This window comes from Coffea arabica, chromosome 6e, assembly GCF_036785885.1.
Source record: "Coffea arabica cultivar ET-39 chromosome 6e, Coffea Arabica ET-39 HiFi, whole genome shotgun sequence".
In the NCBI taxonomy this organism is placed as follows: domain Eukaryota; kingdom Viridiplantae; phylum Streptophyta; class Magnoliopsida; order Gentianales; family Rubiaceae; genus Coffea; species Coffea arabica.
Window position 1 is genome coordinate 15,618,333 of NC_092321.1, and position 114,963 is coordinate 15,733,295.

The following is a 114,963-nucleotide window of genomic DNA, read 5'->3' on the forward strand; positions in this document are numbered from 1 at the left end:
GAAAACAAAAAAATAATGATATGCAGATGAAGTTTTCAATAGGAAAACAAATCCAGAGTTATTACGAAAGCAAGCTTTCTTTCGAGTTACACTACTACTACTGGTTCCCATCTTTTCCAATCCTCATATAAACAGGCCATGTACCACCAACCTTTTCTTGTTTTCCTTCTTCATTCCAAGCAAGGGTAAAATCTTTCGCCAAATCTTCACTCAAGAGATCAACCCCCTTTCTTTTGCAGTCTGATATGCAGACCATGAGTTTATGAAAAGTAAAATAGATATCCAAATCCGTTAACTTTTCCATTTTAAGCTCAAAATGGCCCTGTGTGTTCAAGTCCTGCCACTGGCACAAATGGGAAGTCTATGGTCCTATAATCTTCCTCAATTATGAACATGGACCGTGGCTTCCCAAATGAATCAGCATAAAAGCAAAACAAAAAAATTGTTAGACCATGCTGCAATTACTCTATTGGGGTTTTTCATTACCCGCTTGACTTGTTGGTAGAAAGTTGGAAGATCAAACCAATGAATAGCTGTAGCAATGGTCATGACTAAATCAACATTTGATTCTGCTGAAATATTTTGCTCAATCTTGGCAATGTGAACTTTTTCGCAGAATAAGTTTATATATATATATATATATATATATATATATGCAGCATATGCATCCTAAAAAGAAATCAGACTTGAGATTCATAAAAGAAACCAAGATATATCTCTAAATATAAACATATTTCATGTACAGAACTGGTTTTCAATAGCTATAAAAAGTCAGAGCTGCAACTCCAGGTTGAGTTCAATATCAAGTTATGAACAAAAGTTAACAATTTGAACAACTAGGGATCTACACAAGTTAACATGACATGCAAAAGTACTAGCGTCCGATGATCTCTCCTCCTTCTATTTCCCGACTCAAATATGTGTCTTCATCATCATCTGCTGCTGCCGTGAATTCCTTCTTCAAGTGCAAGCCAAACTGTTCTAAAGGGTGCACAACTTTACCCGTCTTTAAGCCTCTCAATACCATCACAGCTGATCCATTGCTTCCATGGACAACGTAAGAGGGAGAACACTGGCTTAGTTGCTCAAGTTCCTTAAGAATCATGAGATTGTCCTCAAAATCAACAGTGCTTTCCATCAACTGTAGCGCAAAACGGGCAGCTTCTCTTTCTTTCTGCCTCAATTCAGCTTCTTTCTTCTTTAATTGCTCAGCTGCTTCTCTTATTATTGCTGCTTTAAGCGCCTCTTCCTCTTTGCCGTGTTCTCGTTCCAATCTTTCTTTTTCTTGATGGACATGGACATCAGTTTTCTCTTTTGCTGTAGAGATGATTTGAGCAAAGCGGGGAATTAACCTAACCGCACTTAAAGCCTTCTTCAAAACATATTCGTCATCAGGATTTGGTCCACCTTTGCAGCAGCTTTGATAACCAGAAACCTGCAAAATTCCCTCCTGCTGCTTAGTCTTCTTACAAGTAGTGATTGCACCAATCTTCTTCTTGCAGCGTTTCCATCTTTTTAATGTATCCAATATTCTCTTTCTTTTTCCATCCTTTTCATGACCATCTAGTACCAGAAGTACTTGATCAACTTTTCGATCCTTGCTCCCATTAATTTGCGACGTTGATTTTCTTCTCACTGAATTGTTCTTCTTCCCGACCATGCCGTCCTTAGCAACTCCCATGTACGATGGTAACAACAGAAACCAACCAACGCAAGAGTGATAGTACTTCTAGAGGTCCAAATCTCCCAAACCCAAGAATCAAACCAGATAGTTTTCAAAAGAGAACCAAGATATAACTAGTTTGTTACTAGGGATCAAAGAAAGAAGAAGAAATTAGCTTTGCATGATAATGAATAATGATGAAGTTTACCGCTCTCTTTGGATAGTTTGCATACTATTCCAAGATCAAGGAACGAAACCCTCGCTGATATGATCACTACTTTCTTTATTTCGTTGCGGACTGTAGTTTAGAGTAACAATGAACAGAATCCTTAAATACTCGTAAACGAAACCTGTTGGATTTAGGAAAGTGGAGGAAACAGAGGAGCTCGTGTCTGGCGGCAAATTTCAAAAATAGCCGTCAGATTATGGGCTCGAGTGTTTTAGCAAAAGACCTCTCTTATTTTTCCCTTTTCAGTTTTGGGCGAATGTTCATTTTGGGCAATTTCAATTTCCTTTTTCTTCCATAAACTTGATACAATTATACTCCATCCCTCAATCTGAAATAACTCTTGGCTCTTTTTTATCCTAAATTTTCTGGTTGTATGCAGTATTCTCGTGTTTCCTCAGGCTTCTGGATGTAGTATTCTGGTGCTTCCTCAGGTTTCTGGATGCAATTCATTTCTGGGTGGGTGTTCATCTGCCAGATCTACCATGCTCTTAAATTTCAACTCTAGCACACAGAATTCATGTGGGAAATCTCTGCTAGAAATTGTTTCTAGCAATATTCACTAATAACTAGTGTTTTGCCCGTCACTTTGCATGGTTTATTTTTTTTTTGATTTATTATGAATTTGTGCAAACATGAATAATCTAAATAAAAATATTAACAACATTCCTGCATGTTTATTCATATTAATTTCAGAAAATGATGTATTCTAAATATTTAACTATCATACTTACTTTTAAAAACTTCTTTACATACTTTTACTATAATATGATAGTATATTCATCAAACAATGTGATGCATGTCAAAAAATCAATAAATATTCGTACTCAATAAAGTACAAAATATCCAATAATTTATTTTCTTTATCAACAAATATTCAATTTTCAACAATATTAGTAAATCTGCTGATATAATAGTTAAAGTTGTTTTTTTAACACTAAGCTAATTCATAATCCTGTATTGTTAAAAAAACTATATGAATTTATTAAAAAAGATAATATTGTTAGAAGAAGGAAGAACCATAAGAACAAATAATTTACTTTTAGTTAAAAAAATAAATTTGTTTAAAGAGTTTATTACAGTTGTGGGTAAAATCCAAGTGTCCAAATAACTCCTTAATTCTTTTCAATTAGACATGCCATCTACGAGAGAGAATATGGGTAACACATGACATGTACGTATACACACACACATATATTATGGAAGGGATATTTAGTAGAGACCTCCTGAATAGCTTCCAAATCTCTCATTATTTTTTATTTATTTTAATACATAAATTCATTTAAAAACTTTGAAATAGTGGGTTACAATTAATCCTATCACCAGTCAAATTTAAAATTTAAAACCTAGGTTATAACTATTCCTATCACTAGTTAAATTTAAATTTAAAAATTTTTCCACTATCTCTATGTTTGATGAATCAATCGAGAATTTCATAAACTGTTTATAGTTTGTTATTCAGCTTTTAAACTCTTTTTACTACTTAATTAAAGAAAATACATTTGCCAAGCTAAATTCAGTCCCATTTCATATTCATTCATCCTATCATATCTTTATCACTTTAGCCCTTTTTACTCCTTAAATCAAAGAAGATTGATATGTGAAGTTAGATTCTCATGGATAATGTGATTAGTCTCATTTTTAAATTATTCATCCAATTATATATTTATCACTTTTCTTCTGGGTACAATAATCATTTGTCAACTCTTCTAATGATATATTCAATCACTCCTATTCTTTAATGATTCACCTTTTTAATGATATATCCTTCTGGGTACAAACCTTTTTAAACAAAATAATTCGGCTAACCTGAGCTCTTCAATTCCGTCTATCATTAGGTGGGTCTTTTTTTTTGCCAGGTGCAAGATGAATTTCCTGTATTCGCCCAGAAATAAGTTTGTCCGCAGCATTTGATAAAGGTTGCCTAATCCAATAATGAAACGTCTATGTTAGTGAAACCCCATTTCAGAGATTGAAATGAAGCTTTAGTCCATTAAAGTTATTGTCCATTTTACTTGCAGTGTATTGTTTCTAAAATTTTGTCACGATAAACTGAACTGTATGTTTGATATTCTGAAAAGCACTACAATTATTTCTTACTAAAGGATCTTGAATAGCCACCATTTTCTTCAGAAAATCAACTTGTCTTGTCAGAATACAGTCCTTTTATCATCAAAACAAGGCTTTTAAGAAAGTAAAATGAATAACAAATTCTGGGTTTTGGGTTAGCGCAACATGATCTGTCCAAATTTCTTCTGGTTACTGAGATGAGTTTTGGGGCTTTGAGCATTTAGAGGTGGACCTCAGGAAGTATGCGTATGTTATCAAGGGAATTCAGGGCCCTAAACATTTTCTTTGACCCATTTTGGGCCCTTGAGATTGTGACCTTGGATGTGTTCAAACTTGAAATTAGAGTCCGAAAATGTAGTTAGACTTTTGAGACAACTATACGTAACAAGTTGAAAAAAATAATAAGACTATGAGAGATTTGTTGGTGAACTGAGCAACAAGAATACAAGATGATTTATTAGTGGGGAAAAAAGAGATGATTTAATAGAAAGAAAGTTGCATGTCCTACAAACTTTTATAGATCGTCAATCCTTGACCTGAAACTTTCGTGTTTCTTGATTCTCCATCTTTACTCGTTTGCACCTCAAATTATGTGTAGTAGTGTTTAATAGCGTTGCGTGAGATCACTAGCCAATAAGAAAACGTGCTCTAAGATTTGTCCCTGAAGGAGTAGAAATCCTTCCAAGCTTGTTCCGGAGTAGCTTAGAGTTAGATCGGGTACAAGCTGATGGACTGCCGCTCAAACATCTATTGAGTATCGAACAACAATACGAAGTGGGATCTGACCCTCATCAAGATAACTCCGATGCTCAAGTTAATACGAGCTGTTCACGATCTAGAGTGAAAAAGTGTGGAGTTGGAAAGAGAAAAAGCGATTGACGTTCCCTACCAGGCTTGTTCCGAAGTAGCTTAGAATTAGATTGAGTACAATTTGATGGACTCCCACTCAAACACCTACTGAGTATCGAACAACAATACAAAGTGGGGTCTAATTCTCACCAAGATAACTCCGATGCTTAAGTTAATACGAGCTGTTCACGATCTAGAGAGAAAAAGTGTGAAGTTGGAAAGAGAATAAGCGATTGATGTTCTATCTGACAGTTCATGTAAAAGTAAGACGGTGCATCCCAACTAAAAAAATGAAGAATTAGGAGATATGATGTCTCAATAAATTTTGAGTCACTGCAGTCTAAAATGGGTGAAACTGTTCTTATGATATCAATGGCCAAAATTAAATCTCAATGACTTCCATTATATTCATTGTAAAAGATATTTTATTAGCTAAAGATCAACGAATGGATGGGAAAAAGCAAAAAAAAAAGAAAAAAGTAAAGAGACTTGCAGATAATAAGCCTCACTTCTTTTATCATGTCGAAAGCCAATCAGCTGGACAAGCTTTTTAGGCCCAGACCAGCGTTCTAGTTTTGGCAAAACGGTACACGCCCACAAATGGCACTGCTTTTGGGCTAAATGGCCCGTTTCAAGCTCAAAAATTAAATAGCTAATATTTACTTTTCTGTTAAAATCAATTAGTTTTGGGCAAAAAAAATAGAGGAACTTAAAAATCAGTCCCATGTTTTTTGTTTTGATTACTTATCCACAAAAGATTATATACACGAAAAGATTCTTAAAAATCATTCTCATTTTTTTGTTGCTCAATCTTTAGATTACTTATCCCCAATAGATTATATACACAAAAAGTTAGAGGATTTAATTATGATTCAATTCGCACTTTCTACATCCATCCGTGCATGGATTAATACTCAAACTTTCTCAAAATGTTTATGTTTCACAAAATCATCATACAGTTTCTTTTTTCCAAGTGACCTAATTCAATGAACTGTACGACAACAAGTTTTAATAACAAAAATTTCCCCATGTGTTATGCTCAAAATTGTATTTTGATGCATATTATTTCTTAGCAAGTAGTAACACAATCTCTCACATTTTAAAAAAGAAACAATAAAAGAATAGTTACAATTGTCGGCAGGGCATGATCGAAATTTGATACTGGTTTTCAGAGAATAAAACCAAAAAAAATTAGGAGAAGATGAAGAAAAATGAAGCTAAAGGGTCAAAGTTAATGTTAACGAGGGAGAGAAGAAAAGAGTTGTAGGGTTGAGAAATTATACATTACTTGGCTGCATAAGAAAGAGAGAGAGAGAAAAAAAATAAAGAAAGAAAATAGTTCTAAGTATTAAAGAGAAAGAACAGAAAATGTTGTACAACGTTTTATACTTTTATTCATTGAATAGATTAGTTAAAACGAGTATATAAGCTTAATGTTTAAGAAACTTAAAATATCAAATACTTCCTTGCAATTAAACTGAACTAATAACAATTTCCTTGCTAATTAAGATAAATAACTCGTTGCTTATGTCCTTTAAATGCGTTAGATTATACACAACACATGGCACATATGAGCAAAATGGAGATTTGACTTTAGACCTGCTGATTTTCTTTCTTGAAGGAATTAACATGACTTTGTTAGAGTTCATGACATATGCAATCTCGGATACATAGTACAACAATCCTGTACTAACTTAATTTACTTACAAGCAACCTGAGATTTTGAGTTGACATTTTCTTTAAACTGTTCTTTTTCATCCCTTTCCAAAATTAATTGAAGATTCGAAATTTGAATCTGACAGTAGAAAAGAATTTAAAAACGTCTGTCTGTCTTCTTAATTGATTACTGACTAACCCCATGATTAGATCTTGAGCTGACATTATCAAAGCACAGGGAAAAACTTTAAGGTCTTGTACAAGTAAAAGATGTCGACAGCAGTTATTCATTTTCCTCATTGATTGAAAAATCTTTAATCATACATGGGTAATATACGATTAACAATCATGGTAAATCTCATTATTGTATATTTCCAAGGTGTAAAAATGACAATAGGTCTTGTGATGATGATATGATTGGACCCACAACACACGATTAAAGAGGGGTCCCATTAACATGTGTCCTCGTTCAATACATATGGATCGTTTTTCTTCACAATCTCGTGAAAAATGGATTAGAGTGTAGAAATGAAACATCTCTTGAGTTTAGCCACAGAACCAAGTTGGAAAGATTCATGGAACTTCTTTCATTTCCTTGGCTGCATTGTGTTTTTCCATTCGATTCTCAATCTTTCATTTTCGTAATCAAATCACAAAATTTTCCAAGCACGCATGCAGAATAGAAGAGGGTTTCCCTCATTTCAAAACCTTAGTGTTCCTTCTTTTTTTTTTTTCTTTTTTTTTTTGTCTTTTCGGGCTGGGAATATACACTTTAGATCGACATCAGTGCAACAAACAAGAACTAAAAATATATTAATCATGCATGATAACGATATAGTTGACAAGTTAATTGATAATCAACACACATTGGTGAGATTTTTATTGCTTCTGCAACTAGATATATCAAGGACTTTCTTGCATGCCTACTAAACTCAATAACGTCGGCTAGTTTCTTGATTTGGAGCTTTCTTGTCCCTGTCATTGGCATTATGCAATCAAGCACATGGATTAAAATTGAAGGGTGGCAATGACAAGATTCAATTATTTTCGTCTCCAGATTTCGACTTATCTACCACGTCTGTACTCTGATGGTGTCTGTGGAGAATAAATTGCACACACACACATATATATATAAATATATATATATTTGTACATCAATACGTTCATCATTCTGGTAAATTATCCATCTGTGAGTCAAGACAAAATGTCGACACTCACATGTTGAGCATGTATAGGCCGTAGCAACATTAAATGGGTAGATCATCCATCCGGAAATAAATCAATAATTGTAGGGGACTACTCAAAATGATAAAAGAAGCTAAATTACTTGACCCAGAAAAAAAAAAAAGAGCATGAATATAGGCTTTAGGGTATTGGAAAAATGAAATAGTCCACTAAAAGCTTTATGTGGACAATTCGGATGAAGCTAGAAGAAAAATACTCTAAAAAAAAAAAACTTCATTTTTGCTGAATTAGGGCTGTAAACGAATCGAATTGAGTCGAGTTTTGAGCTTATTGAGCCCAACTTGACTTGTTTATGTGTGGGTTCTAGTTGGAGCTTGAGCTTGATGAGCCAAGAAATTGAAGTTTGAACTCAACTCGACCAAGAAAAAGGCAAGATCAAACTTGAATCGACAAGACTTGCGAGCTGAAACTCGATTTTTGGCTCGCAATCAGCTCGAAGTCAGCTGCAAATTGCATTTCGGAAATAGGAATTATTGTAAATTGTAATTGATAGAGGGGCAATTATGTAATTTTTTATGAACTCAACCTGATTGAGTGGTGGTCGAGTTATTGAGCCTGTGAAAATACCACTCGAATTCAACTCACATATGATAACATCTCACTCGAGTTCAACTTGAGTTCGGTCAACACCTAACATAAGTCGACCTGTTCGCGAGTAAATCGAATCATATGCGGCCCTAGGTTGAACTGAAAAAGCAAGAGCTGCATATGTTATAAGTATGGGTAAACTACAGAGAGTCCCTAAATCATTTCAATCATCAATTTTTTGTCTCTAATATATATCAAGCCTCATGTTGGCCCTTAACAATAAAGAAAAGTTTGATTTTGATCTCTCAATCTATCTCCACCGCTAGATCTAATGGGTCTAAGTACAAAATTTGACAGATCTAATGGTGGAAATGTATTGAAGGACCAAAATTCGAGACTTTTATTGCCAAGCGACTAATTTGAGATTTGAAATAAATTATTAGACAAAAATTAACGATTGAAATGATTTAGAGACTCCATAGTTAGTTTACCGTAAAGTACAAATTCAAGCCACTGCTTTGTTATTCACAGTTATCTCTCTAGCCAATTATGCTAACTCCAGCTCAGAAAATGCATAAAACAGAAGTATTCTATGTCAATTATAAGCAGTAATGCTCAATAACTCCTAAATTTGCACCCGAAAGTAATATTTATATCAGGAAAACTTTATACGTAGCTAGGACTAAACAAACTAGGAAGTGAAATTAATGACTTACGAGAGACAAGAATGAGCCACTGTTTTAAGTGGAGAAAAAAATTACAAGAATGATACTTCCAAGAACATAATATTAGGTTGGATTCGAAAAGGACAACCAGATTGAAGAAAATGACAACAAAGTTGTATTAGTTTGGTTTAGTATTTTCTTTTCCTAATCAAATACATTACGTGTAAAAATAACCTACGATGTATGCGACGAGATTTAAGATTTTCATGAGACAAATGTAATCAACTTCAGTTGACCTGCGCAATTTTGAAGGCAGCTAATCCTCGTTTGGATGGAAAACAACAATAAAAAAGATTTCATGGTCTCCTCCTACAAATAAAGGAAATGACGTCTGACACAAGTTGTCTTCAATTAGTGCTCAATAATTACATAATTATTGATTTGCTTATGTAACTACAAGAAAAATGGCGGCAATGAAGCGGAGGTAATCAACATTATGTTATAGTTGCGAAACAAGTAAGCATGAATACCATAATAAATTGTATAAATGTCTCTTTCAAATTATATAATTACTCTGTTAATATATTTTAAAAGAGGTTTTTTCTAACAAGTGCCGCCTCTTAACATTTTTGCGAATGTTAAGATATTATATTCCATCTAACCCATCATGTATATATATACATTAACAATTATTATCTTCCCTTACATTTATATTTTAACACTTAAAATATATTTAAACATTTTAAAAAATTTAACACTTAAAATATATTTTAACGAGCGTTCAATAGACACTTGTTAAACAGATCTCGAGTGATACTTCTCTCTATTCCCGTGAATCGCAGCTTAATCATTTTCGATTTACTCAACATGTCCAAACAGACCCTAAAACTTATGACTGTTTTTTCATTCCTTAAACTATTAACAACAATTATTCTTTGTTGGCAGTTTAAGATTTAAGCATGTTACTGTAATTAGTACGAGTAATTTATTCGCCTAGACATTGCTGTTTCCAGATCATGAAAAAGAGAGATGTTCCTTATTATATATAAAACTGATGTCTCCATCATCATTTAATGTTGCACTTGTCATTCTGCTGTCTCCTTTACGTAGAGATTAAAACATTCCATGCAAGAACCGCCACAACAAATCAAACGTAAATGTGCTACTATACTACTCCAAAGTCTTATCCAATACGAGAGCATCATATGGTAATTAAAAATAATATATATATATATATATATATATACATATAAGAGTAAATTTTATATATACTGACAGTACATATATTATCACGGTTGGATACATGACACATGAGCAAAATTTGGATTGGATTTTAATTTTGAATTTAGATTAGTTGTCATGTATTAAATGGTGATGATGTATACACTGGCAGTATATAAAAAATTAAACGTATATATAAGGCAATTCAAATACCTTCAAAATCCTAGCTTTGGTATTAGGTTACTGGTGTACCATTTTAATAAATGAGATGTGTTATACTCAATTGTTCCTAATAATACATTCTTAAGCAGCAACATTTGACGTAGCAATGAATTAATTTGGGAGCAAAAGTTGCAGGTTGAAAACCATTGGTTGAGTAGGATGGCCGAATGCTGCCCTCAGCATCACGCAAACGTGTGTATTTATACCCATTATAATGTGGCATATTTATTAAACTATCTATCAGGGGAACTCTTGGCCAATCATTAGTTTTCTGATTATCTCATTGAGAATGAAACTTGGGTACATTATCGTACACGCCATGGGCCTACTTGCACCACAAATATCTTGACAAATTATTTCGCTATCTGAGGGAGGTTTATGTATAAGAAGTTTGTGGAATTTGTTAATTCACTGTTGGATGATAAAATGAGTATTTTTTTTATTCATAAATTGAATAATTTTAATCATTTCAAACATAATTATTATCAAAATCGAAGGATATGAGTTAAGAGAATAATTCTTTAAGTGAGTTATTAAATTTTCCCGAAAATCAAACACTTGCCTTTACCAAGAAAAGAAAAGAAAAGAAAAGAAAGAAGAAAACATATTCTTGCTTGAGGATAGTCAAGGTTTTCGACGTACTTGTATAGACAGATAAGTTCACCGAAATGTGGTCTGATCAGTAGCCGCTAGTGCAATGCAGTCCACAAATGTGAAACACAATTTAAATTTGGAAAAAGTAGAGGCATATGTCACTCTACCAATCACCAAAATGTTCAAGTGCTTTCCATCGCTACTATTGGCGTGCAGTAAGTAGGCTTTTTGCTAGAAAGTTTTAGATTCTTCTAATTAAGCATTTGTTGGGCCTTTCTATCACAAAAACTAGCTCAAGGAGGTGGCCCTTGCATAATCGATTTGGGATAAATTCAACAATAGCTCCCTTGTACATTAGGCCCTATGTTGAAACAATATCAACTTTTCATCCGACAAGCAACATTTCATCCGAGTGTCTACTGGGAGGAATCGTCGTAACTAGGTTTTGATACCAGCATTAGGTGCTATTAGACCTTCTCATCCCAAAAGGTAGTTCAGGGTTGAGACTTTCCCTCACACTTGTAATCAAGAACCTTATTCCTTCCCATAATCGATGTGGAATAAACTCAATAATTTCTCCCTCACATATCAAGTCCTAAGTTTGATAAGATCATAAATGTATCAGTCAATGGATATTAGGTTGGAACAACATCAACCTTTCATTCGACGGATAATATTTCATTCAAGTGTCTATTAGGAAGAGTTGCTGTAACTGTGCTCTGACACTAGTGTCGGATATTATTGAGTCTCCCCCCTTCGCACCCCCTCCCTCCCCACCCCTTACAAAAAAAATAGCTCTAGGAGTGAGGTTTTTCCTTGCACTTATAACCAAGTACCCTGCTCCTTGTAAAACTGACGTAGAATAAGCTCAACAGCAATCTAGGAAAATTTTTTTGGTGCAAATTTTTTTTTCAATTAACATACTTGTGTAGCTTATTGTGAAATCTCAAACTTAGCTAGCATGATAAACCACAAGTGATTTTTGGTGATTCATTGTGTCATTGGTGCAGAATATATTCAGATACAAATTCTCTACAATTTTATCGTTTTACACAATCAAATGAGAATTAGCAGGAGATGTGACAGAAATTCATGCAGAATCGCACATATGTATAGAATATTAGATGCTAATCAAGCATAAGCTGCTGGAGGGAATGAATGATCTTGCCTTCTTGAATTAGACATGCCGCCTATCCAATTCCACCATTTGATTCCCCAGTGGATGTGAAAGATTCAAACCAGATCGTCCCTGAACATTGATTATTGAAGAAACAAGTTGAGGCTTAAGTGAGGTTGGTTAGGAGAACGAATTGCCTAAATTATGTCTGCAACAATTACTCTTTCATAGTCATCAAAATCTATGAAACATCAAAAGATTCTGTCCAGAATACTTATTTAATTTAATAATAACACAAAGCATTAATTAAGAAATAGTAAATCAAAAGTTGAAGAAAAGATAATAGTCACGAGTCAGTGAATCAGTCAGCAACATTCCCCGGTACAATAAAACGACGTGGCAGATTCCAAATGTTGATTCCTATTCTTTCGATACCAACCAACTGTCGAGCTCGTGCAGTGGTGGTGGAACCCTAAGTGGGTCCCACCATTTAGTTAGTACCATGTGCTGTGCTGCCCATTGTAGAAACAGTGGACACACTTTACACAAGTTTTTAGAGCAGTCAGACTCGGCCTTTGCCAAGTGCTGAGTCGGATGTCGGTGACGTGGACAAATCCCTAACGTCCATTCTTTTTATTTTCTTTTTAAATTTCTTATAGGAGCTAATATTTGTCCTATTTGTGCAAAATTTTCTGTCTTTTTGGGTTCTCTTTTAGGTGACTTCAAAACTCCAAATTTCCCTCATTTATGTTAAAAGCATGCAAACGAGAAGAGTAGATCTTGAATAAACTCAAAATGAAATATTTGAGCTCCAATTTGATAGGATTTAGTTCAGTTAAGCTCAATCGAGCTAATAATTTGATCGAGCTTAATTGAGGTTAACAAACTTTCAAATCTTACGTCATAGGTTGGAACTCGAGTTCGTCAAGGTACAAATTTGAGCGGTTTAAACTCAACTTGAGTTTGATTTTGAATCGAGCAAACTCGAAAATATCTCGATTGAGCATGGTTCATTTGCACCATCGAGCGCTTGTTTTTCAGAAACATTTTTTGCCACAACAATTTATATAATATAATGCATGCAATATAAAATGATAGATAGAACAATAAAAAGATAATTTTAAATATATTCAAGAAAAAAATCCCAAATACTTTTCCAAATAATGCTATAAGCAGACGATTAATGTTTCTCTCGGTTCAGTTATATGATCGTTTTGTGATATTGTTCTCAATATTGAGATAATTGTTTCAAAACAATAATAATTTTGGGTATAACTCTTCCACTTTTTTTTTTCTTTAACACTTTTATTATTGTACCTAAAGTAGATAGATACTACTGATATAGTTCCTAAAGTTCATCGACATTATCAAAGGTTTTGGGCTAAGCCATGCAATTTAAAACAACGACATTAGAGTAACAAGTAAACCAAAAGAAGATCAATGAAGGGGCCATTAAGAAAAAAATTAGCTTGTTCTCTGTGACAAACATAACGTTAAATCCACAAACGGCTAGTACACTGAAATTACCAATAATCTTGTGAGTCTCAAGCTTTCTATTTAGTCCTATTCTCTGAGAATACAATATTCAATCTCATCCATCATTAATGCAGGTTAATTAATCGGCTTCTAGTCCAACGATTGCAGTTTCATTGACTACTATATGCTTCATCAATCACATGATTTGGATTATTAATCTGCCGTCAAGTTCTGGACTCAAATTAACCTTTTGCAACATCTTTGCAACTCCAGGTTTAGAGGGTTTTTTTCCATGAAAGTGAGAGTTGTAATCTGGCAAAAAACGCAAGCCAAAGACGGGAGAAATGAAAAGCCACTTGATCATTTTTTAAGTAAAACAAGTTAAACAGGAAACTGAGATACAAAAGATATTAGACAGAGGATTCGAATCATGACAGCAGCCAAACTGTTTGCCGCCCCTTCAAACAAAGCTAGCTAGGCGTCAAACCGCCCCAGTATTAGTCATTTTTGCGCATGGTTGCTAGACAAAGACCTAATCTAAAGTAAAATTATCAATCTTTATGGTTGAACAGGAGGGTCACTATTGAAAAAGTTAAAGAAAAATAGAACTGGAATGATGATGCGTAAAATGATAGTCATACAAGTATTAGTTTAACACGAATTATTAGTGCACATTCACTGGATCTTTCGCAGTCCCTTCTAAAGTTGCTTTTCTTTTGTTTCTCTCCGTTCATGAACACCCATGATTCAGTTAATCAATTCAAAGCAAAATCAACTTTTTTTTTCTTCATTCCTTTATTCCCTCGATTGGTTGGTGCTAAAGCAAAGATTAGCTGAGAGTAAAAGGAATTTAATAAAAACAAAAATTTAACATCTGACTCATCATGAAGTGGCTGACAGTCACACTTTGAAAGTAATCTATGACCCAAAGATTAAAAAAAAAGAAGAAGACACTTTTCCCTCTTCTCATCTTAAGAGCATTAGTAATTTGATATTCTCCATCAAGAAAACATTTAATATAAGATACCATCATCTACTTGGAATGCTAGTAACATGGTATCCACGCAAATTTGAAGTGTAGAGAATGTGTGAATATTGCATATACACAAATCCGCAATGAGGACGAGGTGTCTTGAATTGTATATTCTCCTTGAAAAGAAGATGACGGGCTATCTTCCCATTGTAAATCCAACGTTCAAGTTAGTGCGAATATCAAATGGCAAATGGGAATGAGTGCGAATATCATTGTTTTATTTGAAAATTGGCTTGAAAGGATTTAGAAAAGAATCAAAATTGTAGAAGATGGAGATACATGGCTAAATATGCTTCAAATCCTCTGTCCCCAAAGTAGTCTCTGTTCCCTCTGTTCCTTATTTATACAGCTGCCACGTGTCTCTAATCTTTTGTTAACCCAAACTCAAATAAAACATGGGTTTGTTTGCATGAAAAGCAAGCTTTTAATTAGATATTATGCTGATATAATTTTTTTTGAGTCTTGATGGTATAATTATTCATTTATATTTTTTATTTTTAAGCATGTGCATGAAGGTCCTACTGGTAGTAGAGATGGTTTAAACATATAGGAACCAAATAGCCAACGTATGTTATGCTCAACGCAATTGTCACATGTAGTATTTTCTTGTTTATAATTAAATTTTAGTTATTCCAAAATTCACTTGTTTGCAAGAAATAGTTATTTAATCTAAAATTTATTTGATTTTGAATTAACAAAAGATTAAAGACATGTGACAGCTGTATAAATAAGGGACAGAGGAGACAAAGACTACTTTGAGTACAGAGGATTTGAACCTAAATATGCTGGCAAGAGATTTGTTGTTCCGCGAAATATGGAAGTCGAATTCGGTTTTACAGACTTACGGTTGTTTGATCCACGCAAGCAAGGAACGAGAAGTGGGCGACATCTCGTCAGAAAAGGCAAAAGTTTGGAAGAGATCTCGTGATTTCTGACCTGGTGCTGGCGTGGATGGACCCCACATGTTGTCCTCCTTATCACTAACCAAGAAGAGAAGAAAGGAAAAAAATAAAAAAGGAAGATCAATAAACAAAAACATTTTCAAGTTATACGTTCATTAATCAAACAGACTCCTTTACGGAACGACACAAAATCAAATTGCCAGGATAAGAGTATATTATAGAGATTTTGAACTTCCCTCAACCTAGTCTTTTGATGATGTGGCATTTCCTCCGGGCATTCAGCTGACATGGCAAATTTCTTCACGACAACTAATTTAGGTATTATTGTCTACTCTAATTTCGTACGTGGGAAATTTTAATTCGCCCACGTTAATTTTGACATGGACCCACTCTCACACGATCAAATTTATAATGTGTTGCTAATCACCTTGCCGATCTTATTTAACCTTATTATTGGTGGTTTACTTCATTTTGAGGACGACAATCGTCTTAACCTTGGTTTTTTCCTGTTCTTGGATAGAAGAGTCTAGAAGCAAAACAATCAAACATCAAGGGACTCTAGATCATGTGTTATCTTGTCTAGTAGTCCATTATCAAGCTCTTATATCACTTACCTAAAAGAAGGAATTTCGTGTTTGGTCGAGTAATATATATGTTGTGTTTCCATTAATTAACTTGACAAAAGAGGAGTGATTAGGGACTAACTAAAGGAAAAAGAAGATTAATTATTGTGTTCACCGTTGCCAAAATTATGTAAAACCATAAAGAAAGGGTCATACTTCATTTGGTGAAATTCCCATTACCAAGCAATGTTGTCCCTTCTTATTTTGTGACTAGTTGGGAACTAACTGAAATTACGTGCTTAGGTAATGCTTTGCTAATTCACTTGAGATTTCTTATTCATGTCCACCGGATATTAGGTTTTGCTCTCGTATGTTTTCCTTTTATTGATTGACGGCAATTTTCAATTGTGTGGTACAAGTTTCCATTATAAAGTTAAATAGTGTTAGATATTGATTCTTCTCGATCTCTTACAATTGATAAAGACATACAACAATTAGACAGGTTGATATGGGAGAGTTCGGTTAAATGATAAGATTGGAGCAATTGTAAGTAAAAGATCTCGAATTAAAAATCTCCTGCTTATAAAAAATAAAAAATAAAATCAGGTTTGTTGACTGCACAATTTATCTGTATTAATTATCTCATTGAAATATATAGATTGTGCAAGTAGTTTTATCTAGTAATGTGATATGATGGTAAAACTCTCTCACTTGAGCCAGTACTTATGTTTTGAAAATAGGTTTGAGAGAAAGTCTTAGAGTTGAGATTTGTGAGTTGTCGTAAACGAAAGATTATTATTTGATATTGTTATTGTTGAGTTTGAGTTTAATAAAATTATTGAGGATTTGTTGAGCATTTATTTTCCTCCTTTTTCCACATATTTTTATATGTGTCAAAATTGCTTTCGCTGTGCACGTGTATGCGCGTATTTTTTCGTGCATATGTATGTACTAAATGAAGCATCTATTTTGGGGGAAAAAATGTCCTCTCAGACTTGAGAAGAGAATATATAGTCATATGTGCATCTCACGCACGCGCTCAGAAAAAAAAAAATTAAAAAAAAGGACATTATGTGCCATTCAGTTATTCAAGATTGATGATCGCTGATTAATTTATTCCTATTCAACTTCATTACCCCTAAATTATCACACGCACTTATTAAAGATAAAGTGGCTAGCTAACGCATATGAAGCTTCAATGATCAAAGAATAATGCTTCTTTAGGAATAAAAGAAGGCATCATAGTTGAAATCCTCAATGACTGGTGGCTAATATTAGTCCAGGTTACGAAGTTGTATAGCTTTGGAATCAGACATTATTCAGTGATAAGGCCCTTTTCTTCCTTATGCACTCGTTGAATACTCAATGGAATCAAGGCATTTAAGCTAAGATCAATTCTTCATCTGAACTTCTTTTTTTTTTTTTTTTTGGACGAGTAGATAATGTGATAAAAACCTCTAGAATCATGTACTACACATAAACGTGGTTAAAGACTGTGCCCTATATTGGATTGCTGCTTTTTTTTTTACAGAAATTGTTTTAACGTTTGTTGTGAATACATTTATCAATTATTTTTTTTACCTCACATATATTAACTCGATACAATATATATATTTTTTAATAAAAATTCTTACAAAGAGAAATCTTGCTTTAACATTGGAAAAGATATAAATGTGAGACTAGACAAGCGATGAGTACTTAGTTTAACGACGACGACAAAGGAGGTTTAAAATTTCATTAAGAAAATTTATAGAAAGGAAAAAGTCACAATCAAGAAGTTTTAAATGATGCACTACTTAACAAGTTGATATCTCAACAAATTACACTTTTTGCTTATTTAGGTAACTAAAGTACTATCCTTATTCAACTCTTACTTCTGCTTAAACTGTACAAAACTATTACTATATATTACTCAAGAAAAAAGAAAGACAGCTTAATAGCCAAGATTTTGAATTTTCTATACCCAAGATTTTGAATTTTCTATAACCTTTAATCTTCACCACATAAAACTAAAAAAAAAAAAAAAAGGATTCTGTATGTGAATTATTTCCACCAATTCTCTCCAATAATTTCCAAGAAAATAAAATCTTGTCGACTTTCTTGTTTTGATCAGTCCAATTACAATTTTTTTTCCCTAAACACATAAAAAAAGTGTGTTCCTTTCCCTTGGCTTTTACTTAATATGAGAGCATTTGTTTTAGCTGCAATTTGGAAACCAAAAAAAGTACACAATAATGAACATAGACATAGGTGGCATGAAGTTACACAAACACAAGGAAATGGAAAAAGATAATTGCAAGCCATCATTCATATCCAATTGCACATAATAACTCCAAGTTAGCAATCAAATTTGGTCAGGAAACAGAGATCCGCATCACTTACTAGCAAATGGTAATGGATAACCCATGATTCCGGTCAAGAGTCGTATTTGGCCCTCCTCAAGTCTAAGGAAATTAATGTACAATAATAAACGACCAGCAACTCTCCTAGTTTTCATAATTGCTGATCACATTAAACTCCCCAACTTGCTCCTGACCTGCTGATACATAAATACAAACTTGCGCAATTCTGCAACCACTCTGCACAGTAAACTGCAACAGGGCTCTCAATAATTGACAGATTCATTTCTATGACGTACTCCCTTTGTCTCGCTTTCATGGCCGTGAATTTTTTTCATATAATTTAAGAAAAATTATTCGCTCTGTCTGTCTCACTTTGATTAGTTTTATTTTCATTTTTCACTCGTGTTAAATTATGATTTACTTTTTAATTGAAAAATATAATTAACTTATAACTTATCTAAAATATCCTTATTTTAACCTACATTATTTATTAATTGCCTTGAATAGTGCAGCTTTTCATAATATTGTTTTTTGTAATTAATGTAAAGGTATAATGATTAATCATACTCTTAATATTAATGTAAGGGTATTTTAAAAAAAATAATAGGCTAGATTTATAATTCCAACAAAGTTAATTAATTTTTTTTAAACTGTGTGAAACAAAAAAAAAAGACTATTAAGGTGGGACAAAAACAATAGTTAACTTTATTGAAAAAATAAATTTAACATATTATTTTTCTAAAATATCCCGCACTAATGTTGGGAATATGACTAGTCATTATCCCTTTATATTAATTACAATAATAACACTGAAGAAAAGTTTCATCATTCAAGATATGAATTAGGATAATTATTGAATAAAATAAGTTATATTCAATCATAAGAAAGTACATGAAATAAAGGTATTTTAGAGAAATTAAAAGTTAACTATATTTTTCAATTGAAATGTAAATTATAATTTGTGACGGATAAAAAAATAAAATAAGACTATCAAAGTAGGATAAAAGATATAATGTATATGCATCGTAACATGTGATTGACTATGAATTACTTTCTTACACTACACATTAATACATGTATTAACGGATCATCATCACGTATATGTCATGTCTAAAATTCAATCTCAAATTGAGATTTTTTTTCTCATGTAACTAAATTCGAAGATGTATACACTATTAATGTAAATTTAGATTAATTCATAATTAGTATAAATATTAACTCTAAAAATAGTATAAAGCATCTAAAGTTAAAAAAAATACTTTTTATGCCATCGAGTAATCACTTTTTTTGTTATCCATGGTGGAGACAATCATGAAAAAAAAAAAAGATAAACTAAAAATAGTAATCAAAACAAATAAAAAAAGATAAACTAAAAATAGTAGTAATTAAGATACTATTAAGCACTAGTAACAGTGGTACACGTGTCAACACTTAACTAGCTTTCTTGAGGAAGCTTGTTCGGCATTTACCACCAAGGAGGACTATAAAAACCTCCCCAACTCTTTCTTCGAGTCACCCCATTGTTAAAGAGCATTCTAATTCTACCGGGCTCTGGCTACATCTGCTTCTCTTTTTCTCTGTCCTTCTCAAAAGAAGCTCGCATTCCCGTCTGGAGTGCACTTCTGCTGAGCAAATTTCTTCGTCTTGAGACTTTGAATTTCCATCTTGATCATCCAAGCTTCAACAGAGGAAAACTTTTTAAGGTGAGTTTTTGGGATTCTTTTTGAGTGGAGAAATAGTACTACAAATTGACTTGGTGAGATAAGATGTCAGTGAGATTTGGATTACAGTTGTTTGTTCTGAGTTGATTCTTATGGCGTCTGAGTTGATTCTTTTGAGGTGTTTGGATTACAGTTGTTTGTTCTGTGCATGTTTATGCATGAAAAGGGCCTTAAAGTTTCCTAGGAAAAATTACCCAAGTGTTCATTATCATGTTTTCCCTTTTCGCAGGAATCTTAAACACCTAGGATTTGAAAATGTTTGATAACTTCAAAATCCCACCTGTTATATATGGTTCAATTTGAATTTCTAGGATTAGCTAGTGATTCTTGCCTCCTCCTGTGTTGGAAAATCTATACAAAGTTTTCAGAAAGTAGATATTTTTAAATCTTATATTGTCTGAGATCTTAATTTCTGTGGAAAGAACAAACCTCCAGAGAATTTCCTCTTTCTCTGAAGAAAATTTTACTGTAAATGGTTCTTCGTTGGGCTAGCGTTTTACCTTCGGTTCGATCTTCAGCTCGAAGTTTTTTCTTTGGGAAGATATTAAGATGTTCAAGAGGTGATTTAGATGAATATTCCCACTTTAATTCTTTCTATTTCTTTTTCTCAATTTTCGCGCAGAAATTTTAAATTTAGGGAGTAGTTTGGATGATTTGACTAGTATGCCCTTTTATACTCTTCGAATTTACCGTTCCTACCATGGTTTTTTCAGCAACTAGAATATTACCCTGCTATGAATCCTCAGCTCCAGCTTTGATTTTAACTTTTAAAGGAGCAGTTGAAGTTAAACCGTCGTCGTTCTGATCGGAGAGTTTTGTCGCTACTCGACGGTGAACAACCTATATACTAATTATTTAACTTATTTGACGAAATTACCCTTGGATTCTTTCATATTTTCCTCCTCAACCACTGCTTGAATATTCTTTACAGTTTCATTTTAGTTGGCATCAGCGGATCTTTCCAGTTTTAGTAGATTCGGATGTTTTTACAGCGTTTCATTGACAAAAATGCCCTTGCTCTCTAGTCAAATTTTCTCTCCTTACCACTTACCATCAAAAGTGCAAAAAGATTTGTTTGTCATCACTCCAATGGGAATATTCTCTATTTTGGCCGCCTTTAATTCACATATTCCTATTTTCACAAGTTGTTTGCTCCAATAAAAAGGCTTTTTTGTCACCTTATTTTACTACTTTTATTCGTGCTCTTGTTATTTTCAAGAAAAAGGTCCGTCTTTGTTTTCTACTGATGGAAAAAAAAATTTTAGTTTGGACCCTCAACTTTGTTGTATCATTATTGCTTTTTAGTCCAACCATGGCGGTAGATGATGTCGATGTCGCGGTGTCGGCTTGGCGCCTGATTCGTTAGCCAGGCGGTAAAGTTTGACCGTCTTACTTGGCTGCGGCTACAATCATATCTTGACATGATCAAATTGAGTTAATATAAGATGAACTTGTAATAGCTATAGATAATCAAGATAAAAGTCCTTAAGGCAAGTATTTATCTTTGCTGTTTGTTGCATTTGAGATGCTTAGTTGTTGCTTGAACTTATGTGATGATCTGAAGTAGTTAGTCATGATGTCTGCTCTATGCTTGCTCTATGTTTGTTGCTAGAGCTTATGTGCTGGTTGTGATGATGCAGTTTATAGTGAAGAAGCATCCAAGTTGGTGAAAATGACGGTCACACCAAAAATCTCCATCAACAACGGGGACCTTGTGGTTCATGGAAAGACCATACTCACGGGAGTCCCTGACAACATTGTGCTGACTCCTGGATCAGGTGTGGGACTTGTGGAGGGTGCTTTTCTTGGTGCCACAGCTGAACACAGCAAAAGCTTGCATGTTTTCCCAGTTGGGGGATTAGAGTAAGCACCCAAATCCTCTTGAATTTGTTGGTAGTGGATGAAAATTCGATGTTCAGCTTGTAGGAACACATTGTTCTGGATTGTTAATCCTTGCATGTGTCATACCAACATGTTATTTCTTTTTGGAATATTAGGTAAAAACCTAATCAAGTTGTACTGGTCAAGAAATCGGGCTAATTAACTCGTTATTACTGATGCTTTCTTTGGTGCTTGTTTCTAGTTTTGAATCCGGTTGTAGAAATCCAAAGAATACTTTAATTTGTACATGGAAAAGTAGTTAATCTTTAATCTCTAATTAGTTTGAGGTATCAAGCTGAGCCATGTGCTAATCCCTAATTGTAATTTAACACTTATTTCTGGTTCTGCTACTGTCTTAACCTTTTGAAGTAGCTATGTACCAGGAAGTTGAACGGTAGGAGAAATATGTGCATCACTGATTATATAATGTAGCATAGTAAATGTTGCGGAGGATGACCATTTTTTTTTTTTTCAAAAAGTTTTGTATGCCTATAATCTCTGATGATTGTCTTATGTTTTCGAGATATGTACATATCTTTATAATTTGCTTCTTTGGTAGGGGGCTCCGCTTCATGTGCTGCTTCCGGTTCAAGCTGTGGTGGATGACTCAGAGAATGGGATCATGTGGGAAGGACATTCCTTTGGAGACACAGTTTATGCTTGTGGAGAGCAAAGACACGACAGAAGGCGAGCGTGAGGATGCCCCCCTCATCTACACTGTGTTCCTCCCTCTCCTTGAAGGCCAGTTCCGAGCTGCCCTTCAAGGAAATGAGAAGAATGAACTAGAGATCTGCCTTGAGAGTGGTGAGTAGGCTCAGGCCATCCCAAAGTATTTGGTGTAGGATACATGTTTGCTGCTTTGCCTATCTTGTGAGGCCGTATCTTCAATTAAGCCAGAACCATCCCTTCATCATCAAATGGGGACCAAGTCCACTGTGCTCTGACATGACCAAGCTGGAGAAACCAATTAGATCTTGTCATCTAATGAATCAATAATGGAGTTAATAAAATTTGGGAACATATCTTAGAAAAGAAAGAGTTCGAAAGAACCAAAACGACCTTGTTTTTGTGGTATGGTTGTTGCAGGAGATCATGCTGTTGAAACCAACCAAGGACTTTACCTTGTCTACATTCATGCTGGGACCAATCCTTTTGAAGTCATCAACCAGGCTGTAAAGTACGTCCTCACTTCTCCTTGTCCACTTTTCTATTCATGCTGGTCCTCCAATGCCTGTGGCCCCTTCCCGTGGGGTGTGGGTCGAGAAGCATTTGGAGCTTGACTCCATGTTATCATAAAACAACCATGGTGTCTTCATAGTTGAATTTTCCACAAGTAAATTACCATTTCCTGACTGACAATAATATTCTTCTTTTCTTATTATAAATAGAGCTGTAGAGAAGCACATGCAAACTTTTCACCACCGAGAGAGGAAAAACGTAAGCAAAGTTTTTCTTGTCTCTGTCTTGTAGTTGGATTAAATTGGAATTCAAATCTTATGTTTGGTGGGTTGTTTTGTAGCTCCCCTCATTCCTCGACTGGTTTGGTTGGTGCACATGGGATGCATTTTACACTGATGTCACAGCTGAGGGTGTTGAGGAAGGCCTTACAAGGTGAAACATGAATCTAACTTTCGTTTGCTCTTCCGAACTGATGTTCAGTGGAGATGAATTGCTAATTTTTTGTGGTTATCTTTGCAGCTTGTCTGAAGGTGGCACTCCTCCTCGTTTCCTAATTGTGGATGATGGTTGGCAACAGATTGGTCAAGTGAAGGATACCAATTGCGTAGTGCAGGAAGGAGCTCAGTAAGTTTTGTTCTTTATTGCTTTGTCCAGTATAAGTTTTGGTTGCGTGGTAGTCATTTCAATTAAGCTGAGAAAGCGTTTTATATAGGCGGTATCACACTATGCTTCTTAGTAGAGATCAAACAAACTGACCGTGTAGATTAGTAAATTTTCTTTGCGGCAGCAAATGTGGTTAAATCACTTAAGATATGAACCATACTCTGGTTGCCCCTGTTATGGTATGAGTGGCCTTAATCTATTCTTGGTTCGCATCCTTGTTTCTGAATTCACATCAACAGACACATTGCACCCCACCCAACCAACTCCCCCCCCTCCCCCCACCCACAACAACAAAACCTACAAAAGAAAAAAAGCACTGAAGATATGATAATTCGTCTAGAAGAGGGGTTATGGACTTACTTTAAGCAAAAATCTTTAGGTACCTTTGTAACTTCTGACTTCTGTAAAATATGCTTAACACAGTTTTTTCTGCAGATTTGCAAACAGACTCACAGGCATAAAAGAAAATGAGAAATTCCAGAAGAATGGTGAAAGTCAGGTTGGCCTGAAGCAGCTCGTTCAAGACACCAAGCAGGGCCATGATGTCAAGTAAGTTCACCCGGTTTTCTTTTTTTCCTGTATAATGTTTTCTCAATCTCTCTTGAGAGCTAATATACCCTATGGTGCAATTGCATGGTACTTGGTTAGAAATAAGGCACTTTCTTCTGTATCTCTGGGTGTCCTTGCATGCATACATTCTTTCTTAAAGAAAGTGTTATCAGCTCTTATTTCTTGTCTTCTTATTTCATTTCTTCTTTGTTACATTTTTCCTTGCTAGTTCTTCTATGTAAATGGCAATGCATGCAATCATTTTCCTTTTTACCTAAAACAATTCTGGCAAGTACATGAAATTATCTTTTGATGGTCTTCTAGACTGTTGAAAAAATATGTCTGGCCATGTTTCCATTTATACAGTTGCTTAATTTATTGGATGCTGTTTACTCAGTCTATTTCTAATATGGTGCAGGTACGTCTATGTGTGGCATGCTCTAGCAGGTTACTGGGGTGGAGTACAACCAGCTGGTGCAGGCTTGGAGCACTATGACTCTGCTTTGGCATACCCCGTGTCATCTCCAGGTGTGATGGGTAACCAACCAGATATAGTCATGGATAGTCTTGCTGTCCATGGTTTGGGTCTGGTCCACCCAAAGAAGGTGTTCAACTTCTATAATGAGCTTCATTCATACCTGGCTTCTTGTGGAGTAGATGGTGTTAAAGTTGATGTGCAGAACATTATTGAGACCCTCGGTGCTGGCCATGGTGGTAGAGTTTCTCTGACTCGCAGCTATCACCAGGCCCTTGAAGCTTCTGTGGCACGGAACTTCCCTGACAATGGATGTATTGCCTGCATGTGTCATAATACTGATGGGATCTACAGTGCCAAGCAGACTGCTGTTGTCAGAGCTTCTGATGACTTTTACCCTCGTGACCCTGCTTCCCACACCATACACATTTCATCTGTTGCCTACAACTCTTTATTCCTTGGAGAATTTATGCAACCTGATTGGGATATGTTCCATGTGAGTATTATGCTAAGTTAAATCTCTCTCCAGTTAAAGATTGGCAGATGAGAAGCTGATAAATGAACTCTTACACATCATTACCATGTAACCAACTGAAATACTGATGACAATCTGTGATGCAGAGCTTACACCCTGCTGCCGACTACCATGCTGCAGCTCGAGCTGTTGGAGGATGTGCAATCTATGTCAGGTAAATACTTGTGTCCTCACCTGAATCATCTTTCTGGTTTCATTAATTTTTAGGACCTATGTGTTAATGCTCATGTTGTTTTTCGATATTCAGTGACAAGCCTGGCAATCACAACTTTGAGCTTTTGAAGAAGCTGGTCCTACCTGATGGTTCTGTCCTTCGGGCACAGTTGCCTGGGCGGCCTACATGTGACTGCCTCTTTGTTGATCCAGCCAGAGATGGGAAAAGGTTTGCTATTCGATCTGAACACTTTATTATATCCAGCATCATGCAGTATTATTTATTACAAGTAATATTTACTTCAAAAAAAAAATAAAAATAATGCAGCTTGCTTAAGATTTGGAATGTGAACAAATGCACTGGTGTTGTTGGTGTTTTCAACTGCCAAGGTGCTGGTTGGTGCAAAATCACAAAGAAGACACGTATCCATGATGCTTCTCCTGGCACCCTTACTGGTTCTGTTCAAGCCAGTGATGTTGACCCCATATCTCAAATTGCTGGCCCAAACTGGGATGGGGAAACAGTAGTCTATGCCCAAAGATCAGGTACTTGGCTTTTTTATCCATTGTTCGTTTTCACCACCTTATTTTCCCTTAACAATCAATTGTAAACCTGACTCTGAGAATAATCCTCGAACTGAAACGCAGGGGAGGTAATGCGGCTACCAAAAGGTGCTTCTCTTCCTGTGACACTCAAAGTTCTTGAATATGAACTCTTCCACTTCTGTCCTGTGAAGGTGAGCCTTCAAAAAGAGTGCATTTCCTTCTTAATGATGCTATGTACATTCTATATAGTTGGAGATACCAATGGTTGATAAATCATGCAGGAAATTGCTGCAAACATTTCCTTCGCACCAATTGGTCTGCTCAACATGTTCAACAGCGGTGGTGCTGTTGAGCAGTTTGAGGTCCAACCGACTTCAGACAACGAAGCAGAGATCTTTGCTGGTGAGGCTACGTCTGAGATCTCTGGTTCTCTTAGTGAAAAGAGATCACCAACGGCAAAGATCATACTTAAAGTGAGGGGATGTGGCCCGTTTGGAGCTTACTCTTCTCAGCGCCCGCTAAAATGCTCAGTGGATGGTGCTGAGACTGACTTTACCTATGAAGCGACAACAGGATTGGTGGCTATCGACATTCCAGTTCCAAAGGAGGAGATGCATAGATGGACTATTGGAATTGACGTCTAAATTAGTTGGTTCCATTAGGTAGGTAGTGGGGGGAAATCGCTGTTACGATGGGGATTCATGCTTGAGGCTGCCCCTTGTGTTTGGTGACGCATTAGTTAGACGTAGCTTTCCTATTGCTGGGGAGAATGTGGGTGGGCGGGCCGTAAGAGTGAGCCTTGTGTGTGTGGGGGGAATAATGAGAAGGGGCCTTTGTATCGCTTTCATTTGCTTTCTAATAAAGCTGCTTTGATCATAAGATCTACACAAGTTGGTGCTAATTTGAGCAGAGTTCTTAGCAATGCCTGTTCTTTTACTGCACTGCTCCAAGGAATGAGTAATTTTGTCCCCTTACGGCCAAAGTTACAGAGGTTGAGCTTTGTTGTGTATTGTGCATTTCACCAGTTGAATGTGGAAGTAAATTTATGCAATTGAGTTAAGAAAATAGTCATGACTCATGAGTAGTTATTCGCCTACTCTTAACCAATTTCTTTAGAAGTTTCTTTTGGATATAACTTTGCTACTTACAGGTGCAAACAGAGCAACTTTAGTCTAGGACTCTAAGCGCTCGTATCATATCTACGCCTTCTAATTCTTCTTTTCTGAACAGAAGTCAAACCTCTGATTCTGTTTATTTGAGTTTCCATTTTGGCTAATTTTTTTACCTATAAAGCATGAATGTTTCAATATCTTTTTTCCATGTGTCAAGCGCTCGAATCAATGCTTAGACCTTTACTCTTAGATAGTGTTTGAATAAATTACTTAGATGTAATAGCATAAAAGTATATGCATTCAACTTTATTTTCATGTTAGTTTTTATTTATTTATTTTTGAAATAATTATGCAATTAAATACGTTATTACATATTTTATGCTCCTCTTAGGTAATCTTTTAGCAAATGAATGTATTTTTATATTTCAATGCGTTAGTTTCTAACCAATGTACTAGTACTTCGATAGCATCTATCCAAGAAATGTAAACAATTTTCCTGTAACATTCAAATTTATATACAATAACTCAAATTTCTTTACACTATTTTCTTGTCTATCAAACACATACAGGAAATTTAGTTTCCTTTTTTTTTTTTTACATCACTTCACCTCACTTTTCTCGCATGCACTTCCTTGCACGACTTTCTTGTCAAACAAACGGAGCCTCATCGGTCCTTGCCAACTTGAGTTTCTACATGCAAACATTTCTGCTACAGCCAACCACCGAAGCTAGGTAAGTAGTCACTAATAAACTCTTCCAAGTGCCAGATTCAGAGATGGGTGATAGAACAAAACAGCTTCTTTATGGGCTAATATAAAGGCGTTATATATATTGCCAAGACAAGCACGCCTTGGAGGAATTGCTGTTCAAATCGCGCCAGCTTGTATGTTTCCTGCTGTTGAAGGCGCATACATGATTGACATAGCAAAATCGCGCTTTCAGAAACTATCAAACTCCCATTACCTAAAGTGGTTGAAACCGTATGCATACTCACGCGCTTAAAATTCAAAAATCAGGATTCTCAATAGGGATAATATTAGAAACCTCCCTTGAGGTTTTTCTTAATATCACTTAGCACCCTAAGATTTTAAAAATATCACTTTTCTCCCCTTGTAATTGCAAAATGACTATATTAACCCTCACTTGATACATAATTCACATATTAAATAAATAAATGGAGCTTAAAAAATTAAAGAAAAAGAAACAAAAGTCACTTTCTTCTTTTTCCCATTTCTCCAACACTCTCTTTTACTCATTTTTTATATGACTATGCATTTTTTTAGTTGTAAATTATGGTAAATTGAATTATGGTTATCTTTTTCTTTTTTGTGATTATGATAAAATGTTGTATGTTTTCTTTATTTATTTTGAGTTGATCTTTATAATGATTTAATACAACTTAAAGGCTTGGACCAACAGTTGAGAGGAGGCCGGGGAAAAAAGGGTTCATAAGAAATCGATTTTAAATTTATAGAGTTGAATTGGTGTTGACGTATTTCTTTACAAATATTTTTTATTTTCTAAATTTGTATTTTTATGGACTATAACTTTAAAATGTAATGGTACTATTAGAGTTTGTTTTTTAGTTAATAGTTTTTCTTGAAGTAAACAAAGTGGTTTAGGAGAAAAGGGCAGTTTAGGATTTTTGTTAAAAAATTTTGTTACACAAATAATGAAAGTATGGGTGGTAAGTGACATTTTAAAATTTTCTAAATGATATTAAAAGAAACCTCAAGAGAGTTTCTCGTATTATCCCTTCTGAATGTCCGCTAACTAAATGCATAAGTTCTGCTGCCTTTAGAGCATGATTGATTTAGATATGGGAATCACATCTAACCTTCTATTTCGTCTCTCAAGTTTCGATCTTATAATGTTGTTTCAAGTAATTTCTTTGTTTAAAGATTTTAAAAACTTGTTTGTGTCTTGATAAATTTATGTTTTTCTGATTAGGAAGATTAAACTTGTATTTGGTTTTACAAACAATTATTCTCTTCCTATTTGTTAGTAGCAAATAATGGAACCTTATGTTTTCTTGAATAATTTTTTGGCACAAAATGTTCATCCCTCTTTTGGGTTTGAGGATTTAGTATGGGTTGTAAGGTAGCTAGTGTCGAAGAGATTAAACAAACTTGAATTTCTATCAAAATTTAAAGGGTAAATTATATAGACCTCTTGTAATTATGCATAATGTCAGATGACCTTTCTAAAGTTTTAAAATAGTCATATAATCTCCTATAATTTTATATAAAGTAGAAAATGAATGGAATGCATAATTAGTCACAACGATTAAACCACTTACTCTCCAAAAGTGCGTGTCATGAAATCATATTGTCCACTTAACCCCCTATAATTTGTATAAATATCTACTTTGCTCCTATTACTTTTTTGTATTTACCCACGTAATCTCTTATGATTTTGTAAAGGTGGTTAAGTCATTTGATTTATCATTTAAGTAAGGACACTACTGGTATTTCAACTAACAACGTTATATAGGTTATTTTTTCGTTACATTTTTAGTTTATATGAAACCATAGCGGGGTGAAGTAGATATATTAAAATGTTAGGGAGGTCATGTAACAATAGGTGAAACTATAGGGGGTTATTAGTAATTCACCCAAATTTAAATGAAGGAAGATATGCTGAATATAAAGATCAGTAAATCAAGCTGCAAGAGATAGGTAATCAAATGCATTAAGTTAAAAATGTTGGGTGAGAATCGTGAGATGGGGATTTCGAAAGCATCAGTTTCTATCTTGCATTATTAATCTTATTCGATTGCTAAGTCAAGAAAAATGCTGCAATGTGGTTCTTAATTGGGATTGAAGAGGCAGTTACGAATTCTAACTTAACACATCAAGTGTTGCTCTTGCAAGATTCAAATTCAAGCTCTACAAGAAAAGGAAAAAACCAAAAAGCAGAATATTTTGGACTTCTTGCGGAAAGATATATGCTGTTCTTGTTCAATACTTTTGCTCTTATAGCTACAATACTTGTAGATTACAAATTCACACTATCAAGACCAATTTGGTATCAGATTTAAAAGCTTGTGGAAAATTCTGACAAATAGTAACAGAGCTGGCTCTTTCATTTATGAAGTTTATATACATAGTATACATAGGACTGCTTTACTAAAATTACATGATTTAAAAGGAGTAACATTGACAAACCAATACTAAACAAGTGGAATTAGTTAAGCCACTGGAATAATCAAGAGTGAGATTCACCCCATACTTAAGCAGTTGGATAGGAAGAATCCATAGCAATGCCACAGAGGCCTTCTTTGGCAGAAATGCCACGTTGCATCCTTATGTATCCACTCTCACCCCAGCTTGTGCCCCATGAGTTCTTTACCAGCCAATATTTGGTACCATTAGACGCCTTGCCATATCCTACAGCAGTAACACCATGGTCGAGATCAGTTCCACAGTCTCCAGTAAAAACTCCACTTGTATAGAATTGGAAAGCCATGCCACTTGCATCGATGGCAACTGAAACTGGTTGATTAGCCACCGCTTTCAATAATGCTGCCTCATTGTTGGCAGGTACCTTTTCATAACCTTCGATTTTGGCTGCATGAGCAGCTTCTTTAGTTTTGCTGCAAGTTCCATCAGCTGCTGTGTAGGGGTAAGTTGCTTCAGAGGCAATTCCTTTGTTTTTCACTATGAATGCAAAGGCATCTTCCATTTCTCCACCATTGCATCCCTGATCTTGACTTGTTCTGTCACAATCCACTATTTCTTGCTCAGAGAGTGATATCAACTTTCCTGTACTGAGTTTGGTAATTCCTTCAGTGGCTGCAATTGCTGAGAATGCCCAGCAACTTCCTGTGAATCAGTGTATGAGAAATCTTATCACTTTCAAATGATCACTAATTCTGCAATTATTTAAGAATGCTAGTACTAGTCCATTTGTATACATTGCGTAGCCGTCTTACCACATTGTCCTTGATCCTTAATTGGAGTGACTGCACCTTTTTTCCTCCAGTCCATGGTGGCAGGCACAGCAGTCACATTTTCATACTTGAAAGATGCACCTCTGATCAACTTAAGCGAGGAGGAAGCTTTAAATCCATTACGCGAGGCTTTGAATTCCTCATTGGTAAGGTCTGCAAATTGATTGACACCAAGCTTGTAAGGCAGCTTTCCAGCCTTGTTAAAAGCTTCGATGAACTCTACATTGTTCTTGAATATCTGGAATCGCCTTTCCTTCTCTGCATCATCGTTGTATACACGGCCATGGAGACTCATCCACTGCTCATGTCTCTCTACCATAGCCTCATCCTTTAGTGTGCGTAGTGCTGCAGATTGAATTGCCAACAATCCCAAAAGGAACAAAAAAGCAATCACCGTTTTCATTTTCAAAGATGAAGTCGTTGTACAAGTGTTGGTTTCTTGAATATGTGCTTTAGTGATTGGTGCTAGGTTCCTTACAGAGCTTGTTATATATAGAGAGCAGAAGATGGATGGGCTACATTATGCTCCTTCAACATTGCTTTTTCCATGCAATATTCTAATCAGAAGAGATCCAAATTCCCAGTTTGCCGGGCAAGCTCTGCAATGGTGGCTTGTACAACTTAGGTAGGTACCGTACGTAGACGGTGGCTGGTTCAACAATGTTTGATGGAAGGCCGATGTTCCTGAAAACGTTTACAATAATCAGGACATTTTCAGGTGGAGTATTCTGAGTTCTCTCCTGTCTTTAGCTAACGTCCTTTAACTAAGTTGTCTATCTCATTTCCTACATTCTTTTTGACCTTTGATTAATACGTATTTGAACTTATTATCTTATCTTTAGTAAATATTTAAAAGTCACGACCACTAAATATGTCAAAGTTTTGATTTCTTGGCTGTAAACTTTTGTGAATTTCATTTCACTCGACAACAGTGAGACTAACAATAACCATTTTTTGCATTTAAAATAGTGATTGGTGGATTCAAAAAATTTCTGAGTTTTGTGAGATGCAATGGCACGTTGAACTAGAGAAAATTAGCTGATCATTGCTCAATGTTATGTTTGTTACAAAGGCCTCCCATCTTAATTTAACTTAATTTGCAATTAGAGTTACCTTTCCCATAAGCATTTGTAGCTGCTTTTATTTTTCAGTTGTTCTTTAATTATAATTGCTCCCGTTAATAAATTCTTTTAGATGCAAATTTCAGAACTAAAATTCCATATTTTGCAAACACACTCTATTATGTGGTAGCAGAGGACATTAGAGAACACTATTAATTAGATGTGATTACTGAAAAAGTTAATAATGAGTAATTAGAATAAGCCTCACAGGGTTTTTTTTTCTTTTTTCTTTTTTTTTTGCCTGAATTGCATTATAATGTATAACAAAATTATTCAAATCCTTCTTCAATAAATCAAAGAAATTAGAGGGGCTAGCGCTATCTGCCTTATATCTACGCTCGCCTAGTTGTGCACTAAATATGTACCTCGAACTATAAGCTATAATCAACTTGCAAGATTTGCAAGTACCCTTTATTTGACTTCTTAATTTGTACCTTTATCTGATGATGATTTGATTCCTCATCAGTCAAAAAGCTACAATTTTTCTTTTTTCTTTTTCTAATTAGGATGAAATGAAAGATATCTCAAGAATTCTATCCAACCTACATTGGGTATTGCTCCTATAACAACAAAGCTCAATGCAGATGACTAATGACCCAACGTAGAAATATAAACAAGAAGATCGAAGTCCTGTATGAATTAATACTTTCTGCGGCTGATAACTGATAAGATTATAAAGTAAAGCTCATTTTTTTTTAAAAAAATTTGGAATTATAGGCTCCCTTCCCTTTTCTCTCTTCTTTATACTTTTGTTCTGATTTGATTTTTCCGCAGAAGATTGCTGATGAGCTGTCAATTGAGGTCTTTTTTACTGTCCATGATTGAATACACTTATTTTTTTTGGGTTTATAATTACCAGTCTCATCGTTCTTTCCCAACTATCCTTCTCAGTATAGATGTTAACTCTCTCGAGGGTTGTTCAAGAAGTATAACATGTTCTAAGTCCTGTGGAAAGGTACCAACTGGTTCAGAGAATGCACCAATGATATCATTTTTTGTCCTCAGCAAATGAAGTTATCCTGGATGGAAAAAGGACTCGATGGAAACCAAGAAACAATCATGAAACTGTTAAATAGTCTCTGCTTACTGCTTAACCAGGCTGCATGCATCAACGCATGTACCGAGTTAAATAATACTTGTTTCGACTTGAGGAAGGGGCGTTTAATTTGTATTTGTTACTCGTTGATTTTCAATCATTGTTTTGGCTTTAAGGGTATTCTACTATAAGAGTTAATACATCAATTTAAGTTTGATATCAAGTTGAAAATGATATTGAGGATTCTTGCAGATGGTCAAATTGAGCACATAATGCTTTATCAAGGTTTTTAAATGTATACAACTACCATTGAGGAAGATATCGGGTACAAGAACTTCCATTCTTGAAGTTTATGTACACACTGACTTCTTTACGACATTTACTTTGAGCAGAGACGAGCCAGCATCTAACGAACAGAATCAGCTCAGCCACTCGAGTTATAAAGATCATGATTCGCCCCTCCCTTAAGGAGTTGGGTAGGAAGAATCCATGGCAATTCCACAGAGGCGTTCTTTTGCAGCAATGCCCATGGTTCGAAGACTCGGCCAGTCGTCACCGTCTCAGCCTTTGCCGATACGATACCGTGACGAAACGATACCGAGATACTCAACTCGTCGAAACGTCACCGTGTAGGGTTGAAACGGCAGAGTCACATCGAATCATTCCGAGTCATCCGAGTCAACTCGAATTTTTATTATTTTTACTAAATTTTTAATTATTTTTGTTTATCATATTTTTTACAATTTTTAAAATATTAAATATTTCAAAAATTCGCGTCACGTCGAAACCGCGACCGATATGCCGAGACCGATGTGGAACGGTCCAGGCCGCGACCACAACCACAACCGCGACTTTGAACCATGGCAATGCCCCGTTGCATCCTTGTGTATCCACTCTCACCCCAGCTTGTGCCCCATGAGTTCTTTACCAGCCAGTATTTTGTGCCATTAGTAGTTCCATACCCAACGGCAGTAACACCATGGTCTAGATCAGTTCCACAGTCTCCAGTGAAGACTCCGCTGCTGTGGAATTGGAAAGCCCTCCCACCAGCATCAATGGCAACTGAAACTGGCTGATTAGCCACAGCTTTCAGCAATGCTGCTTCGCTGTTGACGGGCACCAATTCTTAACCACTGATCATGGCTGTGTGATAAGCTTCTTTAGTTCTGTTGCAATTTCCATCAGCTGCCGTGTAGGGTAAGTGGTTTCGTTGTTCAATGCACTTGTTTTTCACAATGAATTTAAAGGCACCTTCCATGAGGCCGCCGTTGCAGCCCTGATCTTCACTTGTTCTGTCGCAATCCACTAGTTCTTGCTCAGACAGTGATATCAACTTCCCGTTACTCAGTTTTGTAATCCCCTCAGTTGTTGCAACTGCCGAAAATGCCCTGCAAACTCCCTGCGAATCAGAAGCAAATATATATATATATATGTATATGAAAAACTAAGTATACCTTTCCTCACAAACCGATTGGTGTTAAAATTAAAACCCCAGATAAATAATTACTTTGTTCATACAACCAGAGGGGGCTTAAATTTTTACCGCATTGTCCCTGATCCTTAATCGGTGTGACCGCACCTTTCTTCCTCCAGTCGATGGTAGCTGGCACTGGGGTCACATTTTCATACTTGAAAGATGTACTTGTGAGCAACTTTGGTGAAAAGGGTCTCTTCAGTCCATTATGAGTAGCAACAAACTCCTCATTGGTAAGGTCTGCAAATTGATTGATGCCGAGCTTGTAAGGCTTGTTTCCAGCCTTGTTAAAACCTAGATGTGTCAAAATGGGTGACTTGGGCGGGTTTGGGTTAGGTAAAATGGGTAATGGGTATAAGTGAGTCAACTCATTTATACTCATTTAATTAGATGGGTATAAATGGGTAAATCAAAAAATGAATTGGGTAACCCAATTATCCATTTATAACCCATTTATTTTAACTTTTTGTAAACTCATTTAAATTCATTTTTGCAAACTAAGTTATCAATTTATACCACTCTTTGTACCCATCATTAGTTTTAAATATTTATTTATAATGTTCAATAAACTTAATTACCAATTTTTTTTCATTTATACTCTATGTCACAAAATTACCTATTATTTAATAATTGAATAATAAGAATATAACAATTTGAACTAAGTACTATAAAAATTAATATAAAAATTTAATCCAAAAATTTTGAACTCCTAACATTTTTTTCATATATAAATTTAAAATTTCATTTTAGAAAGATAAGAAAATAGGCTAAATTTTATCATAAATTAATGAGCAAGTTAACAAACTAAGAGAAAATAAAATAATAAGATAAAACCAACAAATAATAATAATAATAATAATAATAATAATAATGAAACAAAAGTAGTTAACATCATGACAAAATGAAAAATTTGAAAAAAAAATGGGTGGGGGAAAAGAAGAGACTTGGGGGGAAGAGAGTTCTAAATGGGTTAATTGGGTTTGATGGGTTACCCAATAATACCCATTTATTAAATGCGTATTATTGGGTAACCCATTTATACCCATATACAAAAATTTAAGATACCCATACCCATCTATTCATGGGCGGGTATGGGTAATTTAATTAAATGGGTTGATTTGCCACCTCTATTAAAACCTTCAATGAACTCTACATTGTTCTTGAATATCTGGAAACGCCTTTCCTTCTCTGCATCGTCCTTGTATACGCGTCCATGGAGCCTCATCCATTGTTCATATCTCTCCATCATTGCCTCTTCGTTTAGCGTGCGTGCTGAACTTTGAGTTGTCAGCAATCCCAAAATAAACAATAAACCAATGGCTGTTCCCATTGTGAATAATCAATCTTAATGTTGCTTCAGCTACTGGTGTTCTAGAGGCCGTCCTAGAGCTATGTATATATGCAGAGCAGAAGATGAATTCGCTGTCTCATGTAAAAAGTGTTTTCCATGCATGTAACATGAGAATCAGTCAAGATTTAGTTAATATGTCGGTTTGCCCGGGCAAATCGTGCTATGGTGACTTCGAAAATATAGCTACTAGCGGTTCGTAGATGTTGACTGGTTCCACAACAATGTTACTCCAGAGTCATGCTAATGTCTTACAAGTGCTAGTCAACACTGTTTTTTTTTTTTTTTTTTTTTTGGTAATAAAAGGGACTATATATTAAAACAAACTTAAGTTATAGGTACAAAACGAGGGAAACAAATTCCCTTAAGATCTGCATCTACTAGACTTCTCAAAGCATAAGGAATACTTTCATAGCATACAAAATTAACATCTTGTTGAGCACCCAGTTTTGCCAATCTGTCAGCACACTGGTTTGCTTCTCGATAAGCATGTCTAAGTATGACTTTCGGCAGGGCAGAGATCAGGAACCTGCAATCAGAGATAATTGAAGCATACTCATGAGTTGAGGTATCTGCCGATTTAAGCAAGTCTAGAGCAGTTTTAGCATCAACTTCTAATGCAGTTTTAGCAGTTTTAGCATCTAGTCAACACTGTTTAGAAGCAGGGTTTTGAGCTTTCTCGTCTCAAGTAAACATCTTTTAACTAGTGCTGGCTGAAACTTCTAAAATTTATGTACCATGATGGCCTGTTTATAAATCAATTTAGCACTTAAACTTAATAGATTTAGATTTTTATATATTCAAACGTGATTAATAATAAAAAATATGATATCTTAATTAATTAAATGATTCTGAAATATTGTTTAGGCAAAACTTAATCAAAATAATAAGTGATAAACTAACACCTTATCACTTAATGCAGAATACATTCAAATGTTATAAATTCAGTACTTAATAATTTAATAACTTAATAGAATTAGATTTTAAATTTCAATTTTATCAAATGCGCTCTAAGTGTAAAAACCGTCATAAAATTAGTGAGTCCCTTATGATTTCATCCAATTGCATCTTAAAGTAGAGTAAATTGCACTTGCTAGTTTTAGGTTTATTTTAACAATTTTTTTTTTTTTTTGGCTATAGGAGTACAAGATTACAATCAAAACCCATAATTGTAACATTAAGTACATCCAAGGATAATTACATATGTAGTACAACTGTCTAACATTGCAAATAAATGAATAATCCACTCAAATAGTGAAAAACAGCAACCCGCACACAATACTAGAACAAATTTTAAGATTGGAATCGAGCTCCGCATCTTGGCCCTAGTCAATTGGGATACAACCCAACTGATTTATTTTGCCTGGTGTCAACTTTCTTGTCCACTCGATTTTTAAAGTGGAGAACACAAGTAAATGATAATAGTATTTTATTAGCTATCCAATAGTAAAGCTTAATTACTCCATGACAATAATGTAAATGACTATTAATTTGTCTCCTGAATTTTTTTTTCCCAAATTCTTTTCCATCCTATAGTCATACCACCACGACCTCATCTTTGTAATTTTTTTGAAAGCAATCTTCTCTCTTTGTAATTATTAGTTGTATATGCTTGGAATAGATTTGAATTATATTGATTCTTGACATAATTTCTTAATTTAATAACCTTAACTATTAACAATTAATTTATTATACGATCTAACCTGTTTGTATATATACATTTAAACCAGTTAAAATTTTTTTGATAAGTGGGAGGTTTTGAATTTAGGAGATTCTACTTATATTCCCTCTCACCTTACCACCCAACCCATCCCCTCCCCAGTTAGTTACTAATAAAGTATGTTTTATTATATAAGCAACTAAGAAATAAATTAACTACAACAAATGTCACGAGACTACGAGGAAAGAAAGGAAAAACAAAACAAAAACATAGAGAGGCAAATTAATTAGGTGCTTATATTTTAAGGATATAAAGATCATTATGTCACATTATTAAATTTAAAAAAAAAAACAATAGTAGTAAACTTTAACTATTAGTCTTTGGGGAAAATTGATGATAAATAAAAATTTGTTGGGACTATGTGCATGCCACCTCCAACCCTAAGGGGGTTATGTGCAATTTAGGCCTCATAGTAGTACTGAACTACAATTTCAAGTACTTATCATTGTCAAATAGTTACCATCTCCGTAAGCTATTCAATAAGGTTGTCCAATTCACCAGTCACCACAGCATAGTTTGCCCGGCAAACTGAGAACTTGAACTCTTCTGCTCACACTATTACATTGAAACTTCAATTTTGGAGGAGCATCAATGACCATAAGCACCTTCTGCACTCTCTATATAGTCCTAGCTCTGCAATGGACCAAAGCACCAACAGGCCAAGCAACATTTTCAAATTTCAAGCCACACAACCAATAAAACAAAATGAAAGCAGTCATCGGTTTCTTTTTCCTTTTGGGATTGCTAGCAATCCAAGGTGCAGCACGTAACCTGAATGATGAGGCCATGGTAGAGAGACATGAGCAGTGGATGAGCCTCCACGGACGCGTATACGAGGACAGTGCAGAGAAAGAAAGGCGTTTCAAGATATTCAAGGACAATGTGGAGTTCATTGAATCTTTTAACAGGGCTGGAAACAGGCCTTACAATCTTGGAATCAATCGATTCGCAGACCTTACCAACGAGGAGTTTGTTGCCTCTCATAATGGATTGAAGATGTCCTCCTCCCCAAGGCTGTTCGGGAGTATATCATTCAAGTATGAAAATGTGACTGCTGTGCCTGCTACCGTGGACTGGAGGACCAAAGGTGCAGTCACTCCAATTAAGGATCAAGGACAATGTGGTAATTAAATTTAAGCCACTCTATAATCTTTACATTACTATCACATTCTCAATTAATAAATGATAGCAGCAAATCTGAAAAGGGCATGGTTTTCTCATATATATATATATATATTTGTAATTTGCTTCTGATTTGCAGGAAGTTGCTGGGCATTTTCAGCAATTGCAGCGACTGAAGGGATTACAAAACTGAGTACCGGTAAGTTGATTTCACTCTCTGAGCAAGAAATAGTGGACTGCGACAGAACAAGTCAAGATCAGGGCTGCAGTGGTGGCTACATGGAAGATGCCTTCGAATTCATCGTGAAAAACAAAGGCATTGCCACTGAAACCACTTACCCATACACGGCAGCTGATGGAACTTGCAGCAAAACTAAAGAAGCTTCCCACGCAGCCAAGATCGCTGGTTATGAAAAGGTGCCTGTCAACAGCGAAGCAGCATTGTTGAAAGCTGTGGCAAACCAACCAGTTTCTGTTTCCATCGATGCGAGTGGGATGGCATTCCAATTCTACTCCAGTGGAGTTTTCACCGGAGATTGTGGAACGGATCTAGACCATGGTGTTACTGCAGTTGGATACGGGAAAACTTCTAATGGTACAAAGTATTGGTTGGTCAAGAACTCATGGGGAACAAGCTGGGGTGAGAGTGGATATATAAAGATGAAACGGGGCATTGCTGCTAAAGAAGGCCTTTGTGGAATTGCTATGGATTCTTCCTACCCAACTGCATAAATTGAGGGGGCGAATATCCATCTGGATCGTTGCTATGGCTTAGCTGATTCATCTTGTTAAATGTTGCCGTGTCTCTCAGCTAAATTATGTAAATATGATAAAGCAGTCTTATCTGTGCATAAAACTTGATTGATGAAATATCTAAATCTTCCCTATCTTCCCTGATTCTGTGTATATGTCAAACATCTATATCTGAGATGATGAAATCAAAAGAAACTTAAAAAAAAAGAAAAAGAAATTCATGGTAACACTGCAAGAAAAGCAGTTTGTCTTTGTGACCCCCTTGTGATATGCAAATAAGAGTGGCAGTCTATATAATTGCTAGACTAATTGTGACACGTAAATACCACAGTATTAATTGTGTCTTCAATTGGTTGTGCGATTGAGGCTACCAAATTATGTACTTAGAGGATAAAATACCAAAATGTTCAATTTACAAATCACTACATAAATTCTGCTCTGGATTCACTTTTTTTTTTTTGGGTGCCTTCTGGTTCTGGGGCTAGATTGTTGTAAATTAAGGGCGGGTTGTAGTAGCTCTCAAATAAAGATTCGAAAAGAGGAGGCGCAGGGCCCTTAGAAAACGTGATTTTGGTATAGCAGTTTTGGGCCTTTATGGACAGGACCGTATGATGGCGTGATCCTTTATGGAGCTATTATCAGGCAAGGGATGTAGACCAATTCTGTATTTTCGCCTTCAAGTTAGCAGCACAAGAATTGATTTATATGACTAAAACATGTAATCAAACTTGTGGTGCACAAAACTTATCACATAATGAGTAAAAGTGCAATCTACCAAAAACATTTCAAAACCCTAAGGCTACGATATATATATATATATATATATATATATATATATATATATATATATATATATATATATATATTTTAATATGAAAATGTCTGAGTGGGTTTGATTTCGGTTGCTACCATGAGTTAGGACATGTTCTCGGAATCTTATATCGGTAATGGGATTTGAATATACTATCTTTTGTGAGAAAGTAATTCATTCTTACCAATCGAACCAACTTATGTTAACTAATACTATGATAATTGCTGGTGAGGTATTGAGCTCCTCCACTTAACTCATTGGCACTACAAGGTGTGTTTTTATAATCTACAATTTTCGTTTAGGGAAAGTGACCATTATTTGAAAGCAGACCACAAAGATAAGTAAAATATTCACTTTGAAACAATCATCAACTCGAGAGAATTGGGTAATCTAAGAATGGTCTGCGACTCATCAAATTCAAGATAATCCCCAGCATCTCCGAGCAAACATGCGATTGAACTGCTCAAATTTCTTGCTCTAAGGTCACAGTGAGGTCTCTTGCCTTTCTCAATCTTGTCACTTCTTCTTGGTCATCCGACGTACATTTTTCCAACAGTTATGGCAAAATTCTTCGTACTTGAGCTAAACTAAAACTGAACAGAAATGTTCTTAATTACGTATGCTAACCAATTAAAAATTCAAGAATGGGCAGTTAAACAACGAATTTCCTCCTCAGGTCTTCAAAATCAATTATGAATCACTAAGTTTTTGTTTCAAAGATCCCGCTATACATAATTATCATTACTATTATAAAAAGTACTATGAGTCTTGGTACCTTTGAGTATAAGCATTTTTGTCAACTTAGTTTTTGTCATTTCAATTATATTCTTATTAATTGATGATTAGCGTTTCATATTATGTTCTTATGATTTATGATGATTAAAATTCATTATAGAAAATAATGGTTGATGGCAAGATAGAATATTAGTTGATGATTAAATTCACCGTATTATATCATACCAAATTGATTTATAAAGGAAAAAATTGAATTGAGAAACATTGAGCAAATAGATGAAATAATAAGTTGTACACATCCAATTTAGAAGAATGAGAAGAATTTCGGACATGTTGCACCTAGTGTCATAATTGTATCAATATTAATAGTTAAAAAAAAAAGAAACTAAAAAACAGACAAAAACTAAAAAATCATATGTGACATAAAGAATGATAAATATTACCCCAAAAAACATTGGAAAATTCAATTTAGATGTCATAAAAGAGAACATTAACATCACCTGAATGGAATAGAAATACATAGATATAGATACAGATATTTTGATACCAAAAGTATCATCAGTCTTAGATTAAAGTGTTGCAAAATCTGGCCTTAGTTTTTAGTGATGCCCAAAATACTCTACCCTCCAATAATTAAAGTCATTGCATTTCAATAATAGACAATAATGGCAGTGGTTACAAAAATGAAGCATCAAATCTAAATTATGGTGACAAATAAGATAATAATGCACTTTTATCTAAACCTATCCATTTTCGTTTTACTCCCAATTTATCTGTTAATAAAAAAAATTCTCGATTATATATCCACAATTCCATTTCCAAGATCATCAAAAATATTAAAATATATACTAGGGAAAAGGTGATCTTAAGACAAAAAAGTTATTATTGTGCTCAATTTGCTTCAGAGAAATTAAGTAGGGAAAGTCAACTGGCTAGTAACTTGAAAGTATCTATAAGAGTGAAAGAAAAAGAAAAAGTGAAAAAGGGTAGATAAATGTCGCAAATCATCTAATCTATTGGTATAATACATGATCAGATGATTTACTGGACTAAATTGGATACAAATAATAAATGTAAAATAATAAATAATTTAGTAGACCCATGTGATATTATTGCTAAAGTATGATGGTTGTTAATAACATCTAAAAAAAATTATATTTTAAGATAATATAATCACGTGCAAATCACGTGAAATATTACTAATGATACTAAAGTTTGGCAAAGCACTTTTTACAAGATAAACTTTGACATAATATATCGGTCTTCCTTAGAGTAAGTTTATTCCTTAGAGTAAGTTTATTCAACATCAGCAAAAGTTGCAATTCTCGGGATAAGTTTGTCTAAAATCATTATAGCTAAGTCAGTACTTAAAACATGAATTGTTTCAAAATTAAGCTGGTAAGAAAAAATAGATATCTGTTCTAAATTAAGGGGGTCCTGCAATTGAGATTCACGGCTACAATGTCAATAGAATCTGGGGACTTGCACCTGGCCTGCAGATACATATCAGAAAGAACCTATTTCACCGTCCTAAAAGGATTATCTTAAAACGCGGAGAGCAGCCATCATCCTTGGAGCTGTGGACTTTAATCTCTTTTCTAGACTTTGCTGTGAATTTTCAGGAAAAGTGGGGCAAAACATTACATGAGATACGCCGACACAGTTCACTAAGGTATCTAAATTCACACGGAATGTGTCCTGCAGATTAGACTGTTTCTAATGTCCCTATTGGTTTGATATATAAGAGACACAGAGACAAGATTGGTTGAGAGGCCAATATTCCAACGAGAGATTACGCGTCAACATTTGTTGTTTTAAGAAACTTCTTTTACAGGCTGTCATTCACTAGTTGCCACTGCTTTAAGAGGTCCATTTTGCTCTAAAATGATGCATCCTCAACGAATTATCTTTACTTTATTATCCATATTGTTGTGAGAACTGCAAGGGATAAAGTCACCTTCCTCTTTTGCCTTGAAATATTAATAAAAGGGATAATCTTTGTAATGTTGTTAGTGCAAGTTTTTCTAGAGTAACGTTTTAATTGGTACTTCACTTTTCTTGCAATTTAAAAATCTGTCTTCACACATGGGATATGCATGTACTCATAATAGTGTAAAAAGTGTTTACATTATTATTATAGTATAGAAAAGATTAATTCAATTAAGAAAAAATCAACCCTATTCTCACAATTTAGTTTTGCGACTCTCAAAAAAGATTGAGCCACAATATTGTCGACGTAGCATGTACTCCTTCCGTCCCACTTTAATAGTCATGTTTTCCTTTTTCGTTTGTCCCAAATTATAGTCCAATTTCCAATTGAAGAATATAGTTGTATTTTAATTTTCCTAAAATACCCTTATTCAATGTAAGTTGTTGTTACTATAAACCTACCCCATTTAATGAGAGTTCATTTTTTTTTACCATCAAATCAAGTTTCCATAAAGTTATACTCTAATTAATGTGAGGGTATTTTAGGAAAATAGCTACCTAAATTGATTGTTCTAACAAAGTTAACTGTTTTTTCTTAAACTGTGTGAAAAAACAACCAACTATCAAAGTGGGACGGAGGGAGTATTTATTAACTTCTACTTAAATATCACAATATCAAATTGGTGGGTCATTAATCACGTACAATTTGATATCTCAAAGTACTTAGTCATTACTCATTGTCTAGAAAAAGTAATAAGTGCTGTAATAGATTCTAAGACAAATTAAAACTAACTTCATAGGCTTGACAAGAATAATTTAAACAAAACTAAGAATGAGATGTTGAGATAAAAATTGTATAATTTGGTCAACATCTCTAATTATATCAAATAATCCTGGGGTATATTCCATTTTGACCTCTCAAACTATGCACGTATCCTGCTTTAATCTCTAAACTTCAAAATGAGATACTTCAATCTCTCAACTATCAAATCTATCGCAATTAAGGAAAATCATTGACAAAATCCCAAAATCTTCAGTCTTCTTGGGGTATGTAAACATGCGCCATTGAATGAGGGCAAGTATAGGAATTCATAAAAATATATTAAAAAAATAAAAAGGAAATTATTTAGCACAAAGGAGGGATTTCCCTCCTTTTATTCACCACATACGGGTCATATTCTTGATCCGATCCAGTTCATAAAAGGGTATCGATGTGTCCTAGACAAATAGAGACCAATTGGCTGCATCTCCAAATGAGGGGAAAGAACTAAGAAGAAAAAAAAGGCTAGAAATCTGAAGATAAAAAAGAAGAAAAAGGAGAGATGATTAGGAACAAATGTAATTGTGAAAAACAACCATTGATGAACATCATGGATAGACTTAAACCAGGGGCAGAACTACGGTGGGGGCACAGGCCCTCACTGCCTCCCTTAAATTTCTATAGTATCCATAGAATTTTGATATAATCTCAAGTGTGCCTCATGAAATTTTGTGTATCCATTGGTTTATATGCATCTAAAGTTCGCTTTGATTTTGTGTGTTGTTAGAGCTACCATAGAAAGGACTTTTTCAGTTATGAATATAGTAAAGAATCAGTTACGAAATTGAATGGGAGACACTTGGATTACTGATTGTTTAGTTGCTTACATTGAAAAAAATATATTTCGTGAAATTCAAAATGAGAAGGTTGTAAACCGTTATCAAAATATGAAAACTCGTCGTGAGCAATTGTAAATGGTTTAGTTTGCTTTTTGAAATAAAATTATTATTACATTAATAATAGTTTGTCTTTTTATATTTTTCATGAAATATATGCATCATTTGTACTTGTTAGTGAATATTATTATTTTTGCTTAAAAAACTAGAAAAAAATTAGGTAAAAAATTTTAGAGTTGCTTTTGCCCCCACTGAGAATTTTTTCTGGCTCTGCCAGTGACTTAAACCCAGGAAGAAGGTCTCGTCAATGGTAATTTCCATTAGGTATTTCTATTTGTACTTTCCCATGTTTCCAGTTTGTATGCAACGCACCTAGCTAAACTTGTCTTTATTCTCTTAATGGTGTTGTTAATGTAGGAATCGGGAGGATGTAGATACTAGAATTGGATTGATCATTGATCTTGAAATATGTCAAAAGTTCAAGGGTCTAATCCCTGGAATGTTAAGAACAAAAAACAAAATAGAAGTTGAGAATGGGAGGTTGCAAGAAAACTCAAGGCTGTGGCAAAGGAAAATAAGGAGGTTGAAGGTATAGTTGTTTCTTCACTGGGTTGTCGCTGTTCCATGGTCACCAGTATCCGCCATATTGGCCTTCTCTAGTTCACTTCATCAGCTTTACTGCACTCAGCTTTCTTTGCTACCATGTCAAAGTCATTTGTGTCATCAGCATTTATTGTGGCTTCATTGATGATATTTGGAATGCCTACTCCCACATCAGTTTCATTTTCAATGTCTACTTTCAAGGATTCCGAGTTAGCTACATCAAAAAGCCCCTCTTGAGCATCTCACTTTTGTGGATTCATGTTTACTCCCTCGTCATCACTCTCACTCTCTTTTATTATAATAACATCACTATCGCAACTAGCTGCACCTTTATCTTTCCCAGCCTCTTTTGAAGGAGTTGTCTGACTTTCATGCATGGCGTTATTCTACATATTCTTAGCATGGAACCTCACCCTGTTAGCTACTTAGCTCTACCTCCAAGGCTCCAACTGCGAGATACAGCTCAGCACCTATAAGGTATTAACAAGTAATTCACAGTCCCCATCACATAAGCCAAAAAATAGTCCTTGATCGAGTGGTAATCCCGGCAGTCTACCGTACCACCCAAAACCTACATCTTTTGGGTATCCAAGTTTTTCTCCACATTTATCAAGCATTTGAAGTGACCATTTTTCAGGATTACACTCATCAATGGGGTCAACCCTTCCTGCTACGTATTCTGTGTTTGGCAATCTTGTAAACTCCCCCTGATGGTTCATCTCCAAAGTAAATGGTTCATGCCAAATACCATGTTGCCCGCTCTCTGATTTTAAGCAAATAAGTTTTTTAATCAGAAAATATTTTAAAAAATTCAATAATTTCTAAAAAGGTATCACAATGTCATCAACACAAGGAGCATTAGGGAGATAGATTATGCCATAAATCACTATATCTTGAAAACAAGGACTATAGATTCTTCGAGTAAATTATGCAATAGATCTTTTCCATGACCGTACAAAGCATATTAAAGGAGACAAATTTCAATACCATATAAAACCCTAACTTTTCACTAATCCCTATGGCGATGGAGACATATTTCATTACAAATTAATAGTTTTTTCTAATTCATGTATGGATTATGCTATTAAATTAACCTACATGAAAAGGCAAAAAATTTATTTTGATTACCAATTTCAGTCTTCATTTTCGATTTCTTTAGCTTTGCTGGAGATGGCTTTTCTCTTGAATGCCATCTCTTTCTTGCCATTGTTGCAATCTTCACCGTCTGAAGATCTCAATCGATTTTTGCTAGTATTAGCCAAAAATTTCTGAGTTTTTCTTGTCCTTCTCTCCATTGTCTTTCTCCGTGATTTACAAATCGAACCCCTAAACCAAAGAGCCCAAAATGTTTTTCCATTTGTTTTCTATTTATTTTGCAATGAAATTAGATTTATGCCCTCATCATTTTGGTAGAATTTGAAACCTAGTCTCGTTTAATGGCGTATGTTTGCACACCTCAAGAAGACTGATGATTTTGTGGATTCTATCAACGATTTTACTTAATTGGGATGGATTTAATAATTTAGGGACTTAAGTGTTCCATTTTAAAATTTAGGGACTGAAGTGATATAAAGTGCATAGTTTGAGGGTCAAAACATAATTTACCAATCATCCTCCCCCGGAAACAAAGAAAAGTGTTTTAGAAATGGGGCAATAGAGAAAAGTTAACAGCTTATTGATGATTAAACATGAAAAGCAAGAAAATTTATTTTGATGATCTGCTAATTGGTGTATTAGGTTTTCGGCAGATTCTTTTCTTTGTTTTTTACTATTGGAAAACAGTAATTTGCTGATTTTATGTGTTTGAAAGATGCTATACTCACTCTTGCATGCCAATTGCCAAAGAATGTACAAAAGGAAAGAACAAGAAATTCCAAGTATAGCTAGTCTGGAAACTCTTCTTGTTATAGAAATCAAATTCAGATAGAGCAAGTACAATGGATTGTACTAGCCTTTGATGGATATTAGGTAAACCTTCAACATGCAAAATCTTTCATGTATTGGGTTGTACCTCAGTAGTCCTTTTAGTTTTTGATTGAAATTGCCTTTTAATTTTGCTTGCCGATTAAGTCTTGAAAGCTAATGGTGGAACAGGGAAAAAAGACCAATTCTTAGAAACGTGGTCGGCCTGGTGACAGAACATATTGCTTCGAATTTTCCTTGTTGGACTGACAAAAAACCAACCACACACATGCCCATTTTGTTTGGATAAAGAAAGTTGAAAATCATGCTGTCACAAACGTTTGCCTACATGTATAGTTAAATTCCAGAAGATGAAATTCACCAGTCTTGGATGAGATGATGCTCGTTCAAAATGAGTAATTATCCAAACAGCGTTAACCTTGATATGGAATTTTAGTGGCGGAGCAAGTAATTTATGAAAGGGGTGGGGAAAGGGGCACCTTGTCCATATTGAACACCAATACTTTTCCAGTCTTAAAAAGAAATAAGTTAAAACTTTATAAAACATAAAATTAGGAAAATGGAGAAAATATGTTACATGATATCAAAAATTTTCGGGGGTCAAGAAGAGGACTTTTTTTTAAAAAAAAAAATTAGAATTTAATAGTCGTTAAATAAAAATTTAGCTTAATTACATTTATCACCCTTGAGGTTTAGCCAAATTACCATATGATTCCCATCGTTTGGTCAAACTACAAAAGTCCTCCGTCAGTAACCTTCTGTAAACCCAACTAACATATATTACTAAAATGACAAAATTGACCCAGTACAAAAAGTTGGAAAATAAAACACAAACGTGGAACAAAATGGGATAAGAACAAATCTCCGCGCTGATATTCATCTTCCAAATGGACCAAATCTTTCTTTCCTCTTCTTCAATCAATTCTCTTTTCTTTCGTATTATCTTTCCTTTTCTATTGAACGTATTGTTTTATCAATTGAATCTACAACTTAGATTTGGTTCTTGACATGACAAAATAGTTTTTCTTTCATGTTCTTTTTGGAGTGTGGCATGAATTTGCTGCTAATGGTGCAGATTTTTTTTGAATCTTCTTTTCTTATTTGTTATTAATTTTGGTCTTGGTTACCGTGTTATAAGATTAAGATGCTGTGACCAAAATATTATTGCTGTTGACATCTCAAAAAGTGTTTTCTTTTGATTTTAGTGTTTGAAGTTAGATTTAAGACTCCTAAAAAAAAAGTTTGATCTAAGAGATATTAATGAATATGAATGAGGTGGCCTTGACAATTTTTCTTTGGATTTTGGTAGTTTGAATAAAAGAAAGATCACTACCTACATGACTAGGTATCTTGAAACATCCATGACAGATTGGCATGTAGAGTTGGAGATTCTGCTTTAGCAAGGCTACAGTTGGTGTTTCCGGGGAATAAGGAAGAAATAAGGGTGGCGGAAAAAAAAGAAGAAGAAGAAAAAGGTAATAGTGCTTCGAGGGTATTTTAGGACCTTCACGTAAAGTTACTACAGTCTTTGTTGAATTTCAGGTGGTCAACGTCAGAGGACTAACGGGAGGGGTGTAGTAGTTAACAATTTATGATTTTTTGGGGGCGCCCTATAGTTTGGCCAAATCAAGGGGTCCATTTGATAATTTGGTCAAACTTCTAGGGAAGTAAATGTAATTAATCCTAAAAATTTAAAAACTTATGGATTGGCGGCAACCCTTCCCCCGGTTGACTCCGCCTTGAACCTCTGCGCTTATGATATTCTACATTATAGAGCCTTTAAGTTATTCAAATCTGTTCCCCTTACATTAGGAAACTAGTATAGAGTAAGTGTAATTGTAAGTCTATCTTAGATCTCTTTAGGTCCTCTTCCCCCTATTATAGAGTAAGTGTAGGTCTATCGTGTCCGAAAAAAAGGTCCTCCCTCCCCCTAGTATAAAGTAAGTATAGGTCTATCGTGTCCCGAAAAAAAAACATTAGGAAACCAGGAGGTGATAGTTGGTACATAATTATTGGGATTCGAAAAAAAAATCTTAGACTTGATTAGGTTAAGACAATATAGAGAAGATTGGGGGATTATCCAACATTAAAGAAGTAGTAGTTCTTTTTTTTTTTTGGATAATTTCAGACATAAATACGTTCTAATATCAAAAATTACACTACCCACCCCTTGATTGACATATTTGGTAACAAATTAAGTCCATGTCGTAAAAAGTAAATTTAAAAATAATGAATTAGTCTTGTCAAACAATTATTTTCCAAGTTTACTCCCATTGATCCTACAAGAAAATGAGTTAAAATTTTTGGGCAAGAAAAATGGCAACAAAAAAAGGAAGAAAAATTGGATAAAATTGTAAGACTGTACCACCAAAACTTGAGCCTTGGTAATTATATAGTGGTAGAACCACAAGGTCAAGATATGGTGGATTTAAATTCATCTACAATATTTAATAGAAGTTTATCTACCATGCTTCAAAATAAAAAAAAATTTCCAAAACCACTTATACAATTGCATATGCAAGTGGTACAAAGCACTATAAACAAAATAAACTAAAACAAGTCTTAAATATCTTAAATATCAAGTTGATTGAATACCCATAATGAGCAATCCAAGGCAAAAAAAAAAATCTTAATAGGCTTTGAAGATGGTTAGGATTGTAAATGTTGCAATTGTAGCACCTTACTTTCAGTTACAGATTTGAGTTTGCCAAGCAATCCATTGAACACAAAACATCATCTCAGACTAGTTGTCCGAATGGTAAGGATTGCTAAGCTTAGGTGACTAGGTGACTATATGGTATCAGTTCCATCATGAGATTTGATGTACAAAAGATTCAGACCACTACCACTGAATGCAGGCTTAGTATTTGCTTAGTAAAATACTATTTAAATTACTAATTAGATATGTAGTGATCAGCCATTAAAACCACATGCTGAAGGAGCTACTAACATTGACAGAGTTAGTAGTTGCATTAGCTTCTATGGTAACAGTTCTGGATGTCTGAGAAGCTCCATTGTTGCTTTCTACAGGGGCATTTTCTCTAGAAGGCATGCGTGAATGAATGGGGGTACCACCAGTCTTTTTCTCAATAGTGTTTATTGTCCTTATGGCTTTAGCTTTTGTAGGCCTTCCTTTCTAACAAAAATAAATCATAAAGTGCTCTTATCATACCAGAGACATGTATATGCATATAAAGATGTATGTGGCTATCAAATGAAATTGAAATGAACAAAGTTATACCTTCTTTGTTCCACTCGGGCTAGCTAGGAATTGAATTTGTACATTAACAGTAGCAGATGGAGTTCCGGTACCCAATTGAGCTCGAGCAAATACAGAATTTGTGTTTCCCTTGATTGTATCCAACATTTAGGTATCTCCATAAATTAACAGCAGTATACAACTTACAAGGACATGAATTTTTTTTTTTTAATCAAACGATAACATTATATAGATATTAACACTTGAAAATACAAGAGTTAATTACAAAAAGGGGTAACTACCCCCATATCTTTTCTAGCAAGAACAGTTAACCATGTTGGAAATGAAGCTTGCCAATCAATGGTTTTAACCACCTTGGTTGCAAATTGAGCCACTTCATGACTGTAGCCATTCGCACTTCTAGGAACAAAAGAGAAAATACAACTGTCAAAACTAGTCTTTAGGGCCTCAATGTCTTCTAGGATTGTTTGTAACTTACAATCCTGAACATTGCCCGCATTGATCGAGCTCACAACGTTTCTGCAGTCCGACTGGACTTCTATCTTTGTCCATCCTGCAGCTTGAGCCATTTCCAGCGCACTTCGGATTGCTAATGATTCCTCTGTGGCAGCTTCCCCTTTTTTCCTTCTACTAATCCCTCGGACTTTCACTAGATCTCCTCGCCAGTTCCGTGCAACAATTCCCAATCCGATCCTGACCATTTTTGCTGAGATTGCTGCATCCGTATTAATTCTCACTACTCCCTCCTTTGGTGGCTCCCAATTATGCTGACTCAGTCTTTCCTGCTCTGTTGATGCGAATCCTCGGGGTTGAGGAACAGTTGCCTCTTCAAATTCGATCCACTCTTGCTGGGCTTTGTCAATTATCACTTTTGCATCCTCACTCTCCAGCTGGAATACTCTCTTGTTTCTCGCCTTCCAGAGCTGTCAAAGGATATTTACTGTGAGCTTGATGCGGTCCATTCCTTGGGCCCCCTTTGCCGATTCCATCATAACATCCCACCACCTCCACATGTTGCATTGTAGCTCAACTATCCCTTCCCAACTCACCGGAGCTAGCCTCCAAGCTATTTGAGCTGTTGGACAAAAAAAGAATACATGTTCAATGGTTTCCGTAGCCTCACCACAACATTGGCACAGATTGCTTCCTTTCCCAACTCTTTGGTAGAGAGCTTCACTAGTAGCCAGCCCATTTTGCAAACACCTCCATAAAAAATGCTTGAGCTTCATTTTGATATTTAAGCCCCACAATCTTTTCCACACCGTGTGCTTCCTAATTGCCCAGCTAGTCTCAGAGTCAGGTGCTATCCTGTGGTTCACAGTCTCCCTTCCCCCTTTGGCAATAACGTAGCCTGTTCTGATTGTATAAACACCAGACTTGCTATGCAACCAATACAATCTGTCTTTCCTTTCATATAGACTTAGAGGGATGTTAGTTATGAGTTCCACATCATCTATGTTAAACCAGCGATGCAAAGTATCAGTCTTCCACCTCCCCTCCTCTATTAGTTCATGGACACACTCAAGTTGACACCCTGCTGGTTTTGCCGTAGTTAATTTCCCATTGCACGATCCAGCTACCCATCTGTCTTCCCAGATTTTAATTGACCTTCCATCTCCTACCCTCTTGTATAGGCCCTGCTGAAGCAGCTCACCTCCCTTGTGTAAACTTTTCCAGCACCAAGATGCTGTGCTCGGGGGCTTTTGAACAAGCCAGTCAGTCTTTTTCATGTATTTAGCTTTCAGGACCTTGCTTACTAACAAATTCGGATTTGTAACAACTCTCCAAATTTGTTTTGCAAGCAAGGCAACATTGAAGGCTTCTAAATCTCTAAAGCCCAATCCCCCTTTCCCTTTAACTTCAGTAAGCTTACTCCACCTCACCCAATGCACTTTGTTCTCTAGACCATCCCCGCCCCACCAGAACCTGCAATAGTTGCACTAATACCCTTGCACAAGCCTTTAGGGAGCTTAAAACAAGACATTATATAGGTAGGCATGGCCATGATGACAGATTTGATTAGGATCTCCTTACCCCCTTGACTAAGCACTTTATGTTTCCATCCTTGGAGTTTGCTAATGATGGTACTTTTCAGGGACCCAAAAACCTGATTCTTAGCTCTCCCAATAGTCATAGGTAATCCTAAATATTTCCCACTAGAGGCTGCCCTCATATTGCCCAAAACCTCCCTAATCTCTCCTCGAATCCTGTTGGAGGTATTTTTAGTAAGGAACATGGCTGATTTACCAAAGTTTACTACCTGTCCTGTGGCTTGTCCATAAGTCTGAATGATCTCCTTTACCTTCTTAGCCTCCTCCTTGCTTGCTTTGCAACACAAAAGAGAATCGTCTGCAAAAAAGAGATGAGAGATCATAGGGCTGTCTTTGCAGACTTTGATGCCCGTTAGTTGCTTAGAATCCACACCTTTCTTGATTAAATTGGACAGCCCTTCCATACATATAATGAACAAGTAGGGGGATAGGGGATCCCCTTGACGGAGACCTCTAGATGGTTTGATATAACCCACATTTTGTCCATTCAAATTAAAAGAATAAGAAACAGTGGAGATACACGTCATGATCCAGCGAACAAAAGTAGGACAAAAGCCCATATGTAACATAATTCTGCCTAGAAACTTCCACTCCACTCTATCATAGGTTTTTGACATATCAAGCTTTAAAGCCATAAAGCCTACTCTACCACCTCTCTTACTTTTTAGGAAATGCAAGACTTCATGAGCGATGATAGCATTGTCAAGAATTTGACGCCCAGGGACAAAAGCAGATTGAGACGGATTAATACAGTGCACTAGGACTTTTTGCAATCTATTAGCCAAAATCTTGGAAATAGTTTTATAAAGGACAGTGCAAAGGCTTATAGGCCTGTAATTAGTAAGCACAACAGGATTGTCAACCTTAGGGATAATGGAGATAATGGTCTCATTGATAGCCGTTAAGATATTACCAGAATGGAAAAAACTTGTGACAGCATTGACAATATCATTTTTGATAATATGCCAGTATGTTTGGAAAAATAAAGGGGGCATACCATCAACTCCAGGGGCTTTATTTGGGAACATGGAAAATATGGCTTGTTTTATCTCCAATTCTGTCACTGGCTTGATCAACTGTGTGTTCGCGAGATTAGAAATAGTGCACGGTATGCCTTGCAACACTTCTTCAAATTCAGATGGATTACTTGAGTTGAACAGCTCCGCATAGTGCTCGCTTAACTCAGCTTTGATTTCCTCTGCACTCGTACACCACTCCCCATTAGCCTTCTGGAGTATACTGATATTGTTCCGTTTCCTAGCAGCCATGACACTTAGGTGAAAGTAGGCTGTATTCTTGTCCCCCTCTTTGAGCCATCTGCTCCTTGATTTCTGGCTCCAAAACAACTCTTCATCCTTGTAAGCTTTGCTTAGTTGTAGCTTTAAGGTTGTGATAACTCCTTTGTTGCATGGCTCATTCTCCTCACGGACGGACCTTAGTTTCTCCTTCAGCTCCTGAATTTTTGCCTTTGTGTTGCCTTTAAGTGACTTGTTCCATTCAATCAGAGCAATTCTACATTCCTTAATCCTTTTCACCACTCTGAACATTCTAGACCCATTTTGTTCCAGTCCCCAAGCTCTTTTAATAACAGCTATTGATGCCTCATCCCTTGCCCATCTTTGGTCAAAGAAAAACCTTCTTTTGGCCCTCCTTTGCTTCGATTTTGTGTCCATTAGGAGCAGGCAGTGATCAGAAGCCTCTATTTCAATGTGTTCCACAGCAGCATTCTCATACTTTTGTACCCACCCAACACTTCCTAAACATCGATCTAGTCTCTCTCTTATTTCTCCCTCCCCTTCCCATGTGTTACTCCATGTCCAAGGCACCCCCTTACACCCTATGTCCACTAACTCATTATCAGAAATAAAGCTATTGAACTCCCTAAAACTACCTTCTGATCCCTCTCTTTCCCCCCATTTCTCCCCGTTTGAGCAAATGTCGTTAAAGTCTCCCATTGCTACCCATTTCTCACCCCATGCCCTCTTTTTTCCCCTATTGTCTCCCATTGCTGCACTCTCACCCTCTAATCTGTACTTGCGTATATACCAACCAACCACCAATAATCACTCGTTTCCTTGTCTTCCACTCTTGCTGCAATATACCAATCAGTGCTGTGTATATCCAATAATTGTACCCCCTCCTTCCAAAACAAAGCTAGTCCCCCTGCTCTACCCTTAGGATTCACTACAAAACTATGTTCAAACTTAATTCTATTTTGCACCTGTTTCATATACCTTTCTTTGTTTTTTGTCTCACATAGGAACACCACACTAGGAGAGTGGAGGTGAATTACCTCCTTCAGTTGGGAAATTGTCAAGGGGCCTCCTGCACCTCGGCAATTCCACACCGCAACCTTCATTGTATAGGTGGAGGCATTGCGGGGCTAGCCTCCAATTCCCCTCCTTGCTGATCGACTTCCTGGTCCCTTCTTAATAGCTTGTGTTGTGGACTATGTGTTATGTCCTCTTCCATAAAGTCCAGGTCCTGCCATTCTTTCGTTGTTGTCCTTTTCTCACCAAGGTTACTCACTGTCCCTCTATCCGTAATGTCTTTCAGCGGCACTCTTGTAACACGTGAACTCCTCCTCCACTGCTTTTTCCTTCCTTGATTACATCTGCTTTCCTGAGTCCAGCAGTTGGCTTCCTTTGTTTCAGACTCATTGCTAGTTAATACCCCCTTCTCGTATTTATTTTTATCCTCTCGGTCAATGCTTGCATCTAAAACCATATCTTCTGGGCGCTGATTTTCTTTCCCGTTCCAGTCATTTCCCAGGTCCACTACCACTTTAGGCCTCTCGGTATTGTTTCTTCCTTTGAATTTGTCCCCCTCCTTTCGTGTACACTCCTCCTTGTCCTCTTTCTCTCAGCTTCCTTTCATCTCTACACTCTCCCTCAGAATCTCATCCCATTTTTCCTCCATTGCTAGCTTTTGTTGGTCACTCTTTTTATATACCTTGTCACTTTCCCTGCTGCTTGTACCAGTCTCGACCCCAGGACCTGTCTCAGTTATCATCCCGGCTTTATTACTTGGTCCCTTGCTTACCAATGCTACATCTCTGGACTTCTTAATCACCTCTGTACCAGTCATTAAGCACACTTTCAGAGGGGAAACCATAATATTCCCTGCCCTCATCCACGCTCCATATTGTCCTTCCCTGCACGTCTGACCCTCCCTTTTGTCCCCAGTACAAGACTTATCCCCATGCCCAATGATCCCACAATTGTAGCAAAAATCTGGGCATCTCTCATACCTAAATTCCACCCATGTATTCACTCCCTCAAGCTTAACCAAAGTTCCTCTTGGGAGAGGTTGTAGGAGATCCACTTCCATCATAATCTTCATATGTCTCCTAGATTTCCTCCCCCTGGCGGAACAAGAACCTCCCTAACAGATTTAAAAACCTTTCCTACCTTAAAGCCCACTGACTTACACAACCAATGAACTGGGAGATTCCAGATTTGTACCCATAGGTGAGCAAATCGGAAATTGTGATCCTTCTTTTCGCACCCAGCCTTCCATTCTTTCATCACAAGAATCTGGTTATCCATAATCCATGGTCCTCCCATCAGAATTTTTTCACGGTCCTCTCCCTTCTCCAACTGGAACTGGAAAATGTTAGGACCCAGTTCAGTCACAGTCAGATTCCTGGGGTATCCCCAGGCATGATTAGTAAAGTTCTTTATGCCCGTGAAATTTGCAACCTTTTCACCAATCAGTCTTCCTACCAAACTCTGCCTACAGTCTTGAACCCCCTCGCAAATGTCCTCAGGGCAGAGATCTACCCCTTCCAGTTTCATTGCCGATAGTTCAAACTTGCTAAAAGCTCTTGTTAGCTCTTCCTCCATCCTTCAGTCTTGCAGTTGCAGTGGCTCTACCTTGCACAAGGACATGAATATAAGACATACCTAATTTGGACAATTAGATTGCTACCTTGACTTGAGAAAACAACAGGTACCTTTCTAGAAACATGATCCTGCATTCAGATATAAAGTGTAACAGTTGATAATGAATGCCATAATAAATTTTGAATCCAACAACTATTGTAGTACCCAAAGTACAACCCCAGATAACCCTGTATTAGCCAATCCTCTACCTGGTTTCCCTTTTCTTTGACGAACCTGATAACATGAAATTAGTTAGAATGTCATATTAACCAAAGCAAATAACGAACAAAGGTCATATAGACAATGTGCATAACCACTACTAGAAGCATTGCTTTCTTTCTTTGCTTTCACTGGAGCTCTTTCACAAGTTCTCCTATTATGCCCATAAGATTGGCACAATGAGCACCTAAAAGCTTTAGACCTTCCTGTTTGAGTTGAAGGAGCATCCTCATCAGATTCTCTCCTCCTATTCTTTTTTGGTCTACCTGGTGCTCTTCTTAATGGGGCTAGTAATAGTGTAGCAGGGGTCACCTTAGCATATCAGGCCAATTTCTCTCATCAGAAGCTGGATTTATCATTCCAAAATATATCCTCTGGTACACTTCAATTGTAAATATTGGATCACAATATTTCTCAAGATTCTCTCTTTTGTATATAATTCCTAAAGCAGCATGCTTGTATGGAATTCCTGAAATTTGAAATGCTCCACATTCACAAGTTCTCTCCTGCAGATTGGCTATGTAGGACTTGCCAAATTCCTTTACTTCAAATAGTGTCTCACTAGCCATAGAAAACTCACATTTTCTAGATTGATTGGCAATTTCTCTCAGTTTCTCCACAATTGGCACAACACCTGTGTAGGTACAGCTCTTATGAAATCTTTTCTATAGTTTCTTTATGAATTTTCTCCTTAAACCTTCAAGCAATGTAAGAATAGGCAACCCCCTCAGATCACCAACCCATGCATTAAAAGATTTAGTGAAGTTATTCATCACATGATCACATTTTATAATAGGAGAAAATGAGTGTGTTGCCCAAGTTGTTAGCGGTATCTTTGTCAAGTATTTCCAAGTTTCAATGTTTATCTCTTTTCTCCATTGCCTCTTCATGACCAATTGTATCAAAGCTCTTAGCTGCCTGCCAGAAGTAATTACTAAGCAGCAACCCTGGAAAGGACAGTTTAAAGTTGCTCTGAATATGCCTACAGCAGTATCTTGCATTAGTGTATGGCATCAGTTCTTCATATGCTAAGTTTAGACCCTACATTTAACATAATTTAATTAGAACAAACAGAAGATTGGTAGTTAAGTTATATGACAATAGAAATGGGACATTTGTAAGTAGAACAAAATGTACCTTTTGTCTATCACTCATAAATGTTAGAGGCAGTTGGTTATCAAATGGACCAAAGTATTCTTCAAAGAAATGAAAGAACCATGACCAAGTCTCTTTATTTTCACATTCAGCCACAGCAATTGCAAGAGGGAATATGCTGTTATTCCCATCCAAAGCCACAGCAGTAAGCAACATTCCTCCATATGGTCTTTTGAGGTGGCAACCATCAAAACCAACAAATGGCTTGCAATATCTTAGACATCCATCTTTTTGTGCTTTGAAACTAATAAAAATTCTCAAAAATCTTCATTCCACCAAGAGATTTGGCCTATCAAATGTATTTTGTAGATGCATTGAGGGTTATTTTTCCTTAAAATCTCAGTATACTTAGGCAATTTTGCATATGACTCATAGTGTGTACCTTATATCTCTTCTAGTGCCCTTGTCTTTGCCTTCCAAATCTGCATCTTGCTAGGATGCACATCATATTTTGATACAATCTCAGCATAGACACTTTTTGTATTCATTTGAGAATGGATCCAAAGAAGTGGAACCAGTTTCTTTGCAATCCAATCAGATGTAGCCTCCGTATTCCTATTGTTCATAACACAAGTGTGCTGAGGTGTGTAAGACTTAATTTGAAAAGTAGTTGTTTCACCAACAGGAGAAACATGGATTTTGCATGGACAGCCTTCAACAGCACACTTAGCAGTACACCTTTTCTTTTCATTTTTCAGTTTTACTATGGGAAAACCTTTCTGGATTACATAATCCTTCAAAGCAGCCCTAAAAGCATCAATATTGGTGAATAACATATCCTTCTCAAATTCAATATCCTCTCTCAGATTATAGGTGAACATTTTTGCTCTTAAAGCTGCCCTATTTGGATCAATTTCATCCTTATATTTAGAATTCGAAATGACATCACCTTCATATTTGTCCTCATAATCTGAGAAAGCAATATTACTCATATCAGATGATTCATGTGCGTCACTGCCATTGCTTAAGTTGTTCTCTTTGTCATTGTTTGCTTCATATAATCAAGAATCATCATCACTTGAAATGAACACTTCATCATCCTTTTCAATATTTTGTAAATTAGGTTCAGCATTTTCAGCAATATCCTCAATTCCTAGATTCTCTTGCCCAGCACAAAAGTTGTTATTGTTGTTTACCTCAGGCATATTAAATGGAATTACATCCATGTGGTCCACAAACAAATTGATTACCAGCTTATTTTCATACACCTTAAATATTTCCAAGACTGCCTTATCAGTGTTGACGTCCATTGTTGCAGTAGTTCTTGGAATTCCACATCTCATATGTAGCAAATAATTAAGATTTTCAGGTAATTCATGAAGTGTTTTCTCACAAATATCATTCAACAGTTCTATATAAAAATACCTATCAGGATCTATATTGGGAATCCTGATTCTTCTTCCATTGTAGTGAACTACAAAGTCATGTGCAACCACATGTGACATTCTGTTTTACCCAAATTAATCATTAATATCATAGTTGTTACTTACTAACATCAAAATCTAAATAATGAAGTTAAATCTTCTTTGTCATATAATAATACCTAAGAGCAGCTTTCAAAATACAAAAAACTCCATAATCCATCATAGATTTTTTCTTTTCATTTGCTCACATCAGATAGCTTTATTATTCCAGAACAATCTCAACTTGTCTTTCATTCTTCTATTACCATCCTTTATTACTCAACAAGCTCTACATAACAAGTACAAGCCATTTATCTACTAAATGAGATGAACAAATACTTTTAACTAAAACTCTATTGAGTCACCAAACATCTATATTTTAGACAAAAAACAAGAAACATCATATTGATCATCAAGTAAAACTCATTGCAATACAATTCTCCCTCTATAAATCATTAAGCTATATGAACATCAGTTGCTCAAAAATCCATCAAATACACCACATGCATGCATTATTAGTCACAGATTTAGCATAAAAAACATCAACGTAGATATGATCTAACCTTAAAACCATCATCCCTTTCTACTACCTAACTTTTGAAGCAATCTCACAGCCATATCTTCATCTTATAATATTAATAACAGATTATATGCCACTATAACAAGCATATAGATCATTAACATCCACTATTAGTGTCTATTACTTGAAAATAGGTACAATAAATCCAACAAAATTGTGATAACCTTAACAACTTTCTATTAAGCTCATATGTTGCAGATATGCCACTATTCTAGCTTATCCTTCATGAGATGAAGGATTTTTACCAGTTTTGCTACTAGATATTGTCCTTTCTCTATAGCTATTTCTTCTACACTTTAGAAGTAGTAAGACTGTTCAGAAGGCGCCAGAAGCATTATATATCCCAAGTGTAATGGCGCCAAATTGCATATCAAGAATATTACTTGGAAGACTTATATTTTTCCCACATTTCTAATATTTTAGAGACTGATGAGGGTATTTCTGTCACTTTATTGCTATTGAAGTTGACAATTGGTCACATCAGAATGAAAGGGGAGGGCAGTGTAATTTTTAATATTAGAGGGTACTTATGTGCAATTGTCAGAAACCTCAGGGAAGGTTTCTGAAATTATCCCTTTTTTTTGTGGGTAATCAAGAAGTAGTAGCTTGGTGCAACTCTCCATTGAAATTTCAAAATTAAAGCAGATCATGTTAAGCCTTCAAGGCTAGTGATTGCCAATAGGAGGTTAAATTACAATTTTCACGAGCTCATTATTAGGAGTATGAATTTTTAGCCTTAACTTCAGTACCGGATCAGGATCCACCGAGATTTGAAGTTTGGTGCCTGGAATGCCTTGAACAATTAAACTGAACTAAATGTGACATGAGCAATTAATTGAATGAGGAGGCATCTGATCACGCCTGAGGTTTCTGAAATTATCCCTTTTTTTTGGTAATCAAGAAGTAGTAGCTTGGTGCAACTCTCCATTGAAATTTCAAAAATTGAAGCAGATCATGTTAAGCCTTCAAGGCTAGTGGTTGCCACTAGGAGGTTAAATTACAATTTTCACAAGCTCATTATTAGGAGTATGAATTTTTAGCCTTAACTTCAGTACCGGATCAGGATCCACAGAGATTTGAAGTTTGGTGCCTGGAATGCCTTGAACAATTAAACTGAACTAAACGTGACATGAGCAATTAAATGAATGAGGAGGCATCTGATCACGCCATAAAACTTCTAAAAATTACGTACATGACTTCTGTTTCCTTTTTCAGGGATGATATAGATGTTAATTGGATGCAAAAGGATTGAATATACCACACTTTAATTACGTGTCTCATTGGCTTCTGAGATCTAAAATTTGACCATTGTAAAACAAATGAAAATAATAGTACTGACCATTCTTGAAAATGAACATGTGGAAATTTTGAAACACGCCAGGATCATAAGATGATGCATCATGAAGGTGTTCGTTCAACCATTTGTAGTATTTTAAAAATAGGTATATTTGTCTAGCAGCATTTCTTCGGCTAATATGGTTCATGGATGAGACCATTTCCAACTACCTTGACTTTATGTTGTTGTAATATTAACATGCAAAAGGTATCTTTCTTGCAGATTGAAGTATACTTAGCTTTTCCTTGTGGAGATCATAGCAGGATACATATATGCACGGGTAAAGAGAGCTAATATGGTGGTAAAAAAGATTAGAGTGAAAGCATGAAGAGTAAAAATTTCCATGTCTTAACTCATGCCTGAATAGATGTAAGATCATTTACCTGAATTTGGTATCATTGCAAAAAAATAGTAGTGATGATAATAGTTAATCGTTCAAGTTCCATTACGATGTCTTGGTTTCATCTTTGTGCTCTAGGGACAAAAAGTATAGACAGTTACATATTGGATTTGGACCACAGAAGTTAGAGTTTCACTTCAAATCGGTTCATGTAATTCTTATTATATTTGATTTTGGCATAGTCATGAATTTGATACCAATTTTGTTGTATAAGTTAACAAATTCAAGTTTATATCTAAATTATACGAATTTATACAAAAAATATTATGATTAATCTTTTATACACTGACAATAACTAAATATAAATATAAATTTTAAATTTTGCTCATGTGTCATATATTTTACTGTGATAGTGTATACATTATGGGATAATGAGTGTAAGATTTACTCAAAATATTATGGTTGTGAAGCATAATAAGATAATGACATAACCATGGCTATTTGGAATACAATTCAAAAAGTTTTTGGCAAAAACAACTTAAATAGCACTGTTAATAATGCCTCGATCATTGTTGATAACACTATCTCTTTTATATTTTCTACAAAAGCACATGAAAAAAATGGAGTGTAACTAAAAAAAAAAAAAACGGTGGAGTGCCAATACCATTAACTGAAAAATTTTTTTAAAAAAAGAAACCAGGACAGATATCTTGATTCTCTTGAATGCCTAACTTTCATATGCTAAAATGTCTTTCCTTTTTCTTTATATATATATATATATATATATATATATATATATATATATATATATATATATATTGAGGGGGCGGTTTGCCAATGTCAGCAATTGCAGGAATAAGTGCAAGAGACCCTTGCGTCCGAATCACTCTCATCATTCCATACCATAAAGAGTCGTAAAACACAAAATCTACACCCATTCCTTCCATACCCAATTCTCTATAAATATGCAACTTCGTCATGGAACTGATATCACACATTTACTAAAGCCTACACCTCTTTGCTTATCATCCCATCAATCTCCCCACACTTTTGAGATAATCATCCCTCTTTCACACGACAAGTTAATTAGGACAAAATAGGAAATAATGGCTCTACATACAAAATTCTTTGCACATTTGATTGTTACATTCCTATTTTTAGTTTCATGTCCCTCAGCCTTTCATGGGGACCTACATGATCATAGCGATATCCAGCAAACTGGATATGACTCTGAAGCATACCCTTCATTTCTTAGTACTGTTGATGGCAGCCAATTTGATAACTCCATGATGTTTGAAGCCGGGGCTTCTGATGGCTTGACCAAACTTTCCAGACTCGAAAGCTCGGGTAGAATCATTAATGTGGATAGGTTTGGAGCTAAGGGTAATGGAGCTGAGGACGATTCAAATGTAAGTACCTCGACTGCTAAGAAGAATTAGGATCATTATTTTGTTACTATAGATTTTACTAGCGTGCGAGAACCAAAATAAATAAATAAATAAAACAACGTTTAATTTATACTATATGACATGCAATAAATTGAATGGACTTCTTAGAGGCAAATTTCCACTTCAATTTTATGATTTGTATTGAGCAATTTTAATTTGCCTATGAACTTCCTTTCTCAGGCATTTCAGTCTGCTTGGAGAGAAGCTTGTTTGTCTACAGTAGCTGTTACTCTTGTGGTATCCCAAGGAAAAGATTATCTTCTTAAACCTGTTAAATTTTCAGGTCCCTGCAAGTCTGAAATTACAGTGCAGGTCAGTTCGATCGAGAAAAATTTGTGAGTCCAAGTAATGTTTTTCAAAGCTTTTGCATGTATAGTATTTAACCAAAAGTAGCTATTACTTCCATGAAATATGCAGATTAATGGTGTCCTTCTAGCTTCTGATGATAGATCAGACTATGGTAGAGATGGGAGGCAGTGGATTCGTTTTGACAGCGTCCAAGGCTTGATTGTTGAAGGGGGTGGAGTTATCAATGGGAGAGGAAATATATGGTGGCAAAATTCATGCAAAATCAACAAAGCTCTGGTAAACTATTATTGAACAACAGAAGTTTTTCAAGATGCTTCTCTTAACTAGTGTTGCCTTTTTTGACTTGATTATATTATACTATTTGTCTTGACCTTTTTTTTTTTTTTGGTTACCATTATTTATCTTGACGTCTTCTTCAATTTTTGTTTTCTTACAGCCATGCAAGGACGCACCAACGGTATGTGTTTTTTTTTTTTTTTTTTTTTTGAATACTAAAGTAGTATCATTTATTGTTTTCCCCCAAAAAAATCAGCTTATTTTTTCTTGGTTCCTTGCTTACTAACTTTAGTTTTATTTCCCATCAAACCATTTTATTTGATTTTCTAGCTAGGCGCTTGACGTCTGCTTTATCATTCTCAAACAAACAACATTGTATACCATGGCAAAGAACATCATGTTAATACTTTGCATACGATTAGAAATAATATGTCTTGGCTTCCAATTCGAGATTTGGATCAAATACCATAAATACGGAAAGCTCAATGGCCCTTCAAAAATGGCTGTTTGAACCAATGTTTTTAAACGCGAACCGAAGAGTGAATCGAAAAACCTTCCGATTTACGGTTCGACCGATTCAACCGGTTCGATCCCCGTTCAAAGGTTTCATAATTTTTTATTCATTTTAGTATTAAGAATTTTGAATAAAACAAAAATATTTATTTTAGAAAATAAATACTTAATAAAAATCGGTTAAACCTCCTAATTTTTACCGATTTTGACCGGTTTAATTAACTTTTTGGGTTTTTAATTAAACCGGACCGGAAGCACGGCGGGTTCGTGGTTCAACCGATCTAGCCGGTCCGGTCTGATTTTCAAAACATTGGTTTGAACTTTACATGTGGTACAAATCTTAGGTCCATTGCCCTTGAATGACCACTTGTCATACTTCCTTTCTAACATGAAGATTCCAATACTCCACGATGTAAACCCAACTCTTATTAGTCTTCCTACTCTTGCTGAGAAGTCTGTTCACACCTTGACATGATCTGCCTGCCTTTTCATTTGGGAAACCTATCAAATAATTGTAGACTTAAACTTACGTTGAAACAAGACTACCTTTGGCTATCTGTAATTTAGCAGAACTTGACTCTAGAGGCCTTTGACTGCCTTGTTTTTGTAACTGACTCGTAACTTCTCTTATGCGTATGTTTCTTTCATACCCCAAAAAAAAAAAAAAAAAAAAAAACAAGAGTAGTAAACTACCTTTTTCTACTTTTATAGATGTTTACAATTTTTTTTTTTGGGATGACATCAACTTGATTTCTATTTTCACATGAATTTTTAACACGATTTCAGGCTGTGATATTTTACAACTGCAAGAACTTGGTAGTCCAGAATCTCAGATTCCAAGACGCACAACAAATTCATATGGCTTTTGAGAAATGCATAAATGTCCAAGCTTCCAATTTAATTGTGACTGCACCAGAGGAAAGCCCCAATACTGATGGAATTCATGTAACAAACACTCAAAATATCCAAATCTCTGGCTGCACAATAGGAACAGGTATAGTACTAATGCTTTCCAACGTCTAATTACAACAAAGAAAACCTAATCATATCACTCTCTTCCACCTTACTAACGTTTGAATCTACCTTTAACTTTGTCCATAAAAGGTGATGATTGCATTTCGATTGTAAGTGGATCCCAAAACGTGCAAGCTACAGACATAACATGTGGACCAGGACATGGAATTAGGTACAGTAGTAAAAATCAGTTTCTAATCAAAGGTGCAACATGTGTTGTATCCATCAAGATTATTTGACTACTTTATTTCTTTGTCCCTTATTTTTTTGGCTTTTTTTTGGTTGGCATGCGAAATCAGTATTGGAAGCTTGGGATCAGAAAATTCTGAAGCTCATGTCTCTGATGTGACTGTACATGGAGCAAGGCTTTCCGGCACCACTAACGGAGTTAGGATCAAGACATGGCAGGTAAAAAACTGGAGTTTTCCAAATTTCTTCCCAACTGTTGCTTCATCAATATATGCAGGCAAAAATAGCTCTTCAGCTCTCAATCCTGTGTTATTGCAGGGGGCAGCTGGGAGTGTAAGCAACATCAAGTTCCAAAATATCCAAGTGCATGATGTTCAGAACCCGATAATCATAGACCAAAACTATTGTGACCAATCCACGCCTTGTACACAACAGGTAGAAGATTTAATTCTTGAATTATCCACCAAGATGTGAATAATTAATCATGGACAATTTTTCTTCTTCTTCTTCTTTTTTTTTTTTGGCTAAACTTAACCAATCCCTATCTTTTCAAGAGGAACATAAATTTTAGATGTTCTCTTTTTTAATCTCTACTTTTAGCAAATCTTAGACGAGACAGCTTTTATTCTTACAAAAATTAACGTCAATAATTGCAATTAAATCTTTTCTTTAATCACAGCATACAGCCATCCAAATTAGCAACGTACTCTATCAGAACATCTATGGAACAAGTGCTTCAGCCGCAGCCATAAACTTGAATTGCAGCAAAAGCTTCCCATGTCGAGGGATTGTGCTACAAAATGTTAATTTAGTAGGTGAAGGAGGTGGAGCAGCAAAAGCTTCATGCAACAATGTCAATTTGAGCAACGTTGGGCTCGTTTCTCCACGATGTGCATAAGAAGATAAAGAATGCTGTACATATACAAGATATAGTAAAATTATTGTATTGTTGCAATCACAAGAAAAAAATAAATAAGATCCCAATTTATGTACTCATCCTTTATCAAACAACTACAAGCTCAGGATAATTCGTTAGTATCTATTGGTTATTGAAGGGCTGAATAAGTGGTGCACATCTCTAATACCCAAATATTCAGTTCATTCATTCTTGTTCAGAAAAAGGATAAGGTTTGTCCGGATCAATAGTTTAGGTTTTATGTACTGTGGTCAATTCTTTTCTTATTCGTAAGAGAGTCTATGGTATAAATGAGAAGATGTTGATGTGTTATTAGTCCTTATAACTTCTTTGATCTTTTTCTTTGGAATGACTATGATAAATTGTATATGAATCTAGCTTCTTTTTTTTTTTTTTGGGCACTCTCTGTTTGGTTTATTTAGCATTCTCCATTCCAACTTATTCGCTTTCTCTACATCTTTCCATTACCCAAACGCAAAGCGCATGCAGGGTCAGTACTAGTTGCAGAACTCAGTTTGTCAATTCCAACTCTTCTTGAAGTATTAGTTTCAAAACTCAGTTTGTCCTTTCGCCTTGTATTGAAGCAGCTAGGAGCTGACATGAACAAACTCAATAATTTATTGTGAGCATCTGCTTAAAGTTCCTGAAATGTGTATAACCAAGAGTATAAGATTTTGTCATTGTGACAACAAAGTTAGGATAGAAGAATATATATCAAGAAAATTCAGTGTAAATTGCAATTTTCACTGTATATTGCAATTTAATATGCTTTTGATAGTTCTCACTTCTTGCCTTCTCAACACCAATATGCACATCGTATGCACGTATATAGGGATCGAAATTCTCCATCTTTGGTCGTTATCTATGTTCTTATGTTTAACATGTTTACTTCTCAAAGTCATTCGTTTACTTCTGCTACTAAAAATTAGAAAAAAAATTGTTAATGGCTTCTACCGACGCAAGCAAAAAATGATCAATAACTTGGTTCAAGGGGCAAATGTTGAAGATAAAATTATCATTTCTTCAAAGTTAATCAAACTTGCACGAAAAGGAAATGACTGTAGGGATGAAGTAATGCTTTGAAGAAGTGCAATGGGGAGGGCAACTGATGGTAGACCACGAGAGGACAGTCAAGGATCAGTCAGTCATATACATGTATCGTATCCAATGCCAAGACCGTTCTGCAGTTAGAGAAGAGATATAGAGAATATGGAGCACATTGCAATTTGATGTATTTGGATGGTGAAAATTATGATAGCTATGGACATTTGGATTATAATTGGAATACAAGATTTCGTCCACAAAACATGAATCGTTGAAACACAAGATTCCATCTAGAAAACAAGAATTACTGGAATACAAGATCCTATCTAGAGCACAACAATTATTGGAACACGGGATTCTACTTAGAATGCAAGAATTATTGATTCTATCCAGAAAACAAGTATTACTGGAGCACAAGACTTTAGCCTAGAGTCAAGAGTGCTTATGGGAATACAAGTTTCTACCTTGAACAACCAAATGATAACAACTATTACTTGATTGCATGCAAATAAAGTGATCCACAATACTTTCTCTCCCAAAAATTATGACTTCTAAGTGAAGCGGGAATTATAAGCAAACAATGAGCAAACTGAACTCTGAAACCAATGAATTTAATTAGTTAGATGACAGGATCCTATAGCTAAAAATTTATCATGGTCGAATTCGGACTTCCATTTCATGCGGTTCAATGCTTTAGCAATGACTACCCTCTCTTTTTCTCTAGCCTTGCACGGCTGATGCACTACACTTGAGACACTTGAGATCCTCGGTGACATGAATCCAATACCAATCCAGTGTCACCTATAATATTGCGCCACTTGGCCTATTATTATTTGCACTTTAATTTTTTAATAATTCAACTTAGTTTGATTTAACACAAATTGTGTTAACTCTAAAACTTTAAACCAAAGTAACCAACCGGTCTAATTCCATTACCGGTGCTTTCATACAGCAACCACTCAAGATCGGTTGCTTTGGGAAAAAGAAAAAGATAACCCTAAACAATTGCCTTGGCTCCCAGACGAAGTTCCCCTCTGCTTTTTCCCTTAGCTTTTTCCAACCCCTCTTTCACCTTCCCTTCTAACCGAAGTCCTCTTGCTCTCTTTTTCTCTCCTTTTTCTTGTTCCCCCCTTTTCTTCCCTTCTACAAACTCAGCCATGAAGTACATGGTATCCCTGCCAGTGGAGAGCTCGAAAGAGAAGGGCTTGTTAAGGACGTCCTTGGTGCCTTTGACGGTGAGGCAATCGGCAGTGAAGATGATGCCACGTGGAATGGCGGAGCCAGTGGTGGAAATAAAGGACGACGACTCTGAAGATGTGGACCTCATCAGAGTGGATTGGAGATGTTGAAGGTAATCAATGATGAAAGCACCGGTAATGGAATTAGACCGGTTGGTTACTTTGGTTCAAAGTTTTAGAGTTAACACAAAATTTGTGTTAAATCAAACCAAGTTGAATTATTAAAAAATTAAAATGCAAATAATAATAGGTCAAGTGGCGCAATATTATAGGTGGCACTGGATTGGCATTGGATTCATGTCACCGAGGATCCCAAGTGGATGCCACTAAGCCAGGAGAGCCACTTGATTTTTTCCACAACGGATCTTCTGTCCCATATCCTGTGTCACTCTCTGTCCCACTTTTTATTATATTGTTATTTCTCATTCATAAATATCATGTTTTAATTCTTTTTTATTTCCTTAAGATCCAATAACTATTAATTGAGTAATCCACAAAATTTAACAAACTCAAAAAATCAAAATGCATAAAAAATGAGATTTTTTATGAATTTTCTGCTGTATTTTTTAATTTTCTATTATATATTGCTTTTTTGAATCTGTTGTATTTATTTTTTACTTAATTAATAGTTATTATATAAAACTTTTAGATATGGGAAATTGTCAACTTAGTCCTCATATTTTAGAAATTTTTTTTAGTTCCTCATATTTAAAATTAGCCAAAATAGTCCCTCATATATAAAAATTTTGCCCGTTTGATTCTAGAGCTCATTTTTACTCGATTTTCTAGTCAAAAAATGCATGTTTACCTCATGTGCCCATAATTTTAAAGGCAAAATAAAAATAAAAATAAAGTTTGTTTTCCTTCACAAAAAAAAGACCATCCCCTTCCCCTATTTTCAGCCACTAAAACCCTATTTCTAATTCTACATAACCAAACCCCAATTCTCAATAACAAAACTTCATCAAGTGGACCTTCACAAAAGCAATGAAGAAAAGGGCATAGTGATCATATCGGAAAAGGGTAAAAATGATCGAAAAGCACTAATAAATTACAACACACGATAGTTTCACAAAGAGGGCAGAGAAACAAGGATAGTAGAGCTTTAATCCATCTAACTATGGTGAGTTTTTCTGCCACTTTGATAAATAAAGGGATGATTATGTAAAATCTCATCTAAATAGTGTAATATTGTGATTTGTTGTATATATTATGTAATATTATAAGGCTATGTGTGTTAAAAGTTTTGTTGTTAGGAATTGAGGTTTGGTGGTTGAGAATTAGAAATAGGATTAGGTGGACGAAAATTGAGAGGGGAAATCATGCATGTGCATGTGTGTGTGTGTGTATGTGTGTTTTTTTTCTTTTTAAGGGAAACAAATTTTGTTCCTATTTTACCTTTGAAATTATGAACACGTGGGGTATGCATGTATTTTTTTTGGCTGAAAAACTGAGCAAAAATGAGTTTTAGGGCTAAACGTGCAAAAATTGTTATATCTAAGGAATTGTTTTGGCTGCTTTTAAATGAGAAGAACAAAGAAAATTTATTGGAAGAAGTGAGAGACCAATATAGCAATTTTTTCTTTAGATATTTATACACCTAACACGTGGTAATAAAACAAATTTTAGCTTTATTAAATAAAATTTTATTCTTGAGTCACTCAAACTTTTTTCTCTGAAACTTTACTCGAAAATATCGTTTGTCTTCTTCATTTGGTTGCTTTCGCTTTAAACACATGAATAGTTTTGCAATGTGAAATTAGTAAGAAGAGGATTGACAAGAAACCAGTGACAGATTTAAGGTGGGGGCACTGGGGCACGGTCCTTCATTGTCCCTTAAATTCCTATAATACCTATAAAATTTTGATATAATTTCAAGTGTGCCTCAGATTTTTTTTTACGAAGGAAGTGAAAGAATTACGTGGTCCTCTAAGTTGGTTCATGAACTAATATTCTAAAAGGATATGTGAGCCACAAAGTTCCATTTGAAATAAGCTCAAAAAAGGCTTTTCATTTCAACTTATTGGTGATTTTTTTTTTTTGCTTAAAAAAACTAGAAAAAGAGTAAGTAAAAAATTTTAGTGTTTCTTTTACTCCTACTGAAAATCTTTTCTGGCTCCGCCACTGCAAGAAACTAATCTCTTTTACGATGACACTACACATGAATATTTTTGTAATGCGAAATTATCAAGGCTGACAATGGATTGATGTCCGACAGTTTTGCTGCAAGAGAGTTTCTTCAAGTTTACCAGAGATTGTTTGCTGATTTTTTGCGTCATGATCTGGAGATTTACCGAGTTTTTGTCCCTCTTCTAGTGTTAGTTGATTAATAAAAGGGTTATTATCACTTTACCCCCTTAACGTTTGGTGCTACTATCAATTTCCCCCTTAACATTTTCTTTTAGTCACTTTACCCCCAGAACTAACGGTCAAACTGAACGGAGTTTGTTAATTAAAGTGAAAAGACATGTTTAACCCTTAAAATTATTATCACTTTACCCCCGTAAAATATAGTGTCATTATCAATTTTTCCCCTAGAGTTATTTTTTAGGCAATTTATCCTACCATTAAACCAATTTAGTAAGTTAAAAAACTTTAAAAGAAAATACCCTCCTTTTTGCATAATAAAAATAATAAAAAATTTAGAGTGACTCTTCTCCTTTTTAGTATCAAGAAAAAAAGTCAAAGTATTAATTTCTTTATTTTTGACAATCTTATTAATATTTAAAAAAATAGAAAGATGGAGAGGGGGAAGGGGAGAGGGGGAGGGAGAGAGAGAGAGAGCTCAATTCTTTTTTTAAAAATTACAAATAAGAAAGAATTAAATACTTTTATTATTTTAATATTATTTCACTTTTTTGTTTATCACCAAATTCCAATGCTAATCTCGACAACTTTAAAGTAATACCATAATTTTAGACTTTTCTTTATTTTTTTGTAAAATCTAATTTTTTGTCTCCTTCTTTCCTATCTCTTTTTCTTTTCCTAGTATTAATAAATGTGAAGAAAAAAAAATTTTGAGAAAACCCTTTTATTTTTATGTTTTTGATCTCTTAAAGTGAAAAAAAAAGAAGAATAACCATTCTAACTTTTTTATTTTTAATGATATATAAAAGTGGGTAAATATATTTAAAATTTTTTGACCATACTAGTTAGATTAACGATGAGATAAAATACCTAGAAAATAATATTAGGAACTAAAGTGATTGTATCACTATAATCTAAACGAATAAAGTGATAATAACAATGTAGTAATGCTATAAAATAAAAGGGTATTTTTGTCCAAAATTTCTTAACATGTTGAGTTGAATTACCAATGGGGGTAAAGTGACTAAAATATAACGTTAGGGGGTAAATTGATAGTAGTGATATAGTTTAAGGGGATAAAGTGATAATAACCCTTAATAAAATGATACATGTGTCCTTGTACCTTGAAAGTATACATGCCGGCATGATCTCTCCTCATAAAGAGAGAAGGAGGTTTTCAGAGTCGAACCAAGGGTTTAATAGTTGCCAATGTTCCGATTAGCAAAGTTGGGTAGGGCGATAATATTGATCATAGTTATTAAACCCGACCTGGTCCGGTGGTCCGACCGATCAATCCGGTGAACCGGCCATTAAACCGGGCCGATTTTCTAATTAAATCGTTTCTGCAAGTGAAACGTTAACTTTTCAACGGACCGACGGTTCAATCGAATTAAACCGAGAGCCCGATCGATTTTGTGGGCAAACCGGTTTTGAGGAAAAATGGCTTTTCCAAGCCTCTGCTTGGAATCGAACCCAAGAACAAAGGTCTTGTTTATGTGTCACTCACCACCAGGCCACTTTGTTACTTGTTAATTAATGGCCATTCTTATGCTATATGAATGTTTTGTTAATTTTATCTTTTTTTTTTAATTCTCCAAAACAAATTTATTTGGAATCTTTTAATAAAACTTATGACCCCTATATTCTATAAATTATAAAATAGATTTCAAAAATAACATATTACATAATTTATTTTAAAGACAAATATTATTTTTAATATTTTTTTGCACTTAAAATTTGTAAATAACCTAGATAATTACAGTAAACATGTACACTTGAAGTTTGGTAGATTACTAATTAAATTTATGTTTTGCTGATTCTTATATGAATTAAATATTCTATAGCAAATTAAATTAAATGAATATTTGTTATGACATTATTTATTACAATTTATATCATATATCCTATATCAAAATTTATAAGATATAATATTTAAATATATTTAGTGACCCAATGGTTAAACCACTCACTCACCGGTTGAACCAGTGACCCGTTGACCCATCTCTTTCGCCGGTCTCCTCTCCGAGCCGAGTTTAATAACCATGATATTGATACACTTTTGTAGTTAATTGCAAACTTTTTTAATTGCCCATTCTTTTGTGCCTTTTTTTTCTTATTGAAAAGAAAAATATCAGTTATGAATATTCATAAGTTTGTTTATAAAGCAAATTATCAAAAATAATATTTCACTTGCATCATATACACAGTTTTTAACCTACCTTTTTATATTTTCAATCACCTTTTTATCTCACATACATCACATAAAGAAGTGTTACAGTAATTATTTTAAATAATATTTTAAATAATACTCTATCCAAACAGCATTGCATCTTTTATTGAATGTTTTCTAAAAAAGAGGATTGCCTGTGAGACTCCAGCTTTCTCCTTGGTAACTCAGACCTTAGAGCTACAAGCCTACAACAAGTTGTGTTGACTTTAAGTTGGAAACTACAAATAATAATAATAATTAAGTGTTTTATCAATTAAATTATACTTCATTTGCCAGCATCTACCAATGCTTTACTTTGTACAGGGATTAAGAACAAATTTTACGAAAGTTATAGATCCCTAATAAATAGCTTCTTGAAATCTGATCATACCTAAAATCGTTACCTTAATAGCAAGGAAGGGAATGTGGAAGGTGGGTTTAATGTCACAAGTTTTATTTTTTTTCTTATAAAGAAACTCGAAATAAAAAATCATCCCACTCTCCTCCAACCCTAAAAAGTCAAGGGACATATCACTATAAATACACTTACATCCACAAAATCATACACACTTTTGAAACGACTGAGGGTTATTTTCATTTTCGTCGAGGGAGAATTACAAACTTGACGAGCATATATTTCCGGCACGCTCCGGATGTGCCTCGCCATACCCAACCCTAACCCTACCCATCAGAAACTATCAATTCCCGCTCAATCCCGGACAAATCTCCGGGTTCGCGCCAAGATCGTACACAAGTACGTGCCCGCGGTCCACGTAAGCAATTACTAGTGTACTCGCAAGTAAACCCTTGAAATATTTTCTGTTTAATTTGCAAAATTTCTCCCAAAGCTTTAGCCCAAAACAAGCAAAAACAATTGGGTGAAGAGGCAAATCTCGTTCGTCAGGCTTGGAATTCTCCCACGATGGGGTGAAAATAAAACATGGAACGCGACCGACTTACCGGAGAGGCGAAATTGATCGGAGAATTTTCCGGCGAAGTGCTCTGAGACAGCTAATCAGGCACCGGCCTCGTTGTTGGTAGAGTTGGTAAATTGTCTTTTTTTGTTGATAAACCCTAAGGATTTTTTAGGGTTTTCCGATCACTTTCAAAGTCTCCCAAATTCAATTTTGTGGTAATCTGCATGATTAGTTTCCTGAATATTTATGTCTCAATTTTAGAGAACTTAATTCCTTGCCCTAATCTCTTGCTTCCATTTCCTCATTAATTGGAGGCTCTAGTCTAATCATTTCTCTTGTTTGGGGATTAAATTGAGAGAGTATAATTCGAGGCCCTATTCCAACCAATAAACACTGTCCATTTGGGGATTGAGTTTTAGATAATTTTTGGTGTAATGGCCGAGTATGTAGTTTATGTTAAGCCTTCCTGATTAACAGGAAACCGTGAAATTCGTTAAAGTACTTACCATGTATTCCCACAGATCATCAAGTTCGATTCTAAATTTTGAGTGCCAATTTAGTGTTTGGTAGAATGTTAATAGAGTTTAGACCTAATTTTCCTTTGTTGGCCAGTATAATGTATTCAGCGAGAGGTATGTTTCTTCACCTATTCTTCTTTTTCATGATAGAGGATTTAGTTAGTCTCTCATTCGTGCAGTCATTAATTATTAATCATGAATGCATATACTACGGGGACAGAGCCACATTATCTTGATGGTGTGCTGTTGTTAGACAAGCAAAAGTGCAACAATAAAGGATATTAAATTTTGTTCATGAGCAAAATCTAGGTTTTCCCAATCCAGGATAATATCCCTAGGACTCATTCTTGCCCTACCCTTTGATTATTTGTGCTGCATCATTCTCCTCAGCAAATTTTGTTTTGTCAAACCAGGATGAAGTGGAGCTCTAATCAATCATTTCCATCTTTTCTTCCTTTGCCACTTGGAATGGTAAGCACACAGAATTGAGTTTTTGGAATGATACCCAAAATTAAAGCTAAGGATTTGGCAATTTATTGGAGGCAACGGAAGTGAGAAGAGATTTTTGCAACAGCATTGGAGCTTGCATCTGACCACAATTAGTGGCATCACTTACTTCAGGAGCTCAGAGATATGTGTTTTATTGTAGATAAGAAAGAATAGAGACAGGATACAGAGTTTACCTTTAATTTTAGTTCCTTCAAAACAGATTGCAAGACCCTCAAGTTACATGATAGTGTCTTCTTCTTGTTTTTAAGATTCTTTTTGTTTTAAGATGTAGGCAGAGAACTAAAATGAAGAATATCATCATCAGATGGGCAAAATGTCATAGATTGGTAGTAAGTCTTAGTTTGGCACTTTGCCTGCCAGAGATCAACCTCAGAGATCAATTTTTACCCTATCTACAAATACTTTCTCGGCATGAGTACCTTCCATTATGAAGAGTTCTGGTTGACAATTCCTATTCTGTAGCTAATGACAATTCCTATCATCTATTGGTATTGGTTTTCTAATACTTGTTTTTATTTGTTAGCACAAAGCTGTTTTGTCTTCCCTGAACAAAGTTCTGTGCTATTCTGACTCTTGAACTTTTTAATTTGTTTTGAAAGCGTGCTTGCAGTTTTTGGAGTTTAATTATGAGAAAATTGGTTTTGCATTTGTTGATGATTGAGGGTGATGTTGCAATTTGGCTTGAAAAAAATATTTAGTACAGAATTGTCTTGGGAAGCCTGACTTGTTTAGTATACAACAGTGCATGTTAACCAAATCCAGTTGAAACTATTGCAGTTATTGAAAAACAGGGAGTACCTTCCGTTATGATATGGTTGACAATTCCTATTCTGTAGCTAATGACAATTCCTAATCATCTATTGGTATTGGTTTTCTAGTACTTGTTTTTATTTATTAGCACAGAGGTGTTCTGTCTTCCCTGAAGTTCTATGCTATTCTGACTCTTGAACTTTTTAATTTGTTTTGAAAGTGTGCTAACAGTTTCTGGAGTTTAATTATGAGAAAATTGGTTTTGCATATGATGAAGATTGAGGGTGATGTTGCAATTTGGCTTCAAAAAAGTATTGAGGACGGATCCAGCAACTGACACCTTTCCTAGTAAATCAGTTTTCTTCTAGTAATGTTCTTCTTGGATTAGTTGTTCAAGAGTAGTGCGATTTAATTTCGGTTCATTTTGTGCCTTCTTAAAAGGGGATTCTAATGCTCACCACCTTCATTTCCCCCTTTTGTCTTTCCTTCTTTCCTCCTTTTACTAGTGTAAAAGGTTTAGAAAAGAATGAAGTATGATTTTGGGTTAGCTGCAAAAATGTCATATTCACCTTCAGTAAACAGGGTATGCAAATCTCAGATCTGAAGCAAAAGGTATTAGCTTCGTCTAAATAAGATTATGGAGAACTTGGATGCCCTATCAACTCGCCTTTGGTGATTTTTCTAGGGAGTTTCCACAAGCGATCTTCCCCTTGACAGCAGGAGTTTGATACATGCCAGGGCAGAAGCTCAATGTAGCACATTTGCTGGGCTATTGTGGTCTTTTTCTTTCTTTTTTTTGTTTGTGTGTGTGGGGGGGGGGGGCGGGGGATTTTCTCCTGCCAATTCCTTTCCCCCTGCATACCTAATTGAGTCGCCCTTAGGGGGAGGTTAGTACTCTTGTGTATTGTAATTGAAATAAAACAGCCTGAGCTGGTTTTACGTTGCTTTATTTGAGGACGGTGGTTATGCTAGGAAAGTTTTTAGCCTCTTATGGATAAAAATGATGAAATATAAAATATTTCTTACCTGCTGTTGCTGGTAACTCTGGTAGGGCATTCTCCCTGTGAAAAGACCAAGGTGGGGCACTGGTATATTGCCTTTGTTGACTACAAGTATTTTTCCAGGATATGATGCAGGAAAGGTTAAAGCTTTATTAAAGACTCATAATTGTGGCTGGCTGGCTGGCTGCTTCCCTCTGGAATGTTTTATATCTCTACCGAAAGTTGAATTAGCAACGGATATTCTTGAAAAAGCTGTGAGACAGTATGAATTATAGAAAACTTTGCTTATGAATGAAGTAATTGTATTTGGTTAGCTGCAAATTAGATTTTCAAATTAAAAAGCTTTGCTTATAGAAAACTATTCCCCGGGGGGCGGGGGAGCTTAGTGCTGTAATTTTAGTTCTTTCGGAGCTTAGTTTGCTCGTTATGTGTCACTGCATTCCCCTCCAGGAGTAAGAAGTTCGCAGTTAGTAGAAGCATTATATGTTACAGAAATTCGCTGTTTAGTTGAAGGGAGGAAATGGGGATTCTTTGTCGTTGTCGGAACAATGGATTATACTGGTGAAAATGCAGGCTTGCACAGTTTAGCACCATTCCGTGAGATAAAAGAGAGAATTCAAATCTTGCTTTATATTCAAGCGATCCTCAGCCATTACTCTACTAGACTTGCTTCATTTTCTGCACTGCACAAAGATGCAGACTTGTGTGTTGCAGAGAGGATGTTCATAACTCAGTATTACTTGCATTGTAACCATTAAGAAAACGGTGGTAATTGGATTAGAACATAGAATTTTCTATATTTCTTGTCGCCAAACTGGTTTAGTCCGTGCAAGTTGTACACTCAAAGGTGTTAAACCATTCTCATATTTGCCCCAAGCCACACGTGCAAACTCTTAATGTCACGTCACAATCAGTTCCTTTATCACTTATGATTACTTTATGTATGACCTGAAGATCCAGAACTAATACAATTCCTGCAAGGGAGGGGAGAAGAAATCTTCTCATCTGCAAATATAGAAGCTCAAATTTATAGACCTAATTGTTAGAGAATCTACGGATATGACTTCTTTGTTATATAGGCTACAGCTATAAAAATTTCGCCACGTTACAAAAGGGTTAGAAATGATTCCACAAAAACCTCTACTAGTGATATTTCATATGTTACTTTTGTTGATCAAATGCTTGATGCTTTCTACAATGTATTATCTCTGCAAGTAAACTCTTTGTGGGCTGTGCGCCTCCATCTGCCGTCACTTCTTTGCTTCCTCCGTAGTTGAGGACTTTGCCTCCTCTGCTTTTGGCTTGGCTTCTGCTGGCTGGGGAACAGCAGGAACACCAGCATCGATGCAGCTTCTGCACTTCCTTTCCACCCACCCCTCAATGTCATGATCCCCTGTTCCCCCAAAATGTCGTCCACCGCAGAGCCGGGCAATGATACCTGCAATAACACCAAGTATTGTAATAACCGCCAAGACTACCACCAATGTCTCAATTGACTGGTGTGTGGAGTGTCTTGGCTCTACCACCACTGGCGGTGCCTCTACTAATGGTGGCAGCTGATTTTCATACTGGTTTCCTGCCATTCCGGACATCATTATGACCATGAAGAAGTAATAAAGGAAGGGTTATTCAATATTTTAGCAAAGAAGAAAACTGCCAAGGAAAACAGGCATACATGTAAAAGGCTGGAAGCAAAGACAGTTTACAGAAAAATGGAATTTTTGGCGTCCAAGCTGATGCAAACAGAAAATCTAGAATGGTGAGATGGAAGATGGAAGTGAGAAGAATAGGAGTCAAGTTTGCCAGGTATAGTGTGAAACTAAGACTATGGAAGCGCAGTGAAGAAAATGAGGTAAATGTTGCTGGAGCAAGGTGAGAGAGAGGCTGAGGCAGTAAAGGGTATAGAATCCTGATGACCTTAATCAATTAATCTGATGCTTTTTAGGGAGAGAGAGAGTAGAAGCGATTGCCAACGTTCGAAAGGTACAGAGGAAAATCCGAAATAGGATTCCAACTTTGAAAACATGGTGGTTGTTGCTTTTTGTTGTATTGTGGTTTCTTTATTGCTATAACTCATCATCTATCTCTGTTTACTTTATCCATCATGGGTTTTTCTCTTTAGGTTAAGCTGGTTTGGACTTTTGAGGAGGAAAATGGTGTTGAAAGCTTAAAGTCCTTCCCGTCCATCAATGCACTAACATGTTAGGCAAACCAGGAAAGGTATTGCTGATGTGCATCTTACATTTCCCGACCACAACATTTGCTAAATCACATAATAGTACATAATTACTTTGGTACAGTAGATAACTCTAGGACTCATTTTCTTCTTTGAACCGCCCTCTCATAGTTGGTAACTTGGGACTTGTTTGGCAAGCAAGTTTTTGACCAAGTTTATCTGCTACAAGTTTTTTAACAACTTTAATTACAGTAATTTCAAAAAAATTTTCAAAATTTTTAAACTATACACTTTAAAATATCCAAAAATTTACACACTTCAAAAAATTTTTCTACAACTTTTACAGTAAGGTACAGTAAAGTTTTAAATAAACATCCTTGCCAAACGGGGTGGTATGTGAAATATAATCACTGCTCAATTGAAGAGAGTTTCTTTTTGATTCTTACTGATTGGGTAGGTAGCGCTGTGCAATCTTATAATTCAGCCTAATAGCAAGTAAATCATTCTTATGCTATTTCTTTTTTCATTTTTTTGAATGAGTAGGAGCCTTTTATCTGGGCTTTTTGTAATTCATCAAACCTTCTTGGAGATTAAAACAACAAAATTTACACCTTCCTGTAGTAGCTCTGTCTGCAGCTAGCAGTCCTCCTCTGACTAGTGACTAGTGACTCCCACCATTTTTTGTTATGAAGTTGTCCGTTGTGGGACGTTCACATGTTTGCATTGAATTACTACAGTTAGGAACCCCAATAAACGAATAATTATAATTGTCCTGTTCTCTTCTCTGAAACCTGTCCCAAGTGATTTACTGCTTTTAACCTTGTGTGATGTCTCTTTTCGTTTGGTGCCCACAGACCACATCTGGTAATGGATTTCGACATATCTATGACCATTTAACCTCCTCAAAACTGTGCACCTCACTTTTAAAATCATCTGTGGGGTGACCTTTCGAATTTAATATCCTGACCACCCCAGCAGCTGGTTGGCTTTTATGGAGTACAGCCAGCTTAGGTTTTAGTCTTTTAGGAAAAAGGCCAATAATCAACTTTGTCTTTTTCCTTGTTTCAGAGTGCTGTGGAGATGGAGAGCTGTTTTTCAGCCATGAAAGTCGAATTTAGACCAAGTGCATTGGCTGCCATTTAACTTTTTATTTACTTTGGGCTAACTTTTTTTTTTTTTTTTTTTTTTTTGTCTAAATTAACCGTTTAGGTCAATCAATCTTCAATATGTAACAAAGGCTGCTTGCCACCATTAAATCCTTAAGGCTTGGTGAAATCTTGCCTCCCACAAATTATCGCATTATGTGATTCTCTAAAAAATTTAGACGAGTGTGTAGTGCACTTCCGTCTGGTTCGCCGTCGGTTCCTCCATTAGTCCAGTTGAGCTCCCTTAGAATAGGTTAGAGTAGGTGTAGAATAGACTATTGCTGACTGTTGAAAAAAAAAATCTTAAATATGTAGAGTTGGTAATTGTTGGCTTCACCTCACTTCTGACTACCAGAAGACATTGCCACCATGCTCATTCCAGGTCAGGAGATGCATCAAGTAAACAAAAACCTTCAAATAGAAGTGTTATGAGTTATGTGAGGGATTTTCTCTCAAAAAGGAAGGAGGGACTTGAATTTTCTAAAACAATTCTTTTCTCATAGAACTATAAATTAGGACAAGCTCGAAAACAAAATTAAAATTAAAAGTTGAACAGTATTAAAATTTGAACCGAGCTTCAAGCTAAGCTCGGCCCGACTAAGGCAAAGCCTATTGAGTACTGATATATGTACTATTACTACTTATATACCTATGATCATTGGTTTAGGGTAAAATAAATTTTAAAAAATTGGTAAAGAATTTTTAATGGTAAACATTAATCGCACTCTACTTTTTTTTATAATGCACTCTAACTATTATTATTTTTATCATATGATTTTCATTTATTAAACTATATGATAAAAGAGATAGTAAGAGTGTCGTTATAAAAAAAATGGAGTACACTTAATATTTCTCTTTCTAAAAAAGTTTTCATGTTATTATTTTGGAAATATTATTGCATGCGGAAATTTGGATATTTGTTATTTTGGGCTGCTCGTAGAGCCTTAAGTGCAATACATGGGCCACGTTTGGGCTTCTGTATTTCTCACGCCTGATAGGCGGAGTCTGAAGTGGGTAACAAAAAATGGCAGCTGAACTATTTAAACAGACCCAAACGGAAAAAGCCCAAAATGAAAAAAAATTTGAAAGAAATGAGAACGAAGTCAACTCACTTTTTTCGACTCCGCGTATGGTCAGAATTTTGACCGCTTTGACACTTTCTTTATCTGTTCGTCAGTTCTTATTTGTTCCCTTCAACGCCGTCGTATAGTATGCAAACCGACCGTAAAAGTTTGACTAGAGCTCCAACGACGTTCGGAGGACTTGTAATCCAAGTAGTCCAGAGTCCCCTCGGGAACCTTCGAAATTCCGCCGCTTTTGCTTTTTCTTTCCGGTGACGAGAATCCAATCGACGATTTAAGCAATTGAGCTGAAGAACTGAAGAATTGGGGAAACTGGGAATGGGAACGCCGGCGTTTCCTAATCTCGGGAAGCATTGCAGCGTCGAGGATTGTCGGCAGATCGATTTTCTACCGTTCACTTGCGATTCCTGTCACCAGGTTGGTTTCTATATTTCAATTTACGTTTTTGGGCTTTTCTTTCATTGGCCTTTTTGACAAGAAATGTTTTGGTATCTGACAAGAAATGTTTTTGACAAGCAATTTTTTGGCGATGTGTAGCTAAATACTTCGGAGAAGTAGATGAATCAGCGCAATAGAATACATAGGTTTTCTTTGATTTTTTTCTCAATTTATTGTTGTTTTCTCGATTCTGTGATATAGATAGTTGCATTATGCTATTGATCTTGATCTTCATCATGACAGGGTGTTTTTTGGTGTTCTGCGTGCAATGTGCTACCGTTTCTTTTGATTTTTTTTCAATTGAACGTTGTTTGTTTTGGAAAATGTGGCTGTGCTTCTTGTACTCGAGATTCTAATGCAAACAGACGCGCAGAGCCACGAACACCCCTTTGTGTTAGGTATATTGTGAAGTATGTTGGTCTGCTTGTTGCTTAATGAAGGATTTAACTGGGAAAACTGTGGGTTTTTTTGAAAACAGAATGCGGAATGCGAAAAAGAAACGAAAGGGAAGTAGTGGGATCCGTTTCCCAGTTTTTAACAGCTATATGGGCAAGAATCATACTGAGGAAACAATATCAACAGTTAAAGAGTTATCTTTTGATCAAAGTATGGGAAGTTCAAATCCCTAAGTTCGATGTTTAGAGGGCAAATCAGAATTTCACTTTCGGTCTTATGCTAGCTTTTTTGCTTCAAGTGTGTTTCCTGGATTCTGTTGGTATCTTTCTTTCTTCATGGTTATAGTTTTCTGCATTATTTCTCTCTGAAGGTGGTGAACTTACGAAAACAATTCTCTTGTATGCTTTGACATCTATTGCAGTTGAGTTGATGTCTTCTGTGTTCTTTTAATTGTCATGATTGATTGAATTTTTCCTTAAACTAACCTGGTTACACCATCTCCTGGCAGGTGTTCTGTTTAGAGCACCGAAGCTATGGTAGACACCACTGTCCGAAAGCCAACAAAAGCGATGTGACTGTTGTAGTTTGCCCTCTGTGTGCAAAAGGAGTTCGTCTAATTCCTGATGAAAATCCAAATATCACCTGGGAGTCACATGTAAACATTGAATGTGACCCTTCGAATTATGATAAGGTCACCAAGAAAAGAAAATGTCCTGTGTCAGGCTGTAGAGAGATCTTAAGCTTTTCTAACAAAATTAGGTGCAAGGATTGCACAATAGAACATTGTTTGAAACACCGTTTTGGGCCAGATCATAGATGTCCCGGACCTAAGAAGATAGAATCAACTTTTCAGTTTAGCAGCTTTTTAAGCAGTGGTAAACAACAGTCAAAGCAAAATCCAGTTTCGTCTTCTTCTAGCTGGGCATCAAGTTTATTCAGGGTAGCTTCGTCAGTTCGGGCTACAGCTGAATCTGGAGTGGCAAGATTGAGCAGTGATTTCAAAGACATTCTGCAGGGGTCGGGCAGCAGCAGCGGTAGTAGCAGCATGAGCCATGGGGGAAGCACGAGCAGGCAGTTGGAGCAATGTCCACAGTGCAATTTAAGATTCTCATCGGTAATGGATCTAGTAAACCATGTAGAGAGAGTTCATGAAAGAAATGGTGTAATGAAGGTTACACTTGATGTCTGCCCCAAATGTAGCAAAGGCTTTCGTGATCCTGTGTCTTTGGTGGAACATGTTGAGAGGGAACACCGAGGAACTTCGAAAGCTTAGCGAGTAATCACTGGAACGGAATAGTATTCCCTGTAAAAGATTTTTGTGATAATATACTGATTTCATTCTTTCAATGCTTCTCTTGGAAAACATAATGAATTGAGATTGTGCATGTGTTTCAGTTTTTTTTTTCCCGTTAAAGTCAAGTAGAGCTTGGTTTTTATTTTACAATGATCATTGGATTTCAAGATTTGAGGAGTTCTATTCTGCATTCAATGAACATGTAGATGGCAAAGGAGAAAGCAGGACAGAATTGTTCTGATAATACAGAAATTTTAAAGGGGTATCAGATTGGACTTTATTGCATAATCTACCGTAATTCTTTTGGTTTTTATATATAAATTGCTCCCCTTCCAAGTCAATAAGGAATCCATGCGGCTTCAGTTAAGTTCAACCGTTCAGATGTTAAACTCTGTTCCTTAGCCTTTGCTTTCCTTTTTACGTCAGATCTTGTTTACGTGCATGTGACTAATATCAGGTTCCTGAACCCAGAAATAGGTAGCAAATTCGATTCCATATAACAGAGTTATAAGTTAAATTTTTTGAAGGCAAGAGATTATTTTCAGTTCAATAAATATAACGTGAACTCATTTAGATTTCAGGAAGATAAATTGAAAGTATCAGTAAATAAATTGAGTAGTGATTAATGCAAGTAAATCAACAACTATGTGGAACATCAATTTGTTTTGGCATGAGTACCAAGACATTAGGAAAGAATTCAAAACATTAGGAAAGAACAAAAGTAGAGTTCAATGTCCTAGTAAGTTTTATTACTAATATTTAATCAGTAGTTAATTACGGTCCAAAACATTAGGAAAGAATTCAATACTACATTTACTTTACAAGACTATCAAATAACATAATCCACAACAGAGCAACGTCCACGCAATTGAGCTCTGGTTGTCCATCTCATGCATAACCTGCCGGGCTCTCTCGGTAGTCTCGATTTTTTAGTTCATTAACAAACGATTCAAAGGGATGATGAGCCTATAAATACCCTTTACTCCATGTTAAATGCACTGTGCCTTCTCATTTATATCCCTGAGAGTTCAAGTCATTTGCACCATCCTATCTTTGTTTCTTTGAGCTCTCAAGCATGGCTTCGATAGCAACATCAAAGCTTATTTTTACTGCATTCTTGATGCTGACAGTGTTGGCTTCTCAGGCTGTGTGCCGCAACTTGAACGAAGCCTCAATGATTGAGAAACACGAGCAGTGGATGGCGCAATATGGCCGTGTTTACAAGAATGAGGCAGAGAAGGGAAATAGGTACAAGATTTTCAAGGAAAATGTGGAGTTCATTGAATCATTCAATAAGGCTGGGACTAAGTCTTACAAGTTAGGCATCAACCAGTTTGCTGATTTGACAAATGTAGAGTTCAGAGCAGCACGCAATGGCTACAAACCAAAGGAATGTAAAGGAACACTGTTTAGGTATGAGAATGTAAGTGCAGTTCCAGCTGCCATGGACTGGAGAAAGAAGGGTGCAGTTACAGGAATCAAGGACCAAGGGCAATGCGGTAAGCTAAAATAGCCATCATTTTACAAATTATTATTTATGTATCATCAAATCTTTCCAAAGTCATATTGTTTATGATTTTTGGCTAACAATCAATTCCCCTTGAACATGAAATATTAGGTTGTTGCTGGGCATTTTCAGCTGTTGCAGCCACAGAAGGAATTCACCAGCTTAAAACTGGCAAGTTGATCTCCTTGTCTGAGCAAGAGCTAGTGGACTGTGACACTGCGGGTGAAGATCAAGGCTGCAATGGAGGTCTCATGGATGATGCATTTACCTTCATAATCAACAACAAAGGTCTTACTACTGAAGCCAATTATCCATATCAAGCAGTTGATGGAACTTGCAACACAAACAAAGAAGCTAAACCTGCTGCCAAAATCACTGGATTTGAAGATGTCCCTGCAAACAATGAGGCTGCACTCTTGAAGGCTGTGGCCAATCAACCCGTTTCAGTTGCCATTGACGCTAGTGGCTCTGCCTTCCAATTCTATTCAAGCGGCGTCTTCACTGGTGATTGTGGTACTGAATTAGACCATGGTGTGACAGCCGTTGGGTATGGTAAAAGCTCTGATGGAACTAAATATTGGTTAGTTAAGAATTCATGGGGAACTAGCTGGGGTGAGAATGGATACATTTTGATGCAAAGAGACATCGATGCTAAAGAAGGTCTCTGTGGCATTGCCATGCAATCCTCTTACCCTACTGCTTAATTACAACTCAAAAAAATTGCTGAAGCTACCCTTATACAAGAGCTTTGCTTTGTCTGTTGACTACAGCTCTGTGTATTCTGATGTTAAGTGATTGTTGTATATTTTAAGGTTGCTATCCACCAAATTATGTACATGAAATTCAGTATCTTGTGATATAATGCATGTTAATTTCTATCCTTTTATAAGAAAGTTTACTTCGAAGGGGTGAACTTTTTAATATATGTTTAAAACTTAATATGTGAAATAAATATCTTCAAGTTTTGGCGGGGGCAAAAGTTTAAATTTATAAAAATAAAATTTTCAATTTTCTAAGGGAGAAAACCTTAATTTTCTAAAACTTTCTGCCCCTCCACACCCTAGTTTTGTCCGTATTGATGACATTAATTGGACTTGGACTGTCATATTTGGGTAAAAAACCAATCTGACTGTAATTAAATCATATACGGTCCCTTGAAAAATATAATCTTGATCATGCAAAATTTACTATTGATGCACCATATTTGTAGTGAAAATACTGAAATCCACAACTCTCTAGTAAAAGATTTATGTATTAACACGAGTATTACAGAGAGACCCCATTTAACTATTACTCCTAGTTTTCTCCAAGTGCACTTCTAGGACTATCAAATATTGAAAAGATATATTGCATTTTTTTTTTGTCAAATATGCAGCTAGAAGAATGTCATAATTAGCCTTTGGGATCATATAAATTGATTGGGCTTTGGATTTTTTTGTTTTCTCTTTTTCTAGAAATGAGTTTTCTTCTCATACATAATGACAAAACAAACTAATGAAAAAGGACTAAATAAGTAATGATTGTTTGGCATTGTCCAAATACACTACCCTTGGAACTTTACTCAGTTACGTTTCCCAGATTCATTCTTATACCACTACATGTTGCTGGTTCTGTTTGATATTGAAGACGAGAAAGACTTTTCTACAAACAAAGAAAGTTATATGGATGCTGAGATCAACAATTGGGTTCTAGCCCAATAGCCATCAGGAAAAGGGATTAATCCCTCCCTGAGTGTAGGCAGGGATCGGATCCTTTGCCTGCATTTTAGGTGCATTTGCCAGTTTCTTGGTTTCACTTCCAGAAGGTGCTTAAGTACACCCGTTTGGTTCTTCTCCATCTTCCTTGCCCTAATATACGACTAGTTCTAAAAAAAAAAAATGGATGTTGATATCTTAAGTATGCCCGTTTGGTCCATCTCCATTCTCCTTCCCCTAATATAAGACCAAATGTAATTGTTGTATTGAAAAAAAGAAAAAGAAAAGGATGCTAATATCGTTTAAGATAAAGAAGTTCATTAAACAATAGCTTCAAAAACTGACAAGGTCCTGCACCTCATTTTTGCAAAGTTCGAATTCGGAAAAAAAATTTTGATGTTGGTTTCTAATTTTGTTAATGTTTTAAAGAAAAGCCTAAATTTTTTAGTAACTTGCCAATCAGATATGACAATTTGGCTATCCAATTTTGTTTTCTTTTATCAGAGAAATTAAATGGATCCTCAGATCATCACAAGTTGATTCAGTATATTAAACATAAAACTAAAAAAAATTAATAAGGTCATGGCTAGTGTGGAAGATCTAATTCGGAATATGGTAGATGTTAGTTCACATCTTTTATCAATGTTTTTAAGACAAGTTCATACTTGTTTCTAGTTTAGTTTAGTCTTGTAGTTAATGACTACAGAAATGCATTATATGAATTGAAGATTTTGTAAATAAAGCCTCACTTTAGCATTAATCAATGCGAGAATTGCAGTTTTGGTCCCTAATGTTTGGTTTGTGTGTCAAATTAATTGATCCCTAATATTTCGACCAAAACAAATCCACCCCCAAGTTTGTGTTTTGAGGCCAATTTAGGACAGCTAACAGAAATAGAAAAATGACCAATGGTCAATACTAAATTTGAGACTAACTATACAAAAGAAAGAAACATATACTATATTATTAGCAAGAATAAATGAAATAAAATAAAAATAAAGAAAAAGAAGTTTAATTAGAATTATTATTACCCGTTTAACACTATTTCATTCTAATTTGTATCTCAATTCATGCTAAAACCCTTAATATCACTATTTAAAATGAGAAAAATATAGTGATTCGAAATCAAAATATTGGGGGACTAAAAGTGCAAAGTCAAAATTGTTGATTAACGGCAGCTTGATATTAATTGTTAGTCATTATTGTATTTCCATTAATTGTCCTAAATTTGCCTAAAATCACAAATTTTGGGCACTCAATGTGGTTTGACTGAAACATTGGGGACCAATTTGATACACAGGCCAAACATTAGAGACCAAAATTACAAGGGAAAATGATCAGTTTCATCCTTCACATTTCACAAAAATATTCTTTTCGTCCCTCACTTTTAAAATGAACCAATTTCGTCCTTGACATTTAAAAACTAAAATTATTACATCCCTGAACCCAAATTTCAATCTGAATCAAACCACCAATCAACCTGATTACAAATTTCGGGGGTGTAATTGGTAGATCACTTGGTTAACTCAACTTGATATTCATGTGAAATTTAATTAACCTAAAAATAAAAAATTATAACATAAAAAAGAAAGATTAATTTTTTCTACATTATCATTGTATACACTGACGGTTTATGTACCGCCATATCATTTTAATTTAAATTTAAACACCAAATTTTATATGTATGATACACATCTAGATTCGCAAGCAAGCATACTAACGGTGTATGAAAAGATTTACTAAAAAAAAAAAAACTCTACTATTCCAAGATAAAGAATGACCTTTTATGTTATAATTTTTATTTTTTTGGTTTAATAAATGTCACGTGAATATGATGAAGTTGACCGAATGATCTATCAATTCTATTTTCGAAATTTATTACTAGATTGTTGGGTGGTTTGATTCAGATTGAAAATTAGGTTCAGGGATGTAATAGCTTTAATTTTTAAATGTCAGGGATGAATTTGCTTCATTTTAAAAGTGAGGGGTGAAAAGAATATTTTTGCAAAATGTGAGGGATGAAACATGTCATTTTCTCAAATTACAATTCTCCCTTGATCAATACTTTGATCACAAAACTGTCCCAAAACCTTAAATACCGGACCCCCTACGTTCTTATCCCCGCTTAAAACAGTTTGTTGAATATTATCTGATGTACTATTCTTCCACATAGTATTCTATGCCCTGTGAGCAGTGACTGTGACCAGCCAAAAAGAAAAAAAAAACACACCAATTAGATATGACGATTTGGTAATCCAATTTTTTTTTTTTTTTTTTTTTTTTTTTTTTTTAACTTAAGGTCCAAGGAGGTTCCGTTTGAATACAATTAGACTCTTGTGTGAATGTATTGATGAAGTTGGAAAATGTTAGAAACATATCAAAACTAGGATCCAAATTTCTTCTAACTTTTATGTTTAACCAGTAGTTCACCAATGTCCAAAACACCAGGAAGAGCTCAAGATTAGAATACAGATGAAAAACGGTCATATAGCATAAAATATGGTTTTAATGGAGCAACTTCTACGGAATCCTGGTTTGATAATCCATCTCTACCATAACTTGCCGGGCTGTCTCAGTGGTCTTGAATTCAGTTCATTGCCAAGAAGACTTAACGAGGGATGCAGGTTAGAAATGAAGTCTATAAATAGCTCCCAATAGCTATGGGGTCCAGTGAGCCTTCTCAATTTCATCCTCTATTTTCACTCCAGTATCAAGGAAATTTGCAGCCTCTGTGCGTTTGTTTCTTTGAACTACCAAGAAATGGCTTTAAAATTCAGTTCGAAGCTTATTGTTGTTGCATTTCTGATGCTGGCAATGTTGGCTTCTCAGGCCATGTCCCGCAACTTGAATCATGAAGCCTCAGTACGTGATCGGAAAACACGAGCAGTGGTGCGGTAGCAGAAGCGTAGGAAACAAAAGGGTTTCACGAACACCCTCCAAACGAGAATTATTACACGAACGAAATCTAGCCATAAATCATAGATTCATAAAAATCAGAGAAACTTTCACAATTAATAAACACCAACCAATGACATATTTATTTTGGAGAAAAGTCTGATAATTACAAATGCCCTAACTATGCCTATTTAGAAGTTACAATGAGTTCTACTCTAAAAAGGAAACAAGATACACATAAAACCCTAAACCAACAAAACTATGTAATTTGGCTGGAAGCATGGCTGGCTTTATGTCAGAACCAATGATCACCACCCATCTTAGTGGCTCTACAAGCTAAACAGGAACCAGAACATGATGGGCGATGTGATGGGTCTTACGTCGGGTGCCCTACTCGACTTGAATCAGCTCCAATCACAATCTTTCTTCCTTCTCCACACAATTACAATCCTTATTCATAAAATCAATAAGAAAACTAATAAAAATACTACTAAAAACACTATGACTACCCAATTATTCAATCTAATTAACTTTCTAGGTAGCCCTACTGATACGGATTGATGGGTTAAGGAACCAAGGGTTCCTCAAACCGTATCAAGTGGATGGCTCATTACGGATGTGTTTACAAGGATGAGGTCGAGAAGGCTGACCGATACAAGATTTTCAAGGACAATGTTGAGTTCATTGAGTCATTCAACAAGGCTGGGACTAAATCTTACAAGTTCGGGATTAACCAGTTTGCTGACTTGACCAATGCGGAGTTCAAAGCAACACGCAACAAGTACAGGAACCTTGTTCAGGTATGAACAAGTGAGTGCAATTCCAGGTTCCATGGACTGGAGAACGAAGGGTGCAGTCACAGGAATTAAGGATCAAGGCCAATGTGGTAAGCTAGCCTAGTATTGCAGTTTGTCTTTCAATTTATATACATTTGCCGAACAATTCTCTCCAAAGGACTAACTGTGGATAACCCTTTTGTTCACAAAAATGCAGGATGTTGTTGGGCATTTTCAGCTGTTGCAGCTTTAGAAGGGATTCACCCGCTCAAAACTGGTAAATTGATCTCATTGTCTGAGCAAGAGCTAGTGGATTGTGACACTGCTGGTGAAGATCAAGGCTGCAATGGAGGTCTCATGGATGATGCATTTACCTTCATAATTAAAAACAACGGTCTCACTACTGAAGCCAATTATCCATATCAAGCTGTCGATGGAACTTGCAATACTAACAAAGAAGCTAGCTCCGCTGCCAAAATCACTGGATATGAAGATGTCCCTGCAAACAATGAGGCTGCACTTTGAAGGCTGTAGCCAACCAACCTGTATCAGTTGCCATTGATGCTAGTGGCTCTGCCTTCCAATTCTATTCAAGCGGCGTTTTCACCGGGGATTGTGGAACTGAACTAGACCATTGACGGGTATTTTACATACGTACAAGTTAAAAAATCGAATTACACCCGTTCACTGCAAGTATACATGTCAACTAGTAGTTTAGGGTATATATCGGGTCGATCCCACAGGGAAGAGTGAACAATTACCTGTATTACTAAAGCTTCTCTATTATTTAGATTATCAATGAATTATAACAAATTTAACCTATTGAAATTATACGAAATGACAAATAAAAGCTCCTTAGGTTGTGGTATCCCTAACTACTCATGCAAGTGCTATATTTGGATCATTAATTACTACATCTAGGCTAGTTATGGTGTAATTTCCTTATGCATTTGAATCCTACTTTCGTAGTGAATCAATTATACTTATAACTAATCCATACCTATTCTCATGGTTATGAAATTAGCTACAAGTTCATTTCTTCAATGAAATTACATGAAATGAATCACTAAAAACCACATAGATGCACCTCTACTTTCGTGAGTGTACTCCCTATGTTTAGCACTTCTTGAACTAGTGTTAAATCTCAATTTCCATTGCAGAAACAACACCTTAGATAATCACAATCAATGGTACCAGATTAATCATGATTTAAAGAGCCAAAGTGCTAAATAACTTGCTCAAATCATAGCAATCAAATAACCAAATAATAAACACTAACAATTATAGAAAGTTCAACCAAACCCAAGGTATAAACTTTAGAAACACATATTAAACACAAAATCCAGAACTTGTATATTAACTAAACTTGGAATCAAATACAAAAGATAAAGAGTTTGGAAGGAATACAACCCTTGTCACATGAGCTTTCTTCCTTGCCTTCTTCATCCTCCATCTTCATCCTAATCTAGATAATAAACAAGAATGGAAAAGCTACACTACTCTATACTAAGCTAAACTAACACTAGGGAGATGAAAGAGCTACATTTCTGCAACTTCCCGCTTCTCCCATATGTCTCTCTCTATTTTTCTGCTATGAACTCCAATCTCTCTCTATTTTTTGCAATGAATTTGGCTCTTTAATGATGAAAGTTGGTCAAGGAATGAAGCTTTACACTTTCTCCTTACAGTTGGTAATGTCTCTCACATGTCTAGCATCACATGTGAGTTGGTGGAGGTGAAATTGAGTTTTACGCGTACAGAGCAGCCTTTTCTGACCACAATCCGGCCAGGAATCCGGCCAAATTCAGGCCGGATTGCTACAGTAAATCTGGGCTGCTACAGTGATCCGAGCTGCTACAGTACCTCGGATCCGTATGGATCCGAGCTCGGTTCCACTAACCCAGAAACAACCGAGGGTTCGGATGAATAGTGGATCCGAGTGTGGATCACTTGCTCTGTTTTTGGCCCAACTTCAACCGATCTTTTCTTGATGTTATAGGCTGAACCAGCTCATGTCTAAAACACGAAAGTTGTAGCCTTTTGAGTTATCTTTCTAGTGCATCAAGAATCACCTCATTTGGATCTGTGTAGGCTGAGATATGACTGAAATACCCTTGCCTGCTCCATGCCTTGTTCTAGTTTCGACCAATAGCAATTGACTCTGTACTTCGGCCTTTTGACCTGGAAAACCTTCAAACTGGATTCAGATGTCTTCACCAAAGTTGTAGATCTATCTCTTATCTTCAAATGGGTTCAAGAATCATCCCAATCCGATCATTGTAGCTCAAGTTATAGCCGAAATACGAAAATGTGTCAAAACTGTCAAAATACACAAAATCCAAGTAAAAAGTGATAAAAACCTCATTTAATTGAACAAAAGCATTTTATACTAATTATAGCCAAAATGAATCATTTTCTTCCAATAATATACCCAAAGTGACTAAAAATAATATAAAATATCATACAATTATTACGTAAATTAGTCACTTATCAAACTCCCCCACACTTAAATCATTGCTTGTCCTCAAGCAATCCACACATAATCAACTACAATGATTCAAGAGGTGAAACAATATATGCACTTTGTCCAATTTAATTCCTCAAGACTTGGAAAATAATCATTATATCACTGTTCAAATTACACTAAATACTCATAATATCGAGTAAAGGAAAGATAATTATACCCTAAATTCAACAAGTTAAACTTAATCTCTTACCCTAACTTAAATTTACAAATAAGCAAATCACATAGTCAATTTATAGCTTTCCTCCTCCTATAATCATCTTCTTCTCAAAATTCTATAACTAAGAGGGATTTATTCATACTAATTTTTACTTAAATAGTGAAAATGCCTTTTTACACGAAAATCGACATTTGTAGATGAAGATCCCCGGTTACTCAACATTTCACTTATTCAAGTTGCTATGCATACTCTTAATTCAAGTACCTTTTTACGCGAATGTCGACATTTGTAGATGCCAACCCCCGGTTACTCGGTAGGTGAATCATTGGAGTAGAAAAAATTTTTATTTACTTTCTTTTCTTCTCTTTTTTTTTTCTCTTTTTTTTTCCTCATAAAAAAAATATATATATAGAAATAATCAAAGGAGGAGTATAACCTTTATCGACTATATCAATCACTTACTTGCAAAATTAAGTAAAGAGAAGAAATCTCATTAAACATGTAAAATTATAGGCATAATTTTCCTCACTTTACCAAATATACTTTCTAAAATGTAAAAATTCTAATTGCATAATAACTATTTCCAAGTTAAATGAGGACTAAACCTTCCAAAATACACATAAAGTTTCAACAATTGGAAGAATAAAACACTTAAGGTTGGAATACTTTGCCCTTTTTTGAATGAAAATGCAAAAATTTGAAGAACTTTTGGGCCATAGTGAAATATTGGAAAAGATTTTAGAAATTTTTTTATAGAGTTTCTCCTTATAAATGGATGAAAACTCCCTGCCAACAAACCCAATTTCAAGCAAATTATCCACATGGCAAATAATTCAAACACAATTCCAATATTTCTAAGCATTTAAATCCACAAAATATCATCACATAGCATTAGAATGCAAGTTCACATATTTCCTCCCCCACACTTAAACTTCACATTGTCCTCAATGTGAGAAAAGGAAAATAAAGAAAGAGTAAAAGAAAATACTCCCCTTATGACTTGCGCAATCCGAATCCATGTCCAAGTGATGAATTTCCAACCGTATTTGAGAAAGAATGGAAGTTCACTTATTGCACCCTGAAAAAGACAAAATCAAAACAAATAAATTTCTTAAAAATAAAAGGTTGCAATCAACAAAATCATGCAATTCAAGGAAAAAGGAAAAATGATCAAGCATATGGAACCATACAATGTTCAAGGGATAAAAACATGAAATGAGCTAATCTTTACTAATCAAATATATGCATTAGTATCCAAAGCAAAGGGAAGCTAATTTCACACAAAAAATCCACAATCATGAACAAAATAAGTTCCATTTATACATTTTGTCCTCAATGATCAAATCCCCGCAAGTACAAAAGTAATCTCAAAATGGAGGCAAACACACCAAACCAAAATATAAATGACCTTCGTGAGAATTCATGAAATACTAAAAACTATTGAACCACAAAAATTGTAAGTGCATTTATGAATTTCATCAATTAAGGTCATCTTCAATTCACCTCTTCTTTTAGAATTACCTAAGAATTCACAAAATCATTCAATCAAGCACCTTTTCATTCATTAGATAATCTAAATTACTCACATAAATATAAAAAACTCCCACTAAGCTAATTAAAATGCTACATTTGGCTACTTAATATGCAACTTCGTTATCAAGCCAAATTAAGCATAAAACTAGCAAGAATTCACCAAATAAGTACAATAAATGCAAATCACAAAATATAGTTATCACTAACAATCACCAATAGCATCAATAAGCTCAAATAAATGCACCTAACTTCACATATTAAAAATTGCCTAAAAATAGAAAATATTCATTCATGGCAAAATTCAAATAACAAAGTTAGGTGAAGAATTGTTACCTCAAGGTGGTTTGGTGATGTTTAGAGATCAATATGATGTGAAAACCCTCAAGAAACTTACTCCAATTTGACCTCAATTGAGTGATTTCAAGAAGGTAGAACCCTAACTAATGGTAAGCTTGAAACCACTTTAGAGTTGTTTTTGAAAAAATATGAACTATGAAATTCACTCTAGAGGATGGGAGAAAGTGATTTGGTGAAGGTTTTTTGAAGATTAAATGGTGAGAAGTGGTGTTTTAGTGAGTGGTGTGTGTTTGAGGTGTTAGTGTGTGAGTTGGGTTGAAGAAGAAGGGAGAAAAATTGTGAGGAATCTGTGAAACGGATTCATCTTACGCTGGTTACTGTTCACAATCCGGCCAGAAATTGGAGGGATTCGTGGAGGGATTCTGGGCAGAAATTTTTTTTTTTTTTTTTTTTTTTACTGTTGCATATCCGGCCACTTTCTGGCCGGATTTCCGGACGGATTGTTGGCCGGATTTGCCACAGTGGATTTTTTTTTTTTTTTACAATCCGGCCAGTTTTTGGCCGGATTTAAGGCCGGATTCTGTCCAGAATGCTCGAAAAAATTTTCTTTTCTCCCCTGACTATCCGGCCTTCAATCCGGCCAACATTTGGCCGGATTTATGGCCGGATTTGCTGCAGAAAAAGCTGTTTTCTGCTGTTTTTCCTCCAAATTTGCTTGGCCAACCTTCCACATTCAACCTACTTCATGTTCTTTGAATAAAATTCAAATTTAACATGATCATGCATGAATATAACTTAAACATGAAACACTTTAAATGCATGAAATGCAGCAATTGAACATGAAAACTCCATTTTTGCCTTAATATAAACACCTTTGCAATTGAGATCATTTGCATGAACTCTTGCCATTGCCACCTACAAAACACACAAAAACATTAATCAAACAACTAAAACTTACTAAAAACAAGCCAACATGAAGAAAAGTGGAGTTGAAAAGTGATCCAAGCCTTCGTTTTTAAAAGGATCCGAGGTCGTTTTTGAAAGGATCCGAGGTCGGATCATTGTGAGTGAGCTCGGATCAAGAAGTTCGAATTTTTTTCTGATTGCAGAAGTGGATCCGAGGGCTTGGATCCATGTGGATCCGAGCTCGGATCCATTGAATCTGCACTTATTGCAGAATTTTTGCAATTTTCAGTTTGACCTCAATTCTTCAAAATACACCCTAGATCATTTCTATATCAAAATAAACCATTCGCGCACATGTAAAATGATCTAAACATGCATTCTAAACCTCTTTAATGCATCAAAAACCACAATTACTGAATTTGAGGTATTGAGATCTTTGATCAAACTTCGTCTTTTTCACCTCATTTGGTCACTTTTCCAAAACCTACAAATGAAAAACAACAAAATTATTCAAACTTATGCTTTAAACATAAAATCACTCCAAAGTAACACTAACTTAAACAAGCATTGGGTTGCCTCCCAATAAGCGCTTCTTTAAAGTCAATAGCTTGACTATTTCACCTCATTTTTCAAGGAGGTTTAGTTAATGAATAATCCACCATTTTTGGCCTTGGTGGATCATTGTAAGGCGACTTAATAGAAAAAGCCACATGATCTAATGATCTGAGAGATGGAAGTGACTTACATATTCCAAGTGTTCCATAGATATTACATTGAATATGCACCACTTGAGAACTTACCAAAGGACATGTCATAAGAGTATCTTGGGCAGGAATACCTTTAGAACCTATACTTTCACTGCACTCCTCAAGAGGGGTGAAAAATGAGTCATTAAAACTCACCTCTTGAGGCTCAAAGTTAGTTCCAAAGATATTATCATGTGAAATGGACATTTGCTCATTGAAACACAATTGAGATTCATCATTTTCATCAAAATGCAACCCATTCTCACATACAACATTCCCATCATTCATGCTAGGATCATTTTGCACATTATTAGAGGAAATAACTTCACACAATGCATTCAATTGCTCATGTATTCGACCAAAGTGAGAAGCTAATTCATCTATTCTTTCCTCAATCCTATCAAAACGATCGGAAGTTGCATTTGCTAGCTTTTCTATTGCTAAATCAAATTGATTAGAAAAATTTTCTACAGCTAGCTCCCAAGATGCATTAGAATCATTAGCTAATGGTTCACTTTCTAACTCCCAAGGTAGAGGTGTATTAGCTAACTTCTCTATTGCCAACTCCCAAGATGGTTTTGATTCATATTGGACACTTTCAGGTTGGTGATCATAAAAATATGAATTATCACTATAAGTACATTGATTATTCCAACCATAAGCAGGAGAATTGCTCCAATTAGCACTATATTGATCAAAACAAGGATTGTAATGCTCTACTTCATCATAATAATCCACATTTTGTGCTTGCATACATGTATTAGTAGCATGATAACCTCCACACAAGTCACAAATCACATGATAAGAATTAAAAACATTAACATTCCTCCTCTGCTCAATTTCATGCATCATGGTGTCCATTTGAACTTGTAACTTAATTACATCAAATTTTGCCTTTAAGCACCTTAAACCATCTTCAAAAGACATACATTCAGTAAATTCTTGGTTACCTCTGTTGAAGGAGCTTTGCACTTGATAACCATCCATTGCCAATCTTCCACTTCTCAAGCATTGTCCTCCAAATTGACCTACCCTCCTCATTACCTAAAATTGCTTTTAAACAACTTAAGAGCAAAATTAGTAAGAAGAATAGGTGATAAAATGTATACACACATAAAACACAGAAAATAACATTCACAGTATAACTAATAATATGTCTAAACTAATAAAGTTACTCTTCACACCGATATTACCAAATCTTCCCCGGCAACGGCGCCAAAAACTTGACGGGTATTTTACATACGTACAAGTTAAAAAACCGAATTACACCCGTTCACTGCAAGTATACAGGTCAACTAGTAGTTTAGGGTATATATCGGGTCGATCCCACAGGGAAGAGTGAACAATTACCTGTATTACTAAAGCTTCTCTATTATTTAGACTATCAATGAATTATAACAAATTTAACCTATTGAAATTATACGAAATGACAAATAAAAGCTCCTTAGGTTGTGGTATCCCTAACTACTCATGCAAGTGCTATATTTGGATCATTAATTACTACATCTAGGCTAGTTATGGTGTAATTTCCTTATGCATTTGAATCCTACTTTCGTAGTGAATCAATTATACTTATAACTAATCCATACCTATTCTCATGGTTATGAAATTAGCTACAAGTTCATTTCTTCAATGAAATTACATGAAATGAATCACTAAAAACCACATAGATGCACCTCTACTTTCGTGAGTGTACTCCCTATGTTTAGCACTTCTTGAACTAGTGTTAAATCTCAATTTCCATTGCAGAAACAACACCTTAGATAATCACAATCAATGGTACCAGATTAATCATGATTTAAAGAGCCAAAGTGCTAAATAACTTGCTCAAATCATAGCAATCAAATAACCAAATAATAAACACTAACAATTATAGAAAGTTCAACCAAACCCAAGGTATAAACTTTAGAAACACATATTGAACACAAAATCCAGAACTTGTATATTAACTAAACTTGGAATCAAATACAAAAGATAAAGAGTTTGGAAGGAATACAACCCTTGTCACATGAGCTTTCTTCCTTGCCTTCTTCATCCTCCATCTTCATCCTAATCTAGATAATAAACAAGAATGGAAAAGCTACACTACTCTATACTAAGCTAAACTAACACTAGGGAGATGAAAGAGCTACATTTCTGCAACTTCCCGCTTCTCCCGTATGTCTCTCTCTATTTTTCTGCTATGAACTCCAATCTCTCTCTATTTTTTGCAATGAATTTGGCTCTTTAATGATGAAAGTTGGTCAAGGAATGAAGCTTTACACTTTCTCCTTACAGCTGGTAATGTCTCTCACATGTCTAGCATCACATGTGAGTTGGTGGAGGTGAAATTGAGTTTTACGCGTACTAGAGCAGCCTTTTCTGACCACAATCCGGCCAGGAATCCTGCCAAATTCAGGCCGGATTGCTACAGTAAATCTGGGCTGCTACAGTGATCCGAGCTGCTACAGTACCTCGGATCCGTATGGATCCGAGCTCGGTTCCACTAACCCAGAAACAACCGAGGGTTCGGATGAATAGTGGATCCGAGTGTGGATCACTTGCTCTGTTTTTGGCCCAACTTCAACCGATCTTTTCTTGGTGTTATAGGCTGAACCAGCTCATGTCTAAAACACGAAAGTTGTAGCCTTTTGAGTTATCTTTCTAGTGCATCAAGAATCACCTCATTTGGATCTGTGTAGGCTGAGATATGACTGAAATACCCTTGCCTGCTCCATGCCTTGTTCTAGTTTCGACCAATAGCAATTGACTCTGTACTTCGGCCTTTTGACCTGGAAAACCTTCAAACTGGATTCAGATGTCTTCACCAAAGTTGTAGATCTATCTCTTATCTTCAAATGGGTTCAAGAATCATCCCAATCCGATCATTGTAGCTCAAGTTATAGCCGAAATACGAAAATGTGTCAAAACTGTCAAAATACACAAAATCCAAGTAAAAAGTGATAAAAACCTCATTTAATTGAACAAAAGCATTTTATACTAATTATAGCCAAAATGAATCATTTTCTTCCAATAATATACCCAAAGTGACTAAAAATAATATAAAATATCATACAATTATTACGTAAATTAGTCACTTATCAAACTCCCCCACACTTAAATCATTGCTTGTCCTCAAGCAATCCACACATAATCAACTACAATGATTCAAGAGGTGAAACAATATATGCACTTTGTCCAATTTAATTCCTCAAGACTTGGAAAATAATCATTATATCACTGTTCAAATTACACTAAATACTCATAATATCGAGTAAAGGAAAGATAATTATACCCTAAATTCAACAAGTTAAACTTAATCTCTTACCCTAACTTAAATTTACAAATAAGCAAATCACATAGTCAATTTATAGCTTTCCTCCTCCTATAATCATCTTCTTCTCAAAATTCTATAACTAAGAGGGATTTATTCATACTAATTTTTACTTAAATAGTGAAAATGCCTTTTTACACGAAAATCGACATTTGTAGATGAAGATCCCCGGTTACTCAACATTTCACTTATTCAAGTTGCTATGCATACTCTTAATTCAAGTACCTTTTTACGCGAATGTCGACATTTGTAGATGCCAACCCCCGGTTACTCGGTAGGTGAATCATTGGAGTAGAAAAAATTTTATTTACTTTCTTTTCTTCTCTTTTTTTTTTCTCTTTTTTTTCTTTTTTTTTCCCTCATAAAAAAAATATATATATAGAAATAATCAAAGGAGGAGTATAACCTTTATCGACTATATCAATCACTTACTTGCAAAATTAAGTAAAGAGAAGAAATCTCATTAAACATGTAAAATTATAGGCATAATTTTCCTCACTTTACCAAATATACTTTCTAAAATGTAAAAATTCTAATTGCATAATAACTATTTCCAAGTTAAATGAGGACTAAACCTTCCAAAATACACATAAAGTTTCAACAATTGGAAGAATAAAACACTTAAGGTTGGAATACTTTGCCCTTTTTTGAATGAAAATGCAAAAATTTGAAGAACTTTTGGGCCATAGTGAAATATTGGAAAAGATTTTAGAAAATTGCTGGTGAAGATCAAGGCTGCAATGGAGGTCTCATGGATGATGCATTTACCTTCATAATTAAAAACAACGGTCTCACTACTGAAGCCAATTATCCATATCAAGCTGTCGATGGAACTTGCAATACTAACAAAGAAGCTAGCTCCGCTGCCAAAATCACTGGATATGAAGATGTCCCTGCAAACAATGAGGCTGCACTTTGAAGGCTGTAGCCAACCAACCTGTATCAGTTGCCATTGATGCTAGTGGCTCTGCCTTCCAATTCTATTCAAGCGGCGTTTTCACCGGGGATTGTGGAACTGAACTAGACCATGGTGTGACACCAGTTGGATATGGTACAAGCTCTGATGGAACCAAATATTGGTTGGTCAAGAATTGTTGGGGAACTAGCTGGGGTGAGAGTGGATACATCCTGATGCAGAGAGACATTGAAGCCAAAGAAGGTCTCTGTGGCATTGCCATGCAAGCTTCTTACCCTACTGCCTAAGATCAAGGTTGTGTCTGCTGTGTCTGTGTATACGAATGTTTTGCGCGTTTCTCATATTATTGTTGCAATCTTTATCATTATGTCAATCATATATGTTGTGACATCTAACTAGCCAAAAAAATGAAACAACACAAAGGAATTTGGAACTCCAGAAGGAAGGATTAATTTGGAACTTGGAAGAAATGTTTCAGTTATGTCTCCTTTTGGGCTTTTGGTTGCATGTCGTTTTCCTAATTCCTTTTGGAGCTTAAGGTAGGTGGGCGATAAATTGGATGAAAAAGGATTTTTTATGTACTTTTTTCTGTCCCTTGCCATGTTAAATGGTATTGAAATAGATTCCATCAAGAATCTTTTTTCTTTTTAAATTTTTTCCATTTGCTCCAAGTGTTCTAAACTTTGGAAAGGGGGGGGGGGGGGGGTGTTCCCCATTGGACTAAAACTTGATTTAGATATAACGAAGCTTCAGGAATTTTCTCCTTTTCCGCTGTTATAATGTCAAGATCAGAGTTATTTTCCTTGCCGTATTTGTCTGTTTGACGTAATTTACATGAAAGATAATGTTAAATGATAATTACCAATGATAATGGTTAAAATAATTTTTAAACCAAAGAGACCTTGGTCTAATGACCAAAGAGACCTTGGTTAATTCTCTAACAATTAAGGTCTTCGGTTCAAATCCCTCTATTTCCTTCATACTTTATAAACCTCACCTTCTTGCTAATTATTTTATAAGGTAGGGAAAAATTCAAAAACATATTTGTTTTAAAGAGTAGGATTACGTTTGATAAAATTGAAATCTGAATCCATTAAATGATCCTTCTTGGTAATTTTTTTAAGGGAGGGAAAAATTCAAGAACATATTAGTTAAAGTGTAAGGGTGTGTTTGATAAAACTGGAATCTGAATCTATTAAGTTACTGGATTGTTAAGTGCTAAATTTGATATATTGGAGTATATATTACATTAAATGATAAAGTAAATAACTTATCACTTATTGTTTAGAGCAAATTTTGGTTAGAAAATTCAGTACTATTTAATTAATTCATGTGTTTTTTTATTATCAAATGCATCGATCTAAACATGTTAAGATCTGAATCCATTAAATTTAAGTGATGAATTGCATTATCAAATAGGGCCTAAGTTTTTTATACATTGTTAGTGAATGTGTGTGTGTGTGTGTGTATATATATTAGTTTCACCCTTCTTGCTACTTGATCTCAAGGTAGGGAAAAATTAAAGAACATATTATAGTTAAAGAGTAAGTTTTCTATACATTGTCAGTGTATAATTTTTTTCATGCTAGCATATTCACCCTTCTTGCTAATTTTTTTTTTCAAGGCAAGGAAAACTTCAAGAACATATTAGTTAAAAAGTAAGTTTTTGATACATTGTTAGTGTACAATTTTTTTCATACTAGCAAATTTTAAACATGCCATATAACACGAATTCAAATTTGAAATTCAATAATGCACATGTGTTGATACATCTATAGCTGTTATTATTAAAAAAAAAATCACTGCACTATCAGTGTATAAAAAATGAATCCTTAGTTGAAGTACAACTATGCTAACAAAATAAACCAAAGCTTTGGAGATTTTTATCTAATTTCTTATTGTTTTATTAGTGTCAAGTTTTGGATAGTTTTCTATCTAAGTTGAGAAGTTTTTTAGGTATTTATTTATGTGGTTGTACTCTTAAGCACCAACTCTAGTGGCTTATGTAGAGAGGGGCCCGTACGGTTCAGGACTAGTGCGATTCAATTTAGTTGTTGTACTTTTTACATTATTTGGTATACAATTACATTATATCATTGTATTCAAGATAAAAGTGATATATATAAATAAAATATTTGACATATATTCAATACAATATTATGATACATTAGTACATAAAAAATTTAAACATGTACAATGACTGGATGGAACCGTATAAAGCACAATTGTATCGAGTCCTTGTCTAGACTTACATACACGTGAGTAACGCGGTATTGATCAAAGGATTTTCTTAGGATAGTCTAGAGAGTCCTTAAGCGCCAACTCTGGTGACGTATATATACGCGATTATTGGTTACTTGAGAATTCCTGGGGAACGCACTGGGGTGAGCATGGATACATTACCATGTATGCTTCTTATCCGATTGCTTAGTAGAGGATTCGTGAGTCTTTAAGTGAACCATCACTTAGTGGTCGAGAGTGTGACATGGGAACAACTGCTTTATGATATTCTTTTTTTTTTCTTTTTTTTTTCCAGACGGAGGGGTATCCGGGTCACCGGGTAAACCGAACCCGACTAATCCCCCCGACTCGAGAGGAGAGGCCCCGTCCCCTCGAACACGTTAACCCTGGGACTCGATCTCTGGTGGGGGAGATGGACAACGACTGCTTAGAAGCTGTCGTGACTAAACGAGCTGCCCAGGAGGGGCAACTGGTTTATGATATTCAATAAGAGGAAATATACATAGCAGAGCATATCCTGCTTTTACAATAGATCTATATATAGAGAATAAAAAATATATATAACAGCATCTGCTAATTGTTTTTGCCACTTAAAAGTCAATTCCTTAGATGAAAAAAGACGTGAACTAAATGGCTACGGATATTTCAACAAATTTGATAGGAAAAGGATGACAAAATATCAATGTCCACCAGAGCTGAGGAATGTATAATCAGTTAATTAAAGTTTATGAGGTTGATCCCGATGGCATGTCGACCAGGCCACAAAGAAAAAATGCAAGTACCTCTTGAACTATACTATTTTTTTGGTATGAAAATTTGAGGTACTAGAACTCATTAAACTTTTAGCATTTTCACATGATAAACCTCAAAAAGGGGGAATGTATAAAGTTAAAAGTGGAGTGCATAATTCATTACCAAAAATGAATTACAAGTTCACGCAAATATTACTAATTCTTCCTTTCCAGTTAGACTGGTAATATTTCTTTTCTCAGCATATATGGGCGCGCAGCACAAAAAAAAAAGACTATTCCTCCAAAAAAAAATAATAAATAAAGAAGAAGATCATACTTCACTAAAGAGACCAAACATCATTTATTCTGGCAAAAACAAGAAACAATACATGTTGAGCTGATAAAGGCTATATGAGATACGTAATAAAAGGCACTGCATCACAAGATGCTAGTTTCATGCTTATAACATCAGACCGTGATATATAGAAAAAGCAGAATTGCTTTCTAATTAATGAAGCACCAGCAATTATTTCAACATTTAAACTATTCTAAGCAGTGGGATAAGAAGCCTGGCTGGCGATGCCACAAAGGCCTTCTGGAGCACCAGTGTCTCTCTGAAGGCGCATGTACCCATCCTCACCCCAGCTAGTTCCCCAGGAATTCTTAGCCAACCAATACTTGGTTCCATCCTCACTTGTACCGTATCCAACTAGTGTCACGGCATGGTCCAAGTTATTCCCACAATCGCCGGAGAAAACGCCGCTTTTATAGTTTTTGAAGTCCATGCCGCTGCCTTCAATGCCAACTGATACGGGTTGTTTAGACACGGCCTGCAGAAGAGCATCCTCGTTATTCTGAGGGACATCTTCATAACCTGTGATCTGGACAGCTCCTTGGTCGTTATTGCAAGTGCCATCAGCTCCTTGATATGGGTACTCGGATTCAGTGGCGATGCCATTGCTAGCAATGAAATTAAATGCACTATCCATGCGACCTCCACTGCAGCCATGATTACTACTAGTATCACAGTCAACAAGCTGTTGCTCAGACAGCGAGATTAGCTCACCGGCTTTGAGTTTATGAATTCCTTCTACGGCTGCAACAGTTGAAAAAGCCCAACAACATCCTGCATTTTCATTATCCAAAATGCTTCTTATCCTGATTAGCCCAACTTCATATAGACATTTTGGCATGGAAAGCATATACTAATGATGGTCAAATATCAGACTTACCACAAGCTGCCTGGTCCTTGACTCCAGTGACAGCACCTTTCTGTCTCCAGTTCATGGAAGGCGGAGCGTCACTGACATCTGCATACCTGAATGAAGTTCCTTGAGATACGTCTTTCCTTGGTTTGTAGTTGTACCCAGTGCTGGCTGATAGGAACTCTTCGTTTGTCAGGTCAGAAAATCGGTTAATGCCCAGCACGTAAGACTTGTTCCCAGCCTTGTTGAAGGCCTCAATGTACTCCACAGTTTCCTTGAAAATCTTGAATCGCTTTGCCTTCTCTGCCTCATCCTTGTAAACCCGTCCGTGTTCAACCATCCACTGCTCGTGCTTTTCAGTCAATGAGGCTTCATGCAAGCTCCGGGCCGTAGCCTGAGAAGCCAACATCGCCAGCAGTAAGAATGCGGCAGTAATCAGCATAGAATTGAATGTCCAAGCCATTGTTTGATTAAGAGCTCAAAGAAACAAGTGAATGAAAGAATCTGAAAGTATAAAGCCAATAAATTATGGTGCGAAAGATGTTAATGGGAAGCCACACTGCTTCCATTCAGAATACCACCTAGCTATTTATAGATTTCAGTTCGGAAAGCTAAGTTAATTATGACTGAATTTCCATCGTTTTGGTCCTAGAAACTCTGGGAAAATTATGCCCAAGATTGACCGGCAATCAGAAGATCGGTTGGCATGCGTGAGCGTTGGTTTTGGGGCAGACGTAGGAAGTATTTGTCTAAGCAGAAGAATATATTGAACTAAAAGTCGACCGATCCAGAAGAACGTTAAAAAAAGGGCAGTTCATCTTTCTGGCTAAATTAATGAAGCATTATGACAGATATATTAACTAAAATTAGGCACCGGAACTTAACAAACTGTTTAACAGTGATATTTTGATTAAACCATCCATCAAGATTACATCCCAGTATAGCTAGTGGTGCAATTGTTCTCCCTCAACTATATGTGGCTCCACCGCTGAAACATGCAAGGGCCACCGTGGTTACTAAGGCCGACTTGCAAGGACTAGAGCAGCAAAATGTCACGCAGGGACTGAATTAAGTACCTAACTTTCTTTTAGTTTTAGTCTATTTGAGTAAATTCCTAGGGTTGAAAGAGAAATGAAATTACTCGATTCTCAAAATGATCTCCATGAGAAAAGAGTTTGGTTTGCCAACTAATCAAGTTAATTATAAATAGTATTTTGTACTCTGTAAAATCTGAAATGTAACTTGAACTTGATTCAATCAGCATAAAATTTGAAATTTATGTGTAAAAAAACTCAAGTTACTATAAATTGATTCAAGCTTGACTCGATTAAAGGTTATTTTAGTTCAATTTTTTGATAAGCAAATATGCCAAATTTGAACGTATTGCTAAACACATTAAAATAAATAAACAAAATCAAACACTAAAGTGTTTGGGTTGAGTAGACTCATTTACACTTGTATAAATGATGCCATTAGTAATCCTTGAAATTAAGTTCCTCGTGTTCTTAGTTAAATCCTCAACTTTTGAGAGTGTCATCTTGGCTCTAATCTTATCAATTTCCAAGCTAAATTCAAGTCTTTTTTTTTTTTCATTTTAACTGCCTTCCTTGGGTTTGACTTGATGTCAATTTAGAAAGTAGGCAAACATTTTTGCTGCCTCTTATGGTTTTATTTAAATTAATTAGTGTTTAAGGTATACAATATATGTGTGCCGGTGATTAAAATTATGATCACTCATAAATATTTTTCACAAGAAATGTTTTTCACTTGGAAAATATTTATGGTGAGGGTTTCTTGTATTGCATTTACTTATTTATTTGGTAGTTGCTAATGTAATTAAAATCTCTACATTAAGCTCTTAAAAATAGGAGGCTGGGGAAGCAATTAATTGAGTAAACTACCCTTGAAACTATTAATTTTATATGTGTACAAAAGGTAAATACTCTTACTAGTGAAGATATTACAAGAAGTTTAAAAAATGGCAAATATGTACTGGCACCACATAGTGGACTCCTCCTCCTTTGTATATTGTGTAGACTAGGTTAGTCTAACTGTGGAAGTCACAGCCGAAAATTTTATTTTAATTCGTACTCTCTTGCATAATTGCAATGTTTCTAAATTCGAACCGGCCAGTGAACCGAAGAAGGGAGCAGTTTGCGGTCCGACCGGCCGATTCATCGGTTCATTGATTTTTTTTTTATTTTATGCTTGCAACTTCAGTACTATGCACTCACAGTCACAGGTCGTCACTCTACACTTGAACTTGACGACTCATGCACAATCCAACATAGTTATTGATAACTTAAGTCCTTAAAACGCATTCATCAACACAATTTAAAACTAAATTTAAGTTGAGATAATAATAAAATTTCTAAAATTTATACATGAAATGGAATGATAAACATAACCAAAATATCATAATTCACCGCAAGTTTTCGTAAATTCATTACAAACATGAATAGATATAGTTCAGATGTTCACCAATTATCACAAACAAAAACACAAAAATAAATAAAAATAAATGTTAACATTTTTTCACAATCCTAAAAAAGGTCCATAAAAGCGTCCAACACATATTCAAGACAAACAATTTGAATCACAAACTTCCATCATTGGTATCACAAGGCAATAGCACCATCTTCACAACTTCATCAATTTAACTTGAAAAGGTTAAAAGTTTATTACAAAAATATAAATCTAATTGTTCAAACTCAAAAAAAAAGGTGAGAAATTTTGAAAAACAAAGATACAACCAAACACAAAAAATTTAATTGCTACTAAACATCACCAATTAACATGTTATATTACCAATTATTTTCTCTTGAACATTAGTCAAACAAAAAAACCAAGTTGGACTGTTTGCATCAATTAAAAAAAAAACCACCTACTTTTTACTTGTATTCCCCCAACAAAGCAAAAAGGGTACAAACCAGAAATTAAAAAAAATAATCGAAGAAAAAAAATAATAGTTACAAAATGAAACTAAAATTAAAAACAAAACTAATGGAATAAATTCATACCTTGAAGACCTTCACTGGATTGGTCAGTGGCAATGGCAACAAAAAAAAAAACCCAAGTCCATGATGATTGCTTGGCTTCGAATTATCTTTGTCTATAAACAAAAATAGACAAAAAAGGACGAATTCATGTAAAAAAAAAAAAAAAAAAGAGAAACCAGATTACTAGATTAGTGCTTCTTTAGATTTCCTTCAAAATTTACCTGTGCATTACATGAACTGCAACTCTGCAACTGAGCCGAAGAAATCATGCAAAAATAGTTCAATTCATGGCCGAAATGCTAAAAGGAGAAGAGGAAAAAAAAATAGAATAGAGGAGGATGAGCCGATGAGGAAGTGAAGAAAAACAAAGAAATAAGAGCCGATGTGTCTTAGTCGCTAGTGCTGGGGTTTCTCTTTTTTAATTTAATTTTTAGTTTCTCACTTAATAACTTAAGTAGATTAAGTTTGTCCTCCGACTGTAGGCTACTGGTAGGAAATCCTTCTTGTTGCCTTGAGGATTGGGGTTCGAATCTTAGTGGCTGTATTCTTGAAATCGTTTTTGTTTGAAAAATTTCAAAACCGCCGGTTCATCTGGTTTCTAACGATTTTTCATTAATCTCTGACTTTACCACTAGACCGGACCATTGAGATGTCAGATTCACGGTCCGGTCCGGTTCTGAAAACATTGCATAATTGAGGTACCAATTAGCTGAAAACAACATGACATTACTTGTTGACGTGCGCGGGGTATACATATAATATTAATCTCATCCCAATCAAGTTTTACATTTATAAATTCCTAAATACCCCACACGCGATTTATCGCAAGTATACGAATCATGAGCGAGTATAGGGTATTAAGGGTCGATCCCACAGGGAAGATTGCAATTACCGGTGATTTTCGAACTCCTTTATTATTTAGACTACCACAAATATAAAAATAATGAAAATTAACACTAAAAAGCTCCGAGAGATATGGAATTCCTTACTACTCTTGCAAATGAGATTATCGGTTAAGTGAATGCTATTATCTTGATTAGTTATGGCGTAATTTCCTAATGTATGTGAAACCTACTTTCGTAGTGAATCAACTATACTTGTAATTAAGCCATACCTACTCTCGTTGTTATGAAATTAACTACAAGTTCATTTCTTCTATGAAATTACATGAAACAAGTCACTTAAACCGCATAGGTGCACCTCTACTTTCGTGAGTGTACTCCCTAGGCTTATCACTTCTTTGAACTAGTGTTAAATTCCAATTTTCATTGCAAACTTAACACCTTAAGATTATCATAATTAATGGCCAGTTAATCATGATTAGATAACCAAAAGTGATAAATAGCTTACTCAAAATAATATGACCAAATAACCAAATAAACATCATTAACAAAATATAGCAAGTTCAACCATAACTCTAGGCATAAACTTTAACTAAACATAATAAAAACACAAAGCCAACTTGTATTATAATTAAACATGAAATCCAATAAAAGAGAGAAAGTAGTAGAAGAGATATCACCCTTGTCACATGAGATCAACCTCTTCATCTTTGCCCCTCCAATATTCATCCAAATCTAACTACAAATATAAGATGGATAAACTACTCTACCTATACTATACTAATGAACCAAGGAAACTCTAGTGAAAACTACATTTCTGGTGAGTTTCTCTAGCCTTTTCCCAAGTTCTTCTGAATCCTGTAAGTCCATGGCTATATATAGATGAATGAAATCAGGAAATGAGGCTTAAAACATCCCTTTTACAGCTGCTAATTGGTTGTCATACGTTCATCCATAGCTGTAAATTGTTGAAGGAGAAAACAGGTTGTACCAGCAGCTATTTCTGACCAGAATCTGGCTACTTCAACTGCTATTTTCTCTATGATAGCGGCTGAATTAGCTCTTGTGCAGAACATAGAAGTTGTAGTCCATTGAAATATCTGTCCAATGCCTCAAGAATCATCCAATTTGGAGCTGTCTAGACCGAGATATGATAAAAATACCACTGACTGGTCAATTCCGCGTTTTCAGCTCTCAGCAGCAGACTTTTACTTTTGTATTTTGACATTTTGACCAGGAAAACAGCCGAATTGGACTTTGATGTCTTCATACCAAATGTAGATCTATCTCTTAGCTTTAAAATGATATAAAGATCATCTGAATCCAATGTATGTAGCCCAAGATATAGCCAAAATACCAACAGATGCCAAAGCTGACTTTTGTTTGATTCTTTTGTTCTCAAGTTGCATTTCTCAGCTGAGTTGAATTTCGGTATTTCAACTTTTGGACAATGAAAACGGCTGAATTAGATTCTGATGTCTTCATACCAAATTTAGATGTATCTCTTAGCTTCAAAATGGTATAAAGATCACCTCAATCCAATCTGTGTAGCTCCAGATATAGTTAAAATACCAAAACGTGTCAGAGTTGTCAAAGCTGACTTTTCTTGATTCAAATTGCATTTTTCCTTTTACACTTCATATTTTATTTTCACCACTTTAATCCATTTTCAACCATCCAAATATCTTCTCAATGCACTTCATTTGATGATTGAATCATTAAACCTACAAAATATGAAGTTTTTACCATAAAAATCAATAGAAATGCAATTTTCACACTTTAACCACAAAATGCATATTTTCACTAGAATCTTAGTTAATTATTTATAAAACTAAATAAAACACACCAAAACTAATTAATAAAGCACACTAAAAATACGTAAAATATACTCTTATCAAATACCCCCACACTTGAACCATTGCTTGTCCTCAAGCAATAAGAAATACAAACCGACAATGATCCAAAATTTGAAAATAAGCATATGTAGCATTTCAACTTCAATTCCTCAAAACAAAGTAAATAACCATTATGCAATTATTCAATTAAGTTCAAGTACTCATAATATCAAGTAAAGGAGAGCCAATTATACCGTCATTATAACAAATTCAAATCAATTTTTCATCCTTACCCAATCTTACAAGTAAGTAACTCATGTGGTCAATAATATGCTTCCTAAACCCATGATCATCTTCTTATTTAACTTAAAGAGGGATTTATTTATATAATATAGCTAAATATTACTTAAGTTGTGAAAGTATCTTTTTACGCGAGGATCAACATTTTTAGATGAAGATCACCGGTTACTCAACACTTCACATACTCAAGTTGCTTTGCATACTCTTAATTCAAGTACCTTTTTACGCGAATGTTGACATTTGTAGATGCCAACCCCCGGTTACTCGGTACGAGAATCATTGGAGTAGAACAATTTTTATTTATTTTCTTTTCTCTTTTGTTTTTTTTTTCTTCTCTTTTTCTTCATTTTTTCATTTTGCATCATTTTTTATTTTATTTTATTTTATTTTTTAGTAAAGATAATAACATTCCCTTGAAAGCATAATCATGAGAAGAGTATTGCAATTATTGACCATATTTATCACTTAACTTATAAAATCAAATAAAGCGAAGAAATTTCATCAAATATGCAAAAATATAGGCATAATTTTCTCCACTTTAAAAGATATACTTTCCTACAAATGCAAAAAATTATAATCACATAATAGTCATTTCCAAGTTAAATGAGAAAAGAAGTTTCCAAATCACATATATTTATCTTAAATGTAGAAGAAATTTGAACTACTAATGGTATAAAACTTGTTACCCCTTTGGATAAAATTGAAAAAAATTTGAAACTTTTTGGGGCAAGTTTGCAATTTTGGACAAGATTGTAGAAAATTTTTGAATTTTAACACAAGTCCAATATTTGCAACCAACAAGTCAATCACATACAATGTATATAATCTCAATTCTCCCCCCACACTTAACATACACATTGTCCTCAATGTGTAAAAAGAAAAATCAAGATAAAGAAAAGTAATACTCCCCTATTGTTGCGATTGAATATGAAGCTTCAAAATCCATTGTCCGTTTATCTCCAACGCTTCATGAGTTCCATTGGATAACCATTAGTGATGTAAACCTAAAAATGGAAAATGAGAAACAAAAGTGATAACAAAGGCTCAAGACATCAAAACGGCGATCCATAACTTCAAGCCCTTGTTTGGTGATGTACCTATAAAAAATACACAATAAGAAACTGAAGGTACAAGAAAATATATGAGGAAAAGAAGAAAAAGAGAATCAAGGAAACTGCATTTTTTTTTAAAAAAAAAAAAAAAAAAAAAAGGTGCTCAGAAAACGCGGCTCAAGAAAACGCGCCTCAAGGTGCGTTTTGTGAAGTCGCGTTTCTTCACAAAATTTGCAGCATTGAAAACGCGACTACGTGAGAAAACGCGACTTTAAGTCGCGTATTTGAAGGCGCGTTTTTGGTTTCTGAACAGGCTGGAAAACGCGATTTGGTAGAAAACGCGACTTTCTGTCGCGTTTTTAAGGCGCGTTTTCTTAATTATAGGCGCAGATTTGAAAACGCGATTCTATGAAAACGCGATTCAGTGGCGCGTTTCATTGAAAAACGCGTTTTCTGCTGCAAAATTTAGCAGAAATTCAACTTTTGAATAATTACAAATTATACCCCAATTTTCCAAAATGCATCATAGATCATTTGTTTGCTAAAATACTCAATACATGCACATGTAAAATGATCAAAATATGCATTTTAACCCCTTCTAACAAATCAAAAACAACAATTACTCAAATCGAGGGGTTGAGTTTCTTGATCAAACTTCGCCTTTTTCACCTCATTTGGTCACTTTTGCTTTCATTTCCAATGCCTATAAATGAAAAATAACGAAATAACTCAAACACATACTTTAAACATAAAATCACACCAAAATAACATAAATAGCCAAAACATTGGGTTGCCTCCCAATAAGCGCTTTTATTTATAGTCGTTGGCTCGACTATTGAACCTCATTTTTCAAGGAGGTTTGGTTAAAGAGTAATCCACCATTTTAGATCGTGGTGGATCATTAAAAGGTGACTTTATAGTAAAAGTCACATGTTCTAATGATGTGAGAGATGAAAGTAGCTTACCTATCCCAAGTGTTTCATAGATATTACCTTGAATATATACCACTTGAGAACTTACCAAAGGAAATGCCATGAGAGTATCTTGGGCAGCAATACCCTTAGAACCTATACTTTCAATGCACTCCTCAAGAGGGGTGAAAAATGAGTCATTAAAACTCACCTCTTGAGACTCAAAGTTAGTTCCAAAGATATTATCATGTGAAATGGATATTTGCTCATTAAAACACACTTGAGATTCATCATTTTCATCAAAATGCAACCCATTTTTACATACAACATTCCCACCATTCATGCTAGGATCATTTTGCAAATTATTAGAGGAAATAACTTTACACAATGCATTCAATTGCTCATGTATTCTATCAAAGTGAGAAGCTAATTCATCTATTCTTTCCTCAATCCTATCAAAACGGTCAGAAGTTGCATTAGCTAATTTTTCTAAAGCTAACTCCCAAGAAGGCTTAGAATCATTAGCTACCATTTCAATTGCCAATTCCCAAGATGGTTTTGATTCATATTGGACACATTCAGGTTGGTAATCGTAAAAATATGAGGAATTATTATAAGTACATTGATTATCCCAACCATACACAGGAGAATTGTTCCAATTAGCTCTATATTGATCAAAACAAGGAGTGTAATGCTCTAATTCATCATAATAATCCATATTTTGTGCTTGCATACATGTATTAGTAGTATGATAATCTCCACACAAGTCACAAATCACATGATAAGAATTAAAAGCATTAGCATTCCTCCCTTGCTCAATTTCATGCTTAATTGTGTCCATTTGAACTTGTAACATCATAACATCAAATTTAGCCTTTAAGCACCTTAAACCATCTTCAAAAGACATACATTCAGTAAATTCTTGGTTACCTCTGTTGAAGGAGCTTTGCACTAGGTAACCATCCATTGCCAATCTTTCATTTCTCAAGCTTTGTCCTCCCAGTTCACCTACCCTCCTCATTATCTAAAATTACTTTTAAACAATCTCAAAAGTAAGATTAGTTAAGAAGGATAGATTCCAAGACACAAACTAAAACAGAAAAAAAAATAATAATAATAATAAAAGTTGACTTCAAAAAAATGACATAAAACACACAAGCTACAACAAAAATAACAAAAATAAGAAAAATTGTCTAAATTAATAAAGTTGTTCTTCACACCGATATTGTCAAATCTTCCCCGGCAACGGCGCCAAAAACTTGACGTGCGCGGGGTATACATATAATATTAATCTCATCCCAATCAAGTTTTACATTTATAAATTCCTAAATACCCCACACGCGATTTATCGCAAGTATACGAATCGTGAGCGAGTATAGGGTATTAAGGGTCGATCCCACAGGGAAGATTGCAATTACCGGTGATTTTCGAACTCCTTTATTATTTAGACTACCACAAATATAAAAATAATGAAAATTAACACTAAAAAGCTCCGAGAGATATGGAATTCCTTACTACTCTTGCAAATGAGATTATCGGTTAAGTGAATGCTATTATCTTGATTAGTTATGGCGTAATTTCCTAATGTATGTGAAACCTACTTTCGTAGTGAATCAACTATACTTGTAATTAAGCCATACCTACTCTCGTTGTTATGAAATTAACTACAAGTTCATTTCTTCTATGAAATTACATGAAACAAGTCACTTAAACCGCATAGGTGCACCTCTACTTTCGTGAGTGTACTCCCTAAGCTTATCATTTCTTTGAACTAGTGTTAAATTCCAATTTTCATTGCAAACTTAACACCTTAAGATTATCATAATTAATGGCCAGTTAATCATAATTAGATAACCAAAAGTGATAAATAGCTTACTCAAAATAATATGACCAAATAACCAAATAAACATCATTAACAAAATATAGCAAGTTCAACCATAACTCTAGGCATAAACTTTAACTAAACATAATAAAAACACAAAGCCAACTTGTATTATAATTAAACATGAAATCCAATAAAAGAGAGAAAGTAGTAGAAGAGATATCACCCTTGTCACATGAGATCAACCTCTTCATCTTTGCCCCTCCAATATTCATCCAAATCTAACTACAAATACAAGATGGATAAACTACTCTACCTATACTATACTAATGAATCAAGGAAACTCTAGTGAAAACTACATTTCTGGTGAGTTTCTCTAGCCTTTTCCCAAGTTCTTCTGAATCCTGTAAGTCCATGGCTATATATAGATGAATGAAATCAGGAAATGAGGCTTAAAACATCCCTTTTACAGCTGCTAATTGGTTGTCATACGTTCATCCATAGCTGTAAA

At 35.2% G+C, this 114,963-nt stretch overlaps 7 protein-coding genes, 1 long non-coding RNA gene and 2 pseudogenes across 11 annotated transcripts; 6 read left to right on the plus strand and 4 right to left on the minus strand.

Annotated features, from left to right (window-relative positions):
* Positions 1-19,891: 19,891 nt before the first annotated feature.
* On the plus strand, positions 19,892-27,139 carry LOC113697228 (probable galactinol--sucrose galactosyltransferase 2). The gene is made up of 14 exons (XM_027216748.2): positions 19,892-20,075; positions 21,734-21,956; positions 22,534-22,778; positions 23,061-23,151; positions 23,363-23,411; positions 23,494-23,585; positions 23,673-23,777; positions 24,252-24,365; positions 24,784-25,336; positions 25,462-25,529; positions 25,623-25,757; positions 25,857-26,074; positions 26,177-26,265; positions 26,356-27,139. Exons 2-14 carry the CDS (start codon positions 21,766-21,768, stop codon positions 26,716-26,718), a joined length of 2,313 nt encoding a protein of 770 aa, XP_027072549.1. The 5' UTR covers positions 19,892-20,075; positions 21,734-21,765; the 3' UTR covers positions 26,719-27,139.
* Positions 27,140-30,240: 3,101 nt separating this feature from the next.
* Positions 30,241-31,610, minus strand: LOC113696494 (senescence-specific cysteine protease SAG39-like). The gene is made up of 2 exons (XM_027215899.2): positions 31,121-31,610; positions 30,241-31,010 (listed from the first exon to the last, which is right to left on the minus strand). Exons 1-2 carry the CDS (start codon positions 31,539-31,541, stop codon positions 30,418-30,420), a joined length of 1,014 nt encoding a protein of 337 aa, XP_027071700.2. The 5' UTR covers positions 31,542-31,610; the 3' UTR covers positions 30,241-30,417.
* Positions 31,611-33,759: 2,149 nt separating this feature from the next.
* LOC113696493 (senescence-specific cysteine protease SAG39-like) lies at positions 33,760-36,099 on the minus strand (annotated as a pseudogene).
* A 2,401-nt stretch (positions 36,100-38,500) lies between these two features.
* On the plus strand, positions 38,501-39,856 carry LOC113696491 (senescence-specific cysteine protease SAG39-like). Its single transcript, XM_027215898.2, has 2 exons — positions 38,501-38,960; positions 39,099-39,856. The coding sequence occupies exons 1-2, from the start codon at positions 38,543-38,545 to the stop codon at positions 39,689-39,691; spliced, it is 1,011 nt and encodes a 336-aa protein (XP_027071699.1). The 5' UTR covers positions 38,501-38,542; the 3' UTR covers positions 39,692-39,856.
* Positions 39,857-50,289: 10,433 nt separating this feature from the next.
* LOC113696490 (uncharacterized) lies at positions 50,290-54,646 on the minus strand. Its single transcript, XM_027215897.2, has 5 exons — positions 52,689-54,646; positions 51,639-52,515; positions 50,871-51,512; positions 50,611-50,718; positions 50,290-50,505 (listed from the first exon to the last, which is right to left on the minus strand). The coding sequence occupies exons 1-5, from the start codon at positions 54,644-54,646 to the stop codon at positions 50,290-50,292; spliced, it is 3,801 nt and encodes a 1,266-aa protein (XP_027071698.2).
* A 7,934-nt stretch (positions 54,647-62,580) lies between these two features.
* LOC113696489 (polygalacturonase) lies at positions 62,581-66,534 on the plus strand. Its single transcript, XM_027215896.2, has 9 exons — positions 62,581-62,966; positions 63,186-63,317; positions 63,423-63,590; positions 63,751-63,771; positions 64,890-65,097; positions 65,208-65,289; positions 65,417-65,525; positions 65,625-65,741; positions 65,986-66,534. The coding sequence occupies exons 1-9, from the start codon at positions 62,664-62,666 to the stop codon at positions 66,202-66,204; spliced, it is 1,359 nt and encodes a 452-aa protein (XP_027071697.1). The 5' UTR covers positions 62,581-62,663; the 3' UTR covers positions 66,205-66,534.
* Positions 66,535-73,487: 6,953 nt separating this feature from the next.
* LOC113694665 (uncharacterized) lies at positions 73,488-80,037 on the plus strand. The gene is made up of 3 exons (XR_003449446.2): positions 73,488-74,066; positions 74,869-78,936; positions 79,961-80,037. It is a non-coding gene; the product is annotated as an uncharacterized lncRNA (long non-coding RNA).
* Positions 80,038-81,172: 1,135 nt separating this feature from the next.
* LOC113697504 (senescence-specific cysteine protease SAG39) lies at positions 81,173-85,616 on the plus strand. Of its 3 annotated transcripts, none has more exons than XM_027217152.2 (3): positions 81,173-81,536; positions 82,462-83,229; positions 84,392-84,516. In XM_027217152.2, the coding sequence occupies exons 1-2, from the start codon at positions 81,438-81,440 to the stop codon at positions 83,224-83,226; spliced, it is 864 nt and encodes a 287-aa protein (XP_027072953.2). In that variant the 5' UTR covers positions 81,173-81,437; the 3' UTR covers positions 83,227-83,229; positions 84,392-84,516. The 3 variants fall into 3 exon arrangements, with proteins under 3 accessions (XP_027072953.2, XP_027072952.2, XP_071911542.1); XM_027217151.2 differs by lacking the exon at positions 82,462-83,229 and adding an exon at positions 84,866-85,616 and having other exon boundaries at positions 81,213-81,536; positions 84,392-84,746; XM_072055441.1 differs by lacking the exon at positions 81,173-81,536 and adding an exon at positions 84,866-85,616 and having other exon boundaries at positions 83,091-83,229; positions 84,392-84,746.
* Positions 85,617-89,208: 3,592 nt separating this feature from the next.
* On the plus strand, positions 89,209-100,801 carry LOC113694570 (senescence-specific cysteine protease SAG39-like; annotated as a pseudogene).
* Positions 100,802-103,823: 3,022 nt separating this feature from the next.
* LOC113695542 (senescence-specific cysteine protease SAG39) lies at positions 103,824-108,012 on the minus strand. 2 transcript variants are annotated; one of them, XM_027214668.2, is made up of 4 exons: positions 107,912-108,012; positions 107,712-107,803; positions 104,719-105,085; positions 103,824-104,612 (listed from the first exon to the last, which is right to left on the minus strand). In XM_027214668.2, exons 3-4 carry the CDS (start codon positions 105,029-105,031, stop codon positions 104,035-104,037), a joined length of 891 nt encoding a protein of 296 aa, XP_027070469.1. In that variant the 5' UTR covers positions 105,032-105,085; positions 107,712-107,803; positions 107,912-108,012; the 3' UTR covers positions 103,824-104,034. The 2 variants fall into 2 exon arrangements, with proteins under 2 accessions (XP_027070469.1, XP_027070468.2); XM_027214667.2 differs by lacking the exons at positions 107,712-107,803; positions 107,912-108,012 and having other exon boundaries at positions 104,719-105,239.
* Between the last annotated feature and the right edge of the window lie 6,951 nt (positions 108,013-114,963).

What these genes read in the sequence shown, in the direction of transcription:
- LOC113697228 (XM_027216748.2), top strand. Translation starts at nt 21,766, where the DNA reads ATGACGGTCACACCAAAAATCTCCATCAACAACGGGGACCTTGTGGTT. An exon ending in ACCACCGAGAGAGGAAAAAC is followed by an intron (nt 23,412 to 23,493) that starts GTAAGCAAAGTT and finishes GTTGTTTTGTAG; the next exon opens with CTCCCCTCATTCCTCGACTG. An exon ending in CCAGCCAGAGATGGGAAAAG is followed by an intron (nt 25,758 to 25,856) that starts GTTTGCTATTCG and finishes AAAATAATGCAG; the next exon opens with CTTGCTTAAGATTTGGAATG.
- LOC113696494 (XM_027215899.2), bottom strand. Translation starts at nt 31,541, where the DNA reads ATGAAAACGGTGATTGCTTTTTTGTTCCTTTTGGGATTGTTGGCAATT. An exon ending in TAAGGATCAAGGACAATGTG is followed by an intron (nt 31,011 to 31,120) that starts GTAAGACGGCTA and finishes ACTGATTCACAG; the next exon opens with GAAGTTGCTGGGCATTCTCA.
- LOC113696491 (XM_027215898.2), top strand. Translation starts at nt 38,543, where the DNA reads ATGAAAGCAGTCATCGGTTTCTTTTTCCTTTTGGGATTGCTAGCAATC. An exon ending in TAAGGATCAAGGACAATGTG is followed by an intron (nt 38,961 to 39,098) that starts GTAATTAAATTT and finishes TCTGATTTGCAG; the next exon opens with GAAGTTGCTGGGCATTTTCA.
- LOC113696490 (XM_027215897.2), bottom strand. Translation starts at nt 54,646, where the DNA reads ATGGGAGACAATAGGGGAAAAAAGAGGGCATGGGGTGAGAAATGGGTA. An exon ending in TTGCTAGAAAAGATATGGGG is followed by an intron (nt 50,719 to 50,870) that starts GTAGTTACCCCT and finishes GATACAATCAAG; the next exon opens with GGAAACACAAATTCTGTATT. An exon ending in GCCCGAGTGGAACAAAGAAG is followed by an intron (nt 50,506 to 50,610) that starts GTATAACTTTGT and finishes TATTTTTGTTAG; the next exon opens with AAAGGAAGGCCTACAAAAGC.
- LOC113696489 (XM_027215896.2), top strand. Translation starts at nt 62,664, where the DNA reads ATGGCTCTACATACAAAATTCTTTGCACATTTGATTGTTACATTCCTA. An exon ending in GAGCTGAGGACGATTCAAAT is followed by an intron (nt 62,967 to 63,185) that starts GTAAGTACCTCG and finishes TTCCTTTCTCAG; the next exon opens with GCATTTCAGTCTGCTTGGAG. An exon ending in CATGCAAGGACGCACCAACG is followed by an intron (nt 63,772 to 64,889) that starts GTATGTGTTTTT and finishes ACACGATTTCAG; the next exon opens with GCTGTGATATTTTACAACTG.
- LOC113697504 (XM_027217151.2), top strand. Translation starts at nt 81,438, where the DNA reads ATGGGAACGCCGGCGTTTCCTAATCTCGGGAAGCATTGCAGCGTCGAG. An exon ending in CTTGCGATTCCTGTCACCAG is followed by an intron (nt 81,537 to 84,391) that starts GTTGGTTTCTAT and finishes TTGGCTTCTCAG; the next exon opens with GCTGTGTGCCGCAACTTGAA. An exon ending in CAAGGACCAAGGGCAATGCG is followed by an intron (nt 84,747 to 84,865) that starts GTAAGCTAAAAT and finishes ATGAAATATTAG; the next exon opens with GTTGTTGCTGGGCATTTTCA.
- LOC113695542 (XM_027214667.2), bottom strand. Translation starts at nt 105,154, where the DNA reads ATGGCTTGGACATTCAATTCTATGCTGATTACTGCCGCATTCTTACTG. An exon ending in CAAGGACCAGGCAGCTTGTG is followed by an intron (nt 104,613 to 104,718) that starts GTAAGTCTGATA and finishes ATGAAAATGCAG; the next exon opens with GATGTTGTTGGGCTTTTTCA.